Here is a 143,018-nt window from a genome sequence, read left to right on the forward strand (position 1 = left end):
AGAAGAAGAGGTGTAATACTTTTCGAGATGGTACCACGGAGAGCACCACTAATGAACTTGTCTTGACGGAACCATGTAGAATAGGCAGGATTAGCCGTTTCCTTCATGTCCGTAATTATCGTCTTAGGAGGAGGAGGATGACTGCCATCGACAAATTTCAGCAAATCATATCCTACGAGCATGTCATGAACTTGAGTAGACCATGCTCGGTAGTTATGGGGGGTGAGTTCAGGACATTGAGAGAGGTTGACGATGATGAAGGGTGAATTAGTGTCGGCAGCATTGGGGATGGTGGCACTGCTGGTCGACATGTTTTGAGAAGAATAGAGGGGAAGAGAAAAAAAAATTTGAGGGATATTAGGATCGTTAATAGCTCGATACCATGTGAGAAATAGAATGTAATTGTATATATCGATCAAAGCATTACACCAATATTTATACTAGGATACATAGCTAGGGTTTTACCATAATAAGGAAACTAGAGATCTAAAGGATATACAATACTTGGAGGTTAAGCTAATAATATTCCTAATGATATACATAATGAATATAATAACAATAACATAAAATATCTACGAACTATCCTTAATATAGTTAAGCTAGGTTTGGATAACCCGATGTAAAAGGATTGGAAAGAACATTATACTTGGATTTTCTAGAGGTATTGTCTTGTAAGAAAATTATTCCCCACATATTGCTACTTTTATTTTTATTTGTTTTTTAATTTTAAGAAGACATATTTAGTTATATATTATAATTATTTGATATATAATATTATATAGTAATAAAATTTAAATTATAATTATGATAAAAAAAAATTTATTTTTTATTTGAGTATATTAATATTAGTTTAAAAACAACTTTTTCATAGATTTATTTTGTGTGCTCGGAATGTATATTTTTATCATTTTCTTTTTGCAATAGTTAGCCTTTTTTTTAAATACAATAAGACAATTTTGTTTTTATTTTGTACACTTAACACTTGATGTATGACTTATTGCAAAAACAAAAGATGAATCATAACTTAGACTTGTACTAGCATCGATATTAAATTTTAATCCGACCATTTCGAACACACATATAAATAAAGCTAAGAAAAAAGAGCGAGTATATTTTTAAGTAATATTAATACACATAAAAAAAATGCATTTTAAATTTTTTTTATCATAATTGTAATTAGAAATTAAAGTAGCAATATGTAGGGAATAATTTTGTTTATAAGACAATACTTAAGGAAATTTCAATTTTATTGTTCTTTCCATTCCTTTGCTTTGGAATATCCAATCTTACCTCAACTGTATGGTGGGAATTATGTTTCAAGTAGCCATATGATGGGAATTAATTTGTCTCATAGCATTATGCAAGGAAATCACCCGTTATAGTTATTTATTCCCAAATTTGAAATGTTTCTTAAAATCCGATATTTTATTTTTGGGTTTTTCTAACATGTGTCCTTAGGGCACATAACAATATATTACTAATTATGTCAAATATGAGTTTTATCTCTAATTTATCATGATATATTTGATGGGGCATATTCTGCACCCGCTGACCAAGTCAACATACTGAGCAAGGTCAAAGATATCCACAGCAAGTCAACGACTTAGACAAATTAATCGACCAGCAAAATGGGTCCTGTCTTGTACCTCGGCTAGGACAACTAGCCAGCCGGGACACATATCCGCGAACTCTTATCCAAGACCCCTCGGCTGCGAGCCAACAGGGCCCGCCGGCCTGCCATGGGTCCCTCGGCCGAGGGTAGATAAGTCTTTCCACCTGCTAGCCACTTGGCCACTTGGCCACTACGTGACAAAAGGTGAAAGTTTATAAATACTCCTCAACTCTCATTGAGGAAAGGATCCGAAAAATAACCTAAACACCTCATAATCTGGTAATATCTTCCTTATCTCTCTACAATACATACTTCGCCAAGTAACACATAACTTAATCCTTTTAAGTTTACTGACTTGAGCGTCGGAGTGAGTTCGCTCGGTACAAAGCCGAGCCCTCAGTTTGTTCATTGTTTCAGGAGACCGAAAGGAGGATTCAATCAAAGACGTCATTCTACAAGCACGGGTGGTAACAAGTAACTGCTCTGGAATTACACCCAATCTACTTTGTCAGCCATACGTTGTTGCCCGCCGAGAGAAATTACCCGCTGATTGAAAAAGCAGCCTTTGCTGTCGTCGTCGCCGCAAGGAAACTGAAACCCTACTTCGACGCACATCCCGTGACGGTCTTAACCGACCAACCATTGGAGAAAGCATTGGAAAAATTTGAGCAATCCGCAGGCTCATCAAATGGGCAAGAGAGCTATCCGCTTCGCATTCAATACAAGCCGAGGCCCTCGATAAAGGGGCAGGCACTTGCGGACTTCCTTGCCGAGTGCACTTACCAAGAAGAATCACACCCCTGGGTATGGGAAGTATACACCGACGGTCCTCCACGGCGAACACTCAGAGCCGGCATCCTTATCATCGACAAACGGGGACGAGTTTGAGTATGCCTTGAAATTTACCTTCTCGGCCTCGAACAACGAATCCGAATACGAGGCGGTGATAACCGAGTCGAGCTAGCTAGGGCTGCTTAGGCGGAGCACATCATTTTGAAAACAGACTCACTTTTAGTGGCTAATCAAATCAGAGGAGAGTACGAGACTCGAGACGACGGGATGGTAAGATACCCGGAAAGGGTAAAAGCGACACTTCAAAGTTGAAATATTTTCGATACAATGCATTCCTGTGTCCGAGAACAACCGAGTCGACGCTCTCTCAAAACTTGCCGATTCGACCATCAAGAATGTCACCCGAACCGTCTTTGGTGGACATCGGAATGCCAAGAGCATTACGGAGGCCGTCGGCATGGTGGGTAACATAGAGACCGAGACGACGTGGATGACTCCGATAATGAAATACAAATTGACAAATGAATTACCGGAGGACCGCAGCTCTCGCAGAGATAAAGAGGATCGCAAAGAAGGTACTTGGTGTTTGAAGGGGAATTGTACAGGAGGTCCGTGATAAGGCCACTCTTGAAATGTGTCGGCCACCGACGCGAGCTAATACTTGACGCAAATTCACGAAGGCATCTGCGACCATCACATGGGGGCAAGAACACTAGCCCACAAAGCTCTCCGAGCCGGCTACTTCGGCCCACCATGCTTGCGGATTCCGAGCCAAAACAAAAAGTGCAACAACCACAAATGCATGCTCTCGTGTAACATGCACCTTCCCGAGACTGCGCAAATGGTATCACCCCTTCCTTTTGCACAATGGGGGATGGATCTACTAGGGCCATTTCCAACGGCATCCGGAGGAAGAAAGTACTTGATTGTCGCCGTTGACTACTTCACCAAATGGGTTGAAGTCAGTAGCAAGATTTCGAAGACGACAAAGCAATTAAGAAAGGTAATGCTGGGAAAATGTCATAACTCGTTTTGGGTTACCCCAAGTCATGGTATTTGACCACGGCCGAGAGTTTTGGAGTGACACAATAATGAACTGGTTGGAAGAGCTTGGTATCAAATTTGCATACTCCTCCGTCCGCCACCCACAGAGCAAATGACAAAGTGAGGCAGCCAATAAAACAATCCTCAACGATTTGAAGAAGACAGTTGAAGACCTAAAGGGAAGATGGGCGATGAACTACCCGACGTCCCGTGTGGTTCCTACGAACCACGGAGAAAGAAGCAACGAGTACATCCATTCCACTTAGTCTACGGGTCCGAGGCAATCCCGCCAATTGAAGCAACAAAGTCAGACATTCGAGCATTGAAAGCCACCTTTAACCCGGTTGAAAATGAGGAAGGTTTAAGAACCTCCTAGACCTGGTCGAAGAAAGCCGAGATACGACGCCTCAACTTAGCGGATATCAAAACCGAATGAGAAGAGCCTACAACCGAAGAGTCCACAAAAGGGACTTAAAAGTAGGAGATCTAGTCCTAAGAAAGTCGGCCGCCACCAACAAAGGAAACATTCATGGTAAATTGACGGCTAACTGGGAGGGTCCCTACAAAGTGGTTGAAGAAATGAGGCCGGGTACATACCGGGCCGACCGACATGGAGGGTGTGCCTTTGATGAGCCATTGGAACACTGACAATCTCAGGAAATACTTTGTGTAGCGGCGGAGGTGTCCAAAACAATTGTTGGCACCCCAACGCATGTTTATATCTAATGAAGAATCACCCAATTTTTCCATCAAAGTGTTTATCCCCTCCGTAGTCATATCGAGGTAGACGCCACGCCCAAGCCGGCAATCACCCCAAGAAGTAGACGCCACTAGTCACTACCAAATAGCGCTTGGTACTCGCGAAAGCGACCAACATGCCATAGGAACGTATAAGTACAGTTGAGACGCAAATGTAGCCGCCTCGGCCAACCGAAGGCCTGGCAAAGGAAGCGATCAATATGTCTACAGATACGAACGCTGTCGCGCCGTAACCTCTAGCCGCCTCGGCCAACCGAAGGCCTGGCAGAGGACACAACGGTCAATACGCTAACATGTTCACAGCGGCGGTTGGGAAGCGCAATTCCGACGCCTCGGCTAGACCGAGAGTGAAAGAGGAAGCGACCAACATGCCAACATGTTTAAAAAGACGTTAAACACAACATGTGAGTTATGCATTCTAACTGCCTCGGCCAGGCCGAAGGTAAAAACGAAAAAGCACTCAATTAATAACGCAAGAAGACAAGTGAAGGATTGTGATCAAAGCCCCGGCCAAAGCCGAGGGCCCAAAAAGATAACAAGTTTTATTAAAAATGATTACAAGTGAGGAGAATACGTACGACGGCCGTCCCCATAGGGATAAGCCAAAACACAACCTACCAAAGTTTTACAAAAAACAAGGAAAAGAAAAGCAAAAGGTTACAGACATAGCATTTGAAGCGCCAAAAGATGGCGGGGAGGAAAGGCTTAATAATTGCCCCGAACAAAGCTATCCGGCTATCCGAGATGCCGGGGAACCTGGTGACAACCGCCCGTCTCCCTATGCCTCGTTCTTGTTGTTGCTCGCCATCGCGACGTTAGCAAAGGCAAAGATCCTTGGTAGGCGACCCGAAGCCGTCTTGAAGCTTCACCTCGGCGGCCTCACTGTCTTGATCTCTCGCCTCCTCCTTGGCCGCCTTCGCAATTTCAGCACAGGCCGCCTTCTCCGCGGCCACCTCTTCCTCCTTCTTCACCCTTGCCTCCTCCTTGGCCTTCTCCTCCGCGGCCTTCTCCTTAGCTTCAAGCTTGTCATCAAGCTTCTCGTCAAATTTTGGCCACGGAAAGGAGCCATCAAGAGGAAAGAGCTCCCCAATCACTTCCCTGGAAGCTTCTTCGGCCAGGTCCCGGTATTGGGCGCACATGTTAGGGAGGATAACGGTTTGGAGCGTCTCAATGTCCTCCTCCCTTTGGGCGATGATAGCATCCTTATTCCGAACCACTTTCCCCTGGGATTGAAACATGCCCCTCCATTCGTCCCTCTGCTTAGCATGAAAGTCGGCGACTTTCTGAAGGTGGTCACGCCCCAAAGAAAGATAGCGGCTTCACCGCCGCAGCCTCGGCCTTGGCTCTCTCAGCGAGGACTTCCTTTTCAGCGTCCTCCCTAAGTTTTCTCTCAGCACGGACTGCCTCTTCGGCCTCAGCCTTGGCCCTCTCAGCTTCCTTGTTCGCAGCGTCGAGTTCAAGCCTGAGCCGCTCGAGCTGTGGGGCAGCTTCAGCAATGGCCTTCTCTTGCTCCACAATAAGAGCACCGGCCGTATCAGCCCACTTCGACAGCAACCTGGCCAAACTTAGGCCCTCCGACTTAATCTGGAGGGGGTAGGCTTCGGGAAGGAGGTGACAACGGTGGCATCTTGACCACTTGCTGCGCAGATTTTTTTCTCAAAGACGCCGTTCAAAAGCGTGCCCGGTAGACGACGGCGGTTGATCTACAAAAAATTCAATTAAAGCATCCGTGTCAACATACATGGACATACCAGAGAGCCTGTCATCAGGAACGCCTAATGAACCGGCTAAGTCTGAGCCACAGGATAGATCTGTACCATGCTTGGCCTTCTTGGTCGGAGCTCGCATTTCCTTGCCGCGCAGAGAGAAAGCGATGCCAGAGGCGCATCAGCGGCAACGGTGGGCTCTTTCCTCTTACGGAAGAGAGGGGTTTCCACTGCCAAGGTGACCACCTCCTCGGCGGTGATATCAACGACCTCCACCGTCTCCTTTTCGACTGAAGGGAGTGGAGGTGGAACTGATGTTGACGCCGTCGCCGCCGAAGACTTTGTTTTCCGCGTTCGGCGCGGCATGTTACCAGCAACCTTTGCCTGGGCCGCCTCCACGTTTAAGCCCTTTAGCTGCTGATCCATGAGATCATTCGGTGACGTTCTGCGATCACGAGCCAGGGCCTTAGGATGCATATCAACAACTGTCTTGTCCTTGGCAAGCCCTATTCTCCGGAGGATATCTTCAGACAGATCCGGGCCAAAATGGTCTGCAAAGGAAACGAAGCAAGAGTTAAGTGAAAGAAATAATCAAAATTCAAAAAGCAGAAACATTGAGAGCAGAGATGGGCCTCACACCGACCCCACTCACCCTGTGCTAGGGCCGGTATGAGGCCGACATGGCAGAGCAGCTCATCCTGAAGAATGATCTGCGTCGGGGGAATCCATCTCTTCGGCACCCCATTCTTCTCCGCCTCAAAAAGCCTCATCGCCAGCTTCTCATCCGCATTAAGAGGGACCTTGCTGGCATCCATCTTAACCTTACTCCGGGTGACCCATTTGTCATGCTCTGCCTTACTCTTGCACCGCAAATTAACTTGGTGCTGGAAGGACCGGGGCAGCGGATAATCCTCCGGAACCTCAACGTACACCCACCGATCTTTCCAGTCCTTGCAGGAGGAAAGCTTATCAACGGAGACGTAACCCGGCTCCGTCTGCACGCTATACCACCCAACGCGACCAGGAAATGACGGCCGAAGGTGATGAAGCCGACGAAATAAATTAACCGTCGGGACCTCCCCCTTGAAGAGGCAGAGCCACACAAAGCCGACTATAGTCCTAATGGCCAACGGGTGCAGTTGGGCCACGACAACGTTCATAGCTCTAATGATGGCTATAACGTATTCATTCAGCGGAAACCGGAGCCCGTACTCCAGGTGCCGGATGTATACGCCGGTGCAACCCGGGGAGGGCAACAGACGGCCGACCCTCCTCGGGGATAACAATTTTGTATCCCCCGCCGAAGTAGAAATAGCCCTTGAAAAGTGTTTCACGAACAATCGGCGAACTTATGGGTCCAAGCACGGTCGGGGCGGACCTTACAAAGCGCCGCCGTGATCCATGATGTACTGCCTCCCCTCATTAGGACGAGTCCTTCCAACATCATCGCCGTCATCATCAACATCATCATCATCCTCCCAATCCTCCAAAGCTTTTGGATCAACTTCGGGAGAAGGAGACCTAGGGCCCCCAGACCTTATCGGGATGACGTCTAGTATCTCCTCCTCATCAAGACGCGACGGGAACCCCCGCGCACGGTTACTAGGACCGGATCAGCGAGAAGACATGTTCACAACAAAAACTTAAAAGTTAAAAGTTGAAAAATTTGTTTGTTTACCTTGAAGAAAAGTCTTTGCGCCGAAGTAACAATTCGATAACTAGAGAGAAGTTTTCACAAAGAGGCTAGAAAGAAGAAATTTTTTAAGAAAATGAATTTGGAAGGCCAAATTCAAGGGCTAACTCTCCTATTTATAGGGCAAAGCCCACTCAATCCGACCAATCAGGGCAAAGCCCATGAAGCGTCAACCAATCAGCAACGGCACACATGTCAAGCATGCAGCCATGGAAGGTCAATCGACAAACAACTACAAAACTTCTTCAACACGCTCCTTGACAGAATGCCAATCGACGTATCTTCTTCAACACACCCCTTGGTATCTACTTGCCAAACGGCCCGCCGATTCAACCAAGCTTGGCAAAGACCTACTGGGGCAATCAAAAGCACACGACACTCACAACCTCGGTCTCGGCCGCGCCACTTTCTTTTCCACATCCGATGTCCATCACACATCCATGTGGAGGGGGATATGGTACGGCCTAAGCGAGAACCAAGCCGAGGTAGAAGAAGCCGGGCCGTAAAATTTTTTACTTGCGCAGAATACGCTCAACACTCATCGAAGGTCCATACCACGGCATAGACTACGCTGGGGCAAATTGATGGGGCATATTCTCGCACCCGACCAAGTCAACATACTTGAGCAAGGTCAAAGATATCCACAAAGAAGTCAACGACTTAGACAAATTTAACCGACGCAGACTGTCGGCTGTCTCTTGTACCTCGGCTTAGACAACTAGCACCGGGCACATATCCGCGAACTCATATCCAAGACCCCTCGGCGGCGAGCCAACAGGGCCCGCCGGCCTGCCATGGGTCCCTCGACCGAGGGTAGATCAGTCTTTCCACCTGCTAGCCACTTGGCCACTACGTGACAAAAGGTGAAAGTCTATAAATACTCCTCAACTCTCATTGAGGAAAGGATCCGAAAAATAACCTAAACACCTCATAATCTGGTAATATCTTCCTTATCTCTCTACAATACATACTTCGCCAAGTAACACATAACTTAATCCTTTTAAGTTTACTGACTTGAGCGTCGGAGTGAGTTCGCTCGGTACAAAGCCGAGCCCTCAGTTTGTTCATTGTTTCAGGAGACCGAAAGGAGGATTCAATCAAAGACGTCATTTTACAAGCACGGGTGGTAACAAGTAACTGCTCTGGAATTACACCCGGAACAATATTCTTAACAAAGCTTCCCTAATTAGCTTATTAGAAAATTTTATTAAAATCCAATTTAAACTCACATATTCTTCAAATTAATTTCTAAAATTTAACAAAAAAATTTCTAAAATATATCGAAATTTTTAACGGAAAATTACAAGATTTTCATTTTTCAGCAGAGATGGGCGTCCTGGTAATCCCCTAAATCCGCCATAGCCATGCAACCATGCAAATAGCGTAATAATTATAGTTGGGTGAGCAAATTCAATGCATAGCAATCTCTTTATCTTGGCTTATATGACACGTAGGTTTAGAGTATCATGCAAGTTATAAATTGGAATTAGCAGGCTATATACGTCCACTGGAATTTTGTAAACCATCTACATTTTAATTGCCAATTTGTCTCTACTCTCGTCTTCAATACGAAGTACGTGGGGAAATTAAAGGAGTCGGAGTAATATAACACATCCCATTCAAAGCTGCCTATTCTCCTTGGCTCTTTTCTTCTTTTGGAACAACATCAAGTTGGTGTATATCTTTGACAAACAAAGAGATTGCAATGCATTGAATTTTACCACTACTATATTTCTTGGGCACAAACTCGAGACCTCTGATTAAGCTATAGGGACCCTTACAAGGTAATCGAAATACTGCATTTTGATAACTCGATGACCCAATGAGAACAATTAAGCAGTTCCAATCTAGACTAATAATTAGCCGAAAACAATATTCTTTTTTCCTTTAAAACTTGGCTCGTTATTTTCCTTTATGATTTAAACATTTATTGTAATAAAATCTGCTCGTTAATGCAGCAGCTTATACCCGTTTTGATAAAACTGCGGTGTGTTCAATAATTTCAATTGACACGACTCGAGGGTAGACATCTCGAACTTTAAAGAATGAAATATCCTATGCTCAAGATAACCATAGACAACAAGGTAGACATCATACTAATCGAGTATGAAACTCGAGCATTGTCCTTCCTAAACACATAAATTATACGATAAATAGGAAGCGGCTAGAAAAGGAAAAGAAAGGAACAAACAAATTTTGGCCGAATACAAAATTGAAATTACTAATTACAATTTTCCCACGACAACAAGAACCGGGGGAAGTCGCTTTTTTCTCCCCGGAGGAGGTTCCAAATGTTGGTTCGGTCCTATTCCTCCATTGTAGTTATATTCTTCGACTCAGACTTTTTGGAGGGTTAGATGCTTGTTGCGCCTAGCGCGAAATCAGAGGAAACTGCCATGTAATAAGAGACGATTGCATGAGAAGAGCCAAACTGTGCCATACTATGCCATATAAACCCAAACCGCATAACGTAACACCCATTCATTCCCACTCTATATCCAAGAACTGGACAATTCACATAAGGAGAGGAGGTCTTCTCGACATTTTTTAAAAAGTAGAAGAGCGGAAAATAGAATAAGTTCAAATAAAACTTTTTAAAAAATGCATACTTTTAAATTTGATATTAAGTTGGATGTTAGTAAGTTCATCCCCACCAAGAACCTCCCCAAGTCCACCCCATCTGTGAGCAACATGGCCTTGTCGGTGGCAAAAGAAAGGCTGGAGTGAGTCGAGTGACCCATATCCTACCTGAATGTATAGTAAGTTCATTCCCACCAAGAACCTCCCCAAGTACAGGGACAATATGAACAATTTCCTACCTAAATTTCAGTCACGTCACCCAAAACTGAACAAACTGAATTTCTAAAATACAAATAGAGGCAAAAAATTTAAGAAGATTGAAAATTTACCCGTCATTATTGCTTGATTTGCTGTAGGTGAAGTTTTGAAAAAAAAAAAAAAAAAAAAAAAAGATTGCAATCACATCTACAAAAATCCCAAACATCAACAATAACCAGCTATTAGGATTTAGGATTCACTAAGCAAATGAAATGAGAAAGAAGGAAACAGTAATGGAAAAAGAGGAGGGGGGGAATCGGTAGAGTAGAAAATCCTTGAGGAATAACTAAAAAATTATGAGCTTGACGAATAACTAAGAAATTATGAGCTTGACTAAATAACAACTAACAAAATGAGCTTCAATGTCTATGAGCTGATTAGTTGGTTGCGTCGTTTCTCTCACCAGAATCATCATCCCTGCGCCCACTGCAACAGTAGAAATGCTGCAGCTTAACATGGCCACAGCACCTGTGAAGCCAGGATCAAACAACAGGTTAAATATTGGTAAACGACAACGGCAGCAATAGTAAATAGGCAGGGCGGTGTTGGAGAATACGAGGACCCTGTGCAGCATTTTACAAATGTGGCCCCGATTAATGAAAAAAAATTCAAAATTAATACAACCTGTTCATGGGAAAAATAAAGTTAACAAAAAAAAACAAATACTCCGGTACTTATCTCGTGAACTTTTATCACATTCCAAACTGTGAAGGTTTTTTTTTTTTCTTCGGGTTCTCATTGTCATAATTTTGGGTAGAGATTTTGGTTAGGTAAATAAAGAATCACAATGCATGAAATGGTTGACATAGAAGAGCCAAACTTGGGACAGTCCGTCACAAATGAGAATTTGTGAACTTGGGAATGGATGATTGATTGACTATTGAGGGCATTCAATTAAAGAATTTAAAGATTTAAGTAAATGATGAGTCGATTCAAGTAAAAGAAAAATGCAGATTTGAACACTGGCAATGCTGATATGAGCAACACACCAAACCAGGATCCAAACCCATTTTTCTGATAATTAATGGATGTAAATATATTTATGAGTCCCCCAACTTTATGGAACCCTGTGTAGTGGAACGGGTTGAAATTGAACACCCATATAGGCACTGTAAAAATTACCAAGTACTCCTTCTGTCTCGGTCAATTGTTGTAGGAGGGAGCCAATTACTAAATGACAAGTGCAGTAAATTGAGTGTGAATGATCAAATTACTCATCAAGTTCATTCTCAAAATAGAAAGGACTACAATTGACTGAGACACTCCAAAATGGAAAAGGACAACAAATGACCGGGACAGAGGGAGTAATTGATGAAGACCGCAAAAACAACTTCAATGTTAAATGGTTTGACTACGATTGTAATTTAATTTCATCAGAATAAAGTGCTTTCATTGTTCCTTTTGTACTACATTCCTTAGCTTTTTTTGTTTCGATTAACTATCAAACACAATATTAAATTTGGGTTGGAACGCGGTTGTGAATTTTTGAAGGTTTCCACGACCCGTTTTGAGACGTAAATAGGAGTTTATAATGCAAGAACCTAGGTTTAGGTCATGACGACAGATTCAATTATCACGACAAAGACCGATATATAATATACTTCCTCCATTCAACTCCACTCTACCTATTTCACTTTTGTACACTATTCACAATTGTGTATTCAATTTTGATTTTCTCTCGATACGTAAGTGGAAATATATTCATGTGGGATCATGTTTGATTCGTCTTTACGAGTACATTAAAAATAAAAGACACGCGTTGGCAAACGTGAAAAAAGAAAGTGGTAGAGTGGAGTTGAATGGAGGAAGTACTATGCAGCTATGAATTAACACCATCAATAATCACTTCAATAGTTCAATGCCTCAAAGGCTCCTAACTTTTGCGAAGTAAGGGGGTAGGGTGTATGACCCAAAGAAATGGTTTTCAAATAACCCTTAGTAAAAATTGCATCAAAAATTGCATTAACGAACTTTTACTTCACAACGTAAGAAACACCTGATACTCTTTTATGTACAACAACAACAACAACAACAACAACATTACCCGAGTGCCTCAATGGCTCCCGCAAATTGCGGGGTAAGCAACACAAAGAGGCTGTTTCCGAATGACCCAAGATGAAAATTGTGTCGAGAACTGCGTCGAAGGACCGCTATTTCGCAAAAGAAAGAAGGGCAGCCACTTTAGTGAGCCATTTTGATTTATTCCATTATAATCCATAACCAAAGAGTAATGAGTCTTCCATTACTCTTTTATGTACACAGTGAACAAAATCAAAGGGATGGGGAGTGACCATGTCCGGAAACCTAACCATGTCCAAAAACTCAGGAAACTAATTCTCAACAGCGAGCCTTGTATGGATAGTCTCACGTGGGAGAACACCCACGCATATATATCAGTGTCGCGTATAAGATTTTGTGAATTCTGAAAGTATTATCAAGTCAAGTTGGATATAAAAAATGTAAAACCCGTTTAGCGGAAGATTCAGAATCAACACAGCATTGACTATCAATTAATCTGTCTACAATTTTGAATATCTTTGTTTCCAGCACATCTGAAATTAGACATTCTATTGCATCATCTACTCAGTTGGTGAATCCACAAATCAGTTTCGACTGTATTCAAGTTTATACTACAAGTACAATTAGCTGAGCTATTATACAGGTACATAAGAAAAGACTTACTTGCATCGAACTATGACCGGGGTCGGCTTCAACGCCTTAGGCCCATTTCTGAGGCCTCGCTTGTACTTTGAAATCTGTATAAAGTAGAGCGATTCAGCTTAAATATTACTCCCTCATAACATTTTAGTGAATATACTCACCCGTCCCAATCATTTGTTTACCTTTTATATTCTTTGTGAGGGAAGGTAAACAAATCATTTGAACGGAGGGAGTACATCAGTCCTCTTTCTGATTCCACTGCCAACTAATCAAACATGAAACAACAAATCAAAAATTTAAAAATAGGGGCAAAATGGAATAATAAAAGGAATACCTTTTTCTTGGGTACAGCCATGAGGTCCATGGAACCAAGATGAGAGGAAAAGGCAGGAAGTTCGCGGCGAAAGGCAGTATCGGGTTCAGGAATAGACAAAGTAAGAGAAGAAATAGGTTGAATGGAGTAATTGAATGATGGTGCAATTGCAAGGGAATGAGTGAATCTGGTGAAGAACCCACCAATTGCATTCATATCAATGCATCCTTTTTGTGCTGCTCCTCTCATTGCCATTTTTACTGCACTAAAATGAAAAATGATTGGATAAATTGAAATCTGGGATGGAAAGATTGCAACTTTATGAAAATACCTTGAGTAAGTGATTGAAAAGAAGAGATTAGCGATGAAACCAGAAAAACACCAGGGAGACTGGAAATTGGGAATGGAACGAGAGTCCAAGCGAGGGTTTTAGAGGCAGTTTTTTTTTTTTTTTTTTTTTTGGTTTTTCTATGGGGTACCCCTAAACTATTGAATTTTCTAAGTGATACCTCGCATTTTTCAACTTACCAGTTGTACCCTTAAACTCTACAGAGTATTACTTACTCCTAAGCGTGCCCATCCCCCTTAAACTAAAAGATTAAGAGCCTTCAAAATATTCCCACCTAAATCACATATCACCTACCAATATTTGTTTTCTATGTAATTGCTCCCCATTGACATTTTTATTCTATTTAATTGATTCCCACTGTCATTAAGGACAAATTGCACAGTATATGCCACTAATAAATCAATACATATAAATTACCTATTAAGTATACCGTCAAGTCTTAGCCTTCATCAACCATATGCTCGCAAAAATTACAATGGTGAAGATGACGATGTGATTTTTTGTGACTTCTGAGTTCCGACTCCCAAAAGACTAGGAGCTTAATAGGTAATTTACTAATTGACTATCTGCTTACAATAAATATGTAGAGCATTTTTTACTAAATCATTGAATAAGACCCAAGGGAGGCCCTTTGTGAAAATATCAGCACATTGGTCGCGAGACGGGGCGTGTCGGACACTTATATTGTCGCAATACACAATATAAGCTTCTATAATTACCCAATGTACAGAAATTGAACTCAAACAAGTATCCTACAAATCGAAATTAATTGCTAAGTGAGTGATTGATTTAGGGTTTGAGAAAAATGAGATAATTAACCAATCATCTAATCTAAACTAACTCAAATCTACAATTACACAAATAGATAAATAGATTAACAAACTAATAAGAACAATTAACAAATTAATCAATCAATCAAATGCTCAAAAATAAAAAAAATTACTTACCCACTACCCAGGCGGCACTACGGTAAGGTGGTTGTATTTTGGATCTTGGTTTTGTTTTATTTGTACAATGTTTATGTTTCTGTGGTATTCTATCATTCTATGCGCCTTTTCCTCTTTTTTTCAGATTTTCAGTTTTTTTTTTTTTTTTTTTTTTTGGCTCTTTTCCTCTTTTGGAACAACATCAATTTGGTGGTGTATATCTTTGACAATAACTACATAATTGAAAGGTTAACGAAAAAGAACGTGATTATGCTTGTTGATCAAGAAAAAATAGAACATAAGATAGATCAACACATGAAATGCAAAATGTTATGCATGTTGAGATGTAGCATTATAGAAATGTTTCAAAGTTGGCCAATCCAATGTACAGTTAGACTATGTTTATTCACAGACTCAAAATGAATCTTAATAACAGTAAAATATTATTATTTTATCTTAAAGACTCAATTCAGACTCTTTTATTTCTTCTACTTTATCCCTCAGACTCATCCAAAATCTCAACAACCATAAATAGGACCCGCTTTTACCCACACAAAATACTATTTAGAAGTCTACCCATCTTCAGATTTTGCTACAGCAACCCCCACTTTATTCCTACTTTTTGGTTGAAAATGGATTTTACTATTGCTCATACCAAACTTGGAGATAAGATCCTCTTCATTTTCTAAAAAGAAATAGAGAGGTCATTTCCTATCAGCGGATCGGATTGCATCCTGCTAATATCGAACGGTTCAAGATTTATGCAAGAAAATAAAGGTTTAATAGGATGTAGAGAGAAAAATATTATTAAATGGGTTTGTGAGAGGAATTGGAGAGAATCTTAATTGCCAAACTTGGTACTGCGATAAACACAGCCTTAGGGTAGAGTTAATTTTGGGTTGTAGAGTTCGAGTTGGTCATTTTCGAGTCAACTATTTTCATGTAATTTACGGATAGTAATAATCAGCTTGCAACAATAAATATTTGGCTCTGGTTGTATTCGGTCGAGTCAATAAATAATAATCAGCTCGGAATTTCTGGCCTTTGTTAGACCCTTAGTTTGCATTCCTATTGCCAAAACTCAGAAGGGTAACCATTTAAAGACGCCAACTGATTTTGCTATCACTATTTAAATCCATTAGACTCGGATAATATAGATGGGAAGGTACAACTCCATCCAGAAGTGGGAAGGTTGGATCCGACTACCAAAAGGCAGCCGAATTCCTGTATACAGCCTCGAGAGTCTTTTGTGCAGTTTTTTGGTACGAAGGGGAGTAAGACTTACTTTCGTAGGGTACAAGAACCTGGAGTACAATGAAGAGACTAGAACACATTCTGAAATAGGCTAATTTCTACCATCTATGTAAATTATACGATAAATAAGAAGCGGCTAGAAAAGGAAAAGAAAGGAATAAACAAATTTTGGCCTAATACAAAATTGAAATTACTAATTAGGAGTACAATTTTCCCACGACAATAAAAGAACAGGGGGAAGTCGCCTTTTTCTCCCCAAAGGAGGTTCCAAATGTTGGTTCGGTCCTATTCCTCCATTGTAGTTGTATTCTTCCACTCGGGACTTTTTGGAGGGTTAGATGCTTGTTGCGCCTAGCACGAAATCAGAGGAAACTGCCAGGTAGTAAGACAATTGCGTGAGAAGAGCCTAACTGTGCCATACTATGCCATATAAACCCAAACCGCATAACGCAACACTCATTCACTCCCACAGTCCCACTCTATATCCAAGAACCGGACAATTCACATAAGGAGGTCTTCATTTTTTAAAAAGTAGAAGACTTTATTTATTTTTTATTTTTTTTTTCGACAAAGAACAAATAAAGATATAAACTTTACAAAGAAGCCTTTCTTCGAAGCGAAGATTATGAGCTATCCTATTCACTCCCTGGACAATAGCTAAGAGAGCAACAGTGAAAATGAGACGCAATAGACTTAAAATCCTGGATAATGCAAGTAATAGACGCAATAGGCTTTTCCGCTCCGCCACCGCAAAACCAAAACAAGGCAATCCGTAACCAATCTAACATGAAGATACCCTTCATCCAACGCCCATTTTAGCGCCTTGATAGCGGCCCGACCTTCACTTGTAGGGCGAGAAGAGGCAAACGAGCGAAAGCATCTGCGATATTCCTTAAGGTCCCATCACCATCCAACAAGCACCACCCCATGCCAGAACTTCTATCATCCCTCCAAGCAGCATCACACTTAACAGTGCAAACATTTTCGCACACAGGTCCACCAATAATCCAATAGGGAAAAGAGTTTCTAATTCTCTTTGCTAGTTCAAAATCAGAAGAGAAGTCCAACAATGGCGCTTGAAGGAGACAAGCATCCTTATTGCACACAACCTCATTCATACACTGAATGTCTCCAAGAATAGAACTGAGGGCACCCATCGGCCAAGGGCGACGACTCCTGAAGACCATATCATTCCTACAACACCAAATTCTCCAAAGGGTAGCGATAAGGGGAAAAAGGAGGAAGTAGGATCCGGGCCACTTAAGAAATACTTGACCCGGTTTATGACCCAAATCCTAACATCAATATCCACCCCCCTGATTCTAATTCCTAAAGGGCGCCAAACCAAAGAGCTTTTGCAAAGCAAATCGATGGGGCATATTCTGCACCGACCACAAGTCAACATATTGAACAAGGTCAAAGATATCCACAAAGAAGTCAACGACTTAGACAGACTAGCCGATGCGGCCCATCGGCTGTTAGCCTGGTCTCGGCGTGACTACCTGCCAGCCGGGACACATACCCGCGTACTCATATCCAAGACCCCTCGGCGGTGAGTCAACATGGCCCGCCGGCCTGCCTTAGGTCCCTCGGCCGAGGGGTAGATCAGTCTTTCCACCTGCCTAGCCACTTGGCCACTTGACCACTACGTGACAAAAGGGGAAAGCCTATAAATACTCCTCAACCTTCATTGAGGAAAGGATCCCACAACTTAACCTAAATACACTATTCATCTGGTAATATCTTCCTTATCTCTCTACAATACATATCTAGCCAAGTGACACAACTTAATCCTTTAAGTTTACCGACTTGAGCGTCGGAGTGAGTACGCTTGGCACAAAGCCAAGCCCTCGCCTCGTTCATTGTTGCGGGAGAGAGGCCGAGAGGAACGATAAAGGCAAGAAGGGTTCAACTCAAGACATTATTCTACAAGCCACGGGTGGTAACAATACTTGCTATGGAATTACACCCTAACAATTGGCGCCTGTCGTGGGGAAAGACACTAGAAGCTAGTCACATTCATTCCCAAAAAAAAAAAAAAAACAACAAAAACCCACCCAAAAAGCTAAGAAAATGTCGAAACAACAAGACGCAGTCGTGACCGACGAAACCGCATTCTACCAAGATGATACTTTCAACAATTGAGTCGTGCGGCCCTCCACCGGAGTAATCCAACCGAGTTCGGGATGCCAATAATACCCGACACGCACGCCGCCGAACCAGGTCACCATCATGGGACATGTGGTTGACGTAGCAAAACCGAAAATGCTCCCGGACCTAATCGCAATACGCCCGCTCACACTGTCACGCCGACAAGAGCGACGGAAACCGTCCAGGAGACCGGGGCCCAAAACGTGACTCCGAGAAATTTGAACGGAGCACTAGGAGAAGCCGACCCGGTCAAGACGCCTGGGAGCCCAAAGTGGGCGCGGTAGACCTAAGTCCTTCCCGCACTCATGGGAGGACAAAGCGTCCCGCAACACGAACGAGGCTTACCCCGGAGGAACCGAAGAGTCCGACTCGGAGTTGGAGGAGAAGTCCGAGTCGAAGAAGGAGTCCTTCCCGCTACGAGGGGGGAGCCGGATTAGGAATGCGAGGAGCCGATCGCCGCGTGTCGTTCGGCACGTGGTCGACAAATTCCCTCGCGCCTACGTCCTAGAAATCCAGGTGCCAACTAAGCTCAAGTTGCCACCTCTCGTCATACAAGGGAGATAGCGATCCACCACCCACGCCGAGGCTTTCGAGTCTTACATGTCGGTATGGGAGCGACCCGATGAGGTCCAGTGCCGAGTTTTCCCAACAACTCTGCATGGAATGGCTCAAAGTTGGTACAAGGGGCTTCCCGACGGCTCGGTATACTATTACGCCGACATAAGGGACGCCTTTCTAGCCCAAGACTCTTTGCAACAAGAGAAGGGCCGTGGAGACATCGGACCTCCTAACTATCAAACAGGAGGGAGGCGAGTCTCTACGAAGCTATGTGAAGAGGTTCGACGGAAAGGTCCAAAGCAGATTCGAGAAATCAATCCCGAATCGGCGGCCTTCGCGCGATGAAGGGCCTCCCAAGGGGAGATTTAAAAATGAGCTCATCAAGTGCGGAGGCCCGGGCTTGACGCCGCGAAAGTTGGGCGACCAAGCCATCAAGGTAGAAGACTATCACAAGACCTGGGTAGGCCCCGCGAGGCCGAGCACTCGAAAAGAAGAGCGCCGGGAGGACAACCCGGATGAAAGACGCCGTGACAACAACAGGTCACGGTCCGATGAAAGACGCCATGAGAATAGTAGGTCACGGTCGGACGAGATCCACCGGAATGGACCGAGCGGGCGCCGGTGGAGTTCAGAACGTACCACCGTAGGCGGTATAGCGATAAAACCCCTCTCGTCGTATCGGCCGCCGAGGTCTTCGCCCGAGCAAGAACGAGGGCCGAAATGGGAGAGACCCCCAAGCCAAAAAGCGACGGTGACACGAGCCAAGATCTTGTGAGTACCACGGCCACACCCCGCCATCTAACCAATGACCGTCGGCATCTAAAGAATGCCATTGAAGAGCCGATCCTAAGGGGAGCCTCGGCAAGTACGTTGCCAAAAGCCAAAAGACCGACGCGATTCGGGTAAGAGATCCGTCTTGAACGGATAGGAGTGATCCATGTTGTCATCGGGGCAACGAGAACGGAGGGTCCGCTCATGGGCACAAACGGCACCCGAACGAGCTATATCAGGCCATCAACTTTGTGCCCAACACAACGATCCCCGCTTCCAACATCCCCGATATGACCATTGGAAGGAAGGACTACGAAGGAGTCATCGCTCCTCACAACGACCCACTTGTAGTCAATTTGGACATATCCAACCACCTGGTCAAAAGGTGCCCGATTGACACCGGCGCGTACCGAACATCATGTTCAGGAGTGCTTCCTCGATCTCGGCCGAAAGTCAAGGACTTGAGCCCCGCACCAACCCACTATACGACTTCTCCGGGGCCTACCGATACCACTAGGATCAATCGGACTCCGTAACGTTCGGCGAGAAGAATGCGGCTAAAAATGTCCTAGCTGAGTTCGTGGTCATCGACGGTTCGTCCGCCTACAACGTTCTCATAGGCCGAATCACCCTGAGCGAGGCTGACGCGGTGATGTCCATCCGGGCCCTAACACTGATGTATATCACGGACCGGGGGGAAGCGCATAAGCTCGTCTCCAAAGACGAGAATGACGAAGTGGTCAACGTCCGTGATAGGCGCCGCCAGGGATGCAACATGCAATCCTTCAAAGTAGCAAAGAAGTCAGAGAAAGGGAAAAGTCTATCCTTACAACAGGAGGGCGACCTCATGGATGTAGCTAGCGGCTGACCGGGAAGGTGTGCCTTTGATAAATTGTTAGGACACTGGTAATCTCGAAGAAACTGTGTAACGGCGGAGGTGTCCAAAACAGCTGTGGGCACCCCGACGCATGTTTTTATCTAATGAAAAATCGTCCGTCTTCCATCAGAACGTTCATCTTTCCCCATAGTCGCTAGGAAGCAGCAGATGCCGGCTCACACTGTCACACCGACAAGAGCGGCAGTCTCCATCAAGAAATTAGCGCCGTCGCAGCACACCCAAGTAGTAGACGCTACGGCGATCACCCCAAGAGGTAGATGCCGCAGCTAGCCACTCCAAGTGGTAGACGCCACGTTAGACGCTATCAAGAAACAGACGACGGCTCACACTGCCGCACCGACAAGAGCGGCGCTCCATCAAGAAATTAGCGCCGTCGCAGTCACCCCAGTAGTAGACGCTACGGCGCCACCCCAAGAGGTAGATGCCGCAGCAGTCACTCCAAGTGGTAGACGCCACGTTAGACGCTATCAAGAAATGTACGCCACACACATCATCATACCGACAAGAGCGGCGCCTCCATCAAGAAATTAGCGCCGTCGCAATCACCCCAAGTAGTAGACGCTACGGCAGTCACCCCAAGAGTTAGATGCCGCAGCAGTCACTCCAAGTGGTAGACGCCACGTTAGACGCTATCAAGAAATGACGCCGGCTCACATCATCATACCGACAAGAGCGGCAGTCTCCATCAAGAAATTAGCGCCGTCGTCGCAGTCACCCCAGTAGTAGACGCTACGGCGATCCACTGAAGAGGTAGATGCCGCAGCCTCACTCCAAGTGGTAGACGCCACGTTAGACGCTATCAAGAAATAGACGCTACCACACTTTGTCACACCGACAAGAGCGGCGATCAAGAATAAGGAGCACTCGCCGGGCGACACCGTCACACCAAGAAGAATGACAATCACCCTCAGGAAATAAATACCTCGACGGTCACGACCAACGCAGTTGATACTCGCAAAGTGATCAAAACGCCTTAGAAGCGTTGCACGACAAAGAACGCACTCTAAGACTGCCTCGGCCAAGCCAAGGCGGAAACAGAGGAGACGCCCAATTAATAACATAAAAAAAAAAATCAGGCAAGGATGAGAAAAGACCTCGGCCGAGCCAGAGACAAAGTGAAACGTTAAGTACAGATTGAGATGCTCAACTATTAGCACAAGGAAAAGGGAATGAGGTAAAAACCTCGGCCAAGCCGAGGAGCGAAAGAAACGAGCTCTTATTAAATATGTTCAACAAAATTACAAGAAATACAAACGACGGCCGTCCCCATAAGGGTCAGCCAAAGGACAACCTGCCAAAGTTGTGCAAAATACAAAGACGAAAAGCCTGTCATCAGCAGCGATTGATGAACCGGCTAAATCTGAGTCACCGGATAGATCAATACCGTGCTTGGCCTTCTTGGCCGAAGGGCGCATTTCCTCGTCGGCGGAAACGAAACGGCGCGGTAAGGTCATCTGCTTTTCTTTTACGGACGAGGGGAGACCCCTCCTCCTCACCGGAATCATCGCCATTGGAGACATAAACGACTTCCGCCGTCTCCTTCGAACAAGGGGGTGGAAGGCGGAGCCGATGTCGACGCCATCATCGCCGAAGGATTTGTTTTTCGCGTATGGCGCGGCATATTACTAACAACCTTCGCACAGGCCTCCACCGCATTCAAGCGTTTGTTCTTTGGTCCATAAGATCATTCGGCGACGTCCTACGGTCGTGGGTCAGAGCCTTGGGATGCAAGTTAGCAACGGTTTTGTCTTTGTGCAGCCCCATTCTCCGGAGGATATCCTCGGACAAATCCGGTCCAAAGTGGTCTCAAGGAAACAAAGCAAGAATTAAATAGAGGAGTTAAATCGAGTTCGAAGAACAGAACATTGACGACGGTGATAGGCCTCATACCGACCCTACTCACCCGGTGCTAAGGCCTGGTATGAGGCCGACATGGCGAGCGGCTCATCCCGAAGAATGATCTCGCGTTGGGGAATCCATCTTTTCGGCACCCCACCCTTGTCCGCCTCAAAGAGCCTCATCGCCGACCTCTCATCCTCCTTAAGAGGGACCTGCCTGGCATCCATCTTGAGTTTTTTCCGGGAGACCCATCTGTCATGTTCCGCCTTAGTCTCACACCGCAAGTTAACTTGGTCTTTGGCAATGGGCAGCGGATAGTCGTCCCAAGACCTTAACGTACACCCACCGATCTCTCCGGTCTTTGCAAGAAGTAAGTTTGTCAACAGAGACATAACCCTTCTCCATGTGCACACCGTACCTACCGACGCGCCGAAACCCACGGTGGAGATAATGCGGCCCGGCGGAATAAATTCACCGTCGGGGCCTCCCCTCAAGAGACAAAGCCACACAAAGCCAACTATCGTCCTAATGGCCAACGGATGCAGTTGGGCCACGGCGACGTTCATAGCTTTGATGATAGCCATGACGTACTCGTTCAGCGGAAACCGGAGCCCGTACTCCAAGTGTCGCATATATACACCGGTATGGCCCCTGGAGGGCAACAGACGGCCGACCCTCCTCGGGGATGACAATCTTGTATCCCCGCAAAAGAAAAAGTGGCCCTCAAAAAACTTCTCACCGAGAACAACCGGCCAACTCATGGGTCCAAGCTCGGTCAACGCTTGCCTTACAGACGTCACCGTGATCCATAACATACCGCCTCCTCTCTTTGGGGCGAGCACTTTCCGCATCATCACCGAAATCATCACCAAAATCACCATAAGAATCCTCATCCTCCCATTCCTCCGAGAATTTGAGGATCAACTTCGAGAGAAGGAGACCTGGGGCCCTCCGACGCAGTTTACTAGGTCCGGCATCGGCGAAGACATGGTCACAACAAAATACTAGCAAGATAAAAGAAAAATTTGTTTGTTTACCTCGAAGAAAAACACTCGCCGGATCAAAGACTCTGAAGATTGGAAGAAAAGGAAGCTCTTGAAAGTTTAGAAAGATGAAGATTTTGGAGAAAAATTTGAGAAACCAAATTGGTGGCCAATTTCACGGAATAATCGCCTATTTATAGGGCAAAGCCCATAAAGAAGGACCAATCAATCGAAAGACCCATGAAGCATCGTCCAATCGGCGTGCAGACACGTGTCGGACATGCAACCACGGGATGTCAATCGTTGCAACAGTTAGACGTCAATCAATGCAATAGTGACCAAGCGTCTTCAACACGCCCATTCATATCTCTCCGCCTATTCACCTTCCTCAAACAAATTCCCAAGCATCCGTTCTCCGCCGCCACTCGATCAACCAAGCTAGGTAGTAGCGCGGGGGCAATAAAAACAACCGGCACTCTCAACCCTGGTCTCGGCCAGCGTCACTTTCTTTTCCACATCGGATACCCTTTACGCATCCATGTGGAGGGGGGATATGGTACGGCCTAGGATAGACCAAAGCCGAGGACAAAGAAGCCGCCGCAGAAGAAGCCGTCTGAAACATTTGTTACAAATTACTTGCGCAGAATATACGCCCAGACGTACATCGGAGCCCATACCACGGCATAGACTACGGCCGGGGCAAATTGATGGGGCATATTCTCGCACCGTGACCAAGTCAACATATTGAACAAGGTCAAAGATATCCACAAAGAAGTCAACGACTTAGACAGACTAGCCGTCTGACCCATCGGCTGTTAGCTGGGTCTCGGCGTGACTACTCCGCCAAAGGACACATACCCGCGTACTCATATCCAAGACCCCTCGGCGGTGAGTCAACATGGCCCGCCGGCCTGCCTTAGGTCCCTCGGCCGAGGGGTAGATCAGTCTTTCCACCTGCCTAGCCACTTGGCCACTTGACCACTACGTGACAAAAGGGGAAAGCCTATAAATACTCCTCAACCTTCATTGAGGAAAGGATCCCACAACTTAACCTAAATACACTATTCATCTGGTAATATCTTCCTTATCTCTCTACAATACATATCTAGCCAAGTGACACAACTTAATCCTTTAAGTTTACTGACTTGAGCGTCGGAGTGAGTACGCTTGGCACAAAGCCAAGCCCTCGCCTTCGTTCATTGTCAGCAGAGAGGCCGAGAGGAACGATAAAGGCAAGAAGGGTTCAACTCAAGACATTATTCTACAAGCCACGGGTGGTAACAATACTTGCTCTGGAATTACACCCGGAACAGCAACAATCTCTGAAGAGGTGAGAAATAGATTCCACACAAGAAGGTAAGCCATCGCAGAGAGTACAAGAGGAGCGCGAACTCATCTTGCGTTTGAGAAATTCAGAACCCACGGGAAGGGCATTAGCCATAAATTTCCATAAGAACACCCTTAGTTTGTTAGAAATAGGCAACTTCCAAAGCTTTAATTTGCAGAAAGCCACAATGGTTGGAGACATTCTAGAGCGATCGGCACTCGTGGCGGAGTCCATCGGATAAGGCCTTAGCGATAAGTAACCCGACTTGACAAAGATAGACGCCATGTTTAGAAAATTTCCAATAGAAGGAGTCATCCGAAGGTTGACACGGAATATAAGTTGCGAGGATTTTCCTTGTAACTTCCTCACCCGGATCGAAACCAAGAGAGGAAAGATCCCATTTTCTGTGATTATCGTAAAGGTCACCTACCAAGAGCGTGGAGTCAGTAGGAACATCCAGAGAATCCCCACAAATATCATGAAGACTATAACCCTCTATCCATTTACTCTTCCAAGCATTAAGACGAGATGAAGATCCAATTGACCAGGCAATATTGTTGTAGATAAGATCGGAACCCCAGACAAGGCTTTTGAGAGCCCATGACGACGCATGGGGAGCCTTCCAGCGATTCTGGAAAAAGATATCATCTTGGATACCAAGCTTGGGACCAATCACCATACTAATAAGACTTCCCGGATCACATAAGATTCTCCAAGCAGATTTTGCAAGGAGGGCTTGATTAAAGCAACCAATATTGCGAAGACCAAGGCCCCCTTCTCCCACAGGCCTCCTAAGAAAGTCTTTACTACACCAATGTATAGACTTATTAGTTCTAGTTCCACTCCACCAAAAATGCACCATCAAAGACTGAAGCTTTGATGTTACACTTACCGGTATGCGAAATACCGATAGAGAGAAAAAGGGATAGTGAAGAGAGAATGAACGAATAAGAGTCGGTTCTACCAAGAAGAAAGGAGAATATTATTCCAGGAGGATAGCCTTCGTTTAGTTTTTTCGACAAGAAATTTAAAAAGCTCCCTCTTAGAAGACCCAAAACTCGTTGGTAAGCCAAGATAGTTACCAAGATCATGCTTAGGAGTAAATTGAAAGTCGATCAAGCATTTTTGACCATCATGAGTGAGCAATTTGGACTGAAAAGAATAGAGGACTTATCTTTGTTAAGGCATTGTCCAGACACGCAAAGACAATATTCATCGATAAGGTTCATAAGAAAGTCCATATCTCCATAGTCACCACGTAAGAAGAAGAGTGAATCATCTGCAAACAGTAAGTGGGAGATTTTCGGACCATTCTTACATATCTTAATACCCTTAATGAGATTAGAATCCTGGGCATAGAGAATCATTTGGGATAGTACTTCCGTACACGTAGCGAAAATATAAGGGGATAAAGGGTCCCCTTGCCTAATCCCACAAAGAAGGTTCAACATTTTCCATAGGAGCACCATTAATTAGGATATCATAGGAAACAGTTTCAATAGTACTCATAATGAGATGAATCATAGAGTCTGGCAAATTCAAGTAAGAAAGCACCCCTCTTATGAAATTCCAGTTCAGTCTATCATAAGCTTTACTCATATCAGCCTTTAAAGCCATCATACTCTTCTTACCATAGCTCCTATGGTTGATGACGTGAAGAATTTCTTGGGCAACAACAATATTATCCGCAATACTTCTATTTGGAACAAAGACACTTTGAAATGGACTAACCGTTCATCCATAACCCCTTTTAACTTTGTTAGCAATACACTTTGTGACAATTTTCATAATAACATTGCGAGGCTAATCGGTAAAAATCCCCAACTCTCGGAACAATCATTTTTGGAATAAGGACAATAAAGGTTTTATTAAAGTCCTTAAGGACAATGACCAATTGAGAATATTGAGAGCTCCACGAATAACATCATCCTTAACAATAGCCCAATACTTCGGTAAAAGGCGCAGAATCCCATCGACCCTGGAGATTTTAGGGGTCCCAATTGAAAAGCGACTTGACGAACTTCATTTTTCGAGTATAAACGGCCCAACTTGGCTCTCTCCTCCATACCCACTTTACGCTTAAGATTATCAAATAAATAACCGTAATTATTTATGTAATCTTCAAAACACTCAGGCTCAGCATCAGACTTAAAGATATTAGAGAAGTAGGTATTGAACAAGCCACCAATCTCCTTCATATCAAAAGTCCATTCATTAGACTCCTTCTTAATACCCAAAATAAGGTTAGCACCAGATCGTCCTTTAACCCAATTGAAAAAATATTTGGTGCACGTGTCACCCTCACAATTCCATTTCAATTTTGCACGTTGACGCTTGATAAGTGCCCGCGGCAATAGAGAATTCCATAAGCTTTTTATGACATGACTCATAGTTAATAGTGTCACCACCATTCTCAATATCCAGAAGATAGGACTCCAAGTCTTGATCAAATGCACTCCACTTAAGACCCCATTCATCTTTTTTGTTACAAGCCCAGACTCTGAAAGCATTGTTAATGCGACGTAATTTTGATAAAAGAACATGAGAAGCATCACCATTATCTGTCCTTCCCCAGTTATCTTTAACCAAGCCACTACATTCAGCATGGTCAAAACACCAAGTCTCAAGTCTGTAACTTTTCTTCTTGGTATGGAGAATCATATTTGTATCAAGGATAATGGGTGCATGATCCGAAATTTGAATAGGCAGGTGTTTAATAGAAGTATTAGGGAAAAGAGAGAGTCAATCATTAGAAGCAAAACCCTTATCAAGTCTTTCATAAATTCGATAAGGATTATCCCTATTATTACACCAAGTGAATCTAGGTCCCTTGAAGGGAATATCCATCAGACAATGTAAATTCTTCCAGTAGGAAAATAAGTTTGCCCCTCTAATTAATTTATCACTACCACCTAACTTATCAGACGAGAATTCAACTTGGTTGAAGTCACCAAACAACAAGAAAGGTTTGTCGAAGGAGTTAAGATGACAAGTGAAAGATTCCCATACAGCGCCCCGCTTTGAATGATCAGGTTCACCGTAAACGCAACACAGATACCACAAACTACCTTTACATTGATTAACCAAGAGGATAATAAGATTGCGGCTGGAAAAGACACATTCTATTTTACAACTACTTTTCCATCCAACCCACAACCCCCCTTTAGACCATCAAAGATCATACCCGGCAGACTCGAGAAAACCCATAGGGCGCAAAAGAACATCAACTGATCGTACATCACACTTAGTTTCAGAAAGGAAGACAAAGTCTAAATTATTATGCAACGACCTACAAATTGCTCTAATTTTAGGGATTGAAGGGGCAAGTGGATCATTAAGACCCCTACAATTCCAGGCCAACCCTTTCATGAAGACAAGTAGAGTTAAGACCACCGCATCCAGGCCACCCAACAAACAGAGCCAACCTCGACTTCACCCTACCAAGCACATCTCATACGGAAACCCTTCAACCATAAAACAGACACCAAAGAAGACCACCACCTCCGGTCAAAAACCAACCGCATCACCCAAGACTAGCCGCACACAACGCAAGAAAAACCCCATCATCCAGACTCCTCAATCCGAAAAGACAAACAAAGACCCAACAAACACCAGACGATCCCAGTAAACGGCAGGAGCCATTTACACCAAACCTGCTACACAAAACTACCTCAGACAACTCGACAACACAAATGGCACAAAACCATCAAAGACCCACCAAAAGACACCAAGATGGATCAAACCACTACAAAACAACCCAAATCACCAAGGGACACCTCCCAGGACCACCGCCAAACTAACAAACAAACAGACTTAACGGTAACAAACCAGGTTGAAACCAAATTAAAACAAACCAGAGGGCACAACAGGTGGGGGAAATGGGGGGATCACCGTGTCGGACCCAAAAAACCACTAAGGACAAAGCAGCGCAGACGGATGAGCACAACAGGTGGGGGAAATGGGGGGATCACCGTGTCGGACCCAAAAGGCCTCGTAAGCATACTTGTATATCTTAAGATTACAATAACAGATAGGGAGAAACATGGCCTTGTCGATGGCAAAAGAAAGGCTGGAGTGAGTACAACAACATCAGCAACAACATCAGAGCGTTAATCCCAAAATGATTTGGGGTCGGCTGATCATAAAAGCAGAAGAAGAGCGGAAAATAGAATAAGTTCAAATAAAACTTTTTAAAAAAATGCATACTTTTAAATTTGATATCAAATTGGATGTTAGTAAGTTCATCCCCGCCAAGAACCTCCCCAAGTCCACCCCATCCGTGAGCAACATGGCCTTGTCGATGGCAAAAGAAAGGCTGGAGTGAGTCGAGTGACCCATATCCTACCTGAATGAATAATAAGTTCATTCCCACCAAGAACCTCCCCAAGTACAGGGACAAAATGACCAATTTCCTACCTAAATTTCAGTCACGTCACCCAAAACTGAACAAACTGAATTTCTAAAATACAAATAGCACTTCTGTCACAATCCTGCAACACAACCCACACGCAAATAAACATGAAGTTTTGAAAAAAAAAAAAAAAAACAATCACATATACGAAAATCCCAAACATCAACAATGACCCGCCATTAGGATGAAATGAGAAAGAAGGAAACAGTAATGGGTAGGAGGGACTTTATATGTTTTTCAAAATCCACTTATTATTCACCTATAATATTTCAAATATCAAGATACTCAGCAATAACTAAAAGAAAAAACCAAACTTACTGTTCTATACAATATATGTGATCAGTACATGTTCGTTCATGTTTCATATTAATAGGGTTTTTTCATCACTTATAGATTCAATTTCTTGATCCATGAAATATCAAAGTAACATTTGAAATGAAAAAAAAAAACGAGCTAGATTTCATACCCCAACACAGTGACAGTGACAGTTTCGTACATAATTTAAACTAAAAACACCTTCCATAGGAATCAAAAACATAGTTTTGGAAGGGATAAACCAAATCAGATCTAAAAAGTACCTAATTTGTAGGAATATTGGTGACCTTTGATGTATATTACTCATTCCACATGCCATCGAGTAACCCATCTTGTAAATATCATCTACAAAAGCCTCCACTTGTGCAACCTGACCAACAAACGGCAAAAACATAAAAAAAAAGATCGATGAAATAATTGAAATTAGCCCAAACGCAGCCTTTTTTAGGAAAAAGAAGCAAAGTGAATACGTGATGTTCTTTACTACTGTTCATTTGACAATTTCGATATTACACTACTGACTTTGACAAAGGGAGTAAAAATGAAGACAAGATGAAAAAAAAAATAAAAAAAATTAAGGCAAAAATCTGAGCTACCAGGATGATGATGCAGCTTTTGTTTTGCTAAGCTGCTGGTGACAACTAATCTCCTCTGATTGATCCTTGGAATATACTAGCCGTTGAAACTTTTCCGACAATTGCTGATAAGGCTGAATCTCTGATGGGCGCACATGTAGAATTGCACGCTTCAAGTGTTCCATATTTATCTCCGAAGCATCAAGATTTTCCTGATAGGATTACTATTAAAGCACTTTTCAGAAGAAACGATAAAACCATACATAATGTAAAACTAAATAGCAACATACTTCAATGGCTGAGATGGCTGCTTCCCTACAAACTAATGATATATCAGCACCTGTACAGCCTTTAGTGAGACGAGCTAGCTCTCTCAAGTCAACATCAGAACAGCAAGGCATTTTACTCAAATGAATGTTGAAGACGTCGATTCTGTCCTTTTCACTAGGGGGTCCCACATACAGCAGTCTATCGAATCGTCCTGCCGAATAATGAAGTTCATTATTCAAAGTTTGCGAAGTGGAAATTAAAATAGCATCAAGCATATGAACCCTGCATGTGTGTCACCGAAAAGGCCCCGTTAGATTACCTGGTCTAAGAAGAGCAGGATCAATCTTGTCCGGACGATTTGTAGCGGCTATCACAGTGACATTAACTCTTTCTTGCAAACCTAGAAGGGAAAGAGATTTTCTGAATGTTATACATCTAAATCTTCCAATTTTTCCAATAGCTGACTCATGACGTTAAGAAGTAACCCCAAAGAAGGCTGTCTTACCATCCAGTTCTACCAGAAGTTGACTCATGACCCGATCTGAAACCGACACTCCATCACTTTCCCTTCCACGGATAACAGCAAGACTGTCTATTTCATCAAAAAATATTATAGAAGGAGCATTAGATCTTGCTTTAGCAAATAGCGACCTAACAGCCTTCTCAGATTCTCCGACCCACTTGCTGAATAGTTCCGGACCCTTAACGGCAAGAAAGTTAAGTCCTGCTTCAGAAGCAACAGCGCGAGCCATCAGAGTTTTACTGCATCCCGGAGGACCAAACATCAGTACCCCTGTTGGTGGCCGGGTTCCTATTCGGTTGAATGCATCCTGGTGCTTTTGAGGCCATTCAACTGCTTCCATCAACTGTGCCTTTACCTCCTCCTGGCCACCAATATCTTTCCACTTAACCTTAGGAACCTCGAGAACAACCTGCACAAAAAAAAGGTCAAAGAGTAAGCAGATAATCAATGCATTCTAAGGAGGTTACATCTTTCTAGCTGTCATTTGGCTTCGTAACATGATGGGATAAATTAAAATCACTTGTGAAACTGAATGAGTTTCTTGTACTGTGGAGCAGCAACCAGATGATATAAGTTTTCGATGCAATTATCATTATGGGTCATTCAGAAACACTCTTGAACCTTTTTAACATAGAGCTAAGGTTGCGTACACTCGACTTAGTTACAGATGATAATCAACCAATAAAAAATTAGTCAGGTTACTATTCGCCAATCTTATTTATTAAAGAAATTCAGGGAGGCTGAAAGCTAAGCTGCAAAATTTAAAATCATAACCATATGAAATGAATAAAGATCGTAAAATATAGTGTACCTCTCGCATTGCACTCGGACGTATTTTCATTCTTGCCCTCTCAAAATCCTCAAAGGTAATTGTCAGTTGATGCTCTTGTGTTACTGAAGATCGTTCATCATTTTCTACAACTTTCTGGTTGTTACGTGAAAGGGTAGCTTCCCCAGAGATAGGGTACACAACAGAATCACTCAAGACAGTCGATTCCATATTAGCCAATGACGCAGAATCCAGATCATCGTCAAAAGCCACGTCATTACTCGGGTCAGAGGAACTGTCTACCAACGAATCAGAAGCATATCTAACATCTGTATTTTTGTCAGACATAATACATCGCCTTAAACAAACCATAGCAGCCTCATTTGAGAGGGCGGCTAGATCAGCTCCAACAAAACCATGTGACACACCAGCAATTTCCTGGATTTGGGAAAATGAAAGCGAATGTTCCATTCTATCCAGAAGAGTAGTCAATATATCAAGTCGTTGTTCAGAGGTTGGTACACCTGCATAAGCAATTTCTTTAGTGCAAGTAAAACTAAGATAACATGCAGTTGAATTTTCAGTATTTAATCTAGTTATCCAATTTACCACTGTTGTGTCCCACGTATTCCAATTAGGTATGTACCCACATATAATTTACGTACAGTATTTAGGCATGTTTTGTGTGATGGAGAATGCTTGTGAGACTCACTAGCCCACTTGCAAGTGCTTATATAAAGAACCGATCCGAAAGTCCAACAGTATTCAATCTAATTATCCGGTTTAATACTCGTGTCCCACATATTCCATTTTGGTATGTACCCTTAATCCCTTATATAGTTTAAGTTCAGTATTTAGGCATGTTTTCTCTGATGAAGAATGCATATGAGACTCCTACCCCACTTCCAGGTGCTTACATAAATAACCGATCCAAATGCATACGTCTATTTGTTGTCGTAGAGGTAGTAGTTTAGTCTTGACACACTATATTTTACTATGAAATTTCTGTACAGTGATGCATAAGATGATATGATGCCTTACGGATTAGCTGTACCTATTTCAATTTCTCTATCTAATCTTCCCGGCCGTCTAAGTGCAGGCTCAATACACTCTACTCTGTTGGTAGCCGCAATTATAAGAAGACCCTCTGTTCTGCTTATTCCATCCATTGAATTCAGTAGTGTCGCAACCATCCTTTGAGACAACTCATCACCACCTTCTTTCCTGGCTGGCGCAATGGCATCTAACTCATCGATGAAAATCTAAGCAAATAATTCCTTATCAGCAATCTTAAATATAAAGGAATGGGAGCTAGCTCTGCTATCCACTTATTCTACATGATATGTTAGTAATAAATGAGGGCAGCACGCATGTACAAAAAGAGACCAAGATGGTAATGCCAATGGAGACACTCATTCAGATCAACACGGAAAAAAACTCCCTCCATCCCATCTATATTGTCTTCGTTTGTGTATTTAAGAAAGGTGATGAAATGAGGATAATGTAAATCAGGAGGAATAAGGAGTAGCTTATTAACTCGGATTGTGATGTTAACTATTTTATTTTACAGCATTGAGAAAGGGAGTAATATTTTGGGACAACCAGAAGAAAGAAATCGGGGCAATAAACTTGGGACGGAGAGAGTACACACTTGGTGACTGGAAGCGTTAACATGAAAATCTCATGTAACTTAAGTTTAATCTCAGGTAAAATGATCTCACCACAGCAGGTGCAGCTTCGCTAGCTGACTTGAAGACATCATGAAGTGCCTGCTCACTCTCCCCGTGATATTGACTGATAACTTCAGGCCCATTCACTTTAAAGAGGCTAACTCCAGCATCATGGGCACATAACTGAGCCAAAGATGTCTTCCCGGTGCCTGGTGGGCCGTAAAGCAACACTCCCTTTGTAGTTCGTAAACCTAAACTAAAATAGTTAATGCTCATCAAGATACAATGACAATTATTTCACAGACAACAAACCAAGGAATCATAACTCAAGAAAATATGAACATATTAACTAGTATACCGGGAAAAAACACTTATATTCTTTTAAGAAGAAGAAAACTGATAGGTAAATCAAATCCATTACTTAATTATATTTCTATGCAATTTCATTCTCATTTCTGCACATGTTCTAGCATTTCACAAAATCTAAGCAATGTTTATCTATATTTTATATATTTTTATCCATAATGTATACACAAATCAGTAATTATTGTCAAAAGCGTGAACCAGGTTAATCTGGTTAGAACAAAATACACGCCACCCAGAACTTCTCGAAGCTTTTTTCGAGATTAACAGCATTAAACTAACCTTGACAAGTCATTCTTCATAGATGAGGAAATAATATCTCGCAGAAGCCTGTATTCCTTGCCTAGTCCACCCAACTGCATAACTTCATCTCTCATATTACCATATGTCTTATCAGGTTTTGATACACTTCCGTCAGGAGTTTCAAATAACAAATCTGACTCTAAGCAAATATTAATCTTTGTAGCAGTATTGATTATATATGCATCATCACTATGCTGAATTAACCGAGTAGTACTGGTAATGGCCTCATTATCAACATTAGCTGATGAGCTTTTCATAGCCACCACTTCAAAGAGGCATAGCCTTGAGAGCACAGGAATAGTTACAAGATTTCCGCAAAGCAAAGTGCGAGAATGTAACCAGGAAGCTGCAGTATGTTCCAGAAGTTTCTTTGCATGTTTGTCACCCAATACTTCTTGTATCTCAATTGAATCAAAATAAGATTTCTTAGTCTCCCTCAAACGAGATGCCGAACTTTCCAATGAGAATAAACTTGACTTGCTAGGACTTGGAGAGCATGGCCTCGAGTGTTCTAATGAAGGTGTTCGGGGGGAAGAAATTTCACCATTTTCATACCCATCTTTAGGTTTGTCTGACAATTTTTTCAATGGGGAAGACGCCTCTATATCCAATGACCAACTTTTACAAGGTATCGACCTTATATATAGCTCCTTGCAAACCAAAGAATGATCCACATGAGAGCCACAAGACTCTCCGTTGCTATGAGCAAAGCTACTTAATGGTCCACCTCGAATACAGTGCACAAAGACAGTTCTTCCAGTAGTAGGACAGCCTAGTGAGTATGAGAGGTTTGAAGAGATTCTGACTTGATTCTTTACAAGCTGTAGAAATCAGGAAGGAAGATATAAGTTACTAGCCTGTTTTATTTTAAAGCCGAAGCTTCTGTAGTAGCCATTTCATCCATCAGTCATTAGCAAGGTTTCAAAGCAGAATTGAAGCAGTATAGCATAATGAGTTCAACACAAAACTAAATGGCAAACAATAATTAAGAATGTCATTCCCACGACCAAAAATATGATCGTTACACTCCCTATCTCTAGATTAAAACCTTAAATGAGCTTACTTTGATCTCTATGAATATGTTCTATATCGGTGGACAAAAAATATCATTGATCACACAATTACCACTGAAGATATAGCCTGCTCAAAAACCAGAAATACCCGGAAAACACACAGTTCTGCCTAAATCGTTAACAACGCCACGAATTTCATAGTTTGGTGTGCAAACAAGTATTATCATGCACATTAACTCTCTCTCAAATTGTCATTTCTCTAATATATATTGGATAAATATACAAAGAAACAGAATTTCCTGATACTGACCTTAGTAGAAGGAAATGCAGTAGCAAGAACAAAAAAGTTTCCAGCTTTACCATCCACTTTCCCTTCCCAATCAACTCCAAGTTGTTTACTACATTCAGCCGCCAAAGAGCTGAGAAACAAACCATTCTGAGGAAGGGACACCTGTGACATCATACAAAACATCTTCCAATTTTAATCATTAACATGAACATACAAAACACTACTCCTAGTCTCCTACATTCTAATTCATTATAACTAAGTCACCATCAAAACAATCCAGGGCTCAAACACGAGACCTCTGGTTAAACTAGAACAGCCCCTTACCAACCCCTTACCAGTTGATCTAAGTGCTCATGGGTCCGTAGATTAGTATTTTGATATGCGGATTTATGGGTTGCCTATTGTGATTAGGACGATCATGGTAGTTTAAACTTTACGTGTTTGATAGTATGGTATTATATCTCAATGTGAAACTAGGTTATAAAATTCGATTTCAGCAATTTAGTCTTAATAATAAGCTTCAAAAACGATTAATATCGCTTTGTGCGGTTTACATTTACCCACCGTTCTAACAGATTCATAATGCCTGGTGAAACTTCGAAATTGATGGTGTCAAAAAGCAAACACAAATAACCCCGTGAGTTTCACGAGCAATTAAACTAGTTTATTATAACTAAGTCTAACATCAAAACAATCCAATTGTTAAACCCCTCAAATTAAAATCTAATCAACAAAAAAAAAAAACCAGAATACAGCTTACAAACTAATTTCCCAGAAACATGTATTAATATGACAAGTACTAAGCAAAAGAATGAAAATTTATACCCCTTTGTCACAATCATTTGTTTACCTTTGATTAAAATACGCCTCACAATGAATATAAAAGATAAATAAATGACTGAGACGAAAAGAGTATAATTAAAAAAAAAAAAAAAGTAAAGATTTTGAATACATACGGAGACAAGGGAGCCAGGAGAGATGGAAAAGGAAGTGATAGAAGCGTGAGAAAGCCAAATAACGGAACCCTTTTGATTGGAAGAAGTGTCGAAGTCGGAAACAAGAGCAATGAGTGATGATTTAGAGAGAAAAGATGGGAATTTTGAGGAAGCTTCTTCAAGGGTTTGCTGAAGAAACTCATCATCTTCTTGTATTGGAGTTGTTTGTTGAGGGGATGGAGAATGATTGTTGCTGTTGTATGATTGAATAAGCTTTGATGAAGATGAAGATGGAGATGGTGGTTTTGAATGCTTCTTTGATTTTCCTGCCATTTTTCAGTCTGCTCAAACTGTTAAACCCTTGCAGAATGGAGATAACTCTTCTTATTCGGGTCATATCCGTCTTAAATTTATCCGTTTCAAGGGAGATTAACTGAATACGGAATAATAATTCTAGAACCGATAAACAATGACGCGACACGAAATTTAATGAGTTTAAGTTGAGATATAATGACCCATTTTTGTAAGTGAGTCGACATGAAATTTAATTGGTCAGTTTTGAGTTAACGACCGTCTCCCACTAATTTAGTGGGAAACATAATAGGGAAAAAAGAAAATTCAGTGGGTCTCTCACCTCATCATTTGAGATGTCTCCCAATAACGCTATTGAGTAGGGATGGCAGTGGGTCGGGACCCGACCCAGACCCTGAGGGTCGGACCCTAATGGGTCGGGTATGGGTCTTAAGAAAATATTTCGGGTTATGAGACTCATACCCGACCCTTAGACCCTTTTATTAAAGAAAAAAAAATCAAAATCACAACTTTTTTGAATTCATACTGGCAGACTGTAGAAACCCAACTAAAGTCTTTTTCTCTTTCCTCATCCCATAAAGTGATAAAACTCAACCAAACTCTTCTGACAATACTACCACTCCACCACTGACAAAAGAAAACCACCACCACAGCACTGATACGCGACTGACAACCACCTCTCTAATAGGCGGCGACAAACCACCATTAACTGATTAATAAACTCATAATGTTAAAGTAGTATGAATTTTTTTTTAATATTATAGACCCATATATTAATCTTATTCTTAAAAAGTGGTAAACTCGGACCATGGGTAGACCCAAACCCTACCCGTACCCATAGGGGTACGGGTCCAAAAGGAAAATCTCGGGTCCGGGTCCGGGTCTAGGCGGACTCTACCCAAACCCTACTATTGAGAGATCGTCTCTCCGGAGTTTTTGTGAAATACGAATCCGAAACAAATAACTTATTTACTAAATTAATCGTATTTTTTTATCCTCTATTACAAAATAGGAGTATATTAATACAAGAAGAAATACAACACGAAAATGAAAACGACACGAAATTAATGGGTTTGGGACTTGGGTTAAGGTTTGATGACTTATTTAGATAAGTGGGTCAATATAAACACGACACGAAAATTAATTGTATTGGATTTTTGTTGAAGGAGTTATGACCCGTTTACACGAACACGAACTTGACCCGACTCGAACACTCAATCTGTTTGCCAGGTGCCCAGGTCTACCATACTTCTCTCTAAAATATTGGTACACGTGCCCTAACGTTAACGATGTTCCCCACTTTCCCTTTTCTCCCTCACCGTCGTTCACCTACGACAAATCACCTCAAATCCTAACCCTAAAATGGCGGAAATCATCCCATCAAACTCCAACACCACCACCACGCCGCCGCAGCAACCACCGCAATTCACCATACCATGGCCAACACCGATACGCGATTACAGAAGGTCGCCGACGCCGTCAATGCCGCACACGGTAACCTCGTTAAAGCTCGGCGTACGGACATACAGTGTAAGAATCGGATTTATACTTTGAACAATAAGTATAAGGTTGAGAAAGATAGGGTTTTTGATTGTAATGGTGGTTACGACGTTTTGCCATTGCCGTTTTTCAAGCCGCTTGATTGTTTGTTATGTAGTATCACTCTTCCTATTAAATTCGAATTCGCATTCGCAATCACCGCTGTTCGCCCTTCCGATTCACTGCTGTGACGATGGCGACGCAAATAACGGTAACATTGACGGCGGTGGCGGTAATTACGGTAACATGTTCGACGGATTTTATTGGTGTTTGTTATTATTGTTGTATGATTTTAGGAGAATGCACATAAATTTGTTACCGTGTTTTTATGAATTGGGTAGAAGTATTGTTGTTGTATGCGGACGTGTGAATTGCAATTATCGTTGGTTGTTACTTCCTACATGTTTAGTTTATTGGATGATTATGGTTAGATATTGTTCAGTACAAGGATGAATATTCTAAGAATTACAAAATTCACCCTTGTTTGGATATAATCATACAAGCTGGTCGCGGGGGTTGCTGAAATGAGAGGAAGGGATTATTTTCCTTTTAAATCTTTCGGAAGTTAGAAAGCTTTTAACTTGGTTCGTGAAGCAAAAGACCCAACAACAACAACAACAACAACAAAGCCTTAATCCTAAAATGATTTGGGGTCGGCTGACATGAATCATCCTTTAGAACTGTCCATGGGTGATCGCACACCTCAAAATGCGAACTGTGAGCCACATATCCGTCTAACTCGCCATCTTTTTGAATAAAAGGGGAGAATTTTGTAGAAACTGCTTTAGCACTATTTGGTGTACCCTCTTCTCTTCTATTGTGTGTTTAGGATTCCACCAATGGCACTCTTTCGTGTACCCAACTTACGAACCAAGGACACACGCTCTACATGAAAATGCAAACAAGTGAAGCAACAATTTGAATTATTGTGTGTTTGCATTTTTCAAGTGGAGTGTGTCCTTGGTTTCGATAGACAAGGGTGCTTTAGATCCAGTTCCACGGTCTCTTGCTTTTTTATGTGGTTATTAATACCCAGAATTTTGCCATTGGTGGAATCCTAAACCTTTTTTGTTGCTCTTTTTGTTATCGTGGATGAGATATTGTGTGTGTGTATGTGTATATTCCTTGGATGCGTGGTTTTTCCCCCGTTTTTTAATTTGCATAAGTTGTTTTGTTGATTGCTTCCATTCAAGGGTGATATTGGATCTATGAGTTCAGGGTTTAAGGAGCCTTTGAGTGTTCAGCCACTTTGCTTAGTTGGAAAAGTTAGCATTGTCACCGTGCTTCCTACTTGCTCATAGAGTCGTAGCCAATTAGCCAGGCCAATGATGGTACTGATTGGGTAACAAGATACTATGTATTCTCGTGTTGTGATGTGTATGAATCTTCACAGGATACTGTTTATCCATTTTCCTGATCTTAACTCCTTAGATGGGTGGCTTTTGAAGATACATGTTCTAAAGTTTTGGGTGTGGGATTGTGTATTACGGTGGTAGCGACATTTAGTGGGGTCACAGGTCACTTACTGCAGGTTCTTCTAGTTGGCTTCTCAAAACATAGATATATAATTTTTGTATGTGCTAACCACAGATGGACTGTGAAGGGATAATTTTGTTGATTTTCTAGTTATTTGGCTTCGAGAATCACATGCATTTCTGAAACTGCTGCTCATGTAGCTTGCTTATTGACGTATACTGTATAGCTGAGTCAATCTTAGGTCTTTGGTGGCATCTTATTACTAGAGGTATGTTCCGGTTGAAGGTGTTAAATCTGGGTTGGAATAGCATTTGGAAAGGCCTAAACAGTAAACACAAGGCAGCTTACTGTTCTATGGATGATGGAGGACGGAGTGTTCAGGGAGTATATGTAGGCTTGGCTAATGGTAGGACCATGCTAGCAAAGGTGTAATGTTATACCCCCTCCGTCCCCATAAATTGTTTTTATGTTTGTTTTTTTATCGCCTTTTACGCATAAGTAAGGTAGGAAGTACAAGACCTACTTCCCACCACAAAACATATCTAAAATAAAACTTAAAGTAGTTATGGAGAGTCTGAGACGGAGTAAAATGGAATGGGTAAACCACTCGCGGGAGCAGAGTGAGTCTAAACTATTGCGCTTTCCACTAGGACACGAAATTGGTTCAATCACAGTATCTTTGAGATTCTCAGAATGTTGTGTGTATTACTTCTCCAGTTTCCTTCCTTTTTTTAGTGGCTGTGTCTTTTGTGTTTCTCAATTTTCGTTCCTTAAGGCTAAGGTAAGTAGGTAACTAACTAACTAACCTTAAGAAGTGTCCCTTATGGCTGTGGGGTAGGTCAATGGATTGCGGAGTACAGGATGTGAACCTTTAGCCACGTAGTGGGTGACTGGGTGTGTGGAACTCTATGCTGAACCATCTCACCGCTCTTTCTCTTAACATTGTTTATTGTGGGTGCAATATTCTAACTTTTCCATGAGATGTGGGCGATGTGGCTGTGGAGTGTATCAATTACTGCCCTCAGAATGATCCAATTGAGGAGCAAATGGATCCTGGTTAGAGCCTGGATCAGTTTGTAGGATTTGGGGAATTTATTAATGAATAGATTGAAATTTGTTGTTCCTGTAGGCTGTAGATGGTGTCCTGAGTTGTGGAGGTATTGTTGTTGCTTGTTAATGAGGCTTCTAGTTATATGGTTTGTATAAACTACTTCCTCCTCCACATTTTTATTCTCCGGTTTGTCCCCCTTTCTATTTTGGGAGGATTTAAGGAGAAGTGGTGAACTACCTAGTTTACCCCTCAAATTAAAAAAAAGTTCAGATATTAGTTTTATTGTGCTTATAATGTTTGTTAGTTATCTACTTATCTAGGGGTAATATTGGATAATTGAAGTTTTTCATTACTAGGTTTATGGGCAATTAATTTGGGATAAAATTTGAAGGAAAGGGGACAATAAGGATGTGTTTGGATTGAGGGATTTGGGGTAAAGGAAAGGGAGGGAGAGTAAGTGATTTAGAATCCCTTGTTTGGATAGAAAATAAGGGTGGAGAGAAATGAAGGGGGAGGGATTTGGAGGGATCCATTTTCCCTCCTCCAAGACAAATCAAAATCTCTCCACAATAGGCAAGATTTGGAAGGAAATTGTATCCAAACACCCACACCCCATTTCCCCTCCCCTTCCCTTCCTTCCCTTTCTCATCCCTCCTTCTCCCTCCCCTCCCTTTCCCTCCACTTTTGCTATCCAAACACACCCTAAAAGTGGGATGGAGGGAGTGTAAAGAAGCCAGTAGGACCAATTTTGATGACGATAAGCATGGCATTAACTTGATATTGAACGGTTGTTGCGGCTTGATCTCAGTTTTTCTTTGCTTTAAATGCCTTCTATAGTCTATACTGCCTTAGTGCCTTCAAATACGGCTGCGGTAACCTTTAAACCCCTGATAACTCGGTTGCAGCTCGATGTCACTGCTCTATCCAATGTTATGCTGACAGGAGTTAAACCCACGTCACAGGAGTTCTTAGAAGTTGATTCTTTATTGCTGCATGTTGGCGCAACTACGCCTCCATAATCCATATATATGCATGAGCCAAAGATGAGATACTGACATTTGGTATATATGTTGCTGTATGTAGTGCGTATCGATTAATATTTACTGGCCTCAAAGTCGTATATTTGCGTGCTGTAACAAAATCCTGGTGTTTATCTTGCAGATATGTATAGCTAGCTTCCCCATCGGAACCAGCTTCCTTTCTGATCTGATGAAGTGTACTGGAATTGGGGATGGACCGCTTAAATTGATCACGGGGAAGAAGGTAGTAGGACTTGTACAACTGCTTAGAATAGGAGCGAAAAACATCTGAAGATCTGCTTATCTTCGATGTTTAAAGACCTTTGATTCTAAGGGTGTGACTCTTAATTTGGGCTCTCATTCTTTTGCAACTTTAACTAGTACTCGTACTTCGTATCAGATATGCTATCTGGCTGATGTTAGCCTCTGTTGCTCAGCACTACTCGGAAGTTGGAAGTGAATGTGAAGTTTCTGAAATTTGTTCCGGTTTTTCTGTGCATTGCAGGTGGTTTCTGTCGGCTGTTGCCACTTGCAGCCATGAATCTTTTTGGATTGCTAAAGGAACTTTTTGTCGAGCGATTCTAAATGAATCTTAATATCTGAAAGTTCTTATCCGTGTATTTGCGTTGAACAAAATAACCTAACCGCGTTACATTTCACGTGTTTTTTAATTTTAATTGCAAGTTCCAACGGCCACTGAATTTGTTTCGTTTTTTAGCAAATTTAATGTAGCTCCCAGAGCTAGGAAGCATATTGTAATTTGCTTATTTGAGCAGAACATTTGCTTTTCATGTGAAGATTATACATGTTTAGCAAATTTCGACTCGAAAAGAAATACGGAGAATCGGGATGAATCCTCTCCATTACAATCTGGACCATTAAGAAGTAATACAAGGTAATGAAGAGAGGAAAGTAATGGAGATGATCTTTTTCCATGACTAATGAGGTACAAAAACGGGATATATAATATATTATAATATGAGACCAAAAAAAAATCGGCTATGGTCCCGTAACATTAAGGGGCCTATTAAAAAGACGCATCGGAGTATCGACCCATGTAATAAGGCAAAAATGAAAATCATATCAAGTCGTTACTTTCCACTTTGCAGCCATTATCAGCAGTATATCCTGTGACATTGAATATTCACAAATTCTTGTTTGTGACGGACGCTATCCGTCACAAACAAGAGACGGGTACCATTTTACCTTATAAAGTACCCACTTTTTCTCTCTTTGCAACACTATATATCAACAGTTGCTTCTACATTTCAACAGTTATGAAATAACAAACTCAAGGAATACCTTGTAGAGTTGGCAATGAAAGATGTCCTCTTCTTCATCCCACTTTCAAATTTCCCTGACTAGTTGTTCAGCTGCTCCTTTCTTACCTACTCTTCTCTTTTCTTTATTTATAGTTCAAATCCCCTGAACAAAACAACTTCATCATTACTATATCATATCATTTCACCACTTTCGAGTTCGTTTTAATTCCGAACTATTAGGGTAAGATTGTGTACGCCCGACCCATTATTGTTACTCTAATTGCAGTCTTTTTATATTGCATTATTAAATGCACCTCTGAAAACAAACCCATTATGCCATTATCACTTATCAGATAAATTACTTCATTCGAGGTTACTGAAACTCACATTCGACCAAACACATTAAAGTTGCAATCTTTTATTGTATTGTATTGGGTCAATTTGAAAGATGCCTTTAGGGAGGTTTGGTGTGAGGAATGAGTATAGTTTGGGAGGAAAGAAGTTGTACAAAGATGGAGTTGAGTCTGAAGATTCCAAAGTTATTTTTGATGGTGTTGCTGTTGCTGGTCTTGTTGGTCTTCTTCGCCAATTAGGTGATCTTTCACAGTATGTTCTTCTTCCTTCTCTTTATTTCTCACTCTCATGTTTATGTTCTTCTATATCCGTCTTAAGCCTCAAACGGGTCACATAGCATCCCGCTTGTATAGACGAGACAAACTTTTTGCTAGCCCGAGGTATTCTGTTTTTGTCCCATCTATACTATTTGACCCGTTTAAGTTTAAACAAGAATTTGTGTTTTTGTTTTTCTTGCCTATATTTGAGTTGGGTTTTCTGGGTTTTCATATTGTCTTAAGTGGGTCTATTAACGAATGTTACTCTGACTCGACTGCAAGGGTTGGACACAACATGGTGTTGGAGTGTTGGATACGGTTATATTGTGCAAAGTTTTCACCTTTTTGGTAAAAAATGAAGTGTTGTGTCGTGTCGGAGTGAGGACATGCTACATGCAACAAAAGTGAAGTGAAGTGCGGGAGTAACATAGCTATTAACCTCGGAGTATTGTGTTTTTCCTCTTTCAATTAGATTTCTTATATCTGTGTGCCTGTAAGCCAAGGATTGAAAAATAAAATGTTCAAATTACAGGAATACTGTATTTTGGTTCTCAGCATGATCATTCAGGAATTAATTTGAAGTTAGTTATCTCGAAAGGAAATTAATGGTTCGGGTTTATATGCCATAGTGTAGTAATTGTTATTAGCCTTTTTCTTCAATTGGGTGAGGTGTGGTTGGTAAGGTGATTGGGGGTTTGTTTAATGAGTTCATGCAGAAGCATTAATAGTTGCAATCATGGCTGTGTAAAATTCAATGCTGCATGTGAGAGTGATGTAGCTTGGTGGTCCTCTTTGTTTACGGTAAAAGGATTATCGAAACAGATCGTTTGTGGGGTCGATAGCAGTTTTCGTCTAAAGACCAACTAGTACCTGAAGTGTTATTTTTGGAAGTGAGGAAAAGGATAGTTTTGTGATTGTGAACTGTGATCAGTCTCGTGGAATTGTTTGTCTGTTGTCACTGCTTCTCGTCTCATGCTTCTTGTATAAAATTGTAGCAACCGGATGATTTTCTCTTTTAATACTATGTTGGACTTCTGTCTACATTGTGTATTCAAATTGAGTAACTTTCTCCTGCAACCATGTGTTTGTACTTGTAGATTTGCAGCCGAGATATTCCATGGCTTGCAAGAGCAGGTGGTTTCTACTGCTTCCAGAAGTCGTAAATTGGTCACTCGGATCCAACATATTGAAGCTATTTTGCCTTCCCTTGAAAAGGCCATGTTGACTCAAACTAGCCACATACATTTTGCCTATACACCTGGTATGTTCATCTCATGCTGTTCTAAGTTGCGAATTTTAATTGAATGCATCAGCACTCGACAGATTGGCTCATCATTGATGTAAAATCACTATCGCTGACTGATCATATGATTAATTTGAGACGTTTTAGTCACTTTCTATATCGTATCTTAATAGAAGGGACAGCAGAGGGGTGTATTTTAGTAAACAAGTCTGAAAGTATGCATGTTCCAGTTGTAGAGTTTGTACTGGCGCCTAACCGTTGATAAATGAGCAACCTTTAAGATTTTCTTTGCTCAAGATCAGCAGTTTTGCAGGCTCCGAATGGCATCCTCGTATTAAGGCTCAGCAAAATCATTTTGTCTACTCCGACCTGCCACATTTTATCATGGACTCATATGAAGAGTGTCGTGAACCTCCTCGGCTGCAGTTGCTTGATAGGTGAGTTACCTTCTTGAATTGCTGGTAATCCTTGTTTACTTGTTAACAGCTTCTTCACACTCATCCTATTGCATCTAGGTTTGACACAAGTGGGCGCGGATCGTGTTTAAAACGATATACCGATCCAACATTCTTTAGGAGGGCATCTGCAGGTACGGAAGCACGTAAGAGGGATAAGGCTCAACGAGAAAGGAAGGCTCGGAAAAAGGTCGTGTTTTAAGAACTACCTACTGTTTTACTTCGTGGTAGATGTAGATCTTTAATGGCACCGTAAATATCAAATGATGAGTTCTCTGCTTTTGACGACTATTGAATATGTTGCTGTATGCTCTTATTCTTTCGTCGTTATGGCTGCTGGCATGTCCATTTCTTGGTATCTTTGCATTGCTCTGTTTATTTTCAAACATTCAATATACAAGTCATTGATACGGATCCTGACTTTAATTTCAGAAGAGGTTATCGCAGCGTAGTGGAAAACTTCCAAATTCTGTATCTACTATGAACAATAACCGGAGGTATTAATATGTTACAATTGGCGTGTTTATATACTCCCTCTGTCCCAGTCAATAGTTAACACTTGCTTTATTTCCCCCTCACAAAATAAAGCAAGTGTAAACTATTCACTGGGACAGACGGAGTATAAATAGCGTTTAACAATCCTCCACTGTCAAATAGTTGCATTCTTCTGTTTTCTGAGATAAATTATCATGCTTGTTGGTTTCAGACAGCAGATGTCTTCTCAAACAGGTCGAGGAGGGTCTTCTGTATCACATACAGGCTCCTCTTTTGATCGAACTTCCAGATCTGATTCCCTTATTTCAAAAGAGGGCATGGGTTTTGTTGAGTCACTTTCTCAACCAGGTATTTCTATACAGGCCGACAAAACAAAGAGGGAAGTTATCTCTAACATAAATAAAAATGTGGAGGAGACCAGTAATGCTGTGACTGGTAAAGGTATTCAAGATGGCTTGTCAACCGATACTACTGCCCCTCGTTCTTCTAATGTCACGTGGGATGAGAAGCTGGAAACTATGGAACATATGGGTTTAAATCATGGGATTGAGGATGATGTCCAATCTGGCTCCGAGAAGAACTATTATCTACATGAGAAGGACTTGAAACCTGTTAGTGTGAAAATCGTAAATCAAGGGCATGACTTATCTGAACATGAAAGCATTCCAAATTCCGGCATTGATCAACGGTCTACAGAAGCTACTATGAATGTGAAGTCAAACGAGCCGACTGGAGTGAACTATCTTCATGATCAGGACGTGAAGCTTGTTGATGAAATCGATTCTCTTGCAGATGACTTATCTGAAGTGGTAAGCGGCCCAAATGTAAATGCAGATGCTCCTCAAGTAATTTCAGAATCTTTCCCTCAGTTGACTAGTGACAATAACGAGTCTGTAGAAACAAGTGATGCGAACCATCTTGTTGACAACACTCGTGGATCAATTGCCGCTGACAACTTTGTGAGCGATCGATCATACAGTAAGGCGGGAATAAGTGATGTTCAGTACCTACAGGAGACTATTCTTGACAATACTAAGATGAAGTCAGAGATAACCAGTGATAAATGTGATGGTCGTGTGGATCATCACGCAAATATAGACAGTGAAACTGACAACTTTGTTGATGCACGCAATGCAATTGATTCAGAATCTGAAAGTGATTTTGAGACAAATACGCAAAAAGAAGTAAAATTGACTTCTATATGTAAACTACCCGAAGAAGCGTCAACTGGCCTGATGGTGAAACATGAATGCCATTCTAAATCCTACAACCATGGGGACGGAGTTCGCGATGGTGCAGAGAAGCCAATTGCTCCCCTTTCTCTAGCCAATTTGGAGTGTGTAGAAAATGAACTGTCCTCTAAACTGCTAGACTTAGCAACAAGCCAAGAACAGGTTCGGCTACTACCTTTTTAACTGTTTGACTTTCTTAGTTTTATTTGTTTACCGACTATTTTTGTGTTTTCATTTCTTTTTTCCTTTGACTATTATACTTTTCATTGACGGTTTTGAAATGATGATTCATGTTAGCTGAACGATAATCAATTTGAATTCAAACTCTGCTGTTGTTGTTGTAGCCTGTGGAAAGTGCCTCATTCATTTCCAAAGAAACCCAAGGGATAGAAGCTGATGATATAGATCTGCAACTTGCTGTCTGCAAACCTGTAGAATCCAGTTCGCAGGCTCCCCGTGATGATGAGACTGCTTGTACCAATGGGTCAGTAGGAATACCTTCTGGATCAACCAGTTCCTATCCACATGCTCTCTGGACCAATGGGACCCTTTTAGGACTACGACCGTCAAAACCTACTGTTTTCGGTGCATCTCCAGCTGTAAATCCTACCCCTGTGACTGGCACAGCTGTGAGTAATGGTAATGGTCATTGTGTTGATCAATGCAGTCCAAAGGTCAGTCGTCCTGCAGGAACTATGTCTTCATCAGTGAAAAATTATTACCATGGCGGAACTTTTGGCGGTGATAGTCAAGATTTTGGATCCTTAAAATACCATTCTCATTATGGTAAAAGTAACATTAAAAATGACCCAGTTACCGTTGGTCTAGGTAATGATTTGAATAATGCGGTTTCTGAAGTCTCTAATACAAGTGAAGATAAATCATCCTTATTATCGTTGCTCAGTCGTAATTTACTGAAAAAGGGTCCCCGAATGAGTGAATCATTGAGCTATGAGGAAAAGAACATATCTGCCAAGCACTTATCAGTAGATATGGTGTCTCCTACTAAGTTTGATGGAAAGTCGAAGTCTTCTGTAAATTCACCGTCAGCATCACCGCCATTAGAGCATATGAAGATATCCTTTCGACCTATTGACGGTCTTGAAAATTCCAGACTAAAGCTTAAATATCCAGAAGGGGTGGACCACCATGAAATGACAGTAGAAACCTTCCCTTCCTTTCAGTTGGTTCCAGGTTCCACTAGTGTACATCATGATATGGGTTCGGATTCTGATGATGATACGTTCTGCCGATCATATCCATGCGTATCGGATGAGTCTGCTGGCCATCTTTCTGATTCTGATTCAGAACAGTGGGAATCGGGAGATTCTTCAGAAAATAATAATGATCATGCAATAGATGATGAACCACATGGAATCTCTTCTATTGGTTCTTCCGATCTTCAGTGCCTAGCGGCTCAGCCACCTCCTCTTCCTCCATTGCAGTGGCGTGTATCAAGGCCAGTTTTACTTGGAGTGGAAGATACGCCAAAACGAGGATCTGACAGCCTGAATCAATCTTTTGATTCTCACCCCCTTGAAGATGACTCAGCTAAAACGCGAAGTACAATGCAAGAAACAGATACAACCGTGATGCAAAAAAAGGAGATAGAGGTATGTCTCTTTGTGCTGTACTACCATCATCACAAATTTATCGTCCCTGTTTGACTTTCATTGTCAGCTAATATCAACTTTGACCATTAATTTTTCCAAACATATGCAAGAGATTTATCAAAAATTCAAAACTAATATTTTCGTATAATCATTGTTAAAAAGCTGTAACTAGGGCGAATTCTGAGAAAATATTAGGCAAAATCTTGTTTTACCACAAAATTACTATGGAGACTGTAAAAATAAAATGGAGAGAGTATTCATCTGATAATAATTTTTGTTTTGATAATCATCTCTTACTGGGTATTTGTAGCAGGTGGCTGTACCAAATGTGGATGGCCAAAAACAAGGTTGTCATGCGACTAACGTGGATGAACGGGGGGATTTTCTACATCAAATCCGGGCTAAAGTAAGTTCTGAAGTTTGTACTAGCTTTCCTTGAATTGAAGGACCCTCGTGAGTGGAAACGCCTCAGAATTATGCATTATGTATCTATTTCTTCATTTATACTTATTTGTACGAACTTGTCTTGGATTAGGTCATCTTAACTATCTTCAGTTTCTGCAAACTACTCCGAGTATACTTGTTTACTGCGACTTATACTCAATGTTTTCCATGTGGTTTAGAGGTTTTTTCTGAATGTTTCATCATTAAACTTGCGTAAAAAAGTTAAAGCCTTTATATTACGAAGCCTTATGCTAAACATCATTAAGGTCGTGAATCGTGATGAAGCTTTTAGCATCGAAATGTCTGTTATATCAACTATCGGCTATCTCAAGCATTGACTGACTACTTTATTCTTACTTTGTCAGTCCTTCAATCTTAAACGTACTGATGCGGCTCGATCAGTTTCTACGCCTAGCCTTCCTACCAGCAATAAAATGACAGCAATCCTGCAGAAGGCGAGTGCAATTCGTCAGGTAAACTATTTAGTTTGTATTCATTGCAGATAATCGTCTTAGCATGCTATACATCCTATCTAGTGAGTTGAGACCAAAATATGGAAGCAGCTCTGTTACTCAGAGTCTCCATATGATGATCTGTGTACCTGTTTCTAAACCTTGGTACTCAGACACTTCAATCATATTTGCCAAAACATGAGGATTTATCATAAAAATGGCCGAGTCCAATACTTGAACCCACCATCTAAGTAACATACGGAAGCATGTCCCAAAATCCTAGGTTTTTTCAATCATCCATGTACACTGTATTACATATGCGACCAACCCACTTATCACATAACTATATCAATGTGAATAATATGCAAGGATATGGGATTGTTACAAGGCTCGCTGCAGATTTACTTCATGTTTGCTCATTTCCAGGTGGTGGGGAGCGATGGGGAGGATGATAGTTGGAGCGACACGTGATCCATTCAATGTCAGACGCGTTCTCTAAGGAATTAGTTAGATATGCTGTGCGATGTCAAGCCAGAAGATGCAGACCGTGACACTGTGCATAATGGCTTATCTGGTAAAGGCTAACTTAGTTACTGACCCCTGATTCGTTTCTGTAATGGAACGCCAGACGCCGAGAGTTTCCTGAGTGAACTTTTTTTTGTTTAGGCTGCCAAGTAGTTTGTACAGTAACTGTCTCTTCCCAGTTAAAGCTGTTCTTTTTAACTTACAGGTTACAAACTTGCAATGTGTATTTTTCCTTGGGCAAGACTAAATCCATTGGAGTTGGACAAACTACGGCGCCAGGGTTTTTGGTTTGCGTCTGTATTGTATTACACACGCGATACACAGATACCCGTTGTGAAAATAAAATTGGCCTTTTTGTTCTGTTCCTCTCACTTCTTCTATCATTATAATTCATATGGAAAGTTGTAGTCTTTAATTCGCATGGTATTTTTAAGGTTTTATGAGATTTACGTCTTCTTATGACACATCACTCGGTAAATAATAGAGTGGTGATAATCATCGCCAAACTTAATAGGAATAATTATAATAGTTGAACCTCAATCATCAGCTTAAAATTTTGGTTGAGATGATTCATCTATCACATGATTACTATTGACTTCTGTTACAGGTCAACAAGTTGAAGTGTTGAAGTAACTAGCTTCTTTTTGTCTTTTTCTTCATTCAACTAGTCTTTATGAGTTTCTTTTGTGGGTAATTATGACTTTTTCGATTATAGTTAACTTGGTAACTAAGTTGTTAGTTGTTCCATTATTGGACTTTTGTGGGTAATTATGACTTTTTCTCTTGATCCTTCTACATACTATATAGGTTGATCATAGGGTGAAAAGTGATCACGCAGTTTCCTTTAGAAATATGAGCATTATACAATTTATACCCTTAGCTAGAGCTGGCCACCAATGCGGGTCAGCTAGACCCGGCACGGTCCATTCTGCATTGTCAGGCCAAAAAATGGTACCTCGTCTAGTATGTGCTTTGACCGAGCATAACCCGAGTTCTCTACCAGGTCGAGCCGGCGTCACCTTTCCCTTTGCCTAGCCCATCCCATCCTGGTTCGCCACTCAGTGGGCCGTGCTCGAGCAACTTGTTTCGAAACCCATCCCGACATTAAGGAAGACTAATGCCGGGCCCCGCCCCTAGTCCCTCCCACCCCCACTCGGCTTTATGGGCAACCCGGCCCTTAGGGGTGGGTCACATTGTGACAATTGTTTAACTTTATGTGGATTGCTCCCCTTCCCTCGACTTCGTATTGTAAATTCATTTGTTGTAATTTTAGATTAATTTCTGTTCTTTATCGACCTATCATATTTCTTCTCAGATAGAATTTCATGATATTTCTTAAATTATGTTAAATCTGCAATATCAAATATAGATCATCTCCAACCACAAACCTTGATACATCCTTAATCAAGACATAACTTTTATGATTTGGCTTCATCTCTTTAATAATCCACCATTTCCTACTAACACTACCACAAGACTTTTGTACTTTGGTAACTTTGAAAGCTATCTATCTGTCTATGATTCTTACGATACCCATCTATCCTTGATTTCCCATAAAACAAACCAACATTAACCAAATTCTTTTTTAAGACAGGTTGTATCCGTCTTAAATCTAAGACAGACCAAATAGTATGAATAAGATAAAAGTAGTTTGTATAAGAAAAAACAAATACTTCATCTTAAATGCTCAAATGCAATAAATAGATGATATATATAACGCGTTTTAAGTTAAAACGGATATATCCGTCTTAAGAAAGACTAGCCAATCAGAAAGAAAAAGATAGAGATTAGAGAAAAAACAGCTGATTCCATGGAGTAATGATGTGGACAAAAAGCTCAGCATTACCTTTTTTTCAACAAGATCCCTCTAACTTTTATGCTCTTCACTTTTCCTCAACAAATCTTCTTTATTTTATTCACTAAAACTTTCTTTTTCTTTTTCTTTGCTTTTTTTCAGGACTTTTCACTAACTTTTCTTAGTCAATTCCCTTTTTTTTGTCCCATATTTTTGCCATCACACGTATATAAACACACCCTTATTGTCCATTTGTTCCTCACTTCACACACAATTGAAAACTCCTTTTAATATTCTATAAAATACCCATTTCTCTTCTCAAAAAACCCAAAAAAACCCATATCCCACATTTTTCAATTTTTTTTAAAAAAGAATTCCAATTAATAACCCTTTTTCACATTTTATTTTAAATTTTCCGTATTTTTTTTGAGTGATTTCCGAATATAGTGTCAAAAATAAACTTATAATACATGGGTGAGATCAAGCTATTTGGACAAAAAATTGTCCTACAACCAAAAGAAGAGCTCAACAAAAATAATAACCAAACTAGGGAAAATCAAGATCAAGAAGAAGAAAATGCAACAATTAACAAAAGACCTGAAAAAATAATCCCATGTCCAAGGTGCAAAAGTATGGACACTAAATTTTGTTACTTTAATAACTACAATGTCAACCAACCAAGACATTACTGCAAGGGCTGCCAGCGGTACTGGACCGCTGGTGGAGCCCTTCGCAATGTCCCAGTTGGGGCAGGTCGCCGAAAAGCAAAACCACCTTGTTTGTTTGATGGACTAAACAACATGGGCATGGGTCACTTTGACTTGAATGGCATGGTGGTTGATGAATGGGAACTTGCCGCGGCCGTGGCGGCGAGTACAGGTGGTGGGTTTGGACATGATTTTCAGGTTAAGAGAAGGAAAAGTGAGTCTACTAGTTAAAACTTGTTGATCAACTTTTTTTTTCTTTTTTCTTCTTTTTTAAGTATTATTGTATGTTGATCAATAAAGTATTAAAGTGTAATTACTAGTATAACTTGAAAGTTGAAAAAAAAAAATTTAGTCAAATGAATTTTTGGTGTACAAATAAATATATATGAGTCTAACCTTTGAGGAATTGTTGTGTTTGAAGCAATGTGTTTGAAGTTTATTTGTATTTGTTAGATTATTGTTAAGTCCAAAATTGGTGCAATTACAAGAGAATACTCAATTCATTCAACTAGAATTTTTTTAAAACTTTTTAATATTCTTTTGATAGAATTTAGAAAGTAAAACTTCGTTTTAATCAATTGTTTACCAATTTCATTTACGTGAATTTTATTATTGCTTTACTTTTGTTAATAATTAGTCATCTGAAAAGTAAAGGTAAGTAAATAATCCGAGATAGTAACATGTTTTTATTCAAACTCTTACTCCTTAGACTTTTTTTTTTTTTTTTTTGCTATAATATGTGTAAGAAACGTGGTTGATAATTGAAATTTGTCCATGTAGAGGTCGTTGAGTGTAAAGTTGGGGTACAATTACGAGATAGTTAAAACTTAATTAAATTAAATTAAATTAAATTAATTTTAATTGGTACGCCATGCATGACTTTATTGTCTATGGAATGAAGATTATTAATGAAGCTTGTTACAATTGGATTATAGAGAATATTTGACAGATAAGTTCCCTACGCCTAAGATATGCATCTATTTTTATATCATCTTTCAATTATTCCTCTATCTTTCTTTAGTAATTATTTGCATGTGAGCTTAAGGAGTTTAAACTAGTGGGAAATCTATAAAATTTATTTCCTATATTCTTCTCTAATGCATACTAAACTTCTCACTTTAAGTCGGATTGGACGTGACTAGTGGCGGATTTAGGAGAGGAGGGGCGAGCGCTCGCCCTCGCTGATGAAGGAAAAACTCGCAAGTTTTAGTTAAAATCTCGAAATTTTATTCAATTTTCGTTATGCCCAGGTGAGTTGTGTCGTGTCTGGGCTTCCTTAACTTCTACCCAGGCACAACTAACCCATGACATGGCATACCGTATTAGGTCGTGTCAGTCCACGTCGTGCTAAAATGGTCGTGGACCATGTTGGGGCGTGTCAACCCAACAATCCCCCTGCTCACTTCCATCTCTACTTCTATGTAAAATGATCAACTTGTTCTATAGAGTATAGACCAAATTATAGGTGGATTTAACATCTAAATTCAACTATTCTTATTTTATGATTTTGTTTTTTACCGATTGCTAATAATCTTCATATTTATTTATTAAACTTTCTAATTTATGTAGCTGTTTTTCTAACGTGTTCCCATAGTACGAGCATTCGAAAACAATCTTTTAACCAGTTTTCTGTTAGAAATTAAAGTGCGGTTTAATTGTTAGAAATTAGCTAATTTTGTGATTTTGTTTCCTCACCTATGTAGATTTTTAATGTGTGATTCAAGTTTAAGGTTCTACGTTAGAAAAGTACTCTTCCATAAAGAAATAGAAAATACAAGATTAAGTTTCGATCAAATTGCTTAGTTTATTCTTTTGTCCTAAGAAAAGTTGAATGAAATAATATTTTATTTTCGTCAAGTACGCATCGAATTCTTAACTTTGTTTTCATCAGAATAGAATAGTATCCACCGCATTCCACGATACATGGATTATTCTTTATGATTTTGAAAATGTTACGTCACATCTAAATGTTGCCGACTAAATTGTTAAAATTATTCGAAACATATAAGGATTCATATGAAAATGTTATTGAATTATGTGTGGAATTCATCGAGTTTAAACTCTATAATATATGACTCGACGTCTCAATGACTGTGTAAGACATTAACCTAATATAAAGAGGTTGTTTGGTTCAACATAAAATGAGATTCGCATGAAAAATAGATTTACATGAAATCACAATTCATATAACTTCCGAAAGAAGTTATATTGAAAATGTTAGCGAAAATTAGATTTACATTAAACGTTATTGAATTATGTGTGCAATTCATATTAACTTAAAATCTTAAATATTACCTCAACCAATGGTAACTTTACGATACAACAAACATAAATATAGTTTGATGAGTTTGTTGAAAAATTAGAATAATGGTATAAGGAAAACTCGAAAAAAGTCAAAATCTTTAACTAAAAACTTGAAAATTTTCATGTTTTAGGCTCTGCATGTTTGGTAAAACAAACTGAAAAGGTAGCTGAAACCTGAAAAGATTGGTGAAAACTGAAAAGCTAACTGAAACCTGAAAAGGTAACTGATAAGGTAACTGAAAATTATGAACTGATAAGGTAGCTGATTATATAAAAAAGTGTTTGCCAAACTAAAACTTTGGAGAGACGGTCTCTCAATAAGTTATTGAGGGACCACTTTTATTGTACCCCTTTACATCCTTTTCATACCCCTTTACTATTGGCCGTGACTCAAAATGCCTCTTTCGTTTGATACATGTTTTTATAACAATCGTACCTATTTTATCATATATTGTAACCATTTTTATTAGTACCTGATTTTATAGCATACGTACCTATTTTATTACTTTTTGTACCACTTTTCCGTGAAGTTGTAATAGGTCTCTCAATAAGTTTAGTGAGAGACCGTCTCTCAGGAGACCTACTCACCAAACAGAGCCTGACTGAAAAGGTAACTAATTTTGATGAAATGACGGATATGATAATTATTTAATAGTATAAATTTAAGGGGGTAAAAACGGAAAATCCAATCAAATCAGGTACATAAAATCTCAAATTCTACTCTAGGTAGCATTTCATTTCAGGTAGCTTATTTGGTTAAATAAATTACTTGTCAAACGCTTACAAAAGAATAAGGTTCCTGAAATTTTGGTCAAATAAGCTATTTTGACCAAATCAAGTACTTAAAATACCTTGCCAAACGGAGCCTTAGCAGGAGCAGGTTCGCTCCTGCTAACCATGCCTTAATTAGCTCCACCACTAGTAATAAATTAACTCCTCTAAAGTTACCTTACTTTTATAAAGCATGAAATACTTTAGAAAAACTACGAGCTCCTGTGCTTTAGCTTTACAACCTTTCGTTGTTGCTTTTGTTGCATTGTCATAAAGTATAAGTTCCGACTCATATAGGATAATTATCAAAGAAAAACGACAATTTCTTTAAACTATTTTTACTGTATTCGGATCGACAAACAATAGAAATTTTCCATTCATGACTCAAAATGGCATTAATATTATTTTTACTTTTAAAAAGTTTTAGGATGATGACTTGATGAGTAGTTGTACATTCAATAACTTGTATTCAAGCTTTTCAACCAATCTTTTTATTAATACGTCTATGATCTCAAAAGAGGGCTCAAGATCTCCCTGAATATAATAATTATATGAGACGGTTTTACAATAAGCTATCGTAAGATTATTTATTATAAATTGAAAGTGACTTGTTACGTGTGGTCTTAAACCCTGTTCTTTTCGGCTGAAAAGAGTTGGTGAGCTGAATTGAACTTAATAGAGATGAACTGAACTGAAGTAAGAGCTAATTTGTGAAGAGATGAGTTGAACTTAACTGAACTGAACTGAACTGTATTAAACTAAGCTGAAATGACCTTAAATTAAGTCCAAAATAACAAGTAGGATTAACTATAAGTTTTTATGTATTATTTTTTTTCACTAAAAAGAGAAAGTGAGCAGTTTCACATGTACCGTATTCTAATGTATTAGACTGTTACAATTAATAGACTATACCATAGTTGTGTGGTGTAGAATCCGAGTTCTGTACTAAAGTTTCGAGTTTTGTTTTAAGAAATCTGAGCTATACTGTAAAGTTTCTGAATTCACACACTTAAACATAAAAAAAATAAACTTTTAAAAAGATTAGAAAAATTACACATAAGCTCGAATAAATGTATATAGTAGTATTTGTGAGACTGTTAGGGCATATCCATGAAAATGAAACATTCAAGTATTTAAGTTAAAGTTATGACTTTTTCAAGATGGCCCTTACATTACTTGGTTTTTGCCTTTTCAAACTTGAAATTCCAATTTCATCACTAATAACCACGGGTTAAAATTATTCATTTTATCTCGATTAATAGTTATTATATATGAGTATTACTTTTGATACAAACTTTAAGGAAATGAGGGAAAATGTGAAATAATTTCATCATTTATATTATTTTTCACTTACAAATTTTCTTTACCAATCAAAATTGGAATTTGATAACTATTGACTGATACTCCGTATGTACTACTTCAAATGAAAATAAATAACAATCCACCGAGATAGAGGAAGGAAGTAATACGTTATAACTTAAATTGAGAAAACAAAAGGTAAATAAACATCCTAATTCCTAGGATCCCAATTTTTTTTTTAAATTAGAAAAATGGTTCTCTTTTCATCTTATTTGATGGATTAAAGATTCGAGCACAAATATGGAGTAGTTGATAAGCAAGATGAATTTATTAAAAGTATATGTAAATAGATGCCAAAATGCCATACAAGTGCATGCATGCACTTCCCTTTAATGTGGAAGAATCATATGCATTATATATACTTTTAAACTAATTAAAGCAATTTTCTGATATGGGAATTTTCATACATTAAAAAGTTGCCTTGCCTTTTTTTTTTTGTTGCTTTTTTCAAACTAATAACCCAGATATTGGATATCATTCGGTTTAGTTCAGATTTGTGATCAATAAGGTGGTAAAGTTATACTCATAAGTCATAAGTTTTAACACCGATGTATTTACAAGGCTCGAACCTGATACCTCTGATTGTTAGAACAACTCATTGCCAGCTAATTTAAGTGCTCAGAAGTCATAAGTATGCGTATCTTTATTTATAAAATTAAATAAAGCTATTCTCTCTATAAATTATTCCAAATAAAGACACTTGTCTTCTACAATACGATTATTTTGTGACCTCAAAAACGGTATCACTTAAACTAATCACTTTAAAAGAATACCCAACCAAAAACTAAAAGTTGATGAAAAAAAAATAGAATATATTAGTGCATGTTTAACAACTAAAGCAATGTAAGAATATTATCTTGAATCAATCTATGCACTTGTATGTCTCAGTAGTAAAAAAAAGTTGAAAATAGAATTAATGCTGTAAAATTAAAGTATAGATTCCTTTTATGTGTTTGAATAAAATGAAATACACCCAAATATAGGTTTTTTATTTAGTTAAAACGGGTGTTACAATTAGAGGTGACCTATTGCACGGGTCAACCCAGCTCAACCCGCTTCTAGGTTCATCGAAAACAAGACTTGGTTGGCTTGCTACTCTGCTTAGAGACTCGTGTGACCCGTCCAAACGTCCGTGCCAATTCAGGGTCCAATATAATCAAACTGGGCCGCCACTTATTGATCCATTAAAAAAACGAAATTGAACTAGACCCGTAGCCCAGCCCACCCAAGGAGTAAGGACCGGTTTAGGGTTGGCCATCCTTGAAACCGACCCGACCAGCTCACCCCAGCCCCAAGGGCCGATTCAGGGTCGAATAGGCTAAGGCCGCCAGTCACCCTGACTCGCTCATAACCACTTGTAGTTACAATACCACCTGGTGCATGATACTGAATTTAAGTATTACTATACGTCCGTACTTACATGGAACAATAATATAATAATAAAATAATCCAATGCAATATGGTGGTATTGAACTCGATATTGTCGGGGGTGAGGGCGTGAGGCTATCTCATTTTTTTTTTTATGTTAAAGACTTAAAGTACACAAATTATCATTACAGCATATCCGCCTTAGCCAGAATTATGAGGAGTTTTAAGTTAACAGTCATTTTTTTATGAGATCTTAAATAAGAAAAGGTGAATATAACAATCTTCTTAGGTAGTTATTTAAATGTATAAATTCAAACCAGAAATTTAACATCAGTGTAACACAATAATTGTCAAAAAAATTGTGAAGGTAACCCTAATCCAGCGGATGCCGGCGGAATATTTGACAATAGTAGCAGAAATTAGATATTTGGATTCGTGATAAATCTTGGACATTCTACAGTGATGCTTCATGAATTGCATGGGATTTGGTTTGCTCTGAATTAGGCACGTAAGATAGGATTGGAACAACTTATCATTGAGTCCGACTCACAAGTGGTGGTAAACCTCATCAATAAAGAGGGGATTGATAACTTAATTTACGGGTCTTTTATCAAGGATTGCAAGCGATTACTTGAAGGTAGACGATATTTTATTTGAAACGTCTATTGCGAAGCTAATTTCAGCGCAAACAAACTATCGAAATGGCATTGACATTTCCTTTTGGTGACCATGAGCTTCACATCCCTCCACACGGGATCCAAGACATGCATGATGGCTCAGGTTGTTCAAGGAATGAGTGCTACTCCTTCTATAGCTATGTACGTAATCGACTTCGGCCTCCTTTTTCATCAAAAATAAAAATAAAAATTATGCAGTATCAAAATCCCACTAGACTATATATATTGCGCAAGTTTCATTGCAAATCAAATAGAAAGATAGTCAAAAGATACAAGCAACATTAGAACATAAATATAACATTCACCTTCTATATTACATTTTTTTTTCATGGTAATTTTACCTTATGCTTATTCAAGTACTACATCAAAATAAAGAACCATACAAATTAGTCCCATATCGACTCGAATAGTCGAATTCAAACCATAGGCCTTTTACTAATAGGATCAATGTCCAACTCCTTGAGGACCTCAGGGCACTCAGGGAGAGGGTCCTTCCTCATGAACCCAAGTGGGTTCGCGTTCCTGACAGGGGTGGCTTCGCCGTTGTTGTTAGTTAGGGAGACCTTGGCGGCTTGTTGCGAGTAAATGTCGGTTGGGATCTCGGAACATTCCTTTGAGGGACTCTTCACTAAGCTTATTTGACATATATCATCTTCATAGTCCCCATCTACTGGGATGCTGTATAGACCTAATCTGTCTGTCACTGTATCTTTAACGAATGTCACTTCTTCTGTTGTTATGTTCTTGCATTCCAACTTCACTATTGCACCTGTTATTTATTTGGTAAAAATATATAATTAAAGATCATAAAACTTATTTATACCCAAAATATTGATAATTAATGAGTTTAGTATCATTTCATAAACACGTTTCTAAAAATGATATGAAATTTGGATTTTACGATGTCGTTATATAAAAATTTATTTGGATCGTAAGATCGTAGAATCGTATTATGATCTTACCTCTAGAAAATTTCAAATAATAGGATCGTAAGATTCTACAAACTTGATAGAATCGTAGGATCCGGGATCGGACAAGTATTTTTGGATCGTAAAATCGTAGAATCATATGATCGAATCGGGATCCTGACAACAATGGTTAATAGTAAATCTTTTGAAAGACGCTCACACATTAAACTAATGTGCAACATTGTATTTATTAGGAAATGGGTTATTTTTTTTGTTTTTAAATGTATAATTCTTTTGATTGTTGAAAATCAAGCGTTTTATATTCCAGGAAGCGGGTTATATAAAGTCGTATCACATTTAGCATATAACAAAACCTATTGATGCAGAAGTTGTCGATAATACATTACTTGGGGGGGACCAGATTCAAACCTGATACCTAATATCCACGGTATTTCTATCGCTCTTAATTTATTAAATTAAGACATATGTAGTAAGCGTAAATCAACGACGTAATCCTGAAACAAAAGACGATAAAATGGAAAGTTACATACCTTCAAGCATATGACTAACACGAGTCATAAATTGGATTTGGCATGTATCACAGTACACCATACCCTGAACATAGAAACGATTGTCAGCCTCGGCATTTGCAACGCCGGCCATGGACAGGGCGCATATGGCGGCCGCCAAGACGAGAATGAATTGAGACTTAGCCATTGATCTTGTGCCTCTTAGATAATTAAAAAAAGTGACAATTTTTGTTATATGTAGGAGAATTGATTTAAGTTCTATGGCCTTAGCTTAGGATATTGTAATAAAGGGATTGTTTATGGTTTATAAAGAAGAAATTATGTGTCCTAATTATTCTATTTTTGTCATTTAGAATTATAATTAGCTACAAATAAGGGTAAATCACAAACAAGGGCATCCATTTTTATTTTATGGCTTGAAATGTATATACTAATTTTAATCATTTGGTGGTTATTTTTGAAACAATGAAATAGGGTTGTTTATGACGAAGTTAAAAATCGAAAATCTGAAAATTATTAGTACTATCTGTTTTTAGAATATATTTTGGTTATGAGATTAAATTTCGAGTTTGTACAATTAGTCCGAAAATACAAAAGAAATTATTAGACTTGTATATTAATGGTATATCTAGACCTGGCAAAAGCAACCCGATCCGAAAAGGCTGACCCGAGATCCGAACTTCATCACCTGAATGTGACCCGAAAACCCGAATCGACCCGAACATGACCCGAGCTTCTTGACCCGTAACTGACCCGACCCGAAAATGACCCGATCCAAAACCATCAAACCCAAAAATGACTCGACAAAATATAATTCTAATTGAACCGAAAAGACTTGAGATGGTTATTTCTCTATTATTCATTGACCCGAAAATGACCCGACCCAAAACTACCCAGCCCACTTGACCCGACCAACAAACCTGAATCAGACCCGAAACCCAAATTAGACCCGTCCCAACCCGAAATCAATGAGAGACCCGAAATGTCTTGGCCTGACCCGTTGACCCGTTTTGCCAGGTCTGCGTTCGATATCATTGCCAATATTAGACAAGCTTTATAACAAAGGATTCAAATGACAGACGAGCACCGATCATTTCAATGTAAATTACTAGTAAGTTATATAAAGTTTGCAAAAGCCTGACCAGTCGGAAAAACCAATACTGTAGCACTTACAAGTTACAACGCAACTCAGTAGATCTGAAAATACTGTGACAAAACGATGAAACCATTCAAGCTTCCTATAAACAAGATGCATTGATTGAGAGGTTATCTGCTGCATGTTATACTAAACTACCCTCTAAGTCTGTAACTGACTAACTTCATATTCGACATTCATCAACACGGCATTTCTGAATCTGGAATCCAGGTCTAACCCAAGCTCCACAGCTACATTGAATGCCGACCCAGGAGAAAAATCCTAATTTACCCTTGCACCCTATGCAGTAAAGCTTCTCCGATAGATATCCATCTTGAACTGATAACATTTCAGAGGGAAAACATCGTCAGCAACTTTATAAAGTTCTACAGTTTGTCGAAAGAAACAAAAAGACGATCACCTGGTGCCATCCATTTCAAAGGCTCTACAAAAATAGCAGTGCATTCAGGGGTATTTGGGTTAACGCTTTTCTTTCTTCCTCTAAAGCTAGCCTCTCCGTTTCCTTGCTCGTGAGAGACGAGGGTTTCATCGGATGCAACAATTTGACGGCATTTTTTGCAACGGTATATCAGTTTACCTTTCATATCAGGGATAATATCAGAAGTACTGTTGGTTTCTGGCACTTGGACTTCCGGGTTATTGCCAGATTCTGACATTCGAGCATTCTGGTCAAGAACCACGACGTTTTCAGTTTCCTGCATTGGGACTTTCAGGTCAGGTGACTCAGGACACATGTCGGAGCAACTGGATTCGCATTCCTGTACTTGCTGCCCGAGACTCTGATCAGAGCTGATTGCCTCTGTCATTTTCTACACCGCAGCTAATATTTCTTTATCTCTGAATGGAGGAAAAGGATGAGTAAAAAAAAGATGAAATCGATGGATGCTGAAATTTTTTTTTGTTCTAATTCAAGTCGGGATCATCTCTGATTGAATTGCAACACGAATAATACAGTGATCGCTAAATGAAGCAGCGATTTCAGTGGTATTCACTGAGGTATCTTTCAGCGAAGCTGAACCAGACTCGGAAAAAAAAATGTACATGGACTTTTTTTTTTCAACTCTGTGTCGATGATTACTTATTTTAGAACATCAAAAAACCGTTTAAAAGAAAACTGAAAAAAGGAAGCACGATACATCTAATCAGTTTGGGTGGCATGGATTAATTACTCGAACAAAGCGCTAAGCATATCAGATCAGATCAGAAACTAACTGCACTAGAAATAAAATGAAACTGGCATATGAAACTACACCATAACTTGACAGAATATCACTTCTAAACCATAAAAACAAGCTCCTATTACTGGTTCTATGTTGTTAACATCCCGTCATTCGCAAGAGCCCTCGAGACACTCGTATTATGTTCTATATTTATATACTCCCTCCGTCCCGGTCATTTGTTGTCCTTTGGTTTTGGCAAAAAGAACAATGAAAGAGGAGAGGGCCAATAACTAAATGACATGTGGACCAAATTGAGTGTGAATAACCAAATTGTTCATCAAATGCATTCTTAAAATAGAAAGGATAACGATTGACTGAGACACTCAAAAATGGAAAAGTACAACAAATGACCGGGACAGAGGAAGTATAAGCTAACAACACAGACTTTACTTGTCATTCTAATTTCTAACCAACAAAGAGTATTGCATACAATATAAATTATTGCTCTCTTCGTCCAAATCATTTGTTTAATTTTAATTAAAATACTCTCACAAGTCACAATGACGGTAAAAAGTAAACAAATGACTCCGACAGAAAGAGTATCATTCTACCAACCAGTGGCGGAGCAAGGATTCTTCCTTAGGGGGGCGAAAAATTCCATCAGGGTCAAACTGGTAATGCCATAAAGTAAACCTCGTAAAATTTCGAAAATTTTAATTAAGAAATTCGAAATTTCCAATATCCAACAGGACGATCGCCCCTGCTAGCCCCCTAAATCCCCCCCCCCTACCCCCCCCCCCCCCCCCCTAAATCCGCCACCGCTACCAACAGTAAAAAAATTGAGAATGCTCAAAAATACCAACAAAACATCTGAATTTTTAATCCAGTTAAAAACCCTAACCAAGGAGCTCAGCTATATCCCAAAATTGGAAATTTCAAATAATAAACTACTGCCAAAATTATTCACAACAATAGGGAAATTCCGAATAACGTATACAATTCAATGGAAAAGAAGAATTACGAATTAAGTTTACTAATTAACATAATAATCCACAATAAAATCGAGAGTCATAATTTAGCAATTAAAGAGTGTCTTAATTTAGCAATTAAATAGTCGCTCCGTCCCAATTATTTGTTTATCTTTAATTAAAACGTAAATAAATTATCGGAAACGAATGTATTAACAAAAGAAAGAGTAACAAAACTAAGAGGATTATTACCGGTGGTGTACTGGTGTGGTCGACTGGTCGCTCTTCGTAAAATTATTACGCAGAATTTTGATGGTGAAATTTGTTTTATATAAATCTTCGTGGGCTGAAGCGGTGAAACCCGTATAAGATACAACCACTGGGCTTGGCATATGGACTTGGCGAAACAAACACGGTCGAATTACCCGATCCGAATGACTACGCCAAAAGCTTATCTTTAAGCCTAGACCGTTATTCTAAACTATAAAATCGAGTTAGATGTTGGGCGTGCTGACTCAATGTCACCGGTTAAGGATTTGTGAACAATTTAGGCAAAAATTTTATCCGTTTTAGGAAAATTTCCGTTGAAAAGCCCTCCCAAAAATCCATGCTCGACATAAGGACCACGTCAAAAGCATATTCGTAAGCCTAGACCGGTATTCTAGACTATATAATCGAGTTTGACATTGGGCGTACCGACTCAATGTCGCCCGTTAAGAATTTATGACCAATTTAGGCAAAATCGAGTTGGAAATTGGGCGTGCCCACTCATTATTTGGGGCTGAAATTGAATAGGGTAACTCCTAACGCGACCCCGAAAACGTGGTAGAAAAATCGGGAGAAAGAGAAACACGTCCCGATACGGCCTCCCGAACGGCTCAAAATGGAGTGTATGATACACGGTTTTCGGGATTTCAAGGTCCCGGAACAAAAATGTCTGTAAATCACACAGACGGTTTCTCGGATCAGACAAAGCAACCTCAAAAATATTGAGGAGCTACGGATGACATTTGAGGCTGTCATTGTGCGATAAACCACTCTCGGGCGAAAATTGAATACTCGTTGAAATTGGTTTAATACTTGTTATTTGCTCCTGAAATTGAATAGGGTAACTCTTGAAGCGACCCTGGACACGTGGTAGAAAAATCAGGAGAAACATAATCACGACCAGTATAGCCTCCCGAACGGCTCAAATCGAACTGTATATTGAATTGTATAATACACGGTTTTGGGAGTTCAGGGTCTCGGAACAAAAATGTTCGTAAATTGCAAAGAGCTCGTTGCTCGAGTATGATAAAGCGACCTTACAAACTTTGAGGAATAACAGATGACATTTGATCTGAGGTTATCGTTGTGCGATAATTAAATCAGAGACGGAAATCAGATACTCATTAAAAAAGTGTTTAATACTATTTATTTGGAGCTGAAATTGAATGATGTAAATCCTGAGGCGACCCCACACACGTGGTAGAAAAACCTGGAGAAAAAGAAACATGACCCGGAACGGCCTCTCGAACAACTCAAATTGAAGTGTAAATACACGTTTTCGGGATTCTAAGGTCTCGAAACAAAAATGTCCGTAAATCACACAGATGATTTCTCGGGTCACACAAACCGGCCTCACAAAATTTGAGGAGCAGTTGGGGACATTTGTGGCTGCCGGTGTGCGATAAACCAGTCTTGGACGGAAGTTGGAGACTCGTTAAAAATTGTTAAATACTTGTTATTTGGGCCTGAAATCTAATAGGGTAATTCCTTAAGCGACCTAGACATGTAGTAGAAAAATCGGGGAAAAGCAAAAGCACGACCCGGTAAGGCTTCCTAAACGGCTCAAATAGAATTGTAATTGAAGTGATAATACACGGTTTTTGGGATTCCAGGGTCTCGGAACAAAAAGTCTTAAAATCACAAGGACGGTTTCTCGGGTCAAACTAAGTGACCCCACAAATTTGAGAAAGAACAGTGGACATTTGAGGATGCCAGTGTGTGATAAACAAGTCTCGGCAGAAATCAGATACTCGTTAAAAAAATGATTTAATACTTGTTATTGGAGGCTGAAATTGAATAGGGTTAGCTGTTGAAACGACCCCGGAACGTGGTAGAAAAAACAGGCGAAAAAGAAACACTACCCAATACGGCCTCCCGAACGGCTCAAAATGGACTATGTATGAAGAGTTAAGAACGATAAACACCTAAAAGAGGTAGGGGGTTGATGCGTGCCTTTTAGATGCGTTTATTCACTTGTTTGGCGCGCATTTCTATGAGCTTATATGTTTATGTCACTCTATTTCCTCTCGTATTTGCTATTTTGGGTGTGTTTCATGTCTCTTGTAGGTTTGAGACTCATTTGTGCATTTAGAAGGCAAACCCGTTCAGTAATGGACCAAGGGAGAAGTTTGGAAGAGTTTAGACGAGCTTAGGGGAGCAAGAAATGGAGTTTTGTACACATTGTCTATCCACCAAGCATGTTGTCAATCGACTTCCACCTTATGTCGATCGACAAAAGTCGACACATGGATGCGTTTTGGGAAGATTTCATGCCTTGTCTATAGACTTGCTACATAATGTCGATAGACAGGCTGTATATGTCGATCGAGTGACCCATTATGTCGATCGACATCTGCCGTTAGACACAGGAAGCCATGGAATTGAGCATGTACGACATGTCGATCGACACCCATTCTTAGTCGATCGACTGAGCTTCATTGTCGATCGACAACCCTTCTTTGTCGATCGACAGACACGCGTTTGGTCGGACTTCGGCTCGTCTTTTGGGCCTACTAGCTACTTAATTATTCTATTATTTGGACTTAGTATTTAAAGCTTGTAATTCTATTTTCATTAGGTTATCTTTTTATTCTATTGTAAAAAAACTCTATTACGATATATTCTTCTCTAAACTTTAGATTGAGAACTCTTTTCTCTTCCTTTTACTCGTACTTTGGATTCACGTTCGGTAATTGTTGTTCAATATTTCTCCTTCGTTCTTCTTACCTCTAGTTTCTCTAATTTATTTTCTCATCTCCATTGTTACTAGTTTAAGCTTTTATTTTTGCAATTAATTTCCATCATGAATTCTCCTCCTCTTTCATCCAATTCAATTACTATTGTTAATTCCGTCATACGTAGCTAAATTCTTCACTAGGATTTAGGGGAGCCATGAATTTATGACGGTTGTTAATTAGGTATTATTATACCTTTGTTGTTAATTGTAGCATTAAATAGCGATTAGTCAATTAATGCGCATGATTGATTAATTGAACCGGTAAACTCCGACCTAAGATCGAAAGCCTGATGAGAGTTAGACCTGATACAAACATTAGAGTGCCCTAATAAGTTGCGAGAGCCCGTTAGAAGCATTCTAGGTCGATTAGCGATCCGAGAGGACCTTTGCACTACCCCTTAGACCTATATTTGCGACCGATCTATGACCTAGACTGTGACCGTTAGATATTCATTGGTGAACCGACAATCCTAGTTTCTCTTCCTATATTTTATACTCTTTTTCTATTCTCTTATTTCGCCTACCTTCACTACTTGTAGTTTAGCAATCAAAATCAAACAATCCCAAATTGGTTACTTAGACGGACTTTAGTTAGCAAGTAGAACACTTTTAGTCTCCCTGTGGATACGATCCCGACTTCCCTAGCTATATTAGTTAGAGACCAGTTTGTTTATTTTTGATAGGTTGCGACAGCCGTATCAAGGGTGAATTAGATGTACCTTTAAAAAATTTCTCCTTTAGTTGGTTAGAAGTTAACACAAGTAAGAGCTACTAGGTACAAACTTGAGAAACTTAATGGATTGTAAGTTCACAAGAGATACAGTAGGTCTATGCAATAGTATGCATGACTGTCGCACAGCACTGGTAGCGAGATTGATAAACGAAAGTGCAACGATAAAAGAACGTAAAAGTAAATAAAAAACCAAGACGATGTTTAAAAAATTGATTCAGCTCCTACTCGGGAGCCTACGTCCAATTGTTATTTTATTGTTTGTTTAGAAATTTACTCAAACTTAACTAAGCCATTACAATGAAAATAACTACTCAAACCGACCCCCGTTGCAACTCAAACTTAAAGCTACTCCGCTTCAAGAGTTTCTAAGTTCTATCTCACAGGTTTACAAAGTTTTTGAATCTCAGTGGTTCACTTAAATGAACATGGAGATCACAATTCAAGACATAATCACGAGATCATTGAAATACTCTTTATGCAACAGTGAAGCGAACTGATACTTGAAGATTTTGTAGCTATGAAAAACAAACGAAAACTTTTGAAAACAGAAAAACGGTTTTGCAAATGATTGAAGAACAAATCTTTAAAAGCTAAAATGATTTGCAAGTGTTTCACAATGAATGCTCTTAAAAGTCTTGGAAATAAATGATGTAATACACGGTTTTCGGGATTTATTACATGGTCCCATAATAAAAATGTTCATAAATTACACGGACGGTTTATCAGTTCAGACATTGAGGCTCACAAATTTTGAGGAGCAACAAAGAACAGTTGAGGCTGCATGTGTGCGATAAACTACTCTCGGGCGAAAATCAGATTCTCGTTAAAAATGGTTTAATACTTATTATTTGGGGTTGGAATTGAATAGATTAAATTATGAAGCGACCCCGGACATGTGGATGAAAAACGGAGAGAAAAGGAAACACGACCCAATACGGCCTCCCGAACGGTTCAAAATTGAGTTTATAATAGTTTAATGCTATTTATTTGGAGCAACGGATGACATTTAAGGCTATCGGTGTGCGATAATTAAGTAAGAGAACGGAAATCGAATACCCGTTAAAAATAATTTAATGCTATTTATTTGGAGCTGAAATCGAATAGGGTAACTCCTCAAGCGTTCCCAGACACGTGGTAGAAAAACCGGGATGGAGAAAAAGAAACCCTACCTGATGGCCGATAGGGCCTCCCGAACGGTTCAAAATGGAGTATATAATACACGGTTTTCAGGATTTCAGGGTCCCGGAACAAAAATGTCTCTAAATCACGCAGACAATTTCTCGTATCAGACAAAGCAACCTCAAAAGTATTGAGGAGCAACGGATGACATTTGAGGCTGTCGTTGTGCAGTAAACGAGTCTCGAATGAAAATCAGATACACGTTGAAATTTGTTTAATACTTGTTATTTGGTTCTGAAATTGAATATGGTAACTCTTGAAGCGACCCTGGACTTGTGGTATAAAACCAGGAGAAACAGAATCACGACCCAGTACGGCTCAAATTGAACTGTATATTAAAGTGTATAATACACGGTTTTCAGGATTTTAGGGTCTCGGAACAAAAATGTCCATAAATTGCGAAGACGGTTTCTCGAGTTAGATAAAGCGGTCATATAAATTTTGAGGAATAACGGATGACATTTTAAGTTGACGTTGTGCGATAATTAAATCAGAGACGGAAATCGGATACTTGTTAAAAAAGATTTAATACTATTTATTTGGAGATAAAATTGAACAATGTAACTCCTGAGACAAGTCCAGACACGTGGTAGAAAACCACGAGAAAAAGAAACAGGACCCGTAACGGTCTCTCGAACGGCTCAAATTGAAGTGTAAATACAAGTTTTTCGGGATTCTAAGGTCATAGAATAAAAATGTTCGTATATCACATGGTTGATTTCTCGGGTCATACAAAGCGCCTCACAAAACTTGAGGAGCAGCAGAGGACATGTGTGGCTGTCGGTGTGCGATAAATATTCTTGGACGGAAATCGGACACTCGTTCCAAAATTGTTAAATACTTGTTATTTGACCTGAAATCGAATTGGGTAATTTCTTAAGCGACCCAGGACACGTGGTAGAAAAACTGGGGGAAAAAAAAGCACGACCCGGTACGGCCTCCTTAACGCCTCAAATTGAATTGTAATTGAAGTGTATAATACACGGTTTTTGGGGGTTCCAAGGTCTCGGGAAAAAAAAGTCTGTAAATCACAAGGATGGTTTCTCGGGTCAAACTAAGGGGTCTCAGAACTTTCAAAAATAACAGTGGACATTTGAGGATCCAGTGTATGATAAACAAGTCTGAGGCAGATATCGGATACTCGTTAAAAAACGGCTTAATACTTGTTATTTTAGGTTGAAATTGAATACGGTTAACTGATGAAGCGACCCCAGAATGTGGTAGAAAAAACGGGCGAAAAAGAAACACTACCCAATACGGCCTCCCGAATGGCTCAAAATGGACTATGTAATAAACGGTTTTCGGAATTACAGGCTCTTGGAATAAAAATTTCCATAAATTACATACACGGTTTATCGGGTCAGACATTGAGGCTCACAAATTTTGAGGAGCAACAGAGAACATTTGAGGCTGCCTGTGTACGATAAACCAGTCTCGGGCAAAATTCAGATCCTCATTAAAATGGGTTAGTATTTGTTATTTGGGACTGGAATTGAATAGGGTAACTTATTAAACGACCACGGACACGTGGTTGAAAAACCGAGAGAAAAGGAAAGACGACCCAATACGGCCTCACCGATCGGCTCAAAATTGAGTGTATAATACACGGTTTTAGGGATTTCAGGGTCCCGGAACCAAAATGTCTTACACGGACGGTTTCTAGAGTCAGACAAAGCGGCCTACCAAAATTTGAGGAGCAACAGATGACATTTAAGGCTATTGGTGTGCGATAAACCAGTCTTAGGCGAAAATCGAATACTCGTTGAAATTGGTTTAATACTTGTTATTTGGCCCGAAATCAAATAGGGTAACTCCTGAAGCAACCCTGGACATGTGGTAGAAAAACCGGGAGAAAAAGAAGTACGACTCGTCACGGCCTGCCAAACGGCCCAAATTGTAGTGTAATTGAAGTGTAAAATACACTGTTTTTGGGATCCAGGATCCCGGAACAAAAATGTCCGTAAATCGCACAAACGGTTTTTCGGGTGAGATCAAGCGACCTCACAAATTTTGAGGAATAACAGATGACATTTGAGATTTTTGATGTGCGATAATATAATCAAGTTAGAGACGGAAATCAGATACTCATTAAAATTGATTTAATACAATTTATTTGGAGCTGAAATTAAATAATGTAACTTCTGAAGGGACCCCGGCCAGGTGGTAGAAATACCGGGAGAAAAATAAACACTACCCGGTACGGGCTCCCGAGTGGCTCAAACTGGAGTGTAATTGAAGTGTATAATACACGGTTTTGGGATTCCAGGTCTCGAAACGAAAATGTCTGTAAATCACAAGGTCGTTTTCTCGAGTCAGACTAAGCGACCTCATAAATTTGAGAAAGAACATTGGACATTTGAGGCCGTCAGTGTGCGATAAAGAAGTCTCGGGCGGAAATCAGATACTCGTTAAAAATGGTTTAATACTTGTTATTTGGGGCTGAAATTGAGGGTAACTCCTGAAGCGACTCCGTAAAAGGGATAGAATCGAAAAAACGGGAGTAAAAGAAACACGACCTAACACGGCCTCCCGAACGGCTCAAAATGGAATGTATTATTCACGATTTTCGGGATTTCAGGGTCCCGGAACAAAAAATATCAGTAAATCACACGGGTGATTCTTAAGTCAAACAAAGAAGTGTACTCAATCTGGAATTGGACTCTGGATCATAAATTGGCTTCAATCAAAATTGGCGTGGTTCAATCTGATCCGGTCTAAGTGTTTATTATCACGTATCTATCATGATCGTTGAGTAACTAGATAATAGCACATCTTAAAACTGACCTGAAATCGGTATGATCCAATCCGACTCTAGTACTTGCAAATTCGAATGATCTGATGCTGAATTCATCCGACTTGCCCTCTATCCGTTTGGCAGATCTAGTTGGCTCACAAATTGAAGTTCTAGTGTTTTGATGAGGTGAAGAAAGTATAATAATTTTATAATGGTGTATTAGGAGTAATGGACCATCCATTACTTTTGAGGTAATGGAGATGATCCTCACTTCTATTACGATTCAACGGTGAAGTGTTTGATGAGGTGAAGAGAGTATAATAATTTTATAATGGTGTATTAGGAGTAATGGACCATCAATTACTTTTGAGGTAATGAAGAGGATCCCCACTCTTATTTTATTGGCTGGGCTTAATCATTATACATGTATTTAATTATTTTTTTGGAGCGAATGTATTTACTTATTTGATAACCTAATTCACTATGACTCTGTGTAGGTCGTCAATCATTCTATGATATCAATTTATCAAAAGAATATTAAAATTTAAACAAGTACTCCGTACAAGTGTATATGTATTTGGTTATTGTTATTGAAATGATCATACTCAATAACTAGAACCTTACATAATAATTGAATATCGTTTATCAAAAGCCGTCTAATTTTTACCATTTTTTGGAAAAATATCTAACATATAGATGTCTGAACTCTGAAGCATGCAACTTAATTTGAATAAGAGTTGTTAAAAATTAATATAATTCTATTTCGAGCCAATTATTATGGTTGATTTTTCGGCCTTTGCTCAATTAGGACACCCGACACACGAATCTCCAATCTCCAATTGCCTTTCTGTTTCTTATGTATGAAAACTTAAAAATAAAAATTTACATTTTATTAACACATTAGCAAAACCGAATTTCATTTTGTCGAAATTAAGTCCATGAGAACTTTTAATTGGTGTAGTTAATCAGCCATACAAATTACCATGTTTCCATCACATCAAAATTAAAAATGATTTTTTCGAAAGGCCTATAATGCTCCACATCTTCTCAAATCTTTAAGCATCTTATTTATGAATTAATTATGCCACAACTAGCTAATAACATTGAAATTACATTTTCATCTTCATTATTTATTTAGTCAATGTTAAATACATAAGATGTACAACATACCAAATACTTTATTATCCAATTAAAATGGTAGGATTGTATAACACTTTTTGTAGTTACATATAGTGCAAGTTGAACATAATATACAATTTAAATGATTTTATTTACTTTGAATAATTCATGCATCAATTGAAAACACCCGCCTCTATTCATTTGGTGGCTGGTTGTGTTTCCTCTTGCATTCACATTATTTATGTTAACCCGGCACATTTAGTTTTAAGTATCGCTGATGGGGCATATTCTGCACCCGCTGACCGAGTCAACATATTGACCAAGGTCAAAGATAAAAGACAACAAGTCAAAGGAAAAACATCCTAGCCGACGAAGCCTGTCGGCCTGTCACTTGGGTCTCGGCCAGACAACTAGCCGGCCGAGAGGCACATCCGTGTACTAACATCCAGTCCCCTCGGCATGGAGTCAACCAGGCCTGCCGGCCTGCCATAGGTCCCTCGGCCGAGGGTAAGATAGTCTTTCCACCTGCTCTGCCACTTGGCCACTTGGCCACTACGTGACAAAAGGTGAAAGTCTATAAATACTCCACTTCTCTCATTGAGAAAAGGATCGAATAATCATCTCAAAACCATCTAATAATCTCACAATCCAATAATCTAGTATAAACTCCCTTATTTCTCTACAATATACTTTGCCAAGTAACATACAACTTATCTCTCTAAGTTTACTGACTTGAGCGTCGGAGTGAGTACGCTTGGCCCCAAGCCGAGTCCTCAGTTTGTTAATCTTTACAGGAAAGAGTGAAAGGAAGAGACGAGCAACGACATCATTCAACAAGCTTACGTGGTCACAATAACTGCTCCGAAATTACACCCGGAACAATCGCAACCATCTATTTTATGAGAAGTTCTATGTTTTAGCCTAAATAAAGTATACTCTATATATTAACGTCCGTTGTACCAAATATTCTGTCTAAATATAATATACTACTCGTATAACACTTAGTATAGCCTAATTAATAATTATTTCCATAAAATTTATATATCTATAACGGATGATGGATAAAATTCTTTAACATTTTATAAATTTTAATAATTTTTTTTTTGTGAATCTTTTCCGGAATCCCTACTTCTCCTACCATCCCATGTCACTAACACTATTATTATTTTAGTGTATTTCAAAGATGATGTAACTATGTAAGTAGTGCTTCCCTATCAGTTTTTTTCTTAGTAGTCCCCCCTATTATTTGTCTTTATTATTAACTAAAAAATACTTTAATCTAATTGTGGATCCGCCTAATCTATAGTATTATCGGTTTTTCTAATATGTGTCCTAAGAGCGGACACTAATAACCTAAATATGAAAAGATTCACAACATATTTTCTTAATTATGGTGAAAATAAAAACATCTCATGAATCTTTCTACATTAGGCCCTGCTTTTTTGGGCTGAAACCGTCTGAACTGAACTGAACTTAATGAAGGTGAACTGAATTGAATGGATCTAAAATGAACTGAAGTAAAGAGTTAATTTGCGAAGAGAAAAACTGAACTGAATGAAGTTGAACTGAACTGAATAGAGCTAAATTAAACTAAAATGAGCTGAAATAAAGTCCAAAAGAACCGGGCTTTTCGTACTATTATGTACTTAGGGCACACGTTAGAAAACCGATTATGAATTATTATAATCTAATCAACCTCACTAATGGACATCAACTACTAATTTTCCTTACAATTATATTAAGCACTTGCAACTCTTAATAAGCTCTTCATCATATCATACTCACAAGAGCTACAATCTTATTTGTCTCCATTTGTACAACATATTTTTATGTTTAGAATTTTTCAACTCATTTTACATTCATTGAATCCAAGCTACAAAAACAAAACACAAAACAATATTCTACTATTAAAGATTCTAAAATCTATGACCAAATAAAACATAAATTTTAAATTGATTTTCTCTTCATACAACCTAAGAGCTCCACACTCCTAGCTAGCTATATAAATATACAAAAAACTGTTCTGTTTTGCTGCATATTTTCATAAAATTCTTTCTTAAGACATATCCACCATTTTTCTATTAATTTAAGTCGAGTTTCGAAGCCGAGTTTAATGGATATGAGTTTTGATGTACAAACACAAGGGTTTTTCGATTTCAATTTCGACTCGTTTATGCCTGAAAATACAGAGGTGTTTTGGAAACCAAAGGAAGTAAAAACAGGGGAGTCTCTGGCATTAAAGGGTAAGGACTTAGGTAAGAAGAAAGTAACAGAGACAAAGAATGTGGCTGCTTTGAAGAGCCATTGTGAGGCCGAAAGACGACGTCGAGAGAGGATCAATGGTCATCTTGCTAATCTCCGCACCTTTGTTCCCTCCACTGATAAGGTATGCCATTGAAATTCTTAATTTTCATTTTTCATTTTCGACATTGCGAAAAATCACAATTTTGCCATTTTATCCATATGTTCTTATGTTTCCTTAATTTTTGTGCAGAACCCGAGTCAGAAATTTAATGTAATATAGTACTGAGTAATTTTTAGGCATAAACTTATATAAGACCGTCTTATATCTGCTTTTGCTCGTTAGGCACAAGTTCATTTCCGAGTTCATGTAGGACATGTTTAGTTAGATTTGCTCCCTCTTTGAGAAAATCAACTTTTTGACATCATACATTTATTTTAATAATGTGATTAGAATAGGGTTAAATGTATACTTGATATAAGTTGCAATACGAAAACAATATCGCCTATATTTATAAAGAAAATTATCTCAATTAAAAGTTTAATAGACAATTAATGTCATACTTCTGAACCCATAGGCAGAAGTCTTTAAAACACTATTTTACATCTTAATACCATAATTCCGAACCATGAATCATCCTCGATGTTTTAGTAGAAAATTCGTGAACGAATAGCCTTAGACACCTATCTAGCAAACTATTCAACTTCTGAACCCATAAGCAGAAGTCTTTAAAACACTATTTTACATGTTAATACCATAATTCCGAACCATGAATCATCCTCGATGTTTTAGTAGAAAATTCGTGAACGAATAGCCTTAGACGCCCATCTAGCAAACTATTAGACTTCTGAACTCATTGGCAGAAGTCTTTAAAACACTATTTTACATCTTAATATCATAATTCCGAATCATGAATCAGTTTCTATGTTTTTTAGTGGACAATGAGTGAACGAATAGTTTTAGATTACGTTTGATCTCTTCTAAAACCCTTATTAATTTTTACCTAATTTTTATATAATCAAGTTGTCAATAAAATCCAAGAAATAAAATATTAAGAATGAAAATGATGTAGCCCTTTGGTATTGGAAGGGCAATGCAGTTGAGACTTTATGCCTTTAGGCTGTAGCAAAAAGAAACAGCTGATTGTGATTCTTTGGACGGTTTCTTGTATGAACAATTTTTTGTTGACTTTTTTGTGTCACTATCTTAATGATGTCATTGCTTCACATTAATGCTTAATGATTAGTGGTATTAATATATTTTAATACAAATATCTTTATAAGACAGCCTTACACAAGTATATTGTCAAATAAAATATAAGACCTTTAAACGGTTCTTTTAATAATTACTTTTACTATCTACGAACATTTAGATTAACTGGTAAGGAACTGTTCTAGTTTAACTAGAGATTCCGTGTTCGAGCCTTGGGATTTTGGGAATGCAACCGTGTTAGAACTCAAGAGGGAGAGTTTTACCGCCCTAGTAGTCCTACCCGGTTCGAATCCGGACTAAACTGGATGGTCTACATCAAAAAAATAATCACTTTTTACTCTTATATGAATCCTGATTCCTGATTTTCTTGTGATTTTGATCTGTTTTACACAGTTTTATGTAAGGCGATCTTACACAATATATTTTAATTAAGATTACTAATTTATTCAGATTAGTGTACTTTTGTATGGTGTATGTGTACCTGTCTGTTGATGTATTAGTTTTTTAAAGTTAAGTAAATATTTTAAATAATAGACTCGGCAAATCAAATATTAATCTTCTTGAAAAGATTCGTTTGTATGATTGTGGCAATGATGTCATATATTATTGTGTTTTTCCTATGTAGGAAGCATAACTTGAGCTTGATTAGGTCGTCACTAAATTATAATTAATTATCTAGAAAAAGACGGTTTTACATTACCTTAATTTTCATATCATATGCTAATTCCGCAAGATTGGTTAGATTATAGTTTTATGCGCCATAAGTTTAATTTTCAATATGTTTCGAAATAAAGAACTCGCATACAAATCTAAAACATCACAAAGCATTGGAAACCGCCAAAGTTGAAACCTAATAAAATAGAGTGTTATGATTTATATATATTTTAATTAACTAGCTGAGCTGATCGAGCTTGGTACAAGAACGATTATTTTCTTAATTCTTTTGGTTACACATAGATCTGTCAAAACTCACCCGACAAGCAAACCCGACCCGCCTGACCCATTTTTAGGGCCAAAGACCAATATTCTGACCCAACCCGACCCGTTTGAAAGGTCTAGTTACACAAAATAGTCAAAGACATACAATATTCTTCAATGACTGTAAAGTACATTTTTTCAATAACTAAATTCTTGGCTTTTCAGATGGACAAAGCAACATTACTAGCAGAAGTAATAAGGCAAGTCAAGGAACTAAAGTTTCAAGCCTTAGAGGCTACCAAAGGGGTACTAGTACCAACCGATGTCGACGAGGTTATCGTCCTACCCGACAACGACCATGACGGGCTTGACGGTGTTTGGCAGTTCAAGGTATTCGTATGCTCGGATTACAAGCCAGAGATTATCCCAAATTTAAGGCAATCGATCAACGACCTTAAACTAACCATAGTTAAAGCAGAGATTTCTACATTGGGAAACAGGGTAAAAAATGTTTTTACCGTGAGTGGTAAAAAAGTAGACCTAAGGTATTCCAAAAAAGAGAAATTTGCTAAGTCTATACATAAAGCTATGTCATCTGTACTAGAGAAGATTTCGGCATTAGAAGAGTATTCACCTATGGCGGTTTACCCTAGTAAAAGACGACGAGTTTCTCACTTAGAAGCATCTACCTCGAGCCCGTCATTGTGAGTTTGTTCTTGATGATGGATGAAATTATAGGCTTATATAGTTTATTTTGATTTTTGAGTAGTTTTTTTGTTTGTATTATCGGATTTTCGAATTAGGGTAAGAGAGAAGAACACGAGTGGAAAATTTCTTTTTCCTCGCGTGTTAAAATATATTAAGAGGATTGTATTAGAGAACTCGGTAAACATATAGAAAGATTCAATATATTATAAGTTGATCTTTTAATTGGTCGGAGTTTATATTTCATTAGCTCATGTATGCTATGTATAGTAATGTAATGTTCTTCCAAAATTTTGATGGTATTTGTTCACAATTCTAAACCCGACTCGCACTCAACAAGTCGCGACTATGAAAAATTTATTATTCACCGTTCCAAAATCATTAAAAGATCACCCTGCCTTGTCAGCCCTTTATCAAAAACATGATACTCCCTATAATTCAGACCAAACGATATTAACCAGGGGTGGATTCAGGCAATAACGTGTCACACACACAACTTACTAATCTAGAGCTAGCAAAGCTAACTTAACCCGAATGACCAAACCCGATTAGGCTGACTCGGTACACAAAAATAACCCGAAAAGTGACCCGAACTTGAACCGATAGACCCGAAGCGACCCGACTCAAAGTAAATTCGACCAATTGACCAAGAGTGAACGACTTGAAGTGACTCGAAGTGACTCAAAATGACAAATCTAACCCGAAATGACCCAAAATAACCCGCCGCGAAATGACCCAATAAGTTGTTGACCGAAAAACTTGACTTGTAGTGACCCGACCAAACCGGACCGAAATAAACGAAAGTCTGGGTAAATTATACCATGCACCTAGGAGTATGGTGCATGGTACTCCCTTTTCTTAATTTTTTTCTTTTAATAAATAAATTATAAATTTAATAAATTAGAAAATAATATAAAATATATTATTATTCATAATTTTTATTCCTCTACAAATTGAGATCATATTTGATATATTTTGTTATTTATTTTATTTTTCCTCACATATTCACATAACGTAATTGACATATTCATATCATATCACATAATTTTTTTTCCTTAAATTATTTTGTATTATGCGATTTTGGTACGAAATTAAACGTTCATGATTATTGTTCAATATATTTGAACAAATAAAGTCATATTCACTAAACTATAAATATCATATTCACTGAAATGAAAGTGAATATAATAGAACCATCAGATGAATATCACACCTTATATATTACTCCCTTCATTCAACTCCACATGACCCTTTTCTATTTTACACACTATTCACAAGTGAGCATTCACTATCAATTTTCTTTCAATACGTAAGTGAAAATATATTCATGTGGGATCTTGTTTGATTCGTCTTTACGAGTACATTAAAAATATCTAACTTTTATATTTTTTGCAAATACGTAGCTAACGTTATTTACCGCGTAAAACACGCGTTGGCAAACGTGAAAAAAGAAAAGGGCCTTGTGGAGTTGAATGGAGGGAGTACATATTCATCAAACTACACTGTCATATTCACTAAACTGAAAGTGAATATGATAGTGTCCTATTGTGAATATCGCACTTTAAAGCACATATTCATTAAACGATATTGTCATATTCACTAAACTTAAAATGAATATAATAGTGTCGTATAAATGAATGAATGAACATGTAACACTTAAACTGAATATGACCGTCATACTTTTCTTAAAAATGGAAGTTAATTTTTGTTTTAAAATTTTAAAAGAAAAAAAAAAAAAAAAAAAAAAAAAAAAAAAAAAAAAAAAAAAGGAGGAAGTTGAGGATGAGTGGGGAGTGGGGGGTTGGAGGGAGTATGTAGTATCCTACACATTGGTGTAGGATATAAGAATTGGAAAGTCTGTAAAACGAATTAACGACACGAAATCAAAGTTTCAATTGACAAAAACTAAATCTCAAAGTCCATAGATACTCAAAACTACTCGACCTTCCCAAACTTTAAAATCATCAAATTTGAGTCAACGAACACACAAAATTGAACAATTTCCAACAAATTAGGAGCTACAAAGATGAACAAAATTGGATCAAAATTGGAATTTGCACCTCTACAAAGTTTACTTGATGAGGGTTTTTGGCATAAATTGACAAACTTAAAGCTCAATTCTTGGGGTCTTGATGAATCTGCTGTTCCTCTTACTGGTACCTTCATTTTTAATCATCTTTTAAATTGATTTTATCTGCTTTTATGAATTGGGTTTTTGATACTGAATTCTGGGTTTTTGTTTAATCAAGATTTTAGAAAGATGATTATTGCCCAAATGCAGAAATTTAGTGATTTAAGGTTAATTAATGTCAATCATCACTATGTGGGTGTTAATTAATAATTAAGCAATACCAATGTGATGAATTAGAACAATATTTTTAGCTAGATGATGGATAGGAATTTGCATTTTGTAATGTAGTGATTGATCTAATTGTTTTCATTTCCAATGGAGCCAAAGATTCATTACTCTTTGGTTCTGGGTTATGATGGAATAAGCGAAATGGGTCACTAAAGTGGCTACGCTTCTTTCTTTCTTGAAGTTCGATCCAGTTCTTGATGTAATTTTCATCTTGGGTCATTCAGAAACAACCTCTTTGTGTTGCTAACACAAGGGTACCTCGCAATTTGCGGGAGCCATTGAGGCACTGGAGTAATGTTGTTGTCGTAGAGTAGTGATTGATCAAGTATAGTATAAGGATTAATGTTGAAAGTATGCGACTTTTGTGAATGCATTAGTTAAAACAAAAGTCGCAAAGTCGATCTACCAGTGACTGTTTTAAAGAAACATCCGCAAATTTTGGCTTTAATGAGGTGTCCAAGTGTCATATCCGTGCCCGAGTGTCAAAAGTTGGACACTTGGACTTGGGTTACGCGGAATAAGAAGAGTCTGAGTAACATGGTATTGTAATCTGATTTTAGGTATTACGAAGCAATTTTAGCTTCTTTGCTAGTTTGCTGTGTTTATGATCTTTGTTGGTGGAGTTGTATGATTTTTGTATAACCATTTCGGCAGGTTTTTTTGCACCATGTTCGCATCCTCAATTATCGAACCACTTGACTCTTCTTTCGGAATCTTTGCCATCTGAATCTGGTGAGGTTCCGTCATCAAGTTCCATTCACACGAATAGAAACAGGTGTCCTGTTCCAGGCACACTCTACAATCTGAATACGATGGAGGGTTTTAATGATCTCGACGAAGAAAAACTATTGAAGGAGGAAGCTGAGAAGGTGTGTCTTACCCTCCTTACATGACTTTGCTGCTTAGATTTAATTGTTATATCATATCTATATTGCAATTGTCTTGGTGTCTTTTGCTTATATATGTTGGTAATTATAATAATTATGTGAACGGGTTAATCACTTGATTGAATAATGTCTGTCTGTTGGTCCGGCAGATTTGGATTGACATTCATAATGGAAACATTGAGAAAGATTGTTCAAGACTGTTAAGGTTTCTTCTTATTTCATTTGCCGACCTCAAGAAATGGGAGTTCTATTATAGAGTTGCTTTTCCTGCGATAATGCTGAATCCTCCTGCAACTTTGGTTGATCTGAAGCCTGCATCACAGTGGTTGAGCTTAGAAGAGGTTTTGAAGTCTTGGAAATCATTGCAGTTTGGCCATTTATTTCCAGTACTTTTTAATTTCTGCTTGATTTCAATGTAACTCTTATTGTAGGCCAAGTCCCTCTCAACTGCCTGCAATGAGTGGCGTAACTCAACCACTACTACAGGTAAACCCTCTAACGACAATAACAACAACAAAAGCTTCACCCCAAATTGATTTGAGATCGGCTAACATGAATCATCTTTTGAAACCGTTAATGACAGGTAAAAATTGAAAAAAAAAAGAAGAGGAAAAATTTAACACCATAAAATCAACATACAAATAAAGCTAACCCTCCCTGAAAATTTAATTAATCATTGTTGTTAGTTCTAGTAAATTCTCGATTATTAGCCGTGTATTCGTCCTCCATATATAAATAACCATTTGACAAAGCTAATGTAAATGTATGTAGGTGTCCCCTTTTTTCTTGTTACGATTGCTTCAAATTCCCATGCTACACTAAGGCATCTTAACGAGTGGGAGTCATGCAGGCAAGACAATGAGAAGGTTTGAAAATCTGTTGCAACTTTTTTCTAGATTTTTACTTTTCCACTCGAAGAGCAAGTATCTTTATATTCCTTCACGTACTGCGGCTTGGATGCTTACCCTGTCTAAATTGCAGATTTTATTTGGTTTTTATGACCCATGCCATTCTCCAAAATACCCTGGTTGGCCTCTTTGCAACTTTCTTGCCTTCCTGTATTCAAGATGGAACCTGGAAACTGTCCACGTCTTTTGCTATCGAGAGAGTCGTGGTTTTGCAGATATGAAATCATCCCTTATCGTGGAGGCTCGGATATCTCCACAAGGTACAGTGATAAAGGCATTTCTAACTGGATTAGCTCCTTTATTCTTCTTGTCGACTCTCTGTACTGTTTCTATGTCTGATTAAGCCAAAAGGTTCACTATTCTTTGGTTCCGATCATGATGGAATAAAGCAATATGGTTCACTACACTGGCAACACTTCCTTTCATTTGATTTAGCAGTGATTTAATGCAAACTTAAATGCAATTTTTATCATGGGTCATCTGTAAATAATCTCGTTCTGTTGTTAATACATGGTAAGCCTTCATACATCGAACCCACTTACCCCGCTATTTGCGTGGTCCCGTAAGGCATTGAGGTAATGTTGTTATGGCTGCTGTTGGTGGTGTTGACCTTGTTAAGTTACTCCTAATCTGCTTCTTAATCGTAAACTATTCTTTTACGCAGAGTGGAAAGACCAGAATCATGTACCTCAGGATATTGGATGGGAACTTTATAAAAGGCAAAAGAAAACGAGATCAATTAACCTTGCTACATCATTGGATCCTACTAGGTACGAAGTCATTATCACTTTGCTCTCCTAGTTTTCTCTTCTAATCATATTGCTCCACCGTTTCTTTCCTTAACCTGTTTTTTCTGGTACCTTGTTTTACAGGTTGGCTGAATCTGCTGCTGATCTGAATTTGAAATTGATGAGATGGCGGGCATTACCTTCATTGAATATAGATCTTTTATCTGAGACTAGGTGTCTTCTCATCGGAGCTGGCACTCTAGGATGTCAGGTTGCTCGGACATTAATGGTAAGTACTCGTAATGATTTTGATCAGTCTGCTTGCATTTACATCATGTTTTTATGTAGAACCTTATTTAATTACTTTTTCAGGCTTGGGGAGTGAGGAAGATTACCCTCCTAGACAGTGGTAAGGTGGCCATATCTAATCCACTGAGGCAATCTTTGTATACACTGAAGGACTGTGGTCAAGATAAAGCCACCGCAGCAGAGAACAGTCTAAGGAGTATATACCCTTCTGTGGTAAATGATATTCCTCTTTTTTTTTTTTTTTTTGGAAAAGACTGGTTGATGATCTTACGATTTCTTTGGTTACATTTCGCATCTTCATTGATTCCTTAAGCCATGAGCGGTCAGTCTACTAATACCTGTTTCCATGAACAAACTTCTTGGTTTGAGTTGTCCACGAATAAAGTTCCTACTTAACTTTTCCTTTTTCGAATGTTATTTGTTGTCATTTTGGTTTGTGACCTCACATCTTTCATCAACTTGCATTTCCATCTGCATAGGATCTTACGATGTTCCTCTAGTGTAAAACGAGCTAGAAAGTTTATTCATGGACGGAGGAAGATTTTGTTCATAATTGTGTATCTTTTCTCGTGATTTGTCTGGACCATGACACTCTCGTTGTATTTACCAGGATGCAAAAGGTGTTGTGATGTCGATTCCAATGCCCGGACATCCAGTTTCGATTCAAGAAGAGAAAAAGATTATGGATGATTGTGGACAACTACAGGAGTTGGTAAATTCCCATGATGTGGTATTCTTGCTTACTGATACAAGGGAAAGTCGATGGCTTCCAACACTACTCTGTGCCACTGCTAACAAGGTTGTTTTCTGAAATTATACCCATTGCTTTGTCTCTTACTCCATGTATCTCAGCCAATATAGTTCACGTTTTCTTTTGAATCGGTTTTTATGTCCGCATTGCAAGTGGGATAGGGAGATCCACGCTCATTCTCCACCAGAGAAAACATGCCTAAACATGAAACATAAACCATTAACTAGTATGTGTTTGTAGTTTCTTGAAATGATCTCGACACTTGACAAAAATGGTAACATCTCTCGTGTTTACCTATCCATAATTTAGTGGCTTTTGAGCCTCTTAACTTTTTAAGACTGACCTTCTCAATTGCCTTGAATCTTGGTTGAGATGTGATGACCAACCTAAATCTTTATGCATTCTTTTTTTGATCTGGCCGTCTAGGGTTGATGAATTGTTCTCACATGTAAAACCGTCTCGTATAAGTTTGTGTCTCAGTTACGGGGTCATTAAAACCTCAATCTGAATGTCGCACGATCGTTTTGAATTCTCTCTGATACTTGTTTGATACTGTATTTCCCCTTGTAGATTACTATCAATGCTGCTTTAGGATTTGAAAGCTACTTGGTTATGCGTCATGGTACTGGTCCCGTAAGTTCCTCTCCTGAAGTGACTAATGAACTATCGTCAAGCTTCGGCAACTTGTCTATAGGTGACAAAAGTGGTGGGCAGAGACTGGGCTGCTACTTCTGCAATGATGTGGTTGCTCCCGTGGATGTAATTCTCTCCTTTTATATGATTTATTTGGCACTCATATATATATTGGCGGATCCTTGTTATAGTAATACCTAAGATCCCTTGGCAATGAACGAGAAATTATTTGCGCTATCAAAAAATTTTATGCTTAAAAGTTATAGAAGATATATTTTTCACAAATTCTCATTATAGACTGCGCATATTCGTCTATAGGCTATAGCTATAGACGGGCCAAATATCCACCCACTTTAAGCAAAACGGGCCAAATGTCACCACCTTAACGCCAAATGTCACCAGTGCCATTTCCTAAGCTACAACAGATAGTTTATCACATGGAAATGGTACTGGTGACATTTGGTGTTAAGGTGGTGACATTTGGCCCGTTTTGCTTAAAGTGGGTGGATATTTTTTTTAGTGGATAGAGTATTATTCTAAAATTATTTGGATCTGCCATCACCAGTTATAGTAACTTTATATGATACGCCTGCCATCGTTTCTATCTATTTTGCAGTCAACTGCTAATCGCACTTTAGACCAGCAATGCACAGTCACACGCCCAGGTGTTGCTCCTATTGCTTCAGCTCTTGCAGTTGAGCTTTTAGTAGGAGTCCTACATCACCCCCTCGGGTAATTTTTTTTTTTTTCTTTTTTTTTTAACCATTTTATCTTTGATAAAATATGCAAATTGTTTATGGCTTAGTGCCTGACTGGAAGACCGCCATTTACTCCTACCTATCCATTATAATTACCCCTATGTGGCAGTATCATTTGCATTTGCTTTCTGAAAAAACGATTAAAAAGCAACATAAACAAATGGATAACACAAATGGAGTATTTTATATAAAAGAAATTAAGTTCTTTTTCTTTATTTTAATTTATTTTCTGTTCATTGATTTTAAGTTTGATCATTAAATGAATGCATATGGTCAGTATGTATGCCCCTGCTGAAATTTCGGGATCAAATGAGAGACTAAGCGATGATCTTCCTCTTGGCATACTACCACATCAGATTCGAGGCTCCATTTCTCAGTTTTCTCAGATGACCCTTGTTGGCCATGCTTCAAACAGTTGTACAGCTTGTAGTAATATTGTAAGTTTCTGACCATTATATTTTCCCTTATAATTTTGACCATTATAATTTTGAAAATGAATTAATATTGATACCTTGAGTTAAATTGAATCAACAAGTTTCTGACCATTATAATTTTGAAAATGAATCAAAATTTTCCCTTCAGTTATCTCAATGCTTCGAAAGCATCACTCCTGAGTTCAAAAAACATACTATATAGATATTGTTTCCACGGAATTTCCAAAGAACCGTTCCTTGATGACTTGTTAGAAGGTTTTTTTACCGAGGGCATGAGCCTTCTATTCAACTCGTATCCACTTTATCGGCTTTATAGAGCAAAACATGTATTGATACCTTGCATTGTGTTGTATTTTGCTTCTTTTCATGCGTTATCTATCTATATCCGAAGCCATATCCTTGTTGTAACTCGTCTAAATCTTGCATTATACGGATTGAACAATTTCAGGTAGTATCTGAATTCCAGAAGAATGGAATGGATTTTTTAATGAAGGCAATTAATCACCCTACTTATTTGGAGGATCTCACCGGACTGACAGAGTTGAAGAAGACAGCTAACTTGTTTGAACCAGATTGGGATTATGAAGACGAACTGGAGAATGACGAATGCGCAGAAATATGAAGCTGAGCTTTTCATATATTTTTTTGGATGTGTTTCCACTTTCCACTAATGGACTTGTACATCATGGAAAATGTAAATACCAAAACCATGTCGGCAAGGCCACAAAAAGGCAGCATTGGTCGCGTTGTAGGGATGCCGCACATGTTACATGACCATTAGCGACCAGTAGCTAATTTGGGTTCAGCGAAACAACAATCCAAAATGAAACGTTTAAAAGCAGTTCAGTTCACTGTTTAACCGTTTAAACCGATTCATTTTTGTAATCAGCTTATTTTTTGCAAGAAAATTGACCATATGCTTCATTTCTTGTACTATATTCATTACCAATTTTAACGAAAACTTTAACATCAGTTAATTTAAAATTTAAGAACAAAAGTTGAACTGTTTTCAAAATTTCAATGCTATTTTATATTTCTCCGTAGTTTTTAGTGAACGGTTTGTTTTAGTTACCGCTTCCCTAATCTTGCTCAGGGAGCTCTTGTGTAAGCTATGCTATTTGATGCTGTCAAAAAAAAAAAAAAAAGCCGCTTACTCAAAATAATATGATTAATCAAAATCTTAAATCGTTAATTAAACAAAATTTCCGTTAATTAACATGTAATCATTACACAGTATCCTTCACTTACACTACGCCAAAAATCCCACATTAAATGTGGGCAAATCACAAATGTAGGCACTCTAAAAACTACAAACTACAATATTTTCTGTACAATAATCTAGCTCTTCTATAACAAGTACGGAGTAACACAATATCTTAAGCTTCTAGTTCACAACGGGTTGGTAGCGAAAAATTCAATGATTTATTCTCCATAATTTCTAAGAATATCACCAAAAGTTTTTGACAGGCATCGACCTCATCCATTCTATCCGAATCAGCGTTCCTCTCTGTTGGGTCAGCCCACGGCTGCTGGAACGACCTGCACAATAAACTTGATTGTCAAAACATTCCATAGAAGAATTCCGTGCAGGAACAGAAAAAGGCCAATATATCGAAAACGTTAAAAGTACAAAAAAAAAAGGGTGCGAGGAGTATTACCATTTCCAGGCAGGATTAGCTTGTTGAGGATAGCTAATCTTCGACATTAATGAATTGATGTGTGAGAGATTGTCTGACTCGCCTTCTACACACAAACAAACATGAATCTGACTTGTTATCAAAGAAAAACATGGAAGAATAGAGGAAAGCGTAACATTCAAGTGTCTCAACGTATAAAACTCGCACACATCCAGTACAGTTATGCAGCGATCAAAGAGGTTTAGTTTAGTAGTAGTATAGTATTTCAGCCACCTCATATTTCCTTTATTTCTGATCTCGATTTCAAATTTGTAAAAAAAAAATATATAAACAATTGTACTCACATTTTACAATTCACTTTCTTATGGAAGTGGGGTGGGGATAGGTAAATATTTTAGCGCTCTCCGCGATACTAATAGCATTCACCAAATCAATAATCAATAATACACATTACACAGACCTCAATTTACTTGACTGGTAGCTCATAACATTGCTTTTATTTCCAACAAAGCCTTTTGGTTCCAGATTATGATGAAATTAAGTAAAATAAGTCTCAATTGAGTGATTGAGAATATTTTTATTAAGTAACAATCATTCAGTGCTATTCTCGGTCAAAAAAATAATAATAAGTCTCGAGGCCATTTTTTCACGTTCTATTGCTAGTAAATGTAGCAAAACTACACTAACAATGTTAGGACTCTGATCATACCTGAAATAAACCGATCAGAAAGTAGGATAGAGAGTGCAGCAATAGCAGAAGGCAGCACTCTGTAGTTCATGTCAAGACGTTGTAGCAAATGCAAAATATTAGCAGCTAAAATTCCTCTGCTGCCCGAATAAAGGTTGCTTTCTCCATCTCCGCTCTTTAAATGTTCCATAAATGACAGCAAAGTTTCTCCTTTTCCGCCTTTCTGGAAAAAGCTAGCTCCTGAGTCACCAAGGCTGACTGAAACTCTCTGCAGGATTACCGAGGCAACAAGCCAACGTAAAAGTGTTGAACTTATAGAGTCTTCCAGCATGGGTTTCTCAACACCCATAGTAAAGAATGAAGACTCTATCTGTCGCTTGGCCTGCTTAGAATCTAAGAGCAAAGCTGTAGAAACTGCCCAGACCAGAAATTTTGACAGCTCTTCCATGCCCTGGATAAAAAAGAGAAAGCACGTCATTTATAGGTAAAAAAAAAAAAAAAAAAAAAAAAAAAAAAAAAAAAAACAGCATACAATGCAAGAATCAAAACTTGTGGAATACATCAAAATTTTGAACCCAGGTATTTTGTAACACGATAACAGTCTAAATAGGAGTAAGGCTGCAAACATTTGAGCCCCTATCCGTTTCAAGCAAGAGTCCTTAAGAAACCAAGGCATTGTTTTGGTATTTAACACCGACTGGTTTTCAGTTCTCCTGCTTGCTGTGCCTAAATTTTCCAAGATATAGAAGGCCTTTCAAAAATAGCCAATGTTTCACCGATACTTGGTTGACATTTGACTGATACGACTAATCTATACCCTATACATAGGAGATTCCACCAATATGACGAATACAATCAAACCGCAATTAATCGTGCCGCAGTCAGCATCACGCCATAAGCCCATAACCCATGATACATCACCTTGATTTGCATTATTAGTATTATGTAACTTTAGATCAGGTGATATAACAGAGATATTCTGAGCTCAAGTTTATCATTCTACAAAGTAGAGTCTAAATGCACAAGTTTAGAAACAATCAATACACAAAAGAGAAATTCAGGAATAAATATACATAAAACTTAAAAGTTACACGAAAGATGTTGCTTCATGCAAGGAGTACAAATACGTGAAGAACCAGAACAATGAGTAACAATGTCTGATTGTGTCATCACTCATCATGATGACTTTTTACCATTTATAAATTATAACCCAGATAGTGATGCATATGGTTCACCAAACATGTGCTCGGTAATAGCATCAGCATGGATAAACAGCAAATATGGAAAAGGAAAGAACATGCTAAGAGATTGAAATACCATGTCAAAGTTTGTAGGGGGTGTGCTCATAAGTATTGCCTTCAGTCCACATTCAGCACACCGCTCTAAATTTTCACTATTTACTGCATCAACAGCTTCATATAGTTGATATAAAGACCGTAGAGATGGAGTAAAATGTGGTAGGTCAATATTCCTTTTCTGTGAAACCTCTAAAGTTGACCCAATCACTTTCAGCATGATAACTTGCGACGACCCATCCTTCGGAAACAACTTAGACCTTGTAACCAATAGATTCAGGAGATGATATGAAAGATCAGAAAGCTGCTCAAGGCTATGCTTTTGAAACCATTCCATGGTGCTTCCTGATAAAACAATCTCCAGGGCTATCTGAGGTCAGAAAAAAAAAATTAACAACTGAAGCTGAAGCAATATGTTAAGCCATCTAAACTGTTATAAACTTTGATGACATCATGTATTATGACATTCAGGAGGCATATTCTAAAAACGGGGAAACTTTCATACATTAAGGGCTCACTGTTTCTGAAAGCAAGTGAAAGAAACAATTGCTTTAAAAAGTAAACCAACCTTACAGCAATAATTAGACAGTCGTGCAAGTTTTACAAGCATAAATCTAGCATAAGTAGCATCACAAGTTTACAACAGGCGACTAAACAGCCGGAAGCTCGGATACATTGGGAACAACATTTCAAATTCTTAGTGTGACATTGAGATTTGAGTAAAATAGTATTATACCACAATAAAGCAACGTTCAAGCGGTTGTCATAAAACTTTTCATCTCCATATTTTTCTTTCTGATTACTTCTTACTTAACAATAAATGCAGATTATCCATTATCACAGACCTCCAATGAAAATCCAAAGTTTTTGTTACACTACTATATGATGTTTAAAAGCTTTTCCTAAATATGCAAACAAACTCAAAAGGTCACCATGCTCCCCATGCCTCTCACCTTATATAATTCTTCAAAACCAACATAGGCTGAATAAGAAACACGGGAGCAAAAAACTATCTTAACGCCTATGATAAGAGAAAGCAGTATGCATTAGCATGTTTAGTACCTCCAGCACCACTATGATGTTTTTGGATGCAAACAAATCAGCATCATCAGTAGCACTCATTGACAAGGCCAGAACTGAAGATAACCATGAGATTAAACAGCAGTTCTCAATGAGATAACGTGCCATCGTCTGTTCTTTAACACATTTCTTCATTATCTGCGTATTATACAAAAAATTCCATAAAATATAAACAAATGGAAGACCAAAAAGCCATATCCTATACTAATCAGAATGTTGAAAGTACATAAAACTTAGTTAAAAAATGACTTAGGAGCAGTACATTCAGAAATGCCAACTTAACAGTGCTTGTTAAAAAGCAAGGTTAGTAGGTAACAGTGTTTTCCCTCCGTTTTCTTTTATATGATGTTTCATTTTTCGAGATGAGCTTTGACTTTAATTTTTACAGACATATTTGTCTAAAAATCGTATAAATTATACCTTTAAATTCCTTATGGAAAGAGCTTTCGTATGAGTATACATTTTATAATATTTACTTATGTATTTTGAGAGATATTGAAAAGAAAAGTGAGTGTCTCAAAAAAAACAGAGGTAGTAACACACAAGACACACAATAGGACAAACAAACCCTTTCACCCAATGGCACGTCTTGCCATGCAATGAGCACTACGAGGTTGCGGCATTACCACAGCGCATCTAGGATGCTATAAAAAGAATTGTGAATCATGTCTTGGCGGGAGTTTGGGACATATGCCAATATCAACTGCTATTTCACTGAATACATAACACATCTAAGTTTTAAACATGTGTTGGTTTTGGCCTCATTTCATCCAGACACTCCACAGGTCAACGAGTCTTTGAATCCATCACAATACTTTAGAACATGATAAAATTCCGAATTCTGGAGTCGCTGATGTTGTGAGGGAGAAACCTCTTTTAAGTTGGGCTATAAAGGGCTAAGGACATGCTATATCTCAAAACTGTAACTTTCTAGTGAGTACCACAGAAGGATTCAGAACTACACAACAGTTAGTCTTCAGCATTACTAAGAAGGAAAGAAGATTAGGCAATGTTGACAGTGTAGAGCAAAAAACAGGTACTTTTGAGAACTATAAATTTTTCAGTATCTGGTGACTATAGTGTGAGATGAGCTGAGAATGGTGAACCCCGGTGGATGCATTGCAGTTGTAAGTCTTGCTCTTGTGAAATCCGAACTATTGACTTGCAAGTTTAAGGTAATAGTCAATGATCACGAGGGCTCAGCTTTAAAAACAAGTTCACAGTCACAGAAATATCAACATTACAGCATAAACGCAGGAAATAGTAAAGTCAATATTACAAAGGAGTAAAAACAAATCAAATGATTCACACTTTGGTAGTAGTTTTGCAACTCGTTACCTGAAGAATCAACTCCTTTGATTCAATATCCGAAGTAGAAGAGGTATAATCACTCAGTAAAATCTCAGGAACTGCATTTCTTATAAAGATTAGAGCGTCATCTTCACAATTAATCCCCGCATACAACAGCCTAAGCATCCACAGCCTATCAGTTCGGTAATTCACAGAGCCAGTCCCGAAAGCATCACGAAAAAAAGGTATTTTCTGCAAATATAACAAATAATGAGTAATGGGCCTAATATCACTGCATATATAGCAGAATACGCACAAGAAAACAACGGAAAGAGGACTATTAACAAATTTTAGTTTTGCCAGGAAAACCTTCAAATCAATCCGAGAAGTCTGAGAGAAGAATTTGCTTATAGCTAGAAAGTGTTCATTTGAAGGATCAAGCAACACAACAGAAGCTTCAGCAACAAATACAGCAGAGATGGTGGGGATTCTTTGCCATGCTTCTTCAACCCCATTCTGTAAGTACGTCAGCAAAAGCTTCAACCTTGTCACTTCCCTTTTCTTTTGAGAACTCTGCCATCACCAACAATAGTCACTTTCAAAATTTGAAACACAGACACACAACAAAAAGGTATTGCCAGAAATAAATTCTACTCTAGCTAGATAACTACAATAATAAAGTCACACTATCAGGAACCGCGCGCGAACCAATTTTATCACCAACAGCATTAAGAATGCCTTCGAATTCAAAGTTAGCACAAATATACGCCTACTTCCTTTCAACTATTTTCTCACTAAAATTACAAGAAGAAATGAAGAATCACACGATGCCAAATCGGAAAAGAAAAACACAATGCCTTTCTTTGTAAATATAGACATTTTTTCCCAGGGAGAGGAACAGATATGAAATAGCAATTCTACCTTCAATGCCTCATTGAATCTCCCAAGAACCTCATAACCCAACTTTCTTATCCCATCTTCGACTGAGGCTATGCTCACTACGGCAACAGCAAGCAAACCCAAACCAGCAAACTCTATGGGGTCCAAGTAGCCCATTGACAAGCTATGAATTGAGAGAGACAAAACAAACATGGGATCATAAAGCTCAAATCTTCGTATACTCATGTTCCCCTGCATTGAATCCAACAAAGAATTAGACTCAGAACATCAACAAGTAAACCCATAACCAAATCCACACAGCCATGAAATAAGAGTGAATATCTAATACCTTTGCATCATACTTTACATAATCACAGAGAGCATTGTCAAAGAACTTAGTCTTCTCACTCGCAGTCTTGTTATATGGAAAATAGATTATTGTCTCAACTAATAACTTGGTGTCAATTGGGACATTATCCCTAAACTGACTCCGCCTGCTCTCTAATTCCACATCTCCCATATCATTATTTAACAAATTTTTACCCATGTGGCTTTCTTGTCTAAGAGACAGGGAACTTCCCCACAGGTAATCCAGCTCTGCAATTTTTTTGTGACCCAACAACTCAATCTCGGAAAGAATGCTATGAATCTCCATATCAATCTCACCAAGGGTGGCACTATACGAGGACAGAAGCAGCAAAACCAAATCACTCAAGTTTACACCCAAGTCATCTTCAGAAAGTGAACCATCTTGACGAGCTCTTAAGTGAAATAGTTGCCTCAGTAATTTGATAACTTCCAGCACAGTCTTGTATCTTTCAGGTTCTTTAGGGACCTTATCAGTAGGAATTACAAATGACTTTAAAAAGCTAGATATGGGCTTCACAGCTATCCCAGACACAACAAAGTCAGATGAGCTACTAACACATGTGAGAGCCGAGGACAGCTGAGAATGCCCAAGAAGCAGCTGAAGAATTAGAACAACAGGCAAATCCCCATCAGATAGAGAAAGTAAAATGAATCGAAGAGTTTCTAGCGTTGTGGGGTCCCAAAACCTATGAAGCAGAGCAGCCTTTGTGATTTCTACCACATAGGGAAGCGGGCGCATCTGAATCAAGACATTCTGCATCTTCAATGTCAATGTAGATATGCATTTTAATGCAAAGACTTCAAGAGATCTTAACAGCAAAAAGATGGGAGCCTCTTGGTCCCGGCTTTTAAGGGTGAATGGAAATTTCTTTACAAGTTGTTGCCAAACACGAACTAACATGTCAAGAAACCTCACTCTTAGAGAATTTTTATCGCTCTGGCCCGAAACAGATTCCTTTTCAACACTTGTCTCGCTTGATGGATGCTTGTCACAATCCTCTGGGAACAAAACCATCAGACACAAAGATATTTTGGCCACTGCTCTATTAGTTAAGCCCAACAGTTCTTCAACTGAATCGATATTCCCCATATCAAAATCCAAGAAACTTTCCAAAGCACCAGAACAAGGGCAAACTGAACTAAACAGCTCATCACTCTCGTTACTATTACCCTCGATTGAAGTGAAGTATGGCTGTAACATATTAACTGCTTTTCCGAGGAGACTACAACTATAAAGATCATGAATATCCGCAACTGAAGAAGTCGAGAAGTCACGATACTCCACCTTAAATATAACCTTAGAAACAAAGTCTTTCCAATTAATAAAACCATTTATGAGAAGCCTTGAGTAAAAAGCAGAAATCACTTCAGTATCCCTGGAGGATTGTGCATTGAGCTTCGTCCTCGAAGAGTTAATGTATGAAATTGCAGCAGGCAATAGCATCACATACACATCATCTGAAATAACCCTACTAATGCATTCTGGGCCTGAATTTACCCTCTGGAGATTACATTTGCTCAAAGTTTCAGAAAGCAAGCGACCAAAAATTGAAGAATGTAATGGACTCAACTCAATCAAGAGACATAATAACTTTGCTTTGGTACTGTTAATCCCATCGACACAATGTGATACTATATTGGTGGGAGTACAAGATATTACTCGAGTAATTTCCATACTAAATGGAAGGAGTTCTTGCCTATCAAGCAAGCTCTGCGCAACATTGAGAGCTTTAACCAAGCATATATCCGCTATGTCAGCTTTGCATATTGTTGCAGAATGAAACGCCTTAAGATAAATGCTTTGGAATAAAGAGGCATCAAGACTTTTCATTCTTATTGCCCAGAATAAGTTACTAACCAGCACCTTCGTATCTGGAGATTCTACAAACTGAGATACCATGTCAAAAGCTGCACAGCCCAAAGAAAATGCCAAACATACAGGAGAAAGATTGGAGGTCTTAAAATCCATGGAATCAGAACGTTCTACACTAGTAATGATCCAATTTGCTAATTCAAGGATATCAATTGGTGATATGAAGCGCATCAAAGCAACAACCACGTATAAGATTGGCAACAAGGTCATCTTTTGGGAATTATAGCACAGATAAAACCTGTCCTTGAATATTGAAAATAGCCACTGCACAAAGTTCTTAAAAGATTTCGCGGTATTTTCCTTGCAATCAGTATACAGGGATGACGAATTTAACCTGCTACACATAGCTAACAGGTGTTCACAAGTTGTGGTCAACAACTTGACAACATGAAGCTCTGTTTTACAAAGTTTTTCTACAAAGCTGTGTAGAAGTCCTGATGAGCAATCTTTTATGATTTCTTCAGTGAGCTCATAACTACTTTTAAGAGGATATGATAAAGCTGATGTCACTGCAGGGTGAACGAAAATCATTTTCGCTACCTCTTGACCTACTTTAAGAGAAGACATTAGCCCCAAAATGTGCTCCACCAGTTTATAACATACTTCAGAACGCCATTCATGTTGTTCAGATGGACATTTTCTATAAGAGAAATGTATCTGATTAAACCAAAAGAGCACCAGTCGCAGTGAAGAAATGAATTGTTCGGTTGTTAGGTTAGACGCCTTAGCTATAAGAAATTCCTCAATTTCCAAACAGCTTTCCTGGCCACAGAAGACTAATGCTGGGAATAGTATATGAAAAGGTGCTTCTATCAGAAAGGAACCAAAAACATTTGAACCATATTCTACTGTTTCAAAATTTGTTCCCGTCGTCCAATATGAAGACGGTTTCCCTTTAATTTCTGACACCTCAACAGATGACACTAGACTCTTTTTAAGTGCAGAACGGAACATGTCAGGCCATAACTCAGAAATGCGTGTCATAACACCGTGATCAAAACCCAAGTAGTTCATGACATAGTGATGAAACCCGGGTATTTTTCCAGAAAGTATCATAACTTGTGGAAAATATTGCAGCAAGTCATCAGGAGAAGAGCATATTATGGTGAAGTAAGCTGCTTTAAGCATTTCAGAACCTTTACTCCCTGCACTCAAGAGGCTGTTCACTTCAGCGAGTGTATCAGCAAAAGATTGATTACCCTCTTGAGAAACTATAGCAGTAGAACAACTATTTAAAGTTTCCTGGCATTGGATACTCTGTGAAAATAACATTAAATCAATCACCGGCTTCCATTCACAAAAGCGACTTTCCGCATCAGCAACTGTGGAGTTATGATCCTCAAGTTTCTCTGATAATAACTGATGAATGATAGCAGCTAAGCTTCCAGCTTCAACCTGAAAATTGAAGTGTCACAAGCTAATTTACAAATGCAAAGAGCTTAGGCCAAAGTTATTATGTTTACCTGGGTTTGCAACAGATACCTTAATGTATTACAGACATACACAGATATCGATGATTTTTCAGGCAACGTGAATGTTCCTGAACCTGAGCCAAGCAGCCTCAGACACTTCTCGAGAATGCAGACAATGAGTGGACTAACATCAACATTCTTCTCTATCAAGGAACAAAGGGTGAGATATTAGGAAAATGCTCAAAGAACCACTGACTATATAACCGTGAAATATTAAAAAGAATCTTAACCAACTGGAATGTGGAAGAAAAGGTCACTGTAGTTTAAGGCAGGCAGTAAGAATCATGGCTCCATAAGTGAAGGACGATCGGTTTAAAAAATTGAGACTACTTTTTCCTTTTTTCTCAAATCAGCCTACTTCTAATCCATTTCAGAAATATCGGTTACACCACCAATCCATTTTTATACACCTTTTTCTCTCTTTAAGACACAGTTACGTCAGCGCCACTGAAAAGAATCACAGATAAAATCGAATCAACCCACGCTTGTTCTTGTTAGACAAATATCACTGTCGTCCCACATTAATATCTGTATACATAGGTCAAGAAATGATATTGCAATCTAAATTTCCATTTCACTAAAGCATACTTTTTTCAAGCGTACATGTAGGATGCCTACACATATCATAACAGTCCCAAGTGATTAGTTAAAGAGTTACTGTGGCATTAAGAAAACATATATATGCCACATTGTCATGGATGTTTAACCGCGACAGTCCCTATTGATGTGTACAGAATATTAACAGCTAAGTAATAACAAGACACAAATTATCTTTGAATTAATACCTTTTCCAGTGTCCACAATTGAGTGTTGACGCTTCAAAATATCCCAATATTTTACCAAGTTATTTCCCACAGTAGATACAGCATCACATAGGAAAGAAACAATTGGTGTAGACAAAGACTGAAGTGATTTATTATCTGTGTATCTACAACAATCATCAGGCCCAATATTTCCAGGTAAAAACAAAAACCATGAACCGGTTTCCCATGAGTTGTGGTCAAAGGCACCAGTGCTCATCATTGCGGCTTTTGCCAAAATATATGCTTGTTGTCTTATGTCTTTGATCGGTGAATGTAAGAACAAAACAAGCAAAGACTGCAGATGCTTATAGATAGGCGGCAGCATAGTACATGAAAGATCCAGTTCTGTGGAACAACCAAAGTGTTCTATCAGCATGCTCAGCAAAGATTGCTGAAGAATACTTGGCAACTCTAATGGATCACTTGGAAGGATTTTCAGAACATCATAAGACACTTCCAAAATATCAATCAAATTCCGCTGCATTGTGAGTAGAAGTTACAAATCAGTCCATGTCATCAAATAATTATTTGAACTTAGTTACCAGTTTAGAACTTACAAATTAGAAAGTGAAAAGATACAACGGATGAACGGACATGCAACAATCAGGGACATTGAGAAAACAAAAAACTTCCAATCCACGATTCACCTGTTACCCTTCTCTTTTGTTTGACCAAAATTTTTTGTGTTTTTCAAATATACTTAAAAACGAAAATATACACTATGGACAAATCTACTAGTTATTGCTATTAGAACAACAGACTGTATCATCATGAAAGACACAACAGAACCAATTTAAAAGAAACTTAGGCCTTGGAATGACCAACACTATATCTTTGTATAGGGAGAAACTTACATGATAGATCTTGAGAGCCTCAAGCACCTTACAATGGAAAAATACATCGCCCTTATTCACCACATCTAGTGTGAGAAAGGTTTCGTTTGAATCCCAAATTTCCGACAGAACGCTGTCATCAGTTTCATTACCTGATGCAAACAACGTAACTGCCTCTATTTTTTCACTATCGTCAAACAAAATAGTATCAGCAGCAGAATGTAGCCCACCCACACAAATATCAACATCGTCATGGTTAGTATCAGTTTTCTGCCTTTTTTTTTTTTAATGGCTTTCTGTGCACATAAATCTTCCGAATATGCTCTCTTACGAGATGTACAGTTTTGGTAAATAGAACTAACAGAACTGATCAGTGTAAACAAAACTTGGGAGTCAGGGAGCGAAATTCGAACTTCGTCCTTTAATTTCTGCTTGAGAGACGACAATCCGTTAAGACTTACTGCATCCATGATGGAGCTGTACAATGTCAGAACCTCCAAAAGGAGCCTTAAGGTACCATGCTTGATCAAGGGATCAGAATGAAGCAGCCCCTTATTGACTACTAGACGATTGAATGAACGAAGGCATACACAATTATAGACATTTTGAACATCCGTATTCTCAAATGTTAACAACTCAGCAGGTTGCTCAGTAAGAGAATCCCACACAATCCCATCTCTCACAGATGAAACCACCTTTCCAGCCAGAGTAACAGCAGATAGCCTGAAAAACCAAAAAACAAAGTTACAGACCACACTGGGTGCAACAATGACTTAGTTTTAAAAGGCACGAGTGGCAACAAATGCAACAAAGGCTCGTGGCAATAAAGCGCGTGAATGCAACAAAGGCTCGAAGAATGAGGCAGAAGGTGAAGGCCTGCAGCTCAGGCACACAACACAGGAGGCATTCTACCTTCGCAATCAAAGTTGTATTGTTTTAATAAAATTGTTTCTTCCCCTTTCTTGGTTTTATAGAGAGTTAACAGTGGCAACTATCTTAAAGATTAGTGCGTTTAAACGCGCTCAAAAAGGGGTTGTCCAAAACTAAAAGCAATAGCAAAATACATCACCAAACAAATAAGCAGCAAGTATTATTAACAACAAAAGAGAAGCCTCACCACATAGGCGACGTATGATCCTCAAGATTAAAAGGGAACTGATCCAAGTAAGATGAAGCAAGTGCTGGCCTCCCATTTACGATTGCCAAAAGCAACCTCTTGTGATACTCAACATCTGTTGCTCTAAGCTTCTTCATAAGATCAACAAGCCGCTTGTGATTTCCCTTCAACGGAACCGGTTTTCTCTTTGGGTCAGGCATAAGCCCATTGGAAGGATCAATGCACACCCTATAAAGAACCTCATACGCAACTTTAGCAGCCAGCACATCTTCCCCCCTTGCTGAAATATCCACCAATTGTTCCAAAGTAACACTTCCAAACAAAACACTCCTAAGAGGTGGTGGAATCCCCGACTCACTCGTCAAAACCCTATCACGCAATGTCGACAAAATATACACCGCGGTCACATCATCATCATTCCCAAGCCCTCTCAAAATCCCTGAAAACACCTCCCTTTGTTGCAAAACCGACTTCATTAACCCCGGTTTCCCCACCTCCAAAAACGACATAGCAAACTCAACAAACGCCCCCCTCGTCGACCCCTTCCTCTTCCCCACCGTGTTCCTCTTATACTCCGCCAATCTCCTAACCACCGGCATTTTAAAATCAAACTTCTTCGCCACCTCATTCGCCAACAACGACCCTCGCCTCACCACGCTAGCCAACAACAACAACGCCGCCTTTTGCCTCTTCCCTTCCTTACTATTAATCTCCAAATACAAATCCTCCATTTTCTCCTCAACTATCAACCTACAAAACTTGTCCAAAACTCGACTAATCGAAACCCTAACACTATCATGATTCCCTTTATCATACCTCCCCACAGGATGATTCAAAATCAAACAAATTAACGACAACAAATTCGAACTTCCAGCCTTACCACGCCGTCTATTCCAAGCTTCTAGAAGCTCCGTAAACTTAGAAGAAAGCTTAACATACTCACATAACAACTCGCCACCATTACTCCCTCGTAAAAGCTTCTTAAACTCCTTACATCCGTCAGTACACAGCTGAAGCTCAGCCGAGTTAATATTCCGTAGTAATTGCAATATTTTCGCCGTATAAGACGGTTTCGACTCAAAATTAGGTATTGTTTCTTCATCTGAGGGATAAAATTGACAGTATTTCAATCATAGAATGGGGAAACATAGAGGAGAGAGTAATAAGAGGCTCCCTCCGTCTTGTTCATTTGTTTACCTTTTTTTTGTGTTTTGTGAGTCAAAGGTAAACAAATGATCGAGACGGAGACGGAAAATAGGTGATATTTATGAAACAAGCGAATAGTGAAAAAAAAAATTACCGTTGGAGTTGGTGCCGTGGAGGATGGAGGCGAGAGTGAAGGATTTATCGTCAACGGCCATTGAAGAGGAAGTGAAGGTAGCCAGCAAGGTAGGAGACGGAGGAAAATGGGGAAAGAGGGGTTTTGAGAGGGTTTAACATGGTTAGTAAATTAATCATGGTTTGATGGGCTGGACATTTTAGCCCATTACCCATCATGCATTCATGCTCATTTGAAAGAAAAAAAAAAAAAAAAAAAAACGGAAAATTCACGTGGTACCCTCAAACTTTGTCATTTTTCACGTGGTACCCAACTTTTTAAGTTTTGATTTTCAAGCACAACTTGCCTTTTTATCGTTTTTAAAATTTTCAATTGGTGATAAATTATAGACCAGAAATCGGAATTGATTAATTTTTTTTTCAAATTGAATATCTCTTCGAGATCTATAGATTGATAAAACGAAAATGGTCATTCGGAAATTTAAGATCGAAGATATGGTTGATTTGAGATTTTCGTTAAAAAAAACCCTATAAAATGTTAGTCGACAATTTTTTTTCACAAATCGTAGATTATGATGAGATAATCATTTTAGGAAAAAAATTGGTCGATTCAGAATTCCGGTCTAGGAGTTATGCGCAATTGAGTTTTTTTTACAGCGACAAAAAGGGTATGTTGTGCATAAAAATCAAACATGGAGGGTATAATGTACACAAACTTAAAAAGTTGGTTACCATGTGCAAAATGGAAAAGTTCGAGGGTACCACGTGAATTTTCCGTAAAAAAAAAGATATTCTACATTGTACCCCTTAATTTTTTGACTTTCTAGATGATACCCCTACACTTTTTAAAACATACATGGTACCCCTAATTGTTGTCATTATAATTAAGTGTACCTCTAAACTTTATTTTCCGTCAATTAAACTCGGTTTTAGGCGTTAAGTGATTACTTGGACGCGTAACTAAGCTTGTCATTTATCATCCCATGACATAAGGACTCTATTAGGCTCAATATCCATCTTTGGACGTAATAATTTGGCATGGAATCAATACATTTTTCGTCAAAATTTTTTTAGCCCATATATATCAGTAAATATTAGAATCGAGATGGATATTGAGTCTAATAGAATCCATATGTTATGGGATAATAAATGACAAGCTTGGTTACGCGTCCAAGAAAAGTTTAGGGGTGCACTTAGTGATAAAGTTTAGGGGTACACTTAGTGATAATGACAACAAGTGTAGGGGTACCACGTAAAAAGTCAAAAAGTTAAGGGGTGCCAGGTAGAATATCTAAAAAAAAAAGTTCCATCGGGGTCCTTTAGACCTCGCAAAATATACCCAAAACTCGAAAAAACGATCAAAAATTGTGGAATTGATAACTGATGGAACAACCAATATTAATAACTTGAATAGTATCTAAAATCCGACTCAATCCGAATCGAATTGAGTCAATAATAACATAATGATATCCGAACTTAAATATATTTGAACCGATAAGAACTGAGTCAGTTGACCTAAATTAAAAATATTTATTTTCTCTTCACTGATAATTTATTCATTAGTATTATGAATTATTACATTCAAATTGAAAAGTATAAGGTATAATGTAAACTAATTTTTTTGACCCTCGGCTCAAGAAAGTTATGACCTTAAGCTGAACTGAATTGATATTGACCTGACCCGATCAGTACCCAACTTAAAACAGCATGAACTGATTAAAATGGCTTACCGAAATGAACCTGGTCAAAATTGAACTGAAACCGATTAAAGATCAACCTGATTTAACTCAATCCGAAACCGAACTGAATGACACGTTTACCAGGTTTAGGTTTTTTAACCTGCGCTCAAATGACTTGACCGCACGAGACTCGCTATGATGACCCGGTGGTACCCCTATCATTATGGTATCCTTGTGTTTTAGTGAGCTTATTCACAAAAAGAAAAGTCATAAACAAGCCATCAATCAATCAAAACATAATGAATTATCATTGTTTTATCAATTTCTATGATAATATGAAGTAGGTTTAGTGATCTATCAAGGAGTTATATCAAATTCCCTTGAAACTCCTTTGTTTAGCAACATCATCAACACTTTCCCTACAAGTAATGCGTATAAGTTCAAAAGTTGTATGTCCTTAGAAAAAGATATGTCGTCAGGCCAACTTGTTGTTGTACAGTGTTATGAATTAAAGCCATGCAAGTGTACACGATATGATATTGCCTATATTTTGGAAAGACATTTAACCAATCATATTTGCACGTCCCAACTTATTTTGCTTCCTCTGATAAGAATTGTACTCCCTCCTATTCCGAATAACTGTCCCATTTGGATAATGGCACGAAAATTAAGGAATGGAGTTAAAATAATGAAAAGTATTGTATAGGGGTAAGAATATAAGATTTAAATAATGAAAAGTATTGAATATAATGGTTTAGGAGTGGTATGGGTTGTAAATAAAGAAAATAGCAAAGGGTAGAAACGTCATTAATCATGTCCAAATATGGCAAATGGGACAGTTATGTGAATAGACGGAAATGGCAAATGGAACAGTTATTCGGAATAGGAGGGAGTATATAGTAAGATGAAGACGTGACAATAATACTTTGAAAAGGATTGTAGCTTCGCAATATAATTACGAAGTACGTTTTTTTGGGGGAAAAAATCTATAAATATTATTAAAAGGCTAGACATTAAACGCCACGTAGACAAATGTGACATGGCAACAATTAATTGTGACGTGGCAAAATATAGTCCACGTGGAAATACTAGCATAGTAGTACACATGAAAAACAATTATCAATTCCACATTTAAAAGTTACTCCCATAATTAATAGTAAAAAAACTAAATTTAGATAATTTTAATTTCATAGGATAATTTTTAAATCACTCTCATGCAAAGTGGATTTAATATATATAATTAAAAAGTAAGTCAAACTATCAACCATCAACTATATGTCTTATTTTAATTTCATAAGATAATTTATAAACCATTCTCATGCAAACCTTTTACATTACATTTCTCCTTGCTCCATATTTATGTATGTAAAATCAATAACTCTATAATCTAAATACAAAATCTATATATCTAGCTTAAAGGCATGCTAAATTACATATCATAATCTACATGTCATATCTATACAATAATATAAAAATGCTACCTTGAGCATATGTATAAGACATGCGACAACATTGAATCACTAAGAAACTTTCATTTGATAATATGTGACTAATTAATACGGAGTAATATTCATTCATAGAATTAAGATAGAATACTTATTATCACGTTTATGACCCATTATTCATGTCTAACTCTTCATTTTCTCTTTAGCTCTTCTTTTTCCTTTTTGATGATTCATTTCTCCCCCTAAAATTTAACTCCTTGTTTGATGCTAATTAAGTTAATATACGTAAAGTTTTTAAAATAAGCACTTTTATTTTTTACCCTCTTTTTCTAACCTTTTGGCATATTCATATGTTACTGAAACTTTCCATTGCATATAATTTTTATTAATCATTTGCATTTTTGAAAAAAAAAAGTTATATCATACATAAGATTTGTGTTTTATTCGGTATTGTTTAAATAACTTTTATTGATGTCAATTTGTATTTCTCACCTTGATTTATTTTTGTAGATGGAATGGTACAATTTTCTTATTATTGCAAAGTTGGATTGTGCAGTTAATTACGTTATACATAAAGTATGTTCTACGAGTTTTGTTTGTGTAATTTATATAAGCTTATTGTAAAATGCACAGTTTTTTGTAATTTATCCACTAATATCGCTTTGTGGTAGATTTATTTTATACTATCTTTATGTAAACTCATTTACAAGATTAATTAAATTATCGTTAAATGTATGTTTGTTTCTTATTCTATTTTTGTAGGTGATGCTTCCTTTGTCTTCTCATAATATTAACATAGTGTGTTAAAAAAAAACTACATGGGAAATGTGTGGGCAACAGAAGGATTTAGTTGAACAAAAACTTGATATCCGTCCTTGATCCATGTTCTAATGATATTAAAACTTATTTGGTACGTAATTGTCTCACTTGATATAAAACAAAACATTTTTAGTTTTTAATTCGAATTTAGAGGATCTTAGTAAATTGTTTTTTTTATAACTCTGTTTTTGTAAGAAAAAATACAATATAGTTAAAAGGCTACTTAAAACATCTAATTTTAATTCACATGTCATTTTTATATTGGTTAATATTAAGGCTACATCAGACTTATTTATTAAAATTCTTCATAAGATTTACTAATATTTTTTTATGAAAACCATAATACCGATCATGATTTAAATTATAAAAATTAATTAACAATTTACTCTCATCATTTAAATTGTACAATTTGTCCATATAACTCTTCATTAACCATAGAGATAGTAGTTAAAAGGTCTTATATGTAGTAAATAAAAATTCTAATAATTTGGATTATAAAGCTACTAATAATATTTTTTAGTGGAACCCATAAGATCATGTACTAAATTACAAAAATAAATTAAGAATTTACTCTCATTATTTAAAATTTTAAATCGTAAAATTTATCCATATAATTCCTCATTAGTAATAAAGATAGTAGCTAAAAGTTCTTATATGTGGTAAATAAAAAATCCAATAACTTGGATTATAAAGCTTCACAATTTCTCATATTGTTACTTTTGATTTATTTCAAAACCATCTTAAATATTGTAATTAGCACACTTGCGAAAAAGTGAAAAATAAGGTGTATATGTGCATGTGATTCAAACGTTCATAGTCTTCTTAAAAGTACTCCATATTTCTATCTTTTAAGATTTTAAGATTTTAAAATTTTAAACGTTTAATAAGTTGTATAGTTAGTTTTGTAATTAAGATGATGCTTATTTAATTTTAATTTTAACTATCTTAATTTGCAGATTATTGATTGTGAGGAGGCTATTAAAAAGTGAAGATTACATGTTTGGATCTAAATGTGAAAAACGAAAACATATTTTTTACTCTTTTAGTTGGCTTACAAAGCATCACCATTCATCATCGGCGAGATTCTCTATTTTACATGTATATCTATAAATCTTATTAAAAGGCTAACCTAAAAAATGTGACATTGACAAGTTTAATTGTGACGTGTCAACTTTTAATGTGACATGGCAAAAAAAAAGTGACATGGATTACCAATTTAAGAAAATTAAAAAATATAAGTTAAAAAAACCAAAAAAATATAAGGTATAAACACAAAAAAGAAAGAAAAAAATATATTGTAACCATTGATCTACTCTCATAATTTTTGTTATTTATTTACCTTATTTATTTAACCATTATTTCCTTTATTTAATGAAATGACCTTTTAACTTCCTTTCATCATTACTATATATACCATTTTTTTTATTTTCCTTTCATTCATAAAATGTTTAGAGAATTAGTAATAGAATTTTTCATATATATAACTATTATATTCACCATAATTTTCAATTTTATTCAAAAAAATAGCACCTAGAGTATACATAGAAAAGTAAATTAATTGTTTAATTTTTAATTTTTTCTTATGTTTTGTATTAATTTGTTATTATTTTTTGTGTTTGTATTAATATTGCAGGAGAATGAGTTTCCAACTTTATTCAAAAAATCGGTAGGTAAGGTATAGCTAAAGAACTAAATTAATTATTTCACTTTTTATTTTAATTATGTTTTGAATTAATTAGAATATTTTAGTTATTTTTGTGTGTTTATATTAATATTGCAGGAGGATGAATTTTCAACTTTATTCAAAAAGTTGGGTGGTAAAGTATACATATAGAACTAAATTAATTGTTTCACTTTTTATTTTTATTATGTTTTGAATTAATTAGAATTTTATTAGTTATTTTTGTGTGTGTTTGTATTAATATTATAGAAGGATGACATACTCACATATCAATAACAATACACGAGATTGGAAATAACGGCTATGGATCTTCTTTATCGATTTTTTCTTGGTTTGGATGACTCTTTCATTTTTTTCGGTTTTTCTTTTTTCTGCAATGGTGTATTTGAAATATCGAATGATAGCAAAAATCTTTAAGGAAAATTGAGAGTAATTGATTTTTTTTCTTTAAAATCTTATCCAAATACCAATTCATGTTGTCTTATTTGATATCAGGTTGTCCAAACCAACATTACCCGTCCTTAAAAAAGTCAGATTTTTTTTTGTTTTCTCTGTAATTTAGAGTATTTTATTAGAATTTTGTGTCTCATTTTTGCTTTTCTTTTTGTTCATGTAGCTACTTGAAATAATGTGACATGGCAAATTAATTGTGACATGGCAGTAACATATAGTGACACGACAATAGTTTATTGTGACATGACACTTATTTAATTCTTTTAAAAATATGAATGATTACTAAAAGTTCTTACGGAAATATCATTACATATCTTATAACATACAAATAAAGAAAATCAAAAGACATCATCAATCCTAACTAGAGTAGTACATTGATTTCATACATTTTGGTAGTTTTCTCTAATTTCTTACAAAATAAAGTTTGTGTCCCTTCACTTGCCAAGCATTACTTATAAAACGGTCAACTTCTTCCTTTAATTAGCATTTTAATGCTCTTGATTCTGATTATTGTTCATGGACATCAAAAGGCTCTCCACTCTTTGAATTCCAAAAATGACAAATTTAAATGTGACATGACAAATTTTATTGTGACATGGAATTTTTAATTCATTATTACATGGCATTGATTTAATTCATTTCTCTATAAATAAATCTATACAAGCAATCTAATTAAATGGTACCTAAAATGACAAATTTTAATGTGACAAAAGAATGTAAATGTAAATAAACTTTTTTGTTTTCTCTCATCTTTATGGAGGTGCCAATTCAATTAATTAAAATGATAATTTAATTAATGATGTTATTGTAGGAGGTATGTATATGTTAATGCGATCATAACATGGATATGCTTTGAAATCCGCGTAATTATTTTGCATACCCAATAAGAAATATTTTTACGAGATTAGCATAATTATCCATATTGTACGAGTTTTAAGATTTTGACGGAAGTATTTATTTAAATTCTATATCTATATGTGTACTTACTATATGTGAAGTAATAAGAAGGTTATATTTTTGTAGAGAAAAAAAGGATAATGAATGAAAAGTAATCACGTTATATATTTCGAAGTTATGAGGTTTTTAACTGCATATGGAGTAGAAAATAAATTCCAATGCAATTTGTTCATATATGGAAGGGTGACTTATTTTAATGTTTTGTTTTATTGATAGCAACTTGTACTCATATTTTTAAATCCTTTGAAAACAGGGGACAATAATGGAGCGCAAATTCATGTTCGAATACTTCTATGGCGGCAAGATTGTCCATAAGATCACAAGTACCCGAAAGTTCAATTTGACGGACCGTGTCCTCGCTTCAAAACAACCAAGCTATTCACATTTTGGTTTGCCTATCATCCCGAATCAAAAATTTGAAGTGTATTAAACTTTTTTTTTAAAATACCGCTCCCTCGGTCGTGTTCATTTATTTATCTTTTTTTTAATAATTATTTGTGAGTAATTATATAATTAAAATTAAACAAATGACTGAGAGAGAGGGACTACTCCATAAGTTATTCACAAATTAAACACTTAAACACCGTCAATTGTTAACGATCCCGTGATTTTTACGGGCTCCAAAACTAGTTATTTAACTCAAACAGGCCACTTAATCAAAGATCGAAGACATTTTTCACGAAGTAGTACATTTGGTATTTGGTAATAATGACGGAGTTAAGATTTGAAGAAGGGGAAAAATAGAAATCGGAAGTTTTAGGTGGTGAATTGGCAATTTATTAACCTATTATATTAAGGAAAATGACCTCTTCACTCTATCACCGGTTGTTGATGACCTAATCCCTCTTACTACTGGTCTAGCTAAATAAGAAAACAATACTTTATTTTTATTAAATTATTATCTTTTAATTAAGATATAAGCTTTTAATCATTATAATTTTTTTAACTAAATTATAATCCTTTAATTAAAATAATAAAACGAAATTGATATAAATTAAAAAAGTCGTATGTGAAAAACTTATAAATTGATATTATTAGTTTCGTATAGAAAAAACTTACCACGTAATTAATTCGTATTAAAAAAAATTATAAACTGATATTATTAATTTCGTGACAAAAAAAATTCTTTAAAATTATTTGAGAAAATTTATAAATTGAAATCATTAGTTCGTGTGGTGAAAATATTCATTAAAATATACATTTTATGACATTACCCAATTCTTTTGATTAATTTCCCATTTTAATTTTTTGTTCTTATTAAAATATAAAAAATTAATAATGTGCCAACTTTAAATTTATAAATAATACACTCAAAACTAAAGAATTTATAAATACTGCGCCTGCATGCACGGATCTATACTAATTAACTATTGTGTCCACTAAAATCACAAAGTTAATGAACAATTATCCACTACTTTAATTTGACCCACATGCATGTCATTCAAAATTACAAGGCCGAACATTAGCTCTTAGCTTGCTTCAACCATGAAGCATTAGGCCAGTATTATTATAATCTCACTAAGAGACTACCCTACGTCATTAGTTAATTAGAGACTACTAATGAATAATGATGGTAGCAGTCTACTGATAAACTTAAAAAATGGTTAAACCTATTTCCCTATTTGGAATAACTAACTCACACATCAATCTTAGTTATATAAACACGTCTAAGAAAGGAGAAATGGATAAGCAATGAGCTAGCTAGACCAACTCATCTTATCCATGTTAAGTATATTAATTAGTTAGTGGTAAAGTTTGATAATATTCTTTAAGTAGAGTGAATTTTTTTAGCATAATTAATTTTTTGATTAGTTCAAATTTGAGTCAGGTAAAAGCGTGTATAACGTAAATCAGGATTAGTAGTTAGGAGATGAAAAAAAAATTGGGAGTTGTAATACGATAATCAAAAGTCTCGAAATTTGTTGTCCGGGAGGTAAGGATCCCTCCTAAAAGTATAAATATATATCCATAGTTCTAAATATGTTGAATCTGATTCTGAGCCTATAACTTTATAATAAGTTCGATCAACTTCTCCAGTAATCCTAGTGTATGTTGAAGATTAAGCAAGTATATATATCATTTTAATAACCGTTTTGAAATGGTTCTTTTGCTTAAATGGGGCTCATCAAATTCAAACTACTTAACATAATATGGTGGGTTTGAAACTTAGTTGATGTCTCAACGAGTAGGATGGAAACACATAATACAGCAGAGGCTTCTGCCTGTTTGGGTTCATACTCCGTATATATGCGCCTACGTTTAGTCGTTGTCTGGCACCCTATAAATTTTAAAACAAAAAAGCACAACAGTATAGCTGATGTTGTGACCAATTATTGGTAAATAGTTTAAACCCGTCCTATTTTTTAAATAATTTGAGCTTTATTTGTCCAAAATTTCTTATAAAATCCTCATTAATTAAATTGAGAAAGGGACTTTAATAATGTGTGCTACCACCAATATAATAAACAATGCTATCCTTGGTTAACCACATTTGAAAAACTCAAAAGAAGCACATGCCTTAGTGCTATCTAGGTCCCAAGCATACTTGTTTGAGTAACCAAAGATGCTCTTATTATGATATATCAATTAGCAAATCAACCAATTATATTATAGAGGAAATAAATACAAAACTAAAAATACAAAATTAAAGTAAAAATAATTGAATTTTTTATTGTGACGGCCTACCAACCTATAAGAAGTGTCCAAAATTAATAAAAACTAAAGTTATATCGTCCAAAGTTACAAGAATTGCTAAGAATCTTGATGCATAATGTACGTGTCCTCGTCTTTCAACGTTGAAGATGCATTATTAGATTAACTCATGCAAAAAGAAAACATATGCAATATGCCAAATTTGTCACCATTTGAGGTAACTCTAGATGGTATATCATTTTTTTCATCATTTTCTTCACTACATAATAATGTATGTACTACTAATGATGAGATAATTTTCTTTGATCTAGAGATGAAACTATGAAAGTTTATGACTTATGACTGTTTTAGGAATTGATCTTAGTTTTGATGTTGTCTTTGATCGAGTGCATTATATCATGCTCTCAGAAGTAGGGAGCAGGATATCTACCTAGTATAAAAGCTAGGTTTTTTCGTGACTTCTCATTGGTTGCTGAATTTAGGGATATATTTTGCATGTGGACCCCACCATGATTTATATGACAATTAATTAGTCTCTCTCCTCAAATCAATCCCCTACATTCACTTTCAGTTATTTAATTTCTCACATTCCCCTTTTCAGAATTTCACTATGCATATATTAAAATGTTTTAATTTACATCAATCATAAACTAAAACATAGTACATGCATAAAAAAGGGAAATCTGGCATATTTTTATGTGCTAAACAACAAGATAAAAAATGAAATAGATCTGTAAAATTACTAAATGAACATAACTAAAAATATTTAAAAATTTAAAAAATCATTAAGTCGATGAGATTTAGTACGAAAAACAGAATATGAAATTTTTTGGCTTCAATTACTATTGTGAACAAATTCAATTTCGTAATTTTATGTTTTTTTTTAAAAAAAAAAGACAATTATTATCATATCCAATTGATTAGCTACAAAAAAAGAAATTAAAAAAATATTAGAATTTCAATTATTTATTATAAAAATAAATAAAAAAATTAAAAATAATAATGAGATTAAATCTATGAAATGCACTACAAACCCAAAAATTGATAATTTATTTCAAATATAGATATTGTATGAAGTATCCAGATTTAGGTAAATCTACAATTTATGAAAATGCATTTTTATATTGTATTAGAGGTAGATACAGTACAATGGAAATAAATTTACAAAATACCCAAAAAAAATATTTACAATCACTTCAAAATATTGAACGACAATAAAAATAAATAAATTTTAAATTACCGATATAAAGTTTATAAAAATTGAAAAAAATATATACACTTTAAAATACATGCAAGTGAATATAAAAAAAATTCAATATAAGTTTTGGAGCATGCATACAAGAATTTCTTCTAATTGTTTTCTTTAATAATTAACTTCAAACTTCAATTCTGATCCTATAGTTTTAAATAGAATTGTTAATTTAGTCTATCGAAAAGCTTTTTTATGCATTAAATGAGAAGAGATGAAAAAGGTTGTTTAAGTTGAGTAATATGAGGGATAAAATATTAAATGATCTGAGTATGTAGAGAGAGTTTTTATTGCAAAAACCAAAAAAAGGATGTAGAGAGTTTAGGGGAAAAAAAAGAACAAGATGGGGAGATGAGGTGAGATGGAGTCATGAAGGAGTTGAGGCGGCCTAAGTGTGAGCTTATAGGTTAGGAATCTCCTAGTTAAGTAATATTGTTGGTCCATATTTTAATTTCGACCTTTTGCATTTTTTGTTTTACCGTAGTGGACAATAATGTCATGTAGACCTGTCAAACGGGTCGGTGCTCGAGTCGGGCCTTACAGGTCGGGTTATACGTGTCTTGGGTCGGATTAGGGTCAGAATACGGATCAGATAAAAGATTATGACGTCTTTTATTTTACCATTTTCCAGCCGAAAAATATTTTTTAAAATTAAATTATATTTAATATTAATAATATTTTATTCATTATTTTAATAATTATTTTATTATTTAATGATATAAAATTGACGTTTAAATAAACTTTTTAATTAAAAATATAAAAATAATATACTATATTTTATATTTATTATTTCGAATATAAAATAAAAATATTAATATTTTAATAATATTCTTCATTTATTTTTGACCCATCGGGTCGAATTGACAGGTTAATTCGATTTTCGACCTTAGAATAACAGGTCATTTCGGATTCAGGGTCATTTTGGGTCACGGGTCAAGATTTACGGGTGTTTGACCCTAAAAAAATCGGGTCATATTTTAACAGGTCTAATATTGTCGTTTATTTTCATGTTCGTCCATGTTAAAATATATTCACCAAAATCGCATTTGTGGCTCTGGAGCCCACTGTCATTGACATTCCTCCCCTTCTTTGCATTTTCTGTGTTTACGGTATATATGTACATTATTTTCTTCATTTCATTAATTCTTCTAATATTTCTGATTTTACTTTCAAAGCTATTTAAATTTTTCAAATGATAAATTTTTTAGTACCTTATTTATTCAAGTTTTTAAATATTAAATCCCGTAAAATTCTATCCGCACGGGCATGATTATAAAATATTAATATATTATTATTATTATTATTATTATACGGAGTAATAAACATCATATTGTGTTATTTTATTATTACATGAAATATATCCGTGCATATTTTTGCACGGGCCTAAAACTAGTTCCCAGGGAATTGAGGAAAAAAAATAAAATATAAAAAAATTATAAAAACAACCACCCACTAATCCACTATGTTACAATTCAGTTACACTGCTCCTCTAATACTTTGTTATTCTACAAAAACTCTATTATGGATCTATTACTACTCAATTACGTAAATTTCATGTTTTTTGGCCAAATTATTTTGCATTATTCGCTTTGCTACTGTCTATAGAGCAAAACGTTCATGATTATTATTCCGTTTATTTTAACGAGTCCGCAAATGAAGATATCGACATTCACAAAATGTAAACCTTGAAGCTTGCAGAAATGCAGGAGTTGAGAGGTCCCGGGTTTGACTACCAGCTGGGGCGATGATCACTTGGCCACTGCAACTCCCGAAGGGGTGGCTTACATGGTCCATGTGGTGGTGCGGGAATGCATGGGCCCGGAGGGGACTCAACCCCCTAGTCGTCAAAAAAAAAAAAGATGATAAAAAATGAGAGTTCTAAGTAATTAATATGTACCATATATAATACTTCCTCCGTTCCATTGAATTGTTTACGTTTGCTTTTTGGGCACTATTCATAAGCGAGAAGAATCTTCAATACAATTGCTAATGTATAACATAAAATATAGTCATGTGAGATCTTGTTTAAATCGTCTTACCGAGTACATTATGAAAATCAAATTTTTATAATTTTTAATGATATGTAACTAAAGATATGAACAAAATAAAACAAGTATTGGCATACGTGCATAAAGCAAACGTAAACTATCATATGGAACAGAGGAAGTACGTAGCACGTATGTACCTAAATTTTATTTAGTTCGAGCCTTTTTCTTTGTTATTATCAATCCCAATCGATCAATTACATTAAGTCATTTAAATTCTTAAATATAGTTAAGATGATTTTAGTATCTTAATGAGGTTCGAGGACTTTGTAACAATCAGTCTCCTTTTGTCAATTTATAGTACACACGGTAAATCCTGATAAAATTAGTTATTAATAGTTAAAAACTATTATGAAATGAGAAATAATTAATTATGTCGACTCTAGGTTGCATATTATGAAACGAGAAATAATTTTGTTGAACTCAATATTCAACCTCTATTTTATCTCGATTTACCGTACCATAGTAATTCCTTGAGGCACCTTAGTTATTGTGATTTAGTAACTAGGATGCTTGTTCTAGCTGGACAAGGAGAATTTTCTAAGTTTTAGTTAAAACTTTTGAATTGTTCTCAGATTTACGTCGTTATGTCATTACTTGTTCGCCTCTGCTGAGATTTTTCACCCTTCTATAACTGTAAATAATCCTAACTCTGCCACTAAATATATAAAAAGATTATAATTGACTAATGCATGTAATTTTCAATTTCATTGTGGTCCAACTATTAAGTCTTTCTAAAATGGATTTCAATAATCTTATTAAGAAGATGTTATATCCTTTCTGCTTGTGACGGAAAATGTCCATCACAAATGAGAATTTGTGATTTAGATGATCATATATGGAGAACAAATTTCTATAAAACAATTACTATGACAAAAGTTGCTAACGCATGCATGCACGTTAATTACACATCAAAAAAAAAATCTCAATCACAATAAGTAGATGCAATAAATTCATGCAAGAATCTTCAAAATCACCCTTAAGAAGCAAGTAGCATGATAACAACAAGATATAATGCAATATTTGACTAACTAAAGGCTAAAGCAATGATTTTGACTCAAGTGGACTATGTAGACTGCAGCCTTAATAGTATAGTACGTAGTATTCCAACCACGAGAATACAGCAACGTTAAAACTTATGATGAAAAAATTACAATTCCGAACTAATCCACACTAAATCAAAGGACACAAACCCGAAAATAATTCAGGTACTGGTTACTAACGAAAGGGGACTACTATAGGGTTACCGATATACCATAAATCGATGTACATATACTTGGTATCATATATACGAGAACCTAGTACTAAATTGACCACTATTCGACAACGGTAGCCGCACTTGCTACACTGGGCGCTATTCGGCCATGTATATATATGAGAATCTGGTACTAAATTTGACACTATTTGGTAACGGCATCTCATTTTTTTTTGATGAAAGAATGTAGAACCGAGATACAGTAAGAAAACGGAGTACATAACGGTAAGTGTACAACAGAAGCAAAGGCGGCCCGGCCCCTTGTAAACCAAACCAATTGAGGAAGGAACAAAGCAAACTCAACCCCCACATTGCCACTCTTATATTACAACCCCACCAGTCACCCACCCACCCTAACCTTTAAACATTTCCCAGCTCACACCCCCCTCTTTTACTATACAATTGTCCTCACCACAAACATGTTATTGTTAACAATAACTAGTGGCGTAACCAGATTTATAATAAAGGCGGCGCGAAAATTATCATGAATAGCGAACAGGTAAGGTAATAACTAATAAGGTAACTAGAAAAGCATTTTCGAAAACTTAGAACTTTCAAATGTTCATTGTTCAACGCGATCGAGAGCGTCTTATACCTCCTTTAGGCCCTGTTTTTTCTGTTAAAAGGAGTTAAATTGAGCTGAACAAAATGAAGCTAATAAGTTGAGTTAAACTGCATTAAGTTGAAGAGTTGATTGAATAGAACTAAGCTCAGCAGAACTTAACTGAATGCAGTTGCATTGAACAGAAATGAGCTGATATTAAGTCAGAAAGATTAGGGCTCTAGTTCTGCAATAATCCACAATTCTAAAAATACAATTATCGATAATTTTCAGGGATTGCGAAATGTTTTTAATATGAAAATTCAGTATTCCCTCTATCTGAAATTTAAATCTTTTGTTAATCTTTTACTAAAATACGTTATAAAAAAAGTAAAAAAGATAACAACTGAAAGAAACTAAATCGTAATATTTTTTTTTTTTTTTTTTTTGCCGCGACCCCTCGTTATCCAAACCACCAACTAGTACATGTAAATGAGTGAAATAAACAATTTCTCCAAACATCTTGCTTCTTTAGTCTTCTATATAAACATCCAAAAACACACCTTTTATATCATTATTTCTGACAAAAAATGAGTGCTAAAAATATTCCACTGTTTTTCTTCCTTATACCTCTGTTTTTCTCTGTTTTACCAGAAACTTTAGGGTCCTTACACTTACACTTACGCTTACACCATCGCCATAAACTCAATCATAATGGCACCAATCTCATAAATGGCAGAAAGGGTATGTGTAATTTGTTCCAAGGAAGATGGGTATATAATGTTCGGGTTAACCCGTTATACGAGTTCTCAAATTGCCCGTTTATCGACCCGGAATTTGATTGCCTTAAGTATGGCAGACCTGATAAACAGTTTCTTAAGTACTCTTGGGTTCCTGATAATTGTGTCCTTCCCAGGTATACTACTGAATTATTCCGTAGTTAGTTTTGTATAAGACCGTTATATAACATACTCGGTAATTACAAGGGACGTGAACCGTGAACCTTTTGTACAGAACAAGTTGTACAACAGTCTTATTTGAGTTTGTGAACTGTAATATAAAGTTATCTAAATTTAATCATATTTTCTTTTATTCCCTCATTTTCGAGTCTTATTTGAGTTTGTGAACCGTAATATAAAATTCCCATTTTATTTTATTTACGTTTAAAATTCTATTGTTGTTGATTTTATTTTCTACTTATTTCCATATGTACGTTTATATAGTAATTGAGACTTTTAAATAAGAGCAACAAGCACTATACGATCGTATAGTGCATATAGTTTTTTAAACTATTACTACCGATTAACTTACTCAGACAGTAAGTTAACTTGTTTATGACTGGTACCGACTTTCAAAACTATCATTTTTTTATATATAATTTCTCTATATTATGCATATTTCACACTTAAAAATTGAATTTCAATAATATATGTTCGAGTGGGAGTATTGAAATTTAATACAACTTGACGGTGGCTAACTTTTTTCACTTTCACTTTTATAATGAACAGAATTTGACAACTTTTTAGTACTAGTGTAGGATTATGTAATATTTTCTTTCATATTAATTAAGTATTATTTATGACCCGAAAAAATTACCTAAATGATAGAGACGGGACTCGAACTTTAAATTCGCGTACATTTTTATTGTGGATATTATTATTGTATTAAATTGTGAGTTATTTTTGGTGGGCATGCAAGGGTGCATGGTAGTTGGAATTGTTAGGACATAAATAGGTTGCGTAAATTATAAATGATAGATGAAATTGTGTTTGGTTTGACAACAGTTGCGAATTTAAGGGGCTGGTAGAGACGCTTGTCTTCATTGAAAAATGAAAATTTCGTTATTTTTAGTTAAAAATTTTAAAAATTTTAACTAACTTCAACCCTAATCGTAAATCCTGGCTCCGCCACTGTTTGACAGATTTAACGGAATTCAGTTTTTACAAAGATTTAGAGGACAAAAGATAATGTTTGTTGGTGACTCACTGAGTTTAAATCAATGGAACTCGTTAACATGTATGATTCATGCGTCGGCACCTCAAGTTAGGTACACTCTTGCGAGAGGTGGTCTCCTTTCTTCCGTTACTTTTCAGGTAACTATTGAACTCATTTTATTTTGTTATTTATTCTCTCCGTCTCGATTATTTGTTTACCTTTTATTTTTATTTTTTTGTAATCTGTGGTTTAATAAAAGGTAAATAAATAATTAAGATAAAAGGAGGATCATTTTTGTCAAATTATTTTCGTAGTTTATACATTAGGGTGATTGAAACTCGAATAAAGTGAAAAGTCGTTTTAAATATGAGTTTGTAGGTTGTCTTTATTTCTATTACGGAGTACTACTTATTCCGTAAATCACATGATTTAAAAGTTGTTTTATATACTTAATTGTTATATTGATTTATGATGAGTGTTAAATTCTTTAACCAAACAACTTTTACTCTATTAAAGAGTGCCATTTAAAAGGAAATTATAACCAACTGAAATAACAATAAGTCTCCATTGTGACGGGTATATCCGTCACAAGCATGTGACGGGTCAAGTATCACCCATTTGGGTAGATAAGACAAAAGTAAGAGTACCTAGGGAATCACAATTCATAAATGGCTTGTCTTTATCTATAAGTGGGTTTTATTCGATCCCTCACAAACTTGTGACGAATATCGTCCGTCATAAATGAGAATTTGTGCTAAAACATAGGTAAATTATTAGAGAAAGGTCACAACAAAAAACCATTGGTAGCAACGTTTTTACAAAACTAAGGTTCTGTTGGTTGTCGCTTTAGTAACTAAGGGATATGATTATATGAATGCATGCAGTGGTGGAGCTGGAGGCGGTTGAAATTTTCGATGTTTTTAGTTATATTTTTTAATTTTTTTTTGAGTATATTTTATATTATTAATTATCTGCCCCCTACCACCTCCCTATAATTTTTCGCCCCCTAAGCTCTAATGCTCCGCTACTGAATGCACCATATTCAACAATTGCTTTTCTTATCATGCAACTCATTTGATAATAACAATATATACTCGTAATAGTTACTCGTACTTTGTATAGGATGGAGTATTATCTAACAGTCTTACATAAAATTAACTATAACAATATAAATACCTCACACTACAAGTATTATTCAATTCCATGATTCCCCAACGTATATATTGTAGAGGAAAATAGTGTCAGAAATTCCTAAGTTTGCAGGAGTTGCACTTTTCTCTTTTGTCGAAATTCCTCCACGCCTTTTCGTGTAGTAGCACAAGGGCTAAAAAGTAAAAGACTACAAATATAATTTTTATTTTTTATTTTCACAAATTCTTATTTGTGACGGAGGTATCCGTCACAAACAAGAGACGGGTACCATATTCTCTCACACAAAACCCATAAGGGTGAGAGACAAAGCACATGGGGTGGGTACCCACCTTGTCCCCTCTACCCATTTCCACTCACATAATACCCGTCGCAAGATCCGACCCGTCAAGCAAGACTTATTGTTTTATTTTTGGTGTTGATTAGGAGTATCCCTACCCACAGTTGGGACAATTTCCTTTGGGATACTGAAGGCAATTTAATGGGTTGACTCATTCCAAGTTTGACTTTTTCATTCGCGAGTGTCAGAAATCGAACCTGACCACTGTTTAAGAGATGAATCTTTCTTAGTACAATTTTTTTTTTTTTGAGGAAATTCCTAATTCCGTTCTTAACTTGTGTTTTAAAGACACAAGTAAATTAAAAATCGTTGATAAAAATATCCATTTCCTTACATTTATTCATAATCATGAATATCAAGTAAATTAAAGTAACTATTTACCCTCTGGTAAATAAAACAAACAAATACGTAGTAATTAATTTATGATTAGGGCCACCTCTCCTTTACGGTTTAACGTTGAGTTACCACCAAGATTTAAGATGAGGGAATAACAAGTCTTTATCATTGTCATCTCAGCTTTACGATTCAGACATTTCAAACTATGAGTTGATCAATCAATTAGAATACTGAATAAGAAAAGAGTGAATAATAACGAAGTATTCTTGTATAAGATCGTTATAGAAATACATAATTCGTATTCGTAGTGAGCGTTGAACGATGTTTAAAAACTTTATAATGATTCATTCACCTTATTTACTACCATTACGAAGTATTAGATAAGGTAGATTATAAACTATAAGAAGGTAAATGTATTAACATCGAAATTTTCATGCAGACGAAAAAATCCTAACTCCGTCATTGGATTAATCGCGCTACAACTAACCATGGTTTGCATGTTCTACCTAATATAAGCTTTAATACGGAGTACGACATAACAATAAGACCAAACCGACACGAGGGAAACTTGTGTCAAAGAATATGACCAGTAAATTTGTAAGCATGTGTTGGTCATCAACTCCTAACAAGTAAATACAACAAACTTGTGTCCAAAGTCCTGAAAATGTTGTCCCTTATTCCCTTTAACACTTTGTTTCTACCCCAAAATCTCGTTTTTGTCGGGTCATTTTCGTCTGAAACAATATCACAAGGTTTTGACACCATTTTATGGTTAAATATGACTATATGTTAATGCCTCCCCCCTAAGTAGTCACATTTGGTAGTAAAATGATCACAAAATCCCGTCTTATTATTTTAGACAGAAATGACCCGTTTGAAGCAAGACTACCATTCTTTCTTGTTGTTTGATGCACTTGCGTTCAACCCTTGCTGGTCTCAATAATTGTCTTCCATTGAAGATAAAGTTAATCACTTTTCACTTTATAAATATTTGAGAAATAGTAGTAAAATTCAACAAAAAGAAAAAAAAATCACAAGCATTGCTATCTACTTTCTCCTTACACCTTCTCCCTTTATCCTCTCACAATCAATTAAGTTAATGTATTTTGTGTGCGGTTGGATGACAAGTGAATAAGGCTAAATATATTATATTTTATCCCGTTATTAGTTATTAGAGGAGAAGGTTGAAGAGAGGTAGAAAAGAGAAGAAGGTAGTAATAGATGCTAGTGAATTTATCTAAAATTGTCATATTTTAGTGAATTAGATTTCATATCTTAAGAGTCTAGATAAAAACACATACAAGTAAGTACTTTTCTTGTATCGGTCATTTGTTTAGCTCATAATATAGTAATAGATTGTCTCCTAATCATTGTTGTCAGAATCCCGATTTCATCCTATGATTCTACGATTTTACGATCCAAAAATGCTTGACCGATCCCGGATCCTACGATTCTATCATGGTTGTAGAATCTTACGATCCTATTCATTTGAAAATTTATAAAGGTAGGATCATAATACGATCCCACGATCTTACGATCCTACGATCCGATTCCATAGTAAAAATTTTAATATATATATTTTTATATAATGACATCGTAAAACCCAAATTTCGTGTAATTTGTAAAAACATGTTCATGAAATGATATAAAATCATTATTATCAATATTTTGTGGATAAATAAGTATTTTGATATTCAATTATATGTTTTCACCAAATAAAAAAGGGTATTTAGTGAGTTTGTAGAATCTTACGATTCTACGATCCGATTCTACCGATTCGATCCTACCCCTCCCATCGATCCAAAGTAGAATCCCGATCCTAACAACATTGCTCCTAATAATTTAGTGATAAACCGTCTCTCTGAAATTGAACTTCCTGATCTAATTATAGCCGGAATCAAAGGATGTTATTGTTGATTTATTGCTTAAAATTCCATAATTTATGAACTTGTATAATCCATGATGCAGGAATATGGAGTGAGTGTTCTATTATACCACACAACATATTTGGTAGACATAGTTAGGAAACCAATTGGAAGAGTTCTTGAGTTAAACTCAATAATGGGTGGTCAAGTATGGCAAAACATGGATGTTCTTATCTTCAATTCTTGGCATTGGTGGACTCACATTGGCCAATCTCAACCGTATGTTCTTTTTCCACTTTTTTTTTTTTTTTTTCGAGTTAATGTTCTTTTTCCCGAGTTAGTCTTTTGCAAGACAGTCTTACACTAATATAGTTACAAAATAAATCCAAGCATAACTTATTAGTGGATAAAAGTGGGTCTCAAAAGATCCCGTTTTATAATAAATTTGTGTAAAATCATCTAGACAAGTATTGTGCCTTTTCCACTTGATTCCTTCACATCATCCACTTTGTTGTATAATAGAGAAGTTATTAATGATTAATTGAGTTTCATTAATATGTAGGGCAAGATTTTCAATTTCAATAATAATACCCAATGGCCCAATATTGGATAATTTATTAAATCGATTGCGCTACATAAATAATGAAGTTGATATAATAATCGGCATATTATAAGGCTTATCAACTATAGCTCGATAACTTTGTAAAGTTATCGAGCTCATTTATAAGTTACTGAGCTCCTTTGCAAAGTTATCCAATATCTTCTTTGTTCAGTCATCGACGGTGTATAATACACCGAGACGACGTTTTGAATTATAATTTAGGCAAGAAATAAATTTGAACAACTTGGCAGAAAGTAGTTGATTGTAATATTACAATGGACTGACTATTCATGCAGATGGGACTATATACAAGATGGGCCCAAAGTATACAAGGACATGGACCGACTCACAGCCTTCGCCAAAGGTTTGGAAACATGGGCCCGATGGGTCGACGACAACGTCAATCCCTCAAAAACCCGAGTATTCTTCCAAGGGATATCACCCACCCATTATGAGTAAGCTAATAATACCCTTCCTTGCATATTCTTTTTTTTTTTTTTTTACTAGTATCCGTTACACTCGACACTCGGACATGGTCACGAATTTCTACGCATTTAACCGCCTTTCATAGTAAAAACAACCAAGTTGTTTAAACTTAGAATTATTGGCACAGCCATGTCAAATATATCCGAGTCAAATTAGATCATACCCTTTTTTTCATTTCTTACCTGCAATTAACTGTATCAATCTTGCCCTCAAATGATGCAGCAGACCATTTCAGTGATCCAGACCTATACGATAAAAAAACACAGTCATTGTATCCATCTCGAAAATTTCTCAAGTAGCATGGTCAACTGCAATATTTCTAAACTTCGAGTTCTGAAAGAAATCTCTGTTAATAAACTCAATAATGCCAGAACAATTAGTCTCATTGTAGACGGGTATATCCGTCTAAAGATGTAGACGGGTCAAATATGTCACCACTTTCATAATAAGACAACCCCCACCATCCCACTTGTTGTTTGTCTTATTATTATGAAAGTGGTGATATTCGACCGTCTTACAAATTTAGACGGATAGTGTCCGTCTAAAGTGAGATTTTGTGTTGACAGAATCACATAGTAACAAAGAAAGTGTTTAAAATATGACAGTCCAAAGGAATGGAGAGGAGCATCAAAGAGCTGTACAGGGGAGGCATTACCACTGTCAGGGTCCACATACCCTGCGGGCTTGCCTCCGGCAGCAGAAATAGTAAGAAAGACATTAAGTTCAATGACGAAGCCTGTTTACCTGCTCGATATCACGACGCTGTCACAGCTGCGGAAAGACGCACATCCTGAGAAATACAGCGGAGTAAGCTCGGGCGTTGACTGTAGCCACTGGTGTCTTCCTGGATTGCCTGATACCTGGAACCAACTTCTCTATGCCGCTCTTTTGAACATTTGATTTTACCAAGATTTATCTTATTCTTCTTTATATCATTCATCAAGATGGTGAAAATGAAGAAAGGGTCTAGGTTTCTCGTCAACAAGGAGACTTAGATCTATTGTAACTTGTAAGTAACTCATATTCCTAGCTTAAAGAGTCACTCTCGCAAGACGAGTGACACATTATGTTCATATTGGATTGAAATACAGAAAACATTCACTTTTGATTGGCATCCAACTCTATTAATCTCTTCAAAAATCAGTGTTCTATATAATCAGTCATTACTTCCATCTATTTACCATGAACTCCAGCCTAAACCTTGCAAACAACTCATTCGTGTTAAGCTACAAATTTACGAGTTTTAGATCATATTTTTCAGTGTCCTAGTATTGCGTATCGTGCCCATGCTTCGAGAACGAAGGGACTGTAATTAAAAGCTAGCAACACTAACAGACTGAAGAAATAAGAAAAATAGAACATATAGGTATTGTGTCAATGCTTCTAGAATGAAAGCACGTGAATCACTTAAACTTCCGCAACGTTCATGCAAAAGGTACATTGTGGTGCCTCGAGGTGTGCACACGGGAGACTATGCATGGGTTCAAACCAAATTAAAATTCAACCAGACAATTTTTTTTTTTTTTGACGGAGAGAAAAAGGGTGATTATAGTACCCCAAAAGTTACAGAACAAGCTAGTCGACTAAAGTTGCACTAGAAGCCCGACTTGCAAAACTAGTGCTACGAATTGAACCATCATTAGGCAAAACATGTTTGGCAAGTTTCATCAAGGAGAAGAAAGAGCATGGACATAATGTGCAGAGTATCTACAATTCAGAAACAAGTAAAACAGCTCAAATTGTTAACATTTCAACATACATTTCCCATTCTTCAATAATGAACTGTTGAAGTTCGAAAGCTTTTCTCTGTCCTGAAGGTGCTTGGCTTGAATCCAAAACCTAGAAACAATAAAAATCATGCTATTATGAATCAGAAAGCAAGGATGGCCTATGTTAAAAAGGAGATCACATGGGTCAATCCCAAAGACAATTTTACTTTAAAATGGGATTGAACCAGTTACTAAGAACTGGATTGTTATTTTGAGCTGTACGGTATCATTTTATGGGACTTGTAGAATGTTTCACTATTTGGTGTAACTTACCCCAGAGTTTCTGAATGCTATCTGGTAAGAGGTGATCAATAGCCAACATAGACGGCCGCATTAACAATGTAACAGTCATCGTTCTTGTCTCCCATTTCTTCTACATGAACTCCACTTGAGCATATTAGTCCGCCGTCAACAACTTCAACATTAAGAATCTTTCCACTGAAGTTAAACGAAACAACCAGAATGTGAATTATCATAAAATGAGAATAGGTTTTATAACTTATGCACATTCCATAAATGACAATAAACAAGGTCAAAAGCAAATACTCCCTCCATCCCGGTCAATTGTTGTCCTTTGGTTTTGGCACAAAGACCAAGGAAAGAGGAGGGGGCCAATTACTAAATGACAAGTGTAACAAATTGAGTGTGAATAATCAAATTGTTCATCAAGTTCATTCTTAAAATAGAAAGGGCAACAATTGACTGAGACACCCCAAAATGGAAAAGGACAACAAATGACCGGGGACAGAGGGAGTATATTACTCTGAACTATTGAAAGCTTAGCATTGATCTCATTCAGTATACTTTTAACCAAACAAAACGCCTCCAGCAACAAATCTACAAACTTGGCCAAACACCAGCTTTTTTAGAAGTTAAAATAATATTTTCGAAAAGCCCAAAACCCAACTATTGACCCCCACCCTGCTTCCAAAATAGACGCACCAAATTGGTGCTTTCCTTATTGTTTCTCGTAAAATAATTCACTGATAAAATATTATTTTATTGTATTTCTATCGCATATACTCGTATACAGAAGCCAATTTCCTGCAACGCTAATCCACATAATAATAAATATCCATCTATCATCACCCAACAGATCATTTCTTTGGCCTTTCCTAGCCTAGATCATTCTATACTTGTGGAGACTGGAGACTTGATCAATACCTTTCCTAGTCCAATATAGTTGAGTGCAGTAGGAACATTGTGATTTGTTCTTGTTGAAGCTGTGTATTTATCAACAAAATTTGCGGCGAAATTTATTTGTTCAATGCTATCGTAATCAATTCAAAATTATCAAATATACCTATTGTAATCTTGGCCAAGGACTCACCAACATTAAAAATCAGTTTTACAGCAAAACTCATTTTTGAAAAAAAAAAAAGTCTATAACTTTATGCCAAAGACGCACTTGCTATTAAACACGAGGTCCTGGTCAGATGATTTTCTGTAAAATACAGTCCCCAACTTAACCACCCACCAAAGTCAAAACGCCAAGCTTGGATGGCAATAACTTCCTACGTGAAGAGAATATAAAGCCAATCTGGTTGTGCAATTAACCAATAACCATTAGCAATTCAGACACAAGCAAGATGGAAATGTATGCTTGTATATTAGATAGCCATGTCAACTTCATAAAATGCTTAAAGCCTTTGCGTCAAGGGGAAAGTCCACTGCTTATCAATCATGTCATAACAGTATGAAGTTCACTAGGAGTGCAACAGAAAGCAAGAGGTCAAATTACACGTCAACACTTACTATGGGAACACAGATTTGACCTTCTCAATATCCAAAGACTCTTGTAAAGAATGAGGAACTCCGAGCTTAATTTGGAGTTTCATCTGCTCAAACGAAACACCGGGTATGGACCCTGCAAGCAACACAGTAAATTAAGTTTGAAAAATCTAACAACTCTAATCCTTATAACACATCTAAGCTCTTCAAAGGTATCTCAAGCTAATATCACCCCAATCTAAGAGGAAATCAACTACGACTAATAATCTCTTACAGGACGGACTACAACTTTGCCGATCACTTCCCTTCTTTCCCTAGAGCTAATATCAGCCCAAACTAAGAGGAAAACTGAAATCGCGTACACACCAACATTCCCACAAATCCACAATCTCAAAGTTTGCTACTAGTGAGCATATAGTTACACAAGATGGTCAACTATGTCGATTGCACAAAATTAGTTTACAATAGTTGATTGACCCTTTAAATCATCAACCTAAAACAGCCGAAGTTCAAACAACTTTAGAACTCGGAAATGCAAATCGGGTATTTTTTCCAGAGGTAGCCACAAAGCCCAAGAATGTAATCATGTAGACGGGTTTGAGACCTAGGCCATAGTATTACTGCACAAAGCGAAAAATTATACCAGCTACGCTATCACACATTCAGATTCCAACACTAGCTTGCTACTAATAAACTATCAGCAATCTTGAAATCCACAAAACCCTAAACTTCAAACAATTTCATAGATACAAAAATTTAAAAAAGACGGTAGCACGCTTAGGAGTAAGGAGATTTTAAAAATTAGTCTACGATGATTGACCCTTTAGATCATCAACCTAAAAGAACCAGGCTTCAAACAACTTTAAGACTCAGAAATCGGAACCAGATACCTTTGGGACCTAGGCCATAGGATCACCGCACAAAGCGATTAGTAAATTATCAGATTTTAACACCATCATTCCCAATTAGGAATCCACCAGCTATGCTACACATTCAGATTTTAACACCATCATTGCTGCTAATAAACTATCAACAGTCTTGAAATCCACAAAACCCTACAACTCCGAATAATATCATTAGCAAAAAAAGATACCATGCTTAGGGAGATTTACCTCTGCGAAAAGCAGGGATAGAGTTGGAAGAAATAGCATCTCGACAAGCCCGCATTGCTGCAGAAGTGATATTCTGCCTGTGCCAACCATACATATCGAAATCAGCTTCCAATTATCAACATCATCATTAACAAAATTGCAAATTTCAGTCTTTAATTTTGTACGAGACAGTTGTACAGCAACTCTTACACTCTCTACCTTATTTCCATCTTCCACGGGCATCGCTCTCCTCTGTTTTCTAGTTCATTTAAGCTCTATTACTCTAGTAACAATTACCGTCAACCTAAGCAAACCCTAAATAAGATACTCCCTCCGTCCCAATCATTTATTTACCTTTGATTAAAATAACCGTCACCCATCTATACGCTATACAACGGTCTTATTTAAGTTTTCGTGCACGGTAAATAAAATACAAAGCCACGTTGCCCCCCTAATTTTTGAATTCATAAATTACCCAATAATCCGACGAATTGGGAAAAGTGGAAGAAAAATAAAGAAATTAAATACGAACCCATGTTGATCGTATCCAACACCCATCTCAACAAATAGCAGATTATTCATTTTAATGGTTTGATCAGATGCTTCACTCGTCGCCATGGATGCAACTGCTGCTGTGATTATGCTGCGATTTGGGCGTGATAATCGAGAAGATTTGGTGTTATTGTGGAATTTTAGAAGGTGGGTTTTGGAGATTAATTGAGGTTTTGTTAAAGGGTTTAATGGCGGAAATGGTGATGAGATTATTTTGTGACAAGGATTAGTGAGTGATGAGGTTGATGTCATTTTCTTTCAACACAAAAACTCACTCTCAATGGACTTGGGACTTGGCAATTAATTGAGGGAGACTTTTGGAATGGATTGTAATGGATTCGGGTCATTCCAATGTTTGGTTGGAGCATTTTGGAATGGAGTTAGATACCTGATGGATTCTAACTCCATTCCAACCCATTGGAATCCCATACACATCTCTCTCCCCAAGTTTCCAACTCCATTCCACCCAACACATTATTATTCCCATACCCGGATTGAACCAAACAAGCTTAAACATGTATGGGGTTCTAACTCCATACCTCCTTGGAGTTAGAATCCATTCCATTCCATACCGAATGTTTGAACCAAACACCCCCTAAACACAATGAGTGATGATTGAGGTGGGTTGTCTTTAGAGGTGGTCACTCTAAGGGATTGGCCCGGCAAGGTGGTCGGGTCGTCACTGGCATGACTATTGGCTCGGTGATCCACCGTTGCGTCCGGCTCAATCTATCCTTGGACCAAGCCTGATTAGGGTTAGCGTTTCCAGCCCTGTCTGCTCTCGCCCAACCTAAAAAAAAATTAAAATATAACTGATTTGTCTCGACACCCGACCCAACCTCATCGGTTTAGGGTTATGCTTGACTACTTGAGCCAACCTGACTCGACTAGGGATTAGAATGGATTGGGTTCGAGTCGGGTAAAGTCTCATCATCATTCATCCGTCGTTTAAAATCTCATCTAACGCATCAGTTATCATGAAACTTATCGTCCATCACCCATCACCTGTGGATGAAGTGGGTGAATCGAGTGATAACAGGTGATTGACCTATTTAAATATGCCGGTCCCAATAATACAATACCAGATTATCAAAATAAAATTAAAAACCATATGGCGTCATCCTTCTGGCCAAATTACCACCAAAATTACACCATCTCACCACTAAAATTCAACCACCACCGCTTTGATCACCAATAAAATTCGGCTACAACCCCTTAAGAGTGAATCTTATTTTCGGGCGAAAGAAAAACCACTCACCCAAAACCTGGCGTGGCTCCGATCCTTCTAAAATCCACCAACCCTCTTCTATTACACTAAAAAATTGCATTCATCCCACTCCAAATTATGGACATTGTCCTTCGATTGCTACCAAATTCGACCACCATAAGTTGTTTTTCCTTGGCCACCGCCCTCGATCTTGGTCTTCACTACAATTTACGTGTGTATACAACGGATTTTTAATAATATTTAAAAAAAAAAAATTAGTCATTTTTTCAAGAGGCCCCAATGTACATTTTTGCCTAGGGCCCTAAAAAAACACATGACCGGGCTTGGGCCTAATTATCATCTTACGGAATACTTTTCCTTAAATTGTTTGTTATGCAGAAGCGTTGATACCTTTCTGCTGCACCGCTGTCCACGCTCCATAATAGTACGATATTATCCGTTTTGGACGAAACACTCACGGATTTACTCTTGGACGCTTTCCCAAAAGACCTCTTACTATTCTATTTTATGGACACTTATAAAGATGACCTTGACCTTTACACTACCGATGTGGGACACGGGTTCGCACCCTAACAATCCTCCCCTCAAACGAAGGACCATCATCTTTACTTGGACCCTTGACCTATATGGAGAACCGCACAACCCAAGCCAATTTCATTCACTAGTAGAAAAAACACCTATTGCGTCAGTCGATTTACGTCGGTTCTACAAAAACTGACGCAAAAAGTACTTAGTTTTGGCGGGAATGCATTTTTCGCCTTTAGTTAAGCTATTTGCGTCAGTTCTTTATAAAAACTGACGTATATTTTGCGTCGGTTATTAGCAAAACTGACGTATTTAATCAGATACATCAGTTTTATTCTTTAACTGACTTATTTGATGTTAGGTTTTTGCATCAGTTGAGGTGCAAACCGATGCAAATAAAATTTAGAGTAAATTAGTAATAACTCCCTTTTATATACCACTTTTCTAAAATAACTCCCTTTTGAAAACTTTTTAATAATTTACTCCCATCAAATGTTCTCAGTTCAAAAGTTACACCCATTTTGTCTTTCCGATGAAAAGTCATATTTTATGACCGTTTTGCCCTTGTGTTAATATTTAGACATCTTCTTTTCATCTTCTATGATTCTTCACCTCAAACGAGCAAATGATCTCCATCAGAGTTTAGCACATCTTGCTTGTCTCTTATTTTTTGATTGCTTTATTTCATCTTCTCTTTATTTTCATCTTCCCATATAACCGTTACATATCTTGCTTCTCTCTTATTTTCATCGACATTCAAAATCAATTTTTTACTCTAAAATCTCTCCCAAATTTTGATCCTTGTTAAATCAATCCTAATTTGTGACGATTTCAAATTGATAGCGGTAAGTTTTCTTCCCCAACTCATGTTTATAGTATTAATTTGTGTGTTTTCAACCCTAATTTCTGGGTTTAATTGCGAACCTATTTTGTTTACCATAATTTATTTGTTCATAGCCCTATTTTGTGTGTCGTAAACCGTAATTTCTGGGTTTATTTTGCGAAATTTCTGGGTTTCGAAACCCTAATTTCTGGGTTTGAAACCCCCAAATCTGGGTTCAAAACCATAATGCCGAGATTTCTATTTTGCAGCATTTCATGGATCAGATGCTTGAACCAAGCAATTATGCTGAGAGAACGGAACCAAGCAATTATGTTTGTGTATTTCCTGATGTAGCTTGACAAGATGCTTGAAAGGCTAAGGATTAAAATCAGTAATGTCTTGAACCTTGCTGACGCCTCCATTTCAAAGGAGATGGAACTAAAGATAACCCTAACTTGAAGCAAAATCGCAAACGCAAATAAAATTTAATAAACAAGAGAAGAGGCCACATTATCTTAATTGGGGAAACAATCTAAGAAAGGGATAAATCATTCAAGTGAAGAGAGTAAGAGAGATAGAAGACAGGAGGAGGATATAAAAGAGGAGCTAGGGGTATTTTGGTCATAAATTTAGACTTTAAAACTGAAATTTTGAAAAGTGACGGAATATGACACGGGAAAGACAAAATGGGTGCAAGTTTTGAACTTAGAACATTTAATGGGAGTAAATTATTAAAAAGTTTTCAAAAGGGAGTTATTTTAGAAAAGTGGTATATAAAAGGGAGTTATTATTAATTTACTCTAAAATTTAATACAAAAAAAGAAAACAGTTGAACCCTCCTAATATACACCGTCTCAAACTTTTCATCTCCCAATTAATCTTCCCTTTTTCTTAGATCATTAATCACCAAACCCTAGCTTGATCGTCCCACCACGACCACCATCACCGCGCCCTACTGCTCCTGTCGTACCACCACCACAACCATTGGAGCCGTCGCACGACAAACCCTACTGCTGAACACGAAACCCTTCCATATTCACCAAACCTTAATGTTGGCTCCCTCATTCTGCCGTCACACAACCACCACCGTGCTGCCCTCCTTATGTTGTCGCTCAAGCCGTCGCACCAGGCCACCACCACCAACACCGTGCTTCCCTATTTCAAGTATGATTATTGTTGTTTGTTATGTTTATTTTTGTTTATTGTTTGAATGTAAATTTATTTGCATATTTATCAATTCGTTGATAGTTGTTCGTCTTTATCGTATTTATGAATCGTTTTATCATCTTGAATCGCCTTGTAGTTTGAAATTAAGGCATAGTAACGGGGTGTTCAGGGCATAGTAACATCGATAATGGAACGGACTGTGTGAATCGGGTTGTGAAGTTTGTTGTTTCGTTTTTGTTTATACTATATTCCGTCTTATACTGTACGATGCTGTATGCATCTAGTTCATAATTTGAATGCGTATTTCGTTGTTTTAGAATACTAATTTATTATGTATACTACGCACACTCGTCATCAATAACCACCATTAACATTGTAAAAAATAGTAAGCAAGGTTTCAGAAATCTGTGAATTTGCCTTTGAGTTATTATTGTTGTTGGATTGTCAAAATAGACGCTTATGCAAGTGTCCTTTAGAGCTAGGAGCTAGCTGCATCTTGCTTCATACAACATAATTTAAGTATTGTTTATTCAATAAACAACAACAAAGCTTTCAATATAACTGAATACTCAAATTAGTTTGTGTGTTAATCAATTTATTGCATTCTGGTCTTGTTCCTATTTGATTTGTTCTACTCATATTTGTGCACATGAGGGTGAAGTATTCCTATTTGATTTGCAGGCATCATAGGCAAAATGTTGTTTTCTTTGTGTTTGTACACAAGTCCAGCTAAGAGTATTCACATTTTTGTCTATATAATAAACTAATAGATGACCAAAAGAACCCTTATTATTATTTTTCTTCTTTAATATGTTGTTTTCGAAATTTTAGTTTTCTCATGTCCAATATGCTCATGTCTAGTCTTCATAAATTAATTCGTTCCGGCAGGGAGGACGATGTGGAATATACCGTTAACTGTCCAAAGTGGGTGATCAGCACGCAGGTATGATTGAATCTCATGACTTCTCTTTCTGACAGTAAGCGCAAATTTAGTACCTTTAATTAGATGTCTTAAGACAATGCCGCGTACAACAAAATACTTGAGAAGTAAGTTGAATCTTCAAGGTTTCATGGTTAAAACTTAGATAAAGTCAATGATGTGAATATTCAAGGTTTCGGGTGAAGTTAAAAGGTCTTGCCTAAAACCTTAAATATTCAGTGGACCAAGTCTAACTATAAGGCGGTCTTACCCAAAACTTGTTGATAATCAAATACTCTAATTTCTATGTACATATTGTAGCACTAGTTAGCTTTGGCAAGGTTGCGGCCGGCCAAAAAGAAGCTGCTAAAGAATGCGGTTTGGAAATCTACTCCTGGGATGATTTTTTGGAACTGGTAAGCCATGCTAAAATTTGCATAGGCTTTATTATACTTAGTTTTCTATCTATTTTATGATTATAAGTTTATATTGTAACAAGTTCTCGAAAAAAAAAAATTGTTCATAATGCGAAAATCTTTGCAGGGAAGCAGTCAACAATTTGATCTTCCCGCGAAAAAGAAAGATGATATTTGTACAATAATGTACACTAGTGGTACAACCAGTGAGCCTAAGGGAGTGCTCATCTCCAATGAGACTGTTGTCACTGTTGTATCAGGCATTAATTTCACATTGAAGAGCATCAATAAAGAGGTATGTTCACCCTCCAACATTCTCCACGGTAAATATTGTAAAAGCGCTAGATCACTATAAGACGGTCTTACTCAAAACTTCTCTTGTTCTGATTTCCCTGCCTCTTATAATGATGTGAATCCACTGGCAGGTATCTGTCATACCTTCCCCTAACACATATACTTGATCGAGTAGTCGAGGAATTATTTATCTCAACTGGTGCTTCAATCGAATATTGGCGTGGGGTAAGTGAAATCCTTAACTCAAAATTTTACTTTTTTCTTGCTGAATATTTAGGTTGATCTCACATATGAAACTGTCGCACATAAGACTCGCAGAAACCTTACAGCCATTATTCATGAAATGTGGACTTTTCTGTACTCTGATAACGTATGTTTGTTCAGGATGTCAAGCTGTTATCTGAAGATATTAAAGAGCTGAAATCAACGATCCTTTGCACTGTTTCGCGCGTGTTAGATAAAATCAATGTAAGTCATACTCACCACATTTCTATTGACTATATTTTTTTTACCTCAAACATCAAATTATAAAATGAGTAGGCTGCCAGAAAGGAAGGTTTACTCCTCACTCTTTTTAAGTTTACTACTCCGTACTTCATAGTTGTTGAAACCAGTGCTCTAGTTAGAAAAGATTGACAATAAAAGGCAATCTAGAGATCAAGGCTTTTAATTTTACTGTTTTCCGACACTTTTTTTTCTTTTGCAGTTGTCAAGGGAATTCGCCGTGTGATGCGGGGTCGAGACTGTATTTTTGATGTCTAAAGATCATGGTAACATTCTTCTGCCTTGCTTTTGATCAGCTCAACACCTACCATGCACAAATTTTTTTATTTATATTTGATGGCAGGTTTGATATACTAGCACCATATCATTCATTTGATTACTTTGATTAAAATACCTCTCACAAAGAATAAAAAGGAAACAAATGACCATAAGTAAGGGAGTACTATTTATTTTATTCTATTTGCTCGTCTCTAATGGCATACTTCTCCATATAGCAGCATAGAATTAGGTTGACATTCATTTGATAAGCGAGCTATCTAATATGTTGTTGATCGATAAGCCTATTGTGTAAGCCATCATTCATGTTGTAGCTCATTGTAGCTTCAAAAGATGAGAATCATGCAGCACTTGTGAACAAGTAACGCCTCGGTGATTCTGGGTCGAGGAACTTCATTGAATGTCGACGACATACTCCTTATTTCTTTGTTTTTGCGTTCGCTTTTTGTTGCAGCATTGCAACTTTGATTATTAGCTTAAGGGTGTTGTCAAATCTGTGTTGAAAGAAGTTTTGCGGACACTGAATCTGACTGAAGGAAGCTCTCAACTATGCTTTTGATCATCCAAGAACTTGTCAATATTTTAGTGGGTTTGTGGCATCGAGTTTGGATTGATATATAGTTTTATGTAAGTTTACTAGATGTTTAGAGAACATTTAGTATAGATTAGCTTAGTAACTAAGGTTTGTGGGATTATTTGTACTTTGAATTATATTCGGAACATTGTTGGGTTGAATAAGATGTAATGTTTTACATGTGATGTATTAGTGGTTGGTTGGATTTCTTGTTGCATGTTTTTTTAAGTTTTGGTATTCGAATTGTGAGTTTTATGTATTTCGGCAGCAAATTTTTATATAAAAAAAAGTATTAATAAATTACGTCGGTTCGTGAAAGAAATGATGCAAATGAGAAAAATGAATTGGCCCTAAAACAAAATATCAATTGCATCAGTTATGATAATGAATGACGCAAAAAAATAAAGAAAATACATCGGTTCTATAAAGAACTGATGCAAAAAAATAAAGTAAATACATCAGTTTTTGATATCAATTGCGTCGGTTTTTAAAAAACAACTGACGCAAATAATGCTTTTTTGCGTCGGTTTTTGAAACACAACTGACGCAAATGGTGAACTTTTTGCGTCAGTTCCATAACCGACGCATAGCAAATACGACCCCTCGATATACGTCAGTCCAAAACCGACGCAAAAGGCCCTCATCAACTGACGCAATAGAGGTTTTTTCCACTAGTGATTCTAGGCACCTTAAGCATTCACCAAATCTTGATAACCTCCCCTTAACCGACACACCATGCTACTGAGCCATGTCCGCACCACATGTCACCGCTTGGTCAAGTAAGTGCTCTCACATGATCCTGGTCCTGCAAGTTCATGTGGCCCACTAGGGACAATGCTACACATGCATATCGAACTTCTCTGCCTCCAATATACCCTGGATTGGGTCCGCTACTTCAGAAGTCCTAGAACACAACGATCTCTAGTATCGAACATCGAAAAAACCCACTAGACCTGTGACACCCAACCTAATAAGGGCCCACCTAATCAACAGTTCTAGTACACAAATGGTCTTTGTCCCATAAAACCTATGACACATTTCATCCATTTAGTCCACGCGTCCGTTACTAGCGAATGCTATTTGTTCTGCTCTCCAAACTCCACTATTTGTACGTTGTAGGGCCTAACCCAAGTTTAACCTTGAGCTCTGATACCACTTGTTGTGCGAAAGTGTGGATACCTTATGTTGGGCATCTGCGGCATCGGTGTCCACGGTCCATAATAGTACGATTGTCCACTTTGGGCCAAACCTTCATATATTTACTCTTGGCCTCTTTTCTAAAAAACCTTTTACTATTATATTTTGTGCGCACTTATAAAAATGATCTTTTATCTTTACACTAACGATATGAGAGATAGATTTACACCCTAACATTGTTAATAATCATCAATTCACCGTTGTCTCTAAGCTTCTTTCCCTAATTAAAACTACTCGAGAAGAAAAAAGGAAAAACAAAAAAGAACATAGATAGATAGCTTTTGACTTATGCATGAGATCTCATATATAGAATGATGTATTTTGCCTAAGGGCTATACGTGCCTTCCCAATTTAGCAAGTACACTACCTTAATGTCTTTTTCTTCTAGGAATATATATACGATGATCTAAGTAAATTCTTCAAAAAACGTCAATGTGGGGTCTCCAATATTTAGCGTAAAATGAAATTAAAGTACAGAAACTTCAACCCTCGTACATTTCTTTCTCTATTGTTGTTGTCGATAAATAGTAGACTTTCTTACGTTCAAGCTGAGTGCATGAAGTGGAATTTGGAAAGTACGTAGTTAATTAGAGGATCGTGCACTACTAGGCCAATTCACAATTCTAGGACTTAATCAAGGGAGGGACCTCCCCATTGTCCCGATTAATAAATAACTATTGATTGATACATCCGTAAAAGAAAATAGATAACTATTGCTGATTGGGACGGAGGTAGATAGTAGTAAACTACGGTAAGATAGACTAGGTTAGATTGAATTATTGCTTCGAAATATATTATTGTGTACTTCCTTTGCCCCGGACATTTGTTTAACTATTCTATTTTTGGGTGTCTTAGTTATTTGTTTACCTTTCTATATTAGAAATGTTTCTGATGGGTAGTTTGATCTCTTACCTCCATCCGTGTCATTCACTTGTTATCCAATAACAATAACTACACATGTTCCTCTCCTATTTCTGTGGTCTTTGTGCCAAAAGTCAAAGTAAATAAATGACCGAGACGGAGGGAGTATATATTAATAAGGTTAGGTCATTCCGAGTAGTTATTTGAGTAGTTATAACTATAAGTCGACGATCATCATGTGTTATTTTTGGGTCCTATTTTGAATATAAGTCAATTTGTGTTTGATTCTAAACCGTGGTATTTCGGGTCCTAATTTTTCATAATAATCAGCATTTCGTAGGTCGATAAACTTAGTTATGTTGTAAGATAATTTTGAATTATATAAGGACTTTTTTGTCAATCAATGTATTTTAGACTCAATATTTTTGGTCAAGTGATTACTGTGATTACCAACATCTCCGATAGAGTTGGTATCAGGTGTAGCCGGCTAGCATTCCGGTTATTACATGTGGGTCAGGCGGGTTCAATTTGAATTTCGGTTCATTCTAGGGTTATTTTATCGACACTATTTACGCGTATATCTTAAGACGAATCACCAATCTAAAAAGACTAGAAGTTAAAGAGGCTCACCAAAGTTATGCTTTAAAGTTTCCCTAAATTACCCTTTAAAAATTGCAAGGCTATTGAGTATTGATTATGAGGAGAACGTCACAAATTCAACACTAATGCAAGCAACACCGAACCTTACGTCTTAAGCATTTAGCTATTTGCGTGCCATAGATTACCAAATTTGAAGCTTTCCTAAAATGTTCAGCAACCAACTGTTTTCTTTTTCATTTCGATTTGTAGAATTCTAAGGTTTAACTAACATTGAGCTAAAAATTATATTTTAATTTTCTCGGTCTCAGTTATTTGTTACCTGTTTTTATATTGAACGTTTCGACTTTCGACCATTTTTTACCCTTAATTTAAGAATGTTTGTAATGCATAATTTGATCGTTCGATTGCATTTTGATTGACTATTTCACTCGTCGTTTAATAACAACTGCAACAAATTCTCGTTTTTTCCTTGGTTGCTGTATCAAACTAAAAGTGTTATAATACTGAACGCAAAGAAAGCAACAAATAGATTTACGTGTTTCACCAACAATGAAAAAGGCGTTACTATTTTTACAACCAATTCACGTGTTTCACCAATGCAAAGTTATTATTTTTAGTTCTTTAAATTACAAATACAATTAAAATCAATAATTATGTAATTTTTATAACCTTTATTAAAAAAACAACTAATTTTTTCAATATAATTAACGTAAGCTATTGAATATTATTAAAATATTAATATTAATTAAATATGCTTTAATTTTAAACTAATATGTTTTCAATATAAAATATGGTGAAAAAGGCGTTAGAAACTATTTTGACCCGTATTCTGGCCCTAATCCTGCCAATGACCCGTATGACCGGACTCTTATCCAACCCGACCCGTATAACCCAACCGGAACCCGATCCTTTCAACCCGTTTAACAGGTCTAATTACAATCAACTAAGCCACAATAATTTCATGCATATAGATATAGTTAGTACGATTACAAATTTATTTCTACATTTAGGAGGTGAGCGCCTGCCTCGGGCAGTCGGCCCCCCTAAATCTGACCCTGGCTATAGAGGTAGAGTAACATGTTATCATATGGAGGAGCATGAAGGTTAGATACACAACCATAATAACAACATGCGTGTTTGATGCGTACAAGCATAAAGAAAGGATCATATATCTACTAATCTACGCGTACCTTTTTTCTGATCTATGTAATTTTGTGACGACGGGCCCAACTTTCTGGCAACGTCAGGTTAGTTGACCGCCAATGAAAAAACAAACTACAAATTGAAGATTTCATTCCCACTTTAGTTTTGGAAACGGGTCAATCGGATCAGTTTTGGTTCGGGTTCTTTCGGATCGGGTTATTTCGGTTTATTTTTTTTTTCGATTTCAGTTCGGTTCAATTCAGGTTGGATTCAGTTTTCACTTTTAATCGGTTGCAGATATTTCGGATCGATTCAGTTTCGAGTTGGATCAATATCGGTTCAAATAAAGTTCGAGTCGGGTTAATATCAGAGTAGATGAGATTCGAGTCAGGTCATAATCGGATCGGGTGTCAAGGGATTAAGTCTTTATTCAAAACATTGGATATAATACGAATAATTTTTTTTAAAAAAATAATAAATAATGTTTTTTTTATAACTACGATATAATATGAATTCATTGACGTCAAATGGGTGACACTCATGTACAAAAAGACACCCTAGATGTGACGCCTACATACATTCGGGTCATTTCGGGTTTCAATGTTGGGTTTCTGTCATCAATGTACGGGTTGAAAACGGTTCCGGTATATATCGGTTCAGATTAAAACATTTCAGGTTGAAACAGTTTAGGTTCATTCGATTTTGGGTCTATTTCGGATATTACAAATTCAGTTCGATTTCGAATCAATTCAGGTCGATTCAGGTTTCAGGGTGAAGTTCAATTATACCTTTCAGGTGTACGGTCAGGTGTCGATTCAGGTATTTTCGATCGGTTTTTCGGGTTCGTTATACTTTTGCCAGGTCTAGACTTATTCTTGTGGTACATTTCAATTTGATTTACAACGTAACTTAATGTGAGTAAGGCCCTGTTCTTTTGGATTTAAAGTTGCCGAACTTAACTTAATTTTGCTGAACTTAACTTATTTTTGCTGAACTTTTCTGAACTTAATTTTGCTGAACTTTTCTGAACTCAATTTTACTGAACTTAATTTGCTGAACTTTTCTGAACTTAATTTTGCTGAACTTAATTAACTTATAATAGCTTAACTTTTCTGAATTAAAAGAATTTTACTTAAATTAACTTAATTTAATTTCACTTAATATTTAATACTACTATTACTAATAATAATAATAATTAAATAAAGAAATATAACTTAAAACTCAAGTAAAAATAATAAAATACTTTATTTATATAAATTAATATGTTCGTACACATTACGTAATGCATAAAAATAAAAAGTAAATCACATATTACTTTTTTTTTTCTAATCATCTAGTTCCATACTATCATCTTCCTCGTCATTTTCTTCATCTTCCTTTGAGCTCACCCCGTCAAATCCATTGCCTCGCCAAATGTTTTTGACTATGTTATTTCGCACCTTGTATATAACTTTTTTCCGCTTCTTATCAAACATGCATGAATCTGTTGTCCCTAGAACGTTCTCATGTTGTATAACATGCATGTATCCCAAGAGTGGCATCTGTATAAAATTATGAAGTGTAAAATTAAAGTAGAAACAATAATGGACATTTGATACTTAGGTGACATTTGAGACATAACTTTTAACACCTTCCACCTTTTTTTTCAATTGACCAAATGCCATTGTTTATACTTAGGTGATTAAAATTATGGAGTTTTGATTTGTCTCATAATTTATTTCATCATAATTTTAAAATATGTCATATAGAAATATATTAATGATAAAATTAATAAGTTATGCAACTTTAAAATAGTTTTATTTAATTGAAAATAAATTTTAGTGCTAAATAGAGTTAACCCGGGCGGGGCCGGGCACCAATACTAGTTCACTTAATTTTGAGTGTTGGCGTTAAAAAAAATAAAATATATACACTTAGCTTATAAAAAATACATCATATATACTCAATTATTAAAAGGGTCTGATGTAATACATCTAATGCGTAATCCTTTTTTCCCATAATTAGGCCATACAAATTAGAAACTTTAAAATTTACATGATTAGGGCAAAATAATTAATTGTAAATTGTCTTAAGGAGTGCATGGAAGAAGGTGGCGAACTTGGGATACATAAATCTATAATGTTGTTACCTTTATAAATTATCAGGTGTGCACTGGATAAATCCTACCGTATTAAATAGTGCGACGTTACTTTTTTTATTATATTTATTTTCTCAATCACCTCTTATTATTTTATTAATTTAAAATACAAACTCAAAGATGAAACTTCAATCAACAACATCAACTATAACGTGCATATTTAAACACAATATAAATATATACTACATTCACAATTACTCACAAGCTTGTGCAACTCTACCAATAAGCCAATCTCCTCAACAAACCTAACAAATCAAACAATAATTTCATTTCATCATCATGAAATCTCACCATAGCCACCATAATACTAACATTGCAAAAAAATGGAAAACCCTAAGTGGCCAAAACAATTGGGATGGTCTCTTAGACCCCTTAGACTTAGACCTAAGAAAATACATAATCCACTACGGCGAAATGGCGCAATCGACTTACGACACATTCGATAACTCTAAGATATCGAAATATGCCGGAAGTAGTCGTTTTTCAAAAAACAATTTCTTTTCTAAAGTTGGCCTAGACACGGGTCGTCACCCGTACAAGTACCGTGTTACAAAATTCTTGTACGCGACAGCGGGTATGGACGTGCCCGATGCGTTTATATTTAAGTCGATTTCACGAGAGGCGTGGAGTAAGGAGTCTAATTTTATTGGGTATGTGGCGGTGGCCGAGGACGAGACGGTCGGGTTGATGGGTAGGAGGGATATTGTTATTGCATGGAGAGGGACGGTATTGTCTATAGAATGGGTTAATGATTTGAGTTTTATTCAAGTTTCGGGTTCGGATATTTTCGGACATGGTGTTGGAGGTGGTGATCCTAAGGTTCATCAAGGATGGTACTCTATTTATACTTCCGATGATCCTAGGTCTCGTTTTACCAAGACTAGTGCTAGAAACCAGGTGAGCTTTTGTTGCTTAATTATTGTGCATGTATTTCAGGCGCCACCTACTTGGTGCTAATATTTCACTTTACAATTGAGGGGTGTGAGATTCGAACCCGTGATTATTTGGTCATAATGGCTCTGATATACCATGTTAAGTGATCATCTCAACCAAATGCTTAAGCTGATGATTGGAGTCCTAACATCGATTTTATATACTAACAGGATCGTTTGATTTCGTTTCTGGTAGGGGTGTTAACGAGCCGAGTCGAGCCCGAGCTTGGCCTTGCTCGGCTTGTGCTCAAGAACCAAAACTCGAGCTCGAGCCGATCTCGACCTTGAAAAAAATGTGCTCGTTATAAAGCTTGCGAGTTTTAACGCGAGCTCGAGCCAAACTCGAGCCTATATGAAATTGTTTATTTTTTTATATTTTTATTTCGATATTTTCAATAACAAGACTCGAAAGTTATGTGTAAAAATATTTCGTAAATCAGCGTGACATGTGTGATACAAAAATATAATCATGATAAAATATTTTTATAAAATATGAGCAATATTTTATGTAATCACACAAGTTCGAGCCACTCGCGAGCTTTTCGAGTCGAGTTGGCCTTTGATCGGCTTGACTCATTAAGCTCTCGAGCCGAGCCCGAGTCCGAGCCGAGCTTTGACCGAGCCGATCTCGATTAGCTCGCGAGCTGTCTCGTCTCATTAACACCCATAGTTTCGGGTGTGTTATTATATGGTCACTGACATAAGATGAAACATACTCCCTCCATTCAACTCCACTTTGCAACATTGCTTTTTGCGCGGGTATTAAGAAACGGATTAAAAAAACTATTAATAGTACATAGGGAAAGAGAATGGTGGGGTTAAAGATATGGTGGATTTGTGTGGGGTATGAATGACATTTTTTGTAAATATAGATTTTCAATAAGGATAGAAAGGTCTTTTACATGTCCAAATAAGGAAACCTGTAAAGTGGAGTTGAATGGACGGAAATAGAATACTTGTAAAGTGGAGTTGAATGGAGGGAGTATGTATTCAAGTTTGAGTCGAGTCATCTCTCACTCTATGTCTCTATGTCATGTCTATTACATTTTTTTTGGTAGTAGTTACGTTGATCTCAAATATATGTCTCGAATTCAATTGATATGAACTTTGACCATTAATATTCTCCAAATATACAACTAATATACGTAGTATTTAAATAAAGATTATTCATCAAAACAAGTTTTTATCTATTATCATTTCTAAAAAGTGTAGTATTATGGAAAAAAATATTAATCAAAATTGTCATTATTTGACTAATAAAGTCAAAGGGATATAAGAGTATATAAGAGGGGAGATTTATATAATTTCAAATTATTTACTTTATGTCATTTTGGGTTAATTCAAGTAATATAATTTCTGATCAGATAATGTTTAGATAAAGACATAAGGTCGAGTCATAGTAATTTCGAATATCTTTTCAACTCAGACCTCAACTCAACCGGTAATTCGAGTCAAATTACTTTTGCTAGGTCAACCCGTCATAAATACTAAAATTACTCAATATATATGGACTATGGAGTATGTAACTAAACACTATATATATATATCTCTATATTATGTAATTATCATATACGAGTATCTTTTAATTATTTTACCGTGCTTTTCATTTTTCCTCATCTTTCTCTAATTTTTACGTATTTTTACATGTTTTAGTTAATATTTTTTTTTCAAAAATAATTGCTTGTGATTGTTAGAGCCTTAGAGGGTCCGTAGTATTTGTTTTGATAAAAAATCAATGTGCGTCGTAGGCATGAAACGCATGCATTTGCTTTCCACCTCGATGCTACGGACCCTCTAACAATCCAAATTGGAGATGGAATAATCGCATCTAATTGATACTCATCCATTTTATTTTAGTCCACTCTTTTGCTGTATGCTGCTTGACGATAACGGCACCATACATGCTTACCTTAACAACTAAAATTGCCAAAAGTAAAAGTTTCATGACAACATATTCAGGGACGGAACCAATATTAAAATTTCTATGCATAAATTTAAAACTGTCATATATCACAATAATGCATGCAATCTGGACCATTAAAATAAAATGTACTCTCTATTTCTTTTTAGAAAATGGAGAGGATCTCCACACGTTACATACATGCACAATGTAACATTCGTCATTTTGTGAGCCGTATTGCAAAAAAAGAAAAAAAAAAAAACAAGTTAACGTATCTCTTAAGCTAAGTTATAGATATATGGTTACATAACTTTCTTACTAGGTTGTATTTCCTTTTCCAACTTTATCAGCGTCACTTAACATTCTATAAACGTCCGTCGTTTATTTACCTTTTATATTTAGGATTTTAAATAAGGAAAGATTTATAGGATATTCACACTAATTATGGTAAAACTAAGTTTATAATTGCATTTATCATGAGAATATGTTGTAAATCTTTACATATTTGGTTTATTAACGTGTGTCCTAAGGGCACACATTAAAAAACCCATTTATTTATTTATTAAAGCTATTTTAATCAAAGATAAACAAATGATTGAACAGAAATTATATTTGTTCTCTTTTTATATAGGTCATACCAGAGATAAAACGACTCGTAGAACAATACAAGGACGAAGAAATAAGCATAACCACAACCGGGCACAGCCTAGGCGCGGCACTGGCAACATTAAGTGCACTCGACATAGTCGTCAACAACGTATACAAACCGAAAGATTGCCCGGAAAAATCATGTTTAGTAACATCCATAATATTTGCAAGCCCTAAAGTAGGAGACTCAACCTTTAAAAACATTTTTACACGATACAACAATCTTAAACTCTTAAAGGTACGTAACTTCCTAGACATTGTACCAAATTACCCTTTATTAGGGTACTCGGACATCGGTGAGCAACTCTTAATCGACACGACAAAATCTCCTTACGTAAAGACTCCTGGAAATTTCCTAAATTGGCATAATATGGAGGGGCATTTGCATGGAGTTAGTGGAACACAAGGTAGTCGAGGCGGGTTTGAGGTGGTCGTAAATCGAGATATTGCTTTGGCTAATAAGAATATGGATAATTTGAAAGACGAATATTTGATTCCGGTTAGTTGGTGGATTTGGAAGAATAAGGGTATGGTTCAACAATTGGATGGGTCTTGGGTGTTAAAGGATTATGAAAGTGATGCTGATGAAGATGAGTTTGACCTTCGTTGACTTTTATTTTTGTCGACTTTTATTTTACTATTTATTTTAATTTGCGCGGTCTCAAAACTCAAAA

At 37.2% G+C, this 143,018-nt stretch overlaps 13 protein-coding genes, 1 long non-coding RNA gene and 1 pseudogene across 29 annotated transcripts in view; 8 read left to right on the plus strand and 7 right to left on the minus strand.

The window, feature by feature from the left end:
- Positions 1-9,681: 9,681 nt before the first annotated feature.
- LOC141592886 (uncharacterized) lies at positions 9,682-15,017 on the minus strand. Of its 8 annotated transcripts, none has more exons than XR_012521245.1 (5): positions 14,715-14,820; positions 13,440-13,678; positions 13,127-13,200; positions 10,516-10,912; positions 9,682-9,997 (listed from the first exon to the last, which is right to left on the minus strand). XR_012521245.1 is itself a non-coding variant. In XM_074413772.1 (5 exons), exons 2-4 carry the CDS (start codon positions 13,671-13,673, stop codon positions 10,822-10,824), a joined length of 399 nt encoding a protein of 132 aa, XP_074269873.1. In that variant the 5' UTR covers positions 13,674-13,678; positions 14,715-15,017; the 3' UTR covers positions 9,682-9,997; positions 10,794-10,821. The 8 variants fall into 8 exon arrangements, 6 of the variants coding, with proteins under 6 accessions (XP_074269873.1, XP_074269872.1, XP_074269869.1 ...); XR_012521244.1 differs by having other exon boundaries at positions 13,440-13,683; positions 14,715-14,818; XM_074413772.1 differs by having other exon boundaries at positions 10,794-10,912; positions 14,715-15,017.
- A 1,067-nt stretch (positions 15,018-16,084) lies between these two features.
- LOC141592868 (calmodulin-interacting protein 111-like) lies at positions 16,085-36,293 on the minus strand. Of its 2 annotated transcripts, XR_012521237.1 has the most exons (12): positions 35,932-36,293; positions 34,997-35,137; positions 33,653-34,494; positions 33,059-33,263; positions 32,392-32,599; positions 31,380-31,861; positions 30,551-30,977; positions 30,365-30,445; positions 30,066-30,256; positions 29,797-29,987; positions 29,464-29,570; positions 16,085-16,319 (listed from the first exon to the last, which is right to left on the minus strand). XR_012521237.1 is itself a non-coding variant. In XM_074413740.1 (11 exons), exons 1-11 carry the CDS (start codon positions 36,241-36,243, stop codon positions 29,546-29,548), a joined length of 3,105 nt encoding a protein of 1,034 aa, XP_074269841.1. In that variant the 5' UTR covers positions 36,244-36,293; the 3' UTR covers positions 29,162-29,545. The 2 variants fall into 2 exon arrangements, 1 of the variants encoding a protein (XP_074269841.1); XM_074413740.1 differs by lacking the exon at positions 16,085-16,319 and having other exon boundaries at positions 29,162-29,570.
- LOC141590679 (putative mitochondrial protein AtMg00310) lies at positions 24,677-25,336 on the minus strand. The gene has a single exon (XM_074411248.1). It carries the CDS (start codon positions 25,334-25,336, stop codon positions 24,677-24,679), a length of 660 nt encoding a protein of 219 aa, XP_074267349.1.
- A 1,157-nt stretch (positions 36,294-37,450) lies between the features above and the next one.
- On the plus strand, positions 37,451-41,980 carry LOC141592870 (uncharacterized). 4 transcript variants are annotated; one of them, XR_012521239.1, is made up of 3 exons: positions 37,451-37,752; positions 41,450-41,642; positions 41,813-41,980. XR_012521239.1 is itself a non-coding variant. In XM_074413745.1 (3 exons), the coding sequence occupies exons 1-3, from the start codon at positions 37,585-37,587 to the stop codon at positions 41,846-41,848; spliced, it is 306 nt and encodes a 101-aa protein (XP_074269846.1). In that variant the 5' UTR covers positions 37,451-37,584; the 3' UTR covers positions 41,849-41,980. The 4 variants fall into 4 exon arrangements, 1 of the variants encoding a protein (XP_074269846.1); XM_074413745.1 differs by having other exon boundaries at positions 41,450-41,551; XR_012521240.1 differs by lacking the exon at positions 41,813-41,980 and having other exon boundaries at positions 37,451-38,002; positions 41,450-41,806.
- Positions 41,981-42,497: 517 nt separating this feature from the next.
- LOC141592869 (protein SCAR3-like) lies at positions 42,498-50,002 on the plus strand. 5 transcript variants are annotated; one of them, XR_012521238.1, is made up of 11 exons: positions 42,498-43,175; positions 44,278-44,441; positions 44,737-44,860; positions 44,939-45,068; positions 45,311-45,375; positions 45,585-46,767; positions 46,950-48,218; positions 48,529-48,624; positions 49,028-49,135; positions 49,541-49,688; positions 49,845-50,002. XR_012521238.1 is itself a non-coding variant. In XM_074413741.1 (10 exons), the coding sequence occupies exons 1-10, from the start codon at positions 43,018-43,020 to the stop codon at positions 49,583-49,585; spliced, it is 3,342 nt and encodes a 1,113-aa protein (XP_074269842.1). In that variant the 5' UTR covers positions 42,498-43,017; the 3' UTR covers positions 49,586-50,002. The 5 variants fall into 5 exon arrangements, 4 of the variants coding, with proteins under 4 accessions (XP_074269842.1, XP_074269843.1, XP_074269844.1 ...); XM_074413741.1 differs by having other exon boundaries at positions 49,541-50,002; XM_074413742.1 differs by having other exon boundaries at positions 42,499-43,175; positions 48,532-48,624; positions 49,541-50,002.
- Positions 50,003-51,904: 1,902 nt separating this feature from the next.
- On the plus strand, positions 51,905-52,372 carry LOC141590680 (cyclic dof factor 4-like). Its single transcript, XM_074411249.1, has one exon. The coding sequence runs from the start codon at positions 51,905-51,907 to the stop codon at positions 52,370-52,372; it is 468 nt and encodes a 155-aa protein (XP_074267350.1).
- Positions 52,373-58,845: 6,473 nt separating this feature from the next.
- Positions 58,846-60,344, minus strand: LOC141592872 (pollen allergen Che a 1-like). Its single transcript, XM_074413746.1, has 2 exons — positions 60,080-60,344; positions 58,846-59,389 (listed from the first exon to the last, which is right to left on the minus strand). Exons 1-2 carry the CDS (start codon positions 60,243-60,245, stop codon positions 59,037-59,039), a joined length of 519 nt encoding a protein of 172 aa, XP_074269847.1. The 5' UTR covers positions 60,246-60,344; the 3' UTR covers positions 58,846-59,036.
- Positions 60,345-61,151: 807 nt separating this feature from the next.
- Positions 61,152-63,699, minus strand: LOC141591340 (putative inactive dual specificity protein phosphatase-like At4g18593). Its single transcript, XM_074411655.1, has 3 exons — positions 63,595-63,699; positions 61,615-62,051; positions 61,152-61,532 (listed from the first exon to the last, which is right to left on the minus strand). The coding sequence occupies exons 2-3, from the start codon at positions 62,018-62,020 to the stop codon at positions 61,378-61,380; spliced, it is 561 nt and encodes a 186-aa protein (XP_074267756.1). The 5' UTR covers positions 62,021-62,051; positions 63,595-63,699; the 3' UTR covers positions 61,152-61,377.
- Positions 63,700-74,190: 10,491 nt separating this feature from the next.
- Positions 74,191-77,208, plus strand: LOC141591341 (transcription factor bHLH30-like). The gene is made up of 2 exons (XM_074411656.1): positions 74,191-74,497; positions 76,709-77,208. The coding sequence occupies exons 1-2, from the start codon at positions 74,225-74,227 to the stop codon at positions 77,189-77,191; spliced, it is 756 nt and encodes a 251-aa protein (XP_074267757.1). The 5' UTR covers positions 74,191-74,224; the 3' UTR covers positions 77,192-77,208.
- A 1,792-nt stretch (positions 77,209-79,000) lies between these two features.
- Positions 79,001-85,879, plus strand: LOC141592873 (ubiquitin-like modifier-activating enzyme atg7). The gene is made up of 14 exons (XM_074413747.1): positions 79,001-79,344; positions 80,202-80,416; positions 80,584-80,775; positions 80,866-80,920; positions 81,206-81,300; positions 81,416-81,602; positions 82,007-82,112; positions 82,215-82,359; positions 82,443-82,592; positions 82,990-83,178; positions 83,701-83,889; positions 84,380-84,495; positions 84,799-84,958; positions 85,404-85,879. Exons 1-14 carry the CDS (start codon positions 79,215-79,217, stop codon positions 85,575-85,577), a joined length of 2,103 nt encoding a protein of 700 aa, XP_074269848.1. The 5' UTR covers positions 79,001-79,214; the 3' UTR covers positions 85,578-85,879.
- A 274-nt stretch (positions 85,880-86,153) lies between these two features.
- Positions 86,154-99,737, minus strand: LOC141592874 (uncharacterized; annotated as a pseudogene).
- Positions 99,738-114,866: 15,129 nt separating this feature from the next.
- LOC141592875 (protein trichome birefringence-like 38) lies at positions 114,867-122,197 on the plus strand. Its single transcript, XM_074413749.1, has 5 exons — positions 114,867-115,261; positions 116,267-116,438; positions 120,074-120,249; positions 120,868-121,026; positions 121,663-122,197. The coding sequence occupies exons 1-5, from the start codon at positions 114,936-114,938 to the stop codon at positions 121,955-121,957; spliced, it is 1,128 nt and encodes a 375-aa protein (XP_074269850.1). The 5' UTR covers positions 114,867-114,935; the 3' UTR covers positions 121,958-122,197.
- Positions 122,198-122,556: 359 nt separating this feature from the next.
- Positions 122,557-126,517, minus strand: LOC141592876 (uncharacterized). Its single transcript, XM_074413750.1, has 5 exons — positions 126,181-126,517; positions 125,670-125,746; positions 124,582-124,693; positions 123,100-123,264; positions 122,557-122,896 (listed from the first exon to the last, which is right to left on the minus strand). The coding sequence occupies exons 1-4, from the start codon at positions 126,450-126,452 to the stop codon at positions 123,135-123,137; spliced, it is 591 nt and encodes a 196-aa protein (XP_074269851.1). The 5' UTR covers positions 126,453-126,517; the 3' UTR covers positions 122,557-122,896; positions 123,100-123,134.
- A 3,071-nt stretch (positions 126,518-129,588) lies between these two features.
- On the plus strand, positions 129,589-133,134 carry LOC141592877 (uncharacterized). Its single transcript, XR_012521242.1, has 8 exons — positions 129,589-129,940; positions 130,832-130,886; positions 131,184-131,278; positions 131,406-131,573; positions 131,704-131,797; positions 131,957-132,040; positions 132,279-132,342; positions 132,807-133,134. It is a non-coding gene; the product is annotated as an uncharacterized LOC141592877 (long non-coding RNA).
- A 5,611-nt stretch (positions 133,135-138,745) lies between these two features.
- The window catches only part of LOC141592888 (phospholipase A1-IIgamma-like), a 4,359-nt gene continuing 86 nt past the window's right edge, over positions 138,746-143,018 (plus strand). The window contains exons 1-2 of the mRNA XM_074413775.1: positions 138,746-139,761; positions 142,328-143,018. The exon at positions 142,328-143,018 is cut by the window's right edge and continues 86 nt beyond it. Coding sequence (XP_074269876.1) covers positions 139,144-139,761; positions 142,328-142,954 — 1,245 coding nt within the window. The 5' untranslated portion in view covers positions 138,746-139,143 and the 3' untranslated portion in view covers positions 142,955-143,018. The remainder of the gene's footprint in view (positions 139,762-142,327) is intronic.

This window comes from Silene latifolia, chromosome 7 (genome assembly GCF_048544455.1).
Source record: "Silene latifolia isolate original U9 population chromosome 7, ASM4854445v1, whole genome shotgun sequence".
In the NCBI taxonomy this organism is placed as follows: Eukaryota; Viridiplantae; Streptophyta; class Magnoliopsida; order Caryophyllales; family Caryophyllaceae; genus Silene; species Silene latifolia.

What these genes read in the sequence shown, in the direction of transcription:
- LOC141592875 (XM_074413749.1), top strand. Translation starts at nt 114,936, where the DNA reads ATGAGTGCTAAAAATATTCCACTGTTTTTCTTCCTTATACCTCTGTTT. An exon ending in CACATTGGCCAATCTCAACC is followed by an intron (nt 120,250 to 120,867) that starts GTATGTTCTTTT and finishes CTATTCATGCAG; the next exon opens with ATGGGACTATATACAAGATG. An exon ending in ATATCACCCACCCATTATGA is followed by an intron (nt 121,027 to 121,662) that starts GTAAGCTAATAA and finishes AAAATATGACAG; the next exon opens with TCCAAAGGAATGGAGAGGAG.
- LOC141590680 (XM_074411249.1), top strand. Translation starts at nt 51,905, where the DNA reads ATGGGTGAGATCAAGCTATTTGGACAAAAAATTGTCCTACAACCAAAA.
- LOC141592868 (XM_074413740.1), bottom strand. Translation starts at nt 36,243, where the DNA reads ATGGCAGGAAAATCAAAGAAGCATTCAAAACCACCATCTCCATCTTCA. An exon ending in ACTTCTGGTAGAACTGGATG is followed by an intron (nt 30,446 to 30,550) that starts GTAAGACAGCCT and finishes TTTCCCTTCTAG; the next exon opens with GTTTGCAAGAAAGAGTTAAT. An exon ending in AAAGCTGCATCATCATCCTG is followed by an intron (nt 29,571 to 29,796) that starts GTAGCTCAGATT and finishes TTTGTTGGTCAG; the next exon opens with GTTGCACAAGTGGAGGCTTT.
- LOC141592873 (XM_074413747.1), top strand. Translation starts at nt 79,215, where the DNA reads ATGAACAAAATTGGATCAAAATTGGAATTTGCACCTCTACAAAGTTTA. An exon ending in ATCTGCTGTTCCTCTTACTG is followed by an intron (nt 79,345 to 80,201) that starts GTACCTTCATTT and finishes CCATTTCGGCAG; the next exon opens with GTTTTTTTGCACCATGTTCG. An exon ending in AGTGGTTGAGCTTAGAAGAG is followed by an intron (nt 80,776 to 80,865) that starts GTTTTGAAGTCT and finishes CTCTTATTGTAG; the next exon opens with GCCAAGTCCCTCTCAACTGC.
- LOC141590679 (XM_074411248.1), bottom strand. Translation starts at nt 25,336, where the DNA reads ATGGTGCATTTTTGGTGGAGTGGAACTAGAACTAATAAGTCTATACAT.
- LOC141591341 (XM_074411656.1), top strand. Translation starts at nt 74,225, where the DNA reads ATGGATATGAGTTTTGATGTACAAACACAAGGGTTTTTCGATTTCAAT. An exon ending in TTGTTCCCTCCACTGATAAG is followed by an intron (nt 74,498 to 76,708) that starts GTATGCCATTGA and finishes TTGGCTTTTCAG; the next exon opens with ATGGACAAAGCAACATTACT.
- LOC141592876 (XM_074413750.1), bottom strand. Translation starts at nt 126,452, where the DNA reads ATGACATCAACCTCATCACTCACTAATCCTTGTCACAAAATAATCTCA. An exon ending in GTTGGATACGATCAACATGG is followed by an intron (nt 125,747 to 126,180) that starts GTTCGTATTTAA and finishes TGGTTGGCACAG; the next exon opens with GCAGAATATCACTTCTGCAG. An exon ending in GTCAAATCTGTGTTCCCATA is followed by an intron (nt 123,265 to 124,581) that starts GTAAGTGTTGAC and finishes GTTTAACTTCAG; the next exon opens with TGGAAAGATTCTTAATGTTG.
- LOC141592886 (XM_074413768.1), bottom strand. Translation starts at nt 13,673, where the DNA reads ATGGCAATGAGAGGAGCAGCACAAAAAGGATGCATTGATATGAATGCA. An exon ending in CCGGTCATAGTTCGATGCAA is followed by an intron (nt 10,913 to 13,126) that starts GTAAGTCTTTTC and finishes CTGGCTTCACAG; the next exon opens with GTGCTGTGGCCATGTTAAGC. An exon ending in GCGCAGGGATGATGATTCTG is followed by an intron (nt 9,998 to 10,847) that starts GTGAGAGAAACG and finishes ATTACATGGCAG; the next exon opens with TTTCCTCTGATTTCGCGCTA.
- LOC141591340 (XM_074411655.1), bottom strand. Translation starts at nt 62,020, where the DNA reads ATGACAGAGGCAATCAGCTCTGATCAGAGTCTCGGGCAGCAAGTACAG. An exon ending in TTTGAAATGGATGGCACCAG is followed by an intron (nt 61,533 to 61,614) that starts GTGATCGTCTTT and finishes AAATGTTATCAG; the next exon opens with TTCAAGATGGATATCTATCG.
- LOC141592869 (XM_074413741.1), top strand. Translation starts at nt 43,018, where the DNA reads ATGCCTTTAGGGAGGTTTGGTGTGAGGAATGAGTATAGTTTGGGAGGA. An exon ending in AAAGGAAGGCTCGGAAAAAG is followed by an intron (nt 45,069 to 45,310) that starts GTCGTGTTTTAA and finishes CTTTAATTTCAG; the next exon opens with AAGAGGTTATCGCAGCGTAG. An exon ending in AGGCGAGTGCAATTCGTCAG is followed by an intron (nt 49,136 to 49,540) that starts GTAAACTATTTA and finishes GCTCATTTCCAG; the next exon opens with GTGGTGGGGAGCGATGGGGA.
- LOC141592872 (XM_074413746.1), bottom strand. Translation starts at nt 60,245, where the DNA reads ATGGCTAAGTCTCAATTCATTCTCGTCTTGGCGGCCGCCATATGCGCC. An exon ending in TGTTAGTCATATGCTTGAAG is followed by an intron (nt 59,390 to 60,079) that starts GTATGTAACTTT and finishes AATAAATAACAG; the next exon opens with GTGCAATAGTGAAGTTGGAA.
- LOC141592870 (XM_074413745.1), top strand. Translation starts at nt 37,585, where the DNA reads ATGGCGGAAATCATCCCATCAAACTCCAACACCACCACCACGCCGCCG. An exon ending in TCGGCGTACGGACATACAGT is followed by an intron (nt 37,753 to 41,449) that starts GTAAGAATCGGA and finishes TTTATCTTGCAG; the next exon opens with ATATGTATAGCTAGCTTCCC. An exon ending in AATTGATCACGGGGAAGAAG is followed by an intron (nt 41,552 to 41,812) that starts GTAGTAGGACTT and finishes TGTGCATTGCAG; the next exon opens with GTGGTTTCTGTCGGCTGTTG.